General features: G+C 35.9%; 4 protein-coding genes across 5 annotated transcripts in view; 2 read left to right on the top strand and 2 right to left on the bottom strand.

Annotated features, from left to right (window-relative positions):
• The window catches only part of LOC148956569 (uncharacterized), a 16239-nt gene extending 6443 nt beyond the window's left edge, over nucleotides 1-9796 (top strand). Inside the window, exons 2-4 of the mRNA XM_089085973.1 lie at nucleotides 1-66; nucleotides 3498-3626; nucleotides 9631-9796. The exon at nucleotides 1-66 is cut by the window's left edge and continues 638 nt beyond it. Of these exons, the coding sequence (XP_088942099.1) occupies nucleotides 1-66; nucleotides 3498-3626; nucleotides 9631-9672 (237 nt within the window). The 3' untranslated portion in view covers nucleotides 9673-9796. The remainder of the gene's footprint in view (nucleotides 67-3497; nucleotides 3627-9630) is intronic.
• Nucleotides 9797-42647: 32851 nt separating this feature from the next.
• Nucleotides 42648-52098, top strand: LOC148956568 (uncharacterized). Its single transcript, XM_089085963.1, has 2 exons — nucleotides 42648-42779; nucleotides 49067-52098. The coding sequence occupies exons 1-2, from the start codon at nucleotides 42762-42764 to the stop codon at nucleotides 52007-52009; spliced, it is 2961 nt and encodes a 986-aa protein (XP_088942089.1). The 5' UTR covers nucleotides 42648-42761; the 3' UTR covers nucleotides 52010-52098.
• Nucleotides 52099-52971: 873 nt separating this feature from the next.
• Nucleotides 52972-138133, bottom strand: LOC148956566 (nuclear receptor subfamily 2 group E member 1-like). Of its 2 annotated transcripts, XM_089085964.1 has the most exons (8): nucleotides 137976-138133; nucleotides 84600-84680; nucleotides 71448-71609; nucleotides 69543-69718; nucleotides 64310-64471; nucleotides 61279-61440; nucleotides 60402-60483; nucleotides 52972-54101 (listed from the first exon to the last, which is right to left on the bottom strand). In XM_089085964.1, the coding sequence occupies exons 1-8, from the start codon at nucleotides 138016-138018 to the stop codon at nucleotides 53860-53862; spliced, it is 1110 nt and encodes a 369-aa protein (XP_088942090.1). In that variant the 5' UTR covers nucleotides 138019-138133; the 3' UTR covers nucleotides 52972-53859. The 2 variants fall into 2 exon arrangements, with proteins under 2 accessions (XP_088942090.1, XP_088942091.1); XM_089085965.1 differs by lacking the exon at nucleotides 84600-84680.
• Nucleotides 106532-107248, bottom strand: LOC148956567 (signal recognition particle receptor subunit beta-like). The gene has a single exon (XM_089097690.1). The coding sequence runs from the start codon at nucleotides 107246-107248 to the stop codon at nucleotides 106532-106534; it is 717 nt and encodes a 238-aa protein (XP_088953816.1).
• Nucleotides 138134-144179: the final 6046 nt, after the last annotated feature.

Raw genomic sequence — 144179 nt, 5'->3', positions numbered from 1 at the left:
TATGCCAATAATTTGATAAATTGCCGTCCATTTGAAGTTCAAGAAGATTGTCATCTAGATTTCATAGTAAGAGACTTTAATAATGTTGTAATTGGAATTACCATGTAGATCTGTTAAGATTTTAGTAACAATGTGTACCGTAGTTAGGATAGTAGCTTCAGTTGAAAAATGTTTTTTTTTTTTTTAAGTAAACAAATGTAATAGAAAGGTTAAGCAAGGATTTAATTTTGTCATCTAGGCTGTTGTCTTTATTTATTAACGACATAGAAGAGTACTTTAATAATAGGGCTGCACTTATTGTGGAATTATCAGATAGATCTTGTTCCTCTTCTTTTCGCTGATGACATTCTATTGGTAGCAGAACTTGGCGCTGAATTGCAAAGACTTTCAGATTTGAACAATGAGAACTTAGCATTGATGCAGTTAAAGTTAAATGCTGATAAGTCAGCATTTGTAGTGTTTGGGGAACTATTTGGAATTTAGGGAAAATTGGTATGTAAATGGTAAAAAATCGTAAACCCAAATTAGTTAGCATACTTAGGGTGTAAGGTTTTATTAAATGGTAGGTGGGGTAGCCATATAGATCTAATGATGAATAGAGGATTAAGGGCGATTTGGAGTGCACCAAGAAATAGTCTAAGAAAAATAGGCCTAAGCGGCATTAAATTAATGAAGGAGATTTCCAGTAGTAAGTTAAAGCATGTGTTTATTCATGATCGTAATTTAGAAGTTTTGATTGGATTTCAAATTGAGAATAAGTTCGACAGGGTTCAGTAAAGCTGTTAAAGGTAGCATACCAAGAGTGCTTGTGTGACAGGAGAAAAGGTTGTGGAGGAGGAAGTTGGATTAAGGTCCTTATTTTTGCTTAATGTGTGTTGATGTGGAAGATGACTTGTTGCATTTTTTGGGTTGTTGTGAGGAATTAAATGGTCTGAGGGAGGAAATTTTTCCGAGGTGTAAAATTAGAGAGGAATAGTTTTGAAATAACATTAAAATGTGAGTACAGGTATGAAGTATAAGGACCATTTTCTGTGATCTATCATTAACTGAATTCATGGATTTGGATTCGCAATTTATGTACCTGAAACTCAAAGTGAAATTTATAACAGTCCTTGGGATTGTGTGATAAATTTGTTTATTGACAGAAACAAACTCCGTCCCAGCTTAAATTTTGGCACTTTATTTATAGGCTGTCAGACGAGCAGACCAAGTGGCTGAAAAGCTTGTAATTTCAGCAAACTTATGCTTGAGTGGAATAATACCTGTCTTCAAATTTTATAACGACCGAATATCTTGCAAATTATCAGATGAATCGCAATATCGCTATAGAACAAATCTTATAGGGGTGAACTATAGGAACAAATATTGGCGGAAAGTTGAATTGAGCCTATTGCGACATGCTTGGTTCACTATTACTCCTTGTGCTAAAATGGTCCTAATGAAGAACTTCAGTCAATTTAATGAAGTTAGCCTTGAGATTGGGGATTTTGCAGATGACACTCTACTAGAGGGAAGTAAAAGTAGTTGGCTAGTAATTTACTCTAGGTCTTACTCAAATATCTTCCATAATAATTTAATTTTTACAACATTTATCAGATTTCAATTAAAACGAATGGATTCAATTTTTAACAATAGACAAAGGCAGCTAATGCTTAGCCACTAATAAAAGGCTTGCACTTTATGTTAATTATAATTGAAATTACCATTTGTGACTAACAAAACGATAATGGTGCGAAACAAAGGGTTGTTTGTTCAAAAAGTTGACAAATATTTGAAGAAAACAGTAGATGTTTTGACTTCCGTTCTTTCGTTTCAATGCAAAGAAAAAAGAAACTTAAAAGAAATAATAATAAAAACCCAAGGAAAGTTGTTGAATAACGGCAGAAAAAAAAACAACTGAAAATGTGAATCAAGTCTGATTTTGTTTCGTACTAAAAAACAAAGAAAGGGCAATGCAGGAGCAGCTACTAAGAGTAAAGTATTAGTACTCAAGTAGCAGAAAGAGCACTGGAAGAGGGGCGGAGTGGAAGTGATCTTTCTTAATTCTCAATACCTTCATTATAGGGAGTTTCCAAAGAGCAGGAAGAGGGGCGGGGGGGGGGGAGTGATCTTTTTTAATTCTCAATACCTTCATTATAGGGTGTTTCCAAAGAGCACTGGAAGAGTGGCGGAGGGGAAGTGATCTTTCTTTATTCTCAATACCTTCATTATGGGGAGTTTCCAAAGAGTACTGGAAGAGGGGCGGAGGGGAAGTGATCTTTATTAATTCTCAATACCTTCATTATAGGGACTTTCCAAAGAGCACTGGAAGAGGGGCGGAGGGGAAGTGATCTTTCTTAATTCTCAATACCTTCATTATAGGAAGTATCCAAAGAGCACTGGAAGAGGGGCGGAGGGGAAGTGGTCTTTCTTTCTTCCCAATACCTTCATTATCGGGAGTTTCCAAAGAGCACTGGATGCGGGGCGGTGGCATGGGCGCCCATATGAGGGGGGGCTCCCCCCCCCCCTCTTGCTGAATGATGCTGCCTTATTTTTATATTTTTTTTCTGAGATTTCTATTATATAGCATTAAAAGTGCCAATTAGATGAGGTTTGCCCCCCCCTGGAATTCAGCTTATGGGCGCCCATGGGCGGAGGGGAAGTGATCTTTCTTAATTCTCAATACCTTCATTATAAGGAGTTTCCTCTAGTTTTCTATTTTCTTAAGATTCCGGTTCCAATTTGTTTATTCGATAATCTGTATCTTACTTTTATCCGATTTTCTGCTTGTTCACAAGTTCAGATTATTTATTTATTTATTTTTTAAGGTGCTTCCAGTTTTATTGGCCATTAAACAGATTTAAAACAGATAACATTTTGCGCTTATCTCAAGCAATTTGTAGTTTAAGTAATTTTCTATTCGGTCTAGGGATGCTTTTATAGGTATTTCAGCAACTCCAGACATTTGGTTCACCTACCATCAATATCTAACTGACAGCGTATATCTGATAGTATTTCAGGACAGTATATCTGAATGATAGTAAAACCTCACAAAGAAATCTTAAAAAGAATTGGAAGTCTTAATGACTAACCTCAATAGAAGCAAAAAAGGCACAAACGTTGAAGTGACAATTATATTCTATTCTGGTCACTTAACTAATGACCATAATGAATATCTCGTCAGTGATACATCTGAGGACAATAAATAAACTCTCTTTTCTGCCGACATGGATGCAGCAAAGCAATTTGGGATGGACGACGTCGATGGGGTGCACAAGTAAAATAAACTAAAAAGAATTGTGCTTGTCTAAAGTTTTCTGGAGGATGTGGGTAGAGAACCCTTTGTAGCTACGAGAATGCTTGAATGAAAAGGTAAGGTAAGTAGAAAATCAAGAAGATGGACTCAGTGCATGATAAAATTAGTTTAGCTAGTTGGGGGTTTCTTTTTTTTCTCTTCTATTACATGAGGGTTTTTTTAATGTAATAACGTCATTGTCGATTATTTCTTTTTATTTCAGTTAAAAGAGATCGATCGTGAAAGACCCCAGGATTTTCACAAACAACTTGCTCTAGATTTTGAAGAAGAAGGAAGTGATGCGGGTGGCATTTGCAGAGAGTTATTATGGATGTCTTCAATGACAACTTGGGTGAGCTTTTTACTTTAAATAGATTATTTGAATATTGTGTCCCAATTGGCGTTGATTGTCGCTCTTTTCTTCGTCTGATCTATTTTGACAGGATTTTAAATTCAATTTTGTAATTGACTAGTGTTTTTACAGGCGGTCATTACGGGATTAAAGCCTTTAAAAATAATCAAACTTTTCTTAAATTTAAGAAGTCTCAAATAACCAGTTCTGCTTCACAACATTTTTCATCTGTTCTATCCTTCTGTGTTCCATCTCTTTCTTCGTCTGAAACATGCGATTTTTAAAATTAGTTTTTTTCTTAAATACTATTTTTCTAAAATAGCTACTAAAATATAAATAAACAAGTAGAATTGAACCTTTAGGTGAGGGGGGGTGGTGTTGAAGCCTCGTAACACCCTTCACTCTGGATACGTTTTTTTTTTTTTTCAGTAAAGTGCAATTGATACTATAATTGGGGTGAAAGGGGGATGACTTTTCAGTTCGCATATCAAGTAATTTCTGTGCGTTTTGAGTTGAATGTCAGTTTTATTTTTGGTACATCATAGGTTCATTATTGCTTTCATATTTTATAAAGTCTAATATCTCTTTCTTTTAACTTTAATGCCTGTCTTTTAATACCTTTTTTAAAATTATTTTTGGGATGCATGGGGACGACTTACTAGTTCATATATTTAATAATCTCTGTTCTTTTAAAGTTTGAGTTTTAAACCAGTTTTAATTTTGGTTGACTATAAGTTTATTATTGGTTTAATTTTTTATTAAGTGTAACATCTGTTTCTTTTAACTTTTATTTCATTATTCATTATAATATCTATTTTTTTATCTTCGAGTCTTGGCTTCGCTCATAACTTTTGTTCAGTTTTTTTTTATATATTTAATCTCTGTTCCTTTTTAATTCATTTCTGTAAAAATGAAAATATAAATGACAGAAGAAGAACTAAAATAATTTATAATGAGTAATTTTTGGTTTCATTCAAAGGCCCTAACTGAATACGCAATTAATATTGACCTGTCACTAAGGGATCAAATAAAAAAAATGAATCTGAAAACTGAAACTTGAAAGGGACCAAATCAAAAAGCAAATTTCTGATTTTTTTTTTTGCTGCCTTGTAAGCAAAGAGTAAATGAATAAAATCGTGAAACAAATTTGGAAAGCCTTATTCTTCACGTGGGGCGGGGGGGGGGGTATTTTCTGGGGGGTAAACGCCGACCACCATGCCACAGAGAGAACCAAGAAATAAGGGGTTAGAAGATAAGCTGTAGCGAAAATTACAAGCGATTGCGAGAAAATGAGTATGACTGGCCATAAGAATGATCTAAATAGGTCATGACTTTAAGGAAGAATTTGTATTTTTCTGGGTGGTTGTAACAAGCCTGTGGTAACACAGGCTATATATATATATATATATATATATATATATATATATATATATATATATATATATATATATATATATATATATATATATATATATATATATATATATATATATATATATATATATATATATATATATATATATATATATATATATATATGTAAGATATTTTACTTTTTAAACTCCCAAGTACTGAAGAACAATAAGCAATATGATTGATAACTTCAATTCAACTAACCTAATCTACAGCAAAATACTAGATAATTTCAATTCAAAATCAACGGACTCAATCATCTAGTCTAAATATGACAAGAGACGGTAAAAAGTCTTAATATGACAAGAGATGTGCAAATAAAATTAAATGGACTGCGATTTACTGCCTTAGCAAACGGTACCAAGGGTGGGAAGAAACTTTCTCGTTGTACTGTTTAATTTGTTCAGTTATAGCTGTCGTCGGATCCGTAATTTTAAAAATTTTAATGAAGTTTTAATTTTCCAGCCACAGCAGGAACTACAACAAGAACTTCGCACACATAAGAAACGTAAATATGAGTCTTTTTTTCATTGTCTTAAGAAACCCCCTCCAAAACTGGCTTGAGTATTAAACCTAGAAGCGAACTGCAATGTCATGAAGTTAAGCCAAATCTAAGCGGTTGAGACGAATTTTAGATGAAACTACTCTACTGTAAGCAAAAGCCCGACGTTTACAGAGATGATCAATAAAAAAGGAGCAGGTAGTTTTTAGATCCTTTCCAATTGGTAAACCAAGGTAAATAATTTTCGATACAGGGGCTACAGACAGTTTTCCCGGCCTCAGAGACGAGACCTCTTCTTGGCGCTAGTTGAACAGAAGAATATCCGACTTCCGCGGGTTAAATTCAAGGCCAATGCGACTGTAATTTGATTGTAGTGTGGAGAAGGTTGTCTCTGTACCTGCGACTGTGCGGCTGGGGTTCAGAATGTTATCAGCGTAGGCTATCATTGTAATGTCTATGCCACAAGCTATGCATGTTTTCTTGATAGTAGACTGTGGTTCAATAGCACAGTCATTAAAAGGACGAGAAGATCTGGCTGACCCTCGTTGAACACTCTTTTCTAATGGGACTACAGGATTCCTTTGGTGAGGGAGTATCACGTCAGGCGTACGCTCATTGAGGGCTCGACCCTGACCAGGAAGTAAGAGTTACTCCTACACCTGATCGTGTATATCTTTACTAGGTAGTAGGATGTCCTTCTGTTAACCTCTCTTTCCCATATCCAGAATGAGTCGGTCATGGAGAAGTGAGTCTTAGGCACGGCAGACGTCATGCAGACCTTTAACAATGGACTCCTTTGATTCATCAGCGTCAATCAAGACTGAAGCCAAAGCAGAAATGGCGTGGCCGCAACCAAAACCCCTCTGGAACCCAAACTGCGAAGGGGGATTCCAACATTTTTCCTGGATTTCATCAATGACCAAAAGTTCGAAGATTTTGCAAAGCATTGGTGCTACTCTGATCGGTCTGAACGAAGCACATTCCGAAGTACTTTTTCCTTTTTTCGGGACTGGCCTAAGCGACCAAGTACTGAATGCCGATGGTACGAGTCCAGTTGTGAAGATAATCTGAAAGAGAAGAGTTAGGTGTTCCAAGAAAGTTGGGCTGCAATGGCTAAGGTGAAGGGCGGATACACGGTCAATGTCAGTCGGCCTTTCCTGTTTCAATCGTCAGACTGTAGATAAAACCTATGGTTGGGTAACTATGAAATCCATATCTGGAATTGAGGAGAGAAGGGGTGAAAGCTTATCATGAACATAAATTTTTTCTTGAACAGAAAAGATCGTATTTTGAGGCTGAAAACTCATCAAGGTAATAGTTTATCCATGTTAAAGATGGAATATCTGACTCGGGGCCCGCTGACTCCTTCTTATCAAACATTTTCCATAACAGATTAGGATTTTTAATTACTTTTTCAGAAAGCTCAGATTCCAACTGCAGACGGTGACAAGCAAGTTACATTCAATACCTATATTTAGTTGCAACTCTAGTTCCTTTCATTAATTCTGAGCGCGGTGTACTACATTCTTTCCACGTCTTGTACCAGAAGGTAGCTTAGTTCTAGGCGCTTTATGGCAAAGAGTTAGAAGACCATCCCTTGTCTAGACTTTTTTGTCTGACAAGAGACTTAGGTACTCCCTGAGATTGGGCAAACAGAAGAGCATGGGTCAGTTCGGCGTAATAAATATTAAGACGTAGCCGCGCATCTCTCATCACGATGAGAGAACTTTATAAGTAGGTCAAACGGCACGCGAATTTTGACAGAACAAGATCACAAGAATCTTGAAACTTTTCTTTATCAATTTTACGCCAAACCGGAATCTCATGCCATCTCTGAGTGAATATCGACGGATTATTCGAAGCGGAAAGCAAGGTAGGCCTACTGATAATACACTGAACTGGGAAATGATCCGAAGTGAAACTATTCGGAAGGACAAGAAACTCACGTACTGGCAAAGAACTAGAACTGACAATATGGTCTAGATTGGACGTAGAACCAGATTGGTGGATATACGAAAAGTCCTGGTTTTTCCGGTGAATAGTAAAACGGTTCTCAAGTATCCCTATTAGATCGCAAAAACGACTATTTTGGGCACTAATATCAACTTCTAAATTACAGTTAAAGTCACCCACTATTATGCACTCAAGGGACTCGCGTTCGGCTTTTTTAAGGCAGCGGGCTAGTTTGGCAAGCACTATCAGATTTGTCGTCACGGTAATCAGTTGGAAGGTACACATTTATAACTAGAAGGCTATCTAGTTTAGTTGCAAGAAAATTGTCACTGTTCTCGTATACTTTGCACGCGAGACGATTGCTAACCAACTTGACAATACCGCCAGACGGACGGCCCCGCAGAGATGAAAGTTTTGCAGGCACGGAGAACACAGAGTAGGACGGCCAGAGATTTAGTAGGTTTAGGCCAGCTTCTGTGATGAAATGTTCTTGCAGGCATATCACATTATATTTATTCACAAACTGGTCAACCACAAGAGACCGCTCGGAAAAATTTCCGTTTATATTCCAAGAAATTAGTGAAATGTTAGAGATTTCGTTATTCATCATGTTAATGAGTTGCCTTTTGCTTGTTTTTCTGACACTACGCTATAGCAGGTATGACCCGCTTTCTTGCAGGAAGCGCAAAACACAGCACGAGTACACTTCTGCATCCTTCTTTTTGGAGACGTGGTCAGACGCGCCACATCTGGAGCAGACAGGGCGATTGGAGCACTTGGCAGCTAGGTGACCTTGGTTGTGGCATGAGTAGCAACAACAGGGTAAGAAAAGGAATTCTTCAGTGGGCAGTTGTTCGTAATAGATCTTCACAGAGTCCTTAAGAAATTTATCCAAATCCGATTGACAGCTGAAAAATACTTTGAACGAACGGGAACTGCCAAACTGTTCAGACTTCGTAGCTCTGGGGATCAGTGCAGTTAGATCATCTACCGATACGTCAGAGGGGACTCGTTTCACTATGCCAATATGGTTAGGGATCTTTATGGCAGCAGAGATCTGCGGCTGGTTGGTCTTGATTGACTCAACAATGGTTTCAGCTGTGTTTTTCGAGCGAACCACTAGTTTCCAGTCCGATTTGACTCTCCGTAATTGACTCTCGATTTGATTTGACTCTCGGATATGTCACTAGTATCCGCACATACCGAATTTATGAACCTCTTCCTAGCACTCGGGGTATCAAGCGACTCGGGCAGATTTTTCAGTACGATTGCATAGGAGGTCTTATCAGGCTGGTTTGAAACGCTTGACCATTCGATGCGTTTGTTGGCATTAATAGCAAAATAGTTCTTAATAACTCGAGACAATTCATTCACCTTAATAGCAACGGTTACTGGAGTAGCTTCACTAGTAGTTGGGACTGAGCTGGGAGAATCGATAACAAAGGTCGGCAATATAGTCTTCTTGGCTTGAGCTTGGTGAATCCATCTACAAATTTCCGTAAAATTCTCTTCATCTTTTGCGTGAATTTTACAGCGTGTTGCAAACTGCATTAGTTTATGGAGCGATTCTTTGGCTTTCAGAATTTCGTTTGGCTTGAAAAATCCGACGCCTGTATCAATTATTCCCTCCAGTTTTTCTCCTCTTTCCATACTACGGTTCACGAAGTTCAACACAGCATTCAAGAATAATTAATTTTTCATCCATTTCCGTCGACATCCCGAAAACAACGTGGTACTGTCGACGCACCTTAAGAAAAGGTTATATATATATATATATATATATATATATATATATATATATATATATATATATATATATATATATATATATATATATATATATATATATATATATATATGTATATATATATATGTATATATATATATATATATATATATATATATATATATATATATATATATATATATATATATATATATATATATATATGTATATATATATATATGTGTGTGTGTCTGTGTGTGTGTGTGAGTATTTAATGCCAATCTCACCGTCACAATTTAAAAAAATTCCTGTGATTTTATATATCCCTTCTGTTTTTTAAGTAAAAATGGAAAGGTAATGTGGTCTAAAATATTATTTGTATTCAATAACTTTTTTCTTATCTATTTCAGGTATGTTTACCTGGTATTCCGAATCCCAAATGTATTGGTTAGACCCTCATTTTTTTATTAGTTGTTACCCACCATGTATTATCCCTCATTGGCCTATCCGCTGCAAACTAGTTGGAATTCTATTGGGACTTGACGTATATAACAGAGTTTTACTAGAAGTGCGCTTTCCAGGTATTATGTATTTAAAGCTGTTGGGTGGAAAAGGAAAATTTTACGACTTGGAACACTTGAGTATGGTTAGTAACTTTTAACAGTTTTTTATATATTTTTTTGCCGTGAAAAAAAAAATGCTATGAACTATGGGAACATCTTAAGTAGGAAAGGGGGTTGAGGGGTGATTTTCGAAAAAGAATTAGGACTAGACACATTTTTTTGGATGTTGTTGCCTAACAGTAACCAGGTCAGTCCTTACCTGTTGAACTCCGAAGTAACCGTAGTGAAAAGTTTCTTTGCCAATAAATAAGGTCATTTCATAAGTATTTCAAACTTTCTTAATAAGAAGTGGTACCTATATGTATATGTACATTAATCGAACTGCAAACTAGTTAGAATTGACAACTTGCTTATATTGATGAAGATCATGTCTTTTTTACTACGCAAGTACATCTCCCTTACGACAAATCTTCTTCGTTTTGATCAAATGTAATTTTCCTATCTTAAACAATTCTCAATATCTTTATCAGGAATTGATCTTTTTTTTTCATATATTCCATGTTTATACTCCTAAACATGGCCAAAGATCTTAGCGAAGCATTATTTTCAATCATAGTATTGGTAATTAAATAAAAAATAAACTATCACAGCCACTCCAATTTATGAAAAGCCCTATTTCAAGAAGATAGAAATAAATGGAGGTCTTTGAGGATGACAACCCCCTCAAAGCCCTCAGGGCGAGGGTTGTAACTTATGCCCTCGGAGCATGTTAAGTTTTTATAGAAAGCGATGTTGTAAAAACATCAAAACGGGCTCATTCGATTGAAAATTGAAAGGGCTAGTGCCGTTTTTATAGTCGAAAGTAATTGAAGGCGAACTAACCCCCCTCTCACGCCCACTATTTCTCCAAATTTCCACCATTTCCCCAAACACATCCAAACGCCAGTTCCTTTTTTAATAGTCGAAAGTCATTGGAGGGCAACTAACCCCCCTCTCACGCCCACCTTTTCCCCAAACACATCCAATCAAAATTTTGAGATAGCCATTTAATTTAACGTAGTTTCAAGTTCTGTAAATTAGGTCTTTGAGAAGAACAACCCCTCAGCCCTCAGGGCAAAGGTTGTAAGTTATGCCCTGAGGGTATATAAAGTTTTTATAGAACGTGTTGTCGTAAAAACTTCAAAAAGGGCTCATTTGATTGGAAATCGAAATAACTAGTGCAATCTTTAATAGTCGAAAGTGATTGGAAGGCAACTAACACCCCTTCCACGCCCACCATTGATTGCCAATTTGTCCCACGACATTCAAAGTTCAGGAAATTATACCTTTTAGCAGGACACTCTCCCCACAGTCTTCAGGGCAAGGGTTATAAGCTATGCCCTGGGGGCATATAAGGTTTTTATTGAAATCTTTGTCGTAGAAACTTGAAAAAAGGCTCATTCGATTTGAAATTCAAAGGGCTAGTACCCTTTTTAATAGTCGAAAGTGATTTGAGGGAAACTAACCCCCCTCTCACGCCCACCTTTTCCCCAAACACATCCAATCAAAATTTTTAGATAGCCATTTTATTCAACGTAGTTAAAAGTTTTGGAAATTGGGTCTTTAAGGATGACAGCCTCACCCCCCAGAGCCCTCAGGGCAAAATTGTAAGTTATACCCTTGGGGCATATAAAGTTTTTATTTAAAGCGTTGTCGTAGAAACTTCAAAGGGGCTCATTCAGTTGTAAATTGAAAGGGCTAGTGCGTTGTTTAATACTTGAAAGTGATTGGATAGCGACTAACGCCCCTCTCACGCCCACCATTTTCCCAAACAAATCCAATAAAGCTTTTGAGATATTCATTTTGTTCAACATAGTTGAAAGTTTTGGAAATTAGGTCTTTTAGGATGATAACCCCCCAGAGCCCTTAGTGCAAGAGTTGTAAGTTATGCCCTGGAGGCATATAAAGTTTTTATTTAAAGCGTTGTCGTAGAAACTTCAAAGGGGCTCATTCAGTTGTAAATTGAAAGGGCTAGTGCGTTTTTTAATAGTTGAAAGTGATTGGATAGCGACTAACATTCCTCTCACGCCCACCATTTTCCCAAACAAATCCAATCAAACTTTTGAAATATTCATTTTGTTCAACGTAGTTGAAAGTTTTGGAAATTAGGTCTTTTAGGATGGTACCGCTCAGAGCCCTTAATGCAAGAGTTGTAAGTTATGCCCTGGAGGCATATGAGAGTTTTTATTTGTCGTATAAACTTCAAAAGGGCTCATTCAATTGGAAATTGAAAGGGCTAGTGCCTTTTTTAATAGTTGAAAGTGATTGGATAGCGATTAACGCCCCTCTCACGCCCAAAATTTTCCAAAACACATCCAATCAAAGTTTTGAGATATCCATTTTGTTCAAAGTAGTTGAAATTTCTGGAAATTACGTCTTTTAGGATGATAACTCCCTCAGAGTCCTCAGTGCAAGGGTTGTAAGTTGTGCCCCGGAGGCATATACGGTTTATATAGAAAGCTATTGTATGAATCATAGGCAGCGCAATCGCACTGCCTAATCAAAAAACGATGTTGGCACAATGTGTTATTTTTTTTCTATACCAGGGCACTGCCTATCGAAGGAGTTGTCGTAGAAACTTTAAAAGGGCTCATTCGATTGGAAATTGGAGTGGCTAGTGCCCTTTTGAATAGTCAAAAGTGAGTGGAGGACAACTAGCCCCCCCCCCCCCTCACGCCCATCATTCCCCCAAACACATCCAATCAAAATTTTGAGATAGCTATTTTGTTCAGCGTAGTTTATTTCCACATAGAAAATGTGTTTCTGAGGAGGACACTCCCCCACATCCCTCAGGGCAAGGGTTTTAAGTTATGCCCTGGGGGCATATATACATTAATGCGTGTATTTAAACACCAGTGTCCGTATACACAAAAGCAAATAAACAAAAAACAATAAGGAAAGAACAATAACACTCAACAAATTTAAACTACACCTTCTTTCTGCGCCATTAGACTATTTTCTATAAAACAACCTAACGCAATAATTAGGTCCCTCGAAGTAGTCTCCAAAACAGCCGGTAGCAGCGGTACCTCCCCATGAAAAAATGTATCCTTGGAATTCGCCAAACTTTGGCATCTACTCAGAAAATGGTCCATCCCATCCCCAAAATCCCCACAGAGGGGGCAGTCACGCCTACTTCCCGAGCGATCCTCATCATAAGACTCCAAGTATCCTTTACGCAGTGGTATGCAATTTGCCCGCGCCAGCAACCAATACTTAAGGGTTCTCCACAGTAAGTTCAGCTTCAAATAAAACTCCTCCCCATACACATCTTAAATCTGTCTATAAAAATGCAGGCTACTGGACTTCTCCAGACCCGTTAGCCAAACCTGAATCTCTTGGTCCCGAAGGTGCGATGCAAACCTACCGAGGAAATCTTCAGGTTTACCACCTGAAGATTTCCTACCAAAAGGTAGGACTTTAGTCATAAAAAGGTACTTGTGCGTCTTCATATTTTTGATTCCTATGATATGTTTTTGTCGAAGTAGAGCACAAGCAGCTGCCTTACCACGTGAAATTATCAATTTAATGTGCTCTGTCCAATTCCCATTTGCTGCGACCACAAATCCCAGATATTTATACTTTGGGGTCACTTTTATTGCCTCACCTTTATAAATAAGGGAATAATCCTGAGGTCCATTGGGCTTCCTACTTTAGAAGATGACGATCTCTGTTTTAGATGCATTCAGCTTCAACTTTTTCGATTCTAGGTAAGCTTCAGAGAAATTCATAAGAGCTTAGAGCTCCATGGCTTATTTGACTACTAAAATTGTGTCGTCAACGAACATCAAAAAAGAAAATAGGGTATTCGCTAGTGATACAACTGGGGCCCATTTCAATTCAAGAAATTCTGCAAAATCATTGATATAGAGACTAAAAAGCTTCGGTGACACTGTACATCCTTCCCGAACTCCTCTGAAGGTTTTCAATGGCCTAGAAGCACCTTTTTTAACCATAAAAACCAGAGATAAAGTTATCTCATACATGTTAATTAATAACATAATAAAAGGCCTGGGTGGGCCCATCTTAACAAGGTAACGGAATAAAATAGGTTTATCAATACTATCAAATGCCTTTTAAAAGTCCAAAAACGCGACAAAAAGCCTACCATTTCCCCTGCAATATTTTCCGATAAGAGCCTGGAGTATAAATACACGGCATATAAGAACGATGTTGGCGTAATGTATTATTTATTCATTTTTTCCTTGAGAGCAAGGCACTTAGTATCAAAGAAGTTGTCTTAGAAACTTCTAAAAAGGCTCATTCAATTGGAAATTGGAGTGGCTTGTGCCCTTTTTAAAGATCGAAAGTGATTGGAAGGCGGCTAACACCCCTTCCATGCCCACCGTTTCCCGAAACATTTTCAATCAAAATTTTGAGATAGCGATTTTGTTCAGCGTAGTTGATTTCCAGATAGGAAATATGTTTCTGAGGAGAGTCCCCCACAGCCCTTGGGGCAAGGGTTGTAAGTTATGCCCTGAGGGCATATACGGTTTTTTATAGAAGGCGTTGTCGTAGAAACTTCAAAAAACGCTCATTCGATGGGAAATTAAAGGGCTAGTGCCCTTTTTAATAGTCAAAAGTGATTAGAGGGCAACTAACCCACCTCTCACGTCCACCTTTTCCCCAAACACATCTAATCAAACTTTGAGATAGCCATTTTATTCAACGTCGTTTTAAGTTCTGGAAATAAGGTCTTTGAGGATGTCAACCCTCCACAGCCCTCAGGGCAAGGGTTGTAAATTATGCCCAGGGGCATATAAGGTTTTTAAAAAAATATGTCGTCGTAGAAACTTCAAATGTGCTCATTCGATTGAAAATTTAAATGGCTAGTGTCCTTTTTAAAATTCGAAAATGATTGGAAAGCAACTAACGCCCACCATATCCCCAAACACATCCAATAAAGATTTTGAGATAGCCATTTTGTTCCACGCATTTTAAAGCTCAGGAAATTATGCCTTTGAGCAGGACACTTCCCCCGCAGTCTTCAAGACAAGGGTTATAAGTTATGTCCTGGGGACATATAAGGTTTTTATTGAAATCTTTGTCGCAGAAACTTGAAAAAGGCTCATTCAAATGGAAATTCAAAGGGCTAGTGCCCTTTTTAATAGTCGAAAGTGATTTCGGGGCAACTAACCCCCCTCTCACGCCCATCTGTTCCCCAAAAACATCCAAACAATATTTTAGATAGCCATTTTATTCAACGTAGTTGATTGTTTTGGAAATTAGGTATTTAAGGATGGCAACCCCCCCCTAAACCCCCAGGCCAACGATTGTTAGTTATGTCCTTGGGGCATATAAGGTTTTTACTGAAAACGTAGAAACTTCAAAAGGGCTCATTCGACTGGAAATTTAAAGACCTGTTGCCTTTTTTAATAGTTGAAAGTGATTGGAGAGCGACTAACGCCCCTCTCGAGCCCACCATTTTCCCAAACACATCCAATCAAAATTTTGAGATATCCATTTTGTTCAACATAGTTGAAAGTTCTTGAAATTAGGTCTTTAACTAGGACACTTCCTCTGCAACCTTCAGGGCAAGGGTTATACGTTATGCCCTGGGGGCATATATGGTTCTTATGGAACCATAAATATCCAATCAAAGCGACCATAACCATCCAATCAAAGTATTGAGATATCCATTTTGTTCAAAGTAGTTGACATTTCTGGAAATTACGTCTTTTAGGATGCTAACCCCCCTCAGAGCCCTCAGTGCGAGGATTGTAAGTTTTGCCCTGGGAGCAATAAATTTTATATAGAAAGTTGTTATAGAAATTTCAAAAAGGGCTCATTTGATTGGAAATTGAAATTGCCCTTTTTAATAGTCGAAAGTGACTGGAGAGTAATTAAGCCTCCTCTTACGCCCACCGTTTTCCCAAAAACATTCAATCAAAGTTTAGAGATAACCATTTTGTTCAACGTAGTTGAAAGTTCTGGAAATTATGTATTTAAAGATGATAAACCCCCCAGAGCCACAAGGGCAAAGGTTGAAAGTTCTGCCCTGGGGGCATATAAGGTTTTTATAGATAGATTTATCGTAAAACTTTTAAAAGGGGCTCATTCAATTGGAAATTGAGAGGGCTCGTACCCTTTGTAAAAGTCAAACGTGATTGGAGGGTAACTAACACCCCTCTCACGCCCACCAATTCTCCAAACACATCCAATCAAAATTTTCAGATAGCCATTTTGTTCAACGTAGTAGAAAGCTCTAAAAATTAGGTCTTTGAGAATGACACCCCCCCCCCCTCCAGCCCTCAGGGCAAGGGTTGTAAGTTATGCCCTGGGGGCATATAAGATTTTAATTGACAGTTTTGTCGTAGAAACTTCAAAATTGCTTATTCGATTAGAAATTGAAAGGGCTGGGGCCTTTTTTAATATTTGAAAGTGATTGGATAGTGACTACCGCCCCTCTCACGCCCACCATTTCCCCAAACACATCCAATCAAAATTTTGAGATAGCCATATTGTTTGACGTAATTGAAAGTTCTGAAAATTCAGTCTTAGAGGATGACAACCACTCTAACAAACCTTGGGGTAAGGGTTGTAATTTATACCCTGGGGGCATATAAGGAGTTTATAGAAAGCGTTGTCGTTTCGAAAAGGGCTCGTTCGATTGGAAATCGAAAGGCCTTGTGCTATTTTTAATAGTCGAAAGTGATTGGAAGGCTTGACAGTTTTATAGTAAAGATCGATGTGGATATAATGTATTTTTTTGTTGTTGTTGTTTAGACCAGGGCACTTCCTAACGTAGGAGTTGTCGTGGGGACTTCAGAAAGGGCTCATTCTATTGAAAATAGAAAGGACTTATGCCCTTTTTAATAGTCGAAAGTGATTGGAGGGACACTAATACCCCTCCTCCTCCCACCCTCCCTCGCCCAACCTCTCATTTGTCCATTATGTTTAAAAACTAAATGTTGTCTTAAGATTAAATCAAAATGCACTGTGTTAACAACATACACCTTTTAAAAATCTGGACACAAATAGTACTCTTTAATTAGTTTCATACCTCCTCTAGTTGACCTGAAATGGAAAACTAGAAGAAAACTGGAAAACTCCTACGTTAGGCTAATTCCCAATAAGGCATCTCAGCAGTATCCCAAGAACAACTGAGGGTATTATGTTCAAACTTTTGGGGCTACTTCTGCTCTTAAAATTTAACCAAATCAAAATAGCGTAAGTGTATTCAAGCTATCAAAGAAAGTAAACAGATTTTTTTGCGAATGGTATCCAGTTTTCTATTTCAGGTCAACTTGAGGAGGTATGAAACTAAATTAAACAGTACTATTTGTGCCCAGATTTTTAAAAGGGTGTATGTTGTTAAAAATTGCTGAAAATTTTTCTCCAGCATACAAATAGCAGGCCATACTATAAAGTCTAAAAAAACGAAAAGATTTAAAGTATTATTTTCTTTTTCCCAGAAAAGACTGTGTCAATATAAAACGAACAGAAATTAATTAAAAAAACATTTTCCACAAAATAAGCTTTTCAAAGAAAAGTAAAGAATTCCATCAAACAAAAAATGAGCAAAAATAAAATCAAATAATCTACCAAATGTGAAACTACCACATTTCAGCATCAATAAATAAACTAAACCCAAAACAAACAGGAATTACTATAAATAACCGAGTCAAACTCAAAACTGGCAGAAATTAATATAAGTTGGGCGCAAAACCCCTATGCCTTCCCAAGGCAAGAATAAAATTTGCACTTTACTGAAAAAATACAAATGAATGTGCATTGTCAGTTTAATATACATACACTGATAATTAGTAGTTAAAATGTTATTATCATAATGTATATAATCAATATATATTATTTGATTTATTAAAATTATAAAAGTGAAAACATTTATATTTTTTCAGTAAAGTGAAAATTTTATTCTGGCTTTTGGAAGACATAGGGGTTTAGCGCCCAACTTATGTTAATTTCTGCTCGTTTTGAGTTTAACTTGGTTGTTTATTGTAATTTCTGTTCGTTTTGGCTTTCATTTATTTATCAATGCTGATTTGTGGTAGTTTCACGCTTGGTAGATTATTTGATTTTATTTTTGTTCATTTTTTGCTTAATGGAGTTCTTAACTTTTCTTTGAAAAAATAATTTTGTGGAATTTTTTTTTTAATTAATTAAAGCTTAAAGGAAGTTTTTTTCCGCTTTTAATACTACTTTCACTTTGAAAAGATTGTTAGGATTTATCCACCATTCACGGTTTTTGCCTCAAACCTTCTTCAATTGTTTCCGACAAAATCGGGCTTCCTTTTTATGGTATTGGAACCTTTTCTTGTAGATTTTTGAATGCTAAATTGAATAAAATTAGGTATTCGTAGTACCCACAGTTTTTGAACAGTTTTTTTTTCAGAAAAATGGAAAATTCAAAAGTCAGTGCGCAATAAAATTTGGGCAATAGAAAAATTTTAACATTCCCGAATTCCGTATAAAAGAATATTGTCACAATCACATATTTTAGTTCTGTAGCTAAATTTTTAAAATTTATTCCTTGTTGTAATTAGTGTTATTCTGTCAGTTTCAGAGCTGTTGTTTCGGGATTTAAAAATCATAGGCAGCGCGCTAGCGCTGCCTAAGTAAAGAACGATGTGGGCACAATGTTTTTTTTTTTTTTCTTCTTCTTCAGTTGGGCACTTCGTATCGAAGGAGTCGTCCCAGAAACTTCGAAAAGGGCTCATTCGATTGGAAATTGGAGTGGCTAGTACCCTTTTCAATAGTCGAAAGTGATTTGAGGGCAACTAGCCCCCCCCCCCCCGACACCCATCATTCCCCCAAACACATCCAATCAAAGTTTTGAGATAGTCATTTTGTTTAGTGTAGCTGATTTCTAGATAGAAAATATGTTTTTGAGGAGGACACTCCCCCACAACCCTCGGGGCAAGGGTTTTAAGTTATGGCCTGAGGGCATATAAGAACGGTCGGCACAATGTACTGTATATTTTTTTTCCTTTAGAGCAAGGCACTTCATATGGAAGGGGTCGTCGTAGAAACTTCTAAAGGGGCTCATTCAATTGGAAATTGAGAGTTCTAGTGCCCTATTTAATATTTCGAAAGTGATTGGAGGGCAACTAGCCCCCCCCCCAACCCCAACGCCCGCCATTCCCCCAAAAACATCCAATCAAAATTTTGAGATGGCCATTTTGTTCAGCGTAGTTGATTTCCAGGTAGAAAATATGTTTTTGAGGAGGGCAATCCCCCACAGCCCGCAGGGCAAGGGTTTTAAGTTATGCCCTGGGGGCACATACGGTTTTTATAGAAGGCGTTGTCGTAGAAACTTCAAAACAGGCTCATTCGATTGAAAATTCGAAGGGTTACTACCCTTTTTAATAGTCGAAAGTGATTGGAGGGCAACTAGCCCCCTCCCCTCGCCCATCATTTCCCCAAACACATCCAATCAAAATTTTGAGACAGCCATTTTGTTCAGCGTAGTTTATTTCTAGATAGAAAATATGTTTTTGAGGAGGATACTTCCCCACAACCCTTGGGGCAAGGGTTTTAAGTTATGCCCTGAGGGCTTCTAAGAACGAGGTTGGCACAATGTACTATTTATTATTTTTTTCCTTTAGAGCTGGGAACTTCATATGGAAGGGGTAGTCGCAAAAACTTCGAAAGAGGCTCATTCGATTGGAAATCAAGAGCTCTAATGCCCTCTTTAATAGTCGAAAGTGATTGGAGGGCAACTAGCCCCCCCCCCCATGACCATAATTCCCCCAAACACATCAAATCAAAATTTTGAGATTGCTACTTTGTTCAGCGTAGTTGATTTCTAGATAGAAAATATGCTTTTGAGGATAACACTCCCCCAGAACCCTCAGGGCAAGGGTTTTAAGTTATACTCTGGGGGCATATAAGGTTTTTTATAGAAGACGTTGTCGTAGAAACTTCAAAATCAAAACAGGCTCATTCGATTGGAAATTCAAAGGGCTAGTACCCTTTTTAATAGTTGAAACTGATTGGAGGGTAACTAGCCCCCCCCCCACACCCATCATTCCACAAACACATCCAATCAAAATTTTGAGATAGCCATTTTGTTCAGCGTAGTTGATTTTCACATAGAAAATATGTTTTTGAGGAGGATACTCCCCCACAACCCTCGGGGCAAGGGTTTTAAGTTATGCCCTGAGGGCATATAAGAACGATGTTGGCACAATGTGCTATTTATTATTTTTTCCTTTAGAGCTGGTTACTTCATATGGAAGGGGTCGTATTAGAAACTTCAAAACAGGCTCATTCGATTGGAAATTGAGAGTTCTAGTGCCCTATTTAATAGACGAAAGTGATTGGAGGACAACTATCTCCTCTTCCCCTTCACGACAATCATTCCCCCAAACACATCCAATCAAAATTTTGAGATAGCCATTTTGTTCAGCGTAGTGTATTGCCAGATAGAAAATATGTTTTTGAGGAGGACACTCCCCCACAACCCTCAGGGCAAGGGTTTTAAGTTATGCCCTGGGGAGTAGAAGGGGGGGTACCAGCCCCATCCCTCACCCCTGCTGCCACCTACAACTTTTTTTAACACCATATATTGGCACGAGAACCACGTGGTTTATGGTTTTCTCAGTGAGAATTTGAAAAAACAGGAATTTTGTCAATTTTATGTATGTTTTCATGGATGGTTATGTGTGTTGGTCGATTTATTTGATGTTTTTCATGGATGTTTAATGGTTTTTGTCAGTGAGAATTTGAAAAACAGGGACTTTGTCACATTTATGGATGTCAACAGCAATTCATGTCTGTTTTATGGTTTTCTCAGTGAGAATTAAAAAACAGGAATTTTCTCACTTGAAAAAACATGAATTTTGTCACATTTATGTATGTTTTCTTGTATGTTTATGTGTGTGTTTGTCGATTTATTTGATGTTTTTCATGGATGTTTAATTGTTTTTGTCAGTGAGAATTTGAAAAACAGGGACTTTGTCACATTTATGGATGTCAACAGCAATTCATGTCTGTTTTATGTTTTTCTCACTGAGAATGGAAAAACAGGACTTTGCCAAATGTTATGACTTTCCCGGAAACAGTTAGATCACGTGTTTCCTTCTCAGCCAATCAACGAGTCGGATACATCTCCCTTCTCAGCCAATCAGAGGGCTGGTTACATATTAGCGGCGGTGGGAATATAAGGAACGGGTTTTTTTAATATAGTTTATTAGTCTGTGAATAGAATTCAAAGGAGTGAGAAGAAGAAGAAGAACAGTTTGACTTTACTCATTTTGGATATATATTTGTGTGTGTGTTGAAGATGGCGATGAGTGGAATGTTCACCCTATTAGAAGTTGATAGTGGAGTTGATGATAATAGTATAAGAGCATCAAACATTGCGGTGGAAATCACGAAAGGATCACGGCTTTGTCTGGAATGGGATGCAGTATATGCAAGATATGTGATATCCTTGAGCAAATTTAAAATGGAGGATCAATTATGTTTCGCCGCTAAACTTGATATAGCACACGTGAATAGACTTCAATGTGCTTTAAGTTCATTGATGAAACATATTGAAGACAATAAACAGTATCGCTGATTGTACATGCTCTGTATTATTGATGTTGGTGTTGTAATTATTCAATAAAATTGTTTCGAAATCGAAAATGTTCTCTTTCTTTTCTGGTCAGGTTAGGCTAACGAATCAGGATCAGTCTAGAGTCAGCAGTTGGAGTGAAAGGACTGAAAAATGAATAAATTTGAGAAAGATTGAATTAGATCAAATCTAGTGTTTATGGAAAAACATTTGATTTTGGATGATGATTTTCTCGAGTTATCTCTTCAACGCAGGATATTCTCTTGTCGGGGAATACTTGACAATATAATGAGGAGTGATTCTCCCCCATTGGACTATTGTCTGAAACTTTTAAAATGTGATTCAAATGCATATACTCAATTTATTGATATATTAATTGGAACAAAACAGAATCATATTGTGGATATACTTTTGAAAACATTGCCAATGGATTCAATGTAGATGGCTCCACCATCATTCGAAAGAGGTAACGTCACAGAGCTACTCCTCTCTCCCACCATTTCCCTCACATTGAATTTATCGAGCGAATTTTTATTTGGCAGTTACCGAATGTGATTCACCATTTGAAAACACTGTTTGTGATATTGCTTCAAATAGACAGATTGAAACTCGTGAATTTCATAATATTTTGTTGCAATTCAATGCAAGGGTTCGCATACATGTGCTCTGATGAAACAGATTGTGTAGAACTAGGGTAATGGAAATGTGCTCATGATGGGAGCGAACAGTGAACAGTTGTAGCATTTCCTGTGAGAACTGTTCAATGGATTAAGCCAAATCATCAATAATCAGCCACGAGTTCGATTCAATACTATTGAAAACATCAAGTCCTCGTATGAATTGTATTGGTACGGTTGTGGCAATAGCTTTTATTTTATCATAGGACTCCTGACAAATACTATATCAATAGTTGATTTTTTTCGGCTTTTCAAAAAACATTTTATTACAATTTTGAATTATTCTAGTTAAAAGTGTTGTTTTCCCCGACATTGAAGGTCCACACAGAAATGATCTGAAGGGTGTTTTAAATTGATACATACTGCTGGGGACAACAGTCTGACTGCAACTAACGCTAAATCGTATGTGTTCAATGAGTAAGTAGCAGCACTAATTCTCCCCGTCTATTCACGAACAACAAAAAAACAATATTACATGGCAGAATTTATTTCGACACAGCATGAAAACAAATATTTGTTCAGTCAACATGTAAAACAATAAAAATAACACAAGAACAGTTGACACAAAATTTCATGGTCAAAATGAAAACTCTATTTGCAGTCAACATGAATACAGGGCATCGATAACACTTTATAAATAAAACACTAATTGTCTTTAAAAAAAAAACACTTTTCTTTAAAATAATTTTTTTAAAATAAAAAAAAAAAAACACTTTTCTTTACAACAATTTTTGTCAACTCACACAGTATAATTTCTATACTGTAGAGAGCGAATTGTAAGCACTTGTGCTCTTGGCACCAGGCTACGTTCTACACAGTCTCTGTACACACTCATGTTGACATTGCTCTTTACAAAGTGTGTAGGCACCCCTTTACACGCCTTCTTTTCATCCCCACTATGAGTTTCAACGCAATAAACTTTGGGTCCCGGGAACACCCCCCTGGATATCAAATCACTCCCAGTCTCTTATTTTAACATTAATAGGTGGTTGGGGGCTTGAATTTTCACCAACTCGGGGTAGAGAGATGGGTTCCAGTTGGTGAAATCCATCCGCGAGTTGATGTGCTCCCCCTTTTGCAAATCACCCATTAAATCCAATTCAGGCCCATTTACCTTTAACAGCAGAGAATCTGTATCCCCATAGTAAACTTGAACCTCCCCCTCCCGTGGCCATTGCACCTTGCACACATTGTAAAAGAACGACAACATGAGCTTTTTGAAATTTCTAGTACTGAACTACCGCCTGCGATATTCTTGTTCAGTACTACATTTCGCTTTCGCCTGTGTAGAAGAACCATGCCGGTCTCTATGCTCGTGAACGATGTAAAATTGGAGTCGGCAATAATTCGTGCACACTCTAGAGGGTCAGTCACGACGTCACAGCGAGATCTATTACGTACGCTCTCACACATTTTGCCAAACGCTGAATTTAGGATGAGCTTATACATTTCCTTCTCCACCTTTGACTTTGCCTTAGAGCGTTTATCGACAAAGGTGTCGATAAACGCTTTCAAGTAGGATCGCTGATTGAACTGTAGGACCAGATTTATTTTGGTGATCTTGAAGCCATTGCACACCAACCAATGCAAAAGCACATGGTGAACAACGATATTCTCCTTAGGGTCCAAATCAGCGATCAGTTTCTGTTTGGAGGGAGCCCAATGCATCCCCATCTTCTCAACCAATGACCGATTGGAGGGGCTCAACGAGTCCCTGCTCCCTGGTCGAGTGATACAGGGACAGACAACCTCTTTGACTGAGTCGTGAAGCGCCAGCGGACTGTGACCATCAACTTCAAAGAACCATCCTTGTGGCCCATTGTCCTCGACTGTTTTAATGTCAGGGAACTCACATGGATTCTCAAGCCATTGATAGTTCCCACAAGGCACAGAGTAGTTGGACATTGCCGAGGGGTACAAAGAGTTCATGTCCAAGAACACTGCATTTGACTTTGCACCAGTGCTTTGTCCGCTCGGATCAGTTAATAAGACACGGTCCCCATGAAAAACATACCCTCCCCTCATTGAACGCTCTACAAAAAGGTGTTGATCTATGTCGGTGATTAGGCCTATTTCCTCCCTGCTAATTTTTAAAATTAAATCCATTACTAAATGGGGTGTGGAAAAATAATAACCTATATCTAACCCGAACTCTGAATAGATCTGGTCTGTGTTCTTACAGACTATATCCAACAGAGTTAGAACGTCACTGGCCAAGTACAGTCTAAAATAATCCCACCCATTTTTACAATCCCCCTTGGACCACACCTTCTTGGCAAACTCATACTCCTCGGCTGTGCATTCACTGTTGGTCAGTGAATTGTAAAAAGCTTCAATTGGAGGTAGTTTCTCCTCACTTAAGCGAGCGCCAGAGCAGTAATAATCGTATGCGTATATACCTTTGCAGGTCAACAGGTCATACATTTCACTGTCTGGAAAGTGCTGTTTAAGCAATGGAAAGCTCTCAAAATTGTCGCTTTTTTGCACTTGAATCAATTGAATCAATGCCTTGGGGAAAAAACTAACTCAATCTAAAAACCTGATTTTATTCCAACACGTATGCCCATTATCCACTGCCTGCCATTTCAGCTCGAGAAGCAACAACTTCTCGGCTGATTTGGGAATTATCTTGTAGGTAAATGAACTATTTACCCATGGACAATCTACTCCCCCTCCCTCCCTGTGCATACGTGCCAATGCCGGTACAATAAATTTTAAATCATAATTGGAATTATGAATAAAAACAGGGATAAAAAACTGCTGGCTAACATTTAAATTACACGATTGATGCGCACCCCCCCTCAAATTCCTACCTCCCGATGATAGTTCCTGCCCCACATGGTCATGATCTCTAACTTTCCCCCTCCCCCCCCGTTTTCCTTTAGCCCCCTCCTCTGCAAACTCCCCCTTGCAAACCCAACCTATTTTTTGATTTTTAATAGCGAGACGAACCACTGCAGACAGCACCAGTGGATAATTGGTATTTCTCAAACGAGACATAGCACCATTAGCCGTGCCAATCAGTTGTGTCAGCGCCTTGTCCATTCACTCCCCCTCATCCACTGTTTCAACTATTTCTAACAACCGCATGGTGTTAGAATTGTCTCTTTGTGCGTGGGCATAGGACACTGCAATGGCCAGATGTTCTTTGACTCGGTTTGGATATTGGGGGTCATTCACCTCCACTAACTTAGCTTCACAATACAAAGATATTTTGTCGCACTGGGGGAGGATATTCTGAAAATTTTTAAAACGTAAACTTGCCCTCTCCCCTGAAACTGTTTCCACTGTTTTGTAGCCGTGACGGCTACAATGCCTCGTGTGACTCAATAGTTTTATTTCACTACGGACTCGTGACAGGCATGTTGGACAGTAGAAACGTACCCCTAGTATCCTTACCACCCCCCAGAACTCTACTAATGTCAGTGATAGGGTTAAAATGCCCGATTGTGGTCGGTTGACTAGGTGGTGTGTAAAGCAACCAAACCCAGTGTTTAACCAAATCAACTGAGGGACCCCTTACGGGGAAAACGACCCCCTTCTTTTTAGAGCGAACCCCATCTTCAAATTCTGTTTCAAATTGTACCACAGTAACGCCGATATTTAAATGGGCATTAGCCCTTTCAAACATATCAATGGATCTTAGCGTTACTGGATATTTCCCCTCTAAACAAGAAAAATCTACAACTGGGAAAACTGGACCCCTCCTTCCCATGTACAGCCCAGTGGTCTAAATTCTTCTTGGTAGCGTCCCGATCTCGAGTATCTAATTCTGATATGAGGAAATCATACTTGAAACAAATTTGACCTGTTTAAAAACAGATATTCTGGACACATTGCAAGCCCTCTCGATCAGGATTATCTTTTACTATTATCTCCCTTTCAGCCCCACCAGTCCCCCCTGTTAAAATAAAATCTTTCTTAAATTTACATATATTAACGCTTAAATTTTCAATAAATAAAACTAGATATCCACTACCATTTTCATTAAAGTTCTCGAGATGCGTTATAATTTTATCGACCCAATCCATGAAAGATCCCTCAAAATTTTCTAAATTTGGATAAACCAAACGCATCTCGGAATGTATAAAATGATAATAAACTTCGCTTTTTCCCTCATTCAAATAGAACACTTTTAAAACACTAGAGACCTTAATTGAATCCCTACCCCCCCACAATTGAATCTGGTTCTACAGAAGTGCACGAATTTTTTCTACATAGTTGTGTACAATTTCTATAGGGTCAAAGACAAAATTGCCACACAAAAGCGAATTAAAAGTGTCACCAAACATTGCAGTGTAAACAACTATATGATTTAAAATTCTGTTGGAAAGCTGAAAGTCCGGGAGAGTTGTACTCTCCGCCCCCGCGGGGCTATTACCCACTCCCCCCATCAGGTAAACAAAAAAAGGATTCTTCACCCATTCATTTGGTCGAATGGTCGTCGTGTTTGGATAGGATGTTTGAGGGTTCCCTGTTAATTACCCGGGAAAATAATCTAAAAATTTTAAAGTTTTCGGGCTCAAGTCAACCAGCTCAACTGTGCTATTATCTAAATTAAAAAAAAAATCATCAAAAAACTCATCAAGATTAAAATGAATGGGATGTAAATCGTCACATGTTAAATTGTTGGGGGACTCCACGTGTGCCTCCCCTTCCTCCTCTTCTTCACTCGATGGTGAGTAGGGGACCAATGCTCGTCCAATCTATAAATGAAAAATAGCTTATTTTCAAAGTGTTCAAATCATCCCCTACTGCTTTTAAAATTTGGATTATTATTGCTTAATAAAATTTGGTTAATTCAACTTAATATAATATAAGATATGACATCTACGGCAAAAATTTTATCTTTTTTTTTAAAAGTGTTAAAATTTTTTTTTTTTTTTTTTTTTTTCCCGTGGCGCTTATCGGGGCCCGGGGCGCAACGATGTGGCGATTTCCATGGCCCGTGGTGCTTTCCGGCGGTGTCCCCCAGACCCGTGGTGCATCTCTGTGACGCTTTCCTGACCCGTGGCGCATTCCCCGGCGCTCCCCCTAACCTTGCCCCCCCACAACACTCCCTGGACCCATCGGCGCATTCCGGACATCGCGGCTCCCAGTCGTTTAACGAAAGCCCCAAAAAACCGGATTTTTAGGCGGCATAATTTGTTTAGCCAACATACCAAAAACGTTGTATATTAATCCAAAAGAGTCTATATTATTTTTAATATCATGTATGTTCTGTTTCCAAAGCGCATTCTCTGGGAAACAGTAAAATTAAATTCGAGAACCGTTAACTCAGTATATCGTCAACAATGTTTCCACATCGCTAAAATATTGGCAAGGCTTTGTAAGATTGAAAGTTATTTTAAAATATCCTTGCGCAAATTACGGGGTCCATATGTAACAAATAGATAAATGTGAATAATCTCACTCAGTTCCTTCTCTTGAAACTTTGTGATAATCAATTGTGAAAAATAGGGGATTTTGAGTTTCAAATGGTGAGCATTAATTGAAATTATCCCATGAAAAATATTCTCTTATGAGTTATCGATGCGATAGCAAAGATTAGAAAAGAGTGGTTTCTCTGCAAAAAATATATTTAGATATCTCTGAGGGAGGGCCGAGAAACCATCGGCGCATTCCGGACATCGCGGCTCCCAGTCGTTTACCAAATTCCCCAAAAAAACCTATTGTTATACGGCATAAGTCGTTTCGCCTACATACCATACACGGTGTCTATTAATCCAAAAGAGTCTAGATTATTTTTAATATCATGTATGTTATGTTTACAAAGCGTATTCTCTGTGAAACAGTAAAATTAAATTCGAGAACCGTTAACTCAGTGTATCGTCAACAATGTTTCCACATCACTAAAATATTGGCATGGCTTTGTAAGATTGAAAGTTATTTTAAAATATCCTTGCGCAAATTACGGGGTCCATATGTAACAAATAGATAAATGTGAATAATCCCACTCAGTTCCTTCTCATGAAACTTTGTGGTAATCAATTGTGAAAAAATAGGGGATTTTGAGTTTCAAATGGTGAGCATTAATTTAAATTACCCATGAAAAATATTCGCTTATGAGTTATCGATGCGATAGCAAAGATTAGAAAAGAGTGGTTTCTCTACAAAAAATATATTTAGATATCTCTGTGGGAGGGCATATAAAATTAGGGTTGGGAGGGGGGTTATTATATCAAAGATATATAATTTTAAACAGTGTTGAAAAATCTTTTTGTTTAGATATTTCATTGTACTGAATTAGATAAAAAATTGAAAATACAAAAGTAGGTGATCTCTAAAAGCTAAAAATAGATTACTTGATTGAAAAAAAATACTCATGTATTCAAATTGATAAATCACTTGACATAAATCTTGAGGCTTGACCATTAAATGATATGGAGCCATTGGTTGGTCTATGACATGCTTGAATGAGCCAACCCTTCTATCTTGCATGGAAGGCTCAGGACTTGACGGAGAGTGCACTGACGCTTGATGGGGAGCTGATAGCTCAGATATTGCGTGAGAAGGAGCCAATGTTTGGCCTACGGCTTGTCTTGAAGGTCCAGGTAACGTCTGTTGGAGGGTGGGGGGCCCGTCATTAATTTCGTGGGCAGGAGCGGTGACGTGCGGAGTCAGGGCAGGGGTGTGCATGGATGGTTGCACTTGGGTAGGTAGTGTGGAGCTGGGGAGCTTCGGCCAGCGACCATATTGGGCAACTGTCGTCTTTGCAGGGGGCGCAGTCTTGGCCCTCGCTTTCTTGGGTGGAGGCGGTATGGACATTCTTCACTATTTGCCTTAAAAAGAAGAGAAAAAATTAGTATCTAAATAATTTGCCCCTTTTTACAGAAAGAAAGCTAGTATCAACATACATATACTTTTGTTTAGTTTATCACCAAGAAAGCACAACGTAAAAAATTTCGTGAAATATACTAATTGCATCCTTTTTTTTGAATCTGAGAATTACGGCTCACTGAACCATTCAAAAGCCGGCCTATATAAGTCAGCCTAGTTTCTTATTTTTAGACGTTTCTGTTCTTTTCTGGTTTTAATTTTTTTTTTGCATGCATGTTTTAAATAATTTAATTTATTAATGATCTTTTCTATCTTTCAATATAATTTTAAGATAGATGTTATTTATCACACCTCCAGAAAAAAAAAACACCCCGATGAAAATAACCCCACTGAAAATATTCCCTGAGAAAAAAGACATGGAAAAATATCCCCTCCCCCCCACCGAAAGAGCTTGTAAAAATTCGATTCAAGTTATTCCGAATAGATAAATGTTTCTTTTTCTTAATAAATCTCCACCGGACTGGTACCGCGAAGAAACATTTTTTTTTACCATTGCCCGGGAGATGTTATACTTGACATTCTCTTTTCAAGCGAAACTGCATTTAAGTTCACTGGGCAAAGTATCATTTTTTCAGCGGAAGCTTTTGCTATCCAAATTCATAAGGATTTATCAAAGCCGGATATACCTTAAAAGGTGTGTCAGTGATTATCAGCTACATAAATCGTTGCGAGAAATATGTAAGTCAAAGCCATAGCCTGCCTTATAGTAAGTGACTGACTGAAAGTTGACAGTTGCTTTTAGATAAGATACGGAATTTATCAAAAACAGAATTATGGTCGTAAACAGAGGGGGACGGAAGGAGGTGGTTTACATAACGAAAAAAGAGCGTATTTTACGACTTTTATCGAGTATGAACCTCATATAGTGGTGTTTGTATAGGGGTGGGGGGGGGGGGGTTTACCCGAATATAGTAGAGGGTGACCACGGAAAACAATTTGATTTTGAAAATAAAAAATGAAAACAGAACTTACATTGCTAATTGTGGCTGCCAAGACTTCAACTTCATCAAATTTATCCATTGTTGTTTACACTATGTCAAAATACTTTCTGATAATTTAATCACAGTGCATGCCCGTTATATACGAAATCTCAAGGGTGAATTGTTATGTAATGGGGAAAATCATATGTAAGCACGTCTCTGATTGGCTGAGAAGGGAGATGTATCCGACTCGTTGATTGGCTGAGAAGGAAACACGTGATCTAACTGTTTCCGGGAAAGTCATAACATTTGGCAAATTCCTGTTTTTTCATTCTCAGTGAGAAAACCATAAAACAGACATGAATTGCTGTTGACATCCATAAATGTGACAAAGTTCATGTTTTTCAAATTCTCACTGACAAAAACCATTAAACATCCATGAAAAACATCACATAAATGTGAGAAAATTCATGTTTTTCAAATTCTCACTGACAAAAACCATGAAACAGCCATAATTTGATGTTGACATCCGAGAATTAAACATCCATGAAAAACATTAAATAAATCGAACAACACACACATAACCATCCATGAAAACATACATAAAATTGACAAAATTCCTGTTTTTTCAAATTCTCATTGACAAAAACCATAAACCACGTGGTTCTCGTACCAATAGATGGTGTTAAAAAAGTTGTAGGTGGCAGCAGGGGTGCGTGACACGGCTGGTACCCCCCCCTCTACTCTGGGGGTGTATAAGGTATTTATCGAAGGCGTTGTCGTAGAAACTTCAAAATCAAAACAGGCTCCTTCGATTGGAAATTCGAAGGACTTGTAACCTTTTTAATAGTCGACAGTGATTTGAAGGACAACTAGCTCCTCTTCCCCTTCACGTCCATCATTCCCCCAAACACATCCAATTAAAATTTTGAGATAGTCATTTTGTTCAGCGTAGTGTGATTTCCTGATAGAAAATATGTTTTTGAGGAGGACACTCCCCCACAACCCTCAGGGCAAGGGTTTTAAGTTATGCCCTGGGGGTGTATAAGGTATTTATCGAAGGCGTTGTCGTAGAAACTTCAAAATCAAAACAGGCTCCTTCGATTGGAAATTCGAAGGACTTGTAACCTTTTTAATAGTCGACAGTGATTTGAAGGCAACTAGCCCCCCCCCCCACGTCCATCATTCCCCCAAACACATCCAATTAAAATTTTGAGATAGTCATTTTGTTCAGCGTAGTTGATTTCCTCATAGAAAATATGTTTTTTAGGAGGACACTCCCCCACAAACCTTAAGGCAAAGGTTTTAAGTTATGCCCTGGGGGCATATAAGGTTTTTATAGAAGACGTTATCGTAGAAACTTCAAAAAAGGCTCATTCGATTGGAAATTCAAAGGGCTAGTGCCCTTTTCAAAATATGTTTTTGAGGAGGACACTCCCCCACAACCCTCGGGGCAAGGGTTTTAAGTTATGGTCTGAGGGCATATAAGAACGGTCGGCACAATGTACTGTATATTATTTTTTTTTTCTTTAGAGCAAGGCATTTCATATGGAAGGGGTCGTCGTAGAAACTTCTAAAGGGGCTCATATATGCCCTGGGGGCATATATGGTCTTTATAGAAGACGTTATCGTAGAAACTTCAAAAAAGGCTCATTCGATTGGAAATTCAAAGGGCTAGTGCCCTTTTCAATAGTCGAAAGTGATTGGAGGGCAACTAGCCCCCATCCCCCCCGCCCATCATTTCCCCAAACACATCGAATCAAAATTTTGAGATAGCTGTTTTGTTCAGCGTAGTTGATTTCCACATAGAAACTATGTTTTTAAGGAGGAGTCTCCCCCACAGCCCTAAGGGCAAGGTTTTTTAAGTTATGCCCTGGGGTCATATTAGCTTTTTAAAGAAGGTGTTGTCGTAGAAACTTCAAAAAAGGCTCATTCGATTGGAAATTCAAAGGACTAGTGCCCTTTTTAATAGTCGAAAGTGATTGGAGGGCAACTAGCCCCCCCACACCCATCATTCTCCCAAACACATCCAATAAAAATTTTGAGATAGCCATTTTGTTCAGCGTAGTTGATTTCCAAATAGAAAATATATTTTTAAGGAGGATAACCCCCCATAACCCTCATTGCAAGGATTATAAGTTATGCCCTGGGGGCATATAAGGTTTTTATTGAAATCTTTCTCGTAGAAACTTGAAAATAGCATTCGATTTGAAATTCAAAGGGATAGTACCCTTTTTAATAGTCGAAAGTAACTTGAGGGCAACTAAACCCCCTCTCATGCCCAACTTTTCCACAAAACACATCCAATCAAAATTTTTAGATAGTCATTTTACTCAACGTAGTGGAAAGTTTTGGAAATTAGATCTTTAAGGATGGCAACTCCTCCCCCACAGCCCTCACCACAAATCAACATCGATAAATAAATGAAACCCAAAACGAACAAAAATTACAATAAATAACCGGGTCAAACTCAAAACGAGCAGAAATTAACATAAGTTGGGCGTAAAACCTCTATGCCTTCCCAAGGCCAGAACAAAATTTCCTCTTTACTGAAAAAAATATGAATGTTTTTACTTTTATAACTAAATATCAGTATATGTATATTAAACTGACAATGCACATTCAATTGTATTTCTTCAGTAAAGTGCAAATTTTGTTCTGGCCTTGGGAAGGCATAGGGTATTAGCGCCTAACTTATGTTAACTTCTGCTTGTTTTGAGTTTGACTCGGTTATTTATTGTAGTTTCTGTTCATTTTGGGTTTCATTTATTTATCGATGCTGATTTGTGGTAGTTTTACGCTTGGTAGATTATTTGATTTATTTTTGCTAATTTTTTGTTTAATGGAGTTCTTTACTTTTCTTTGAAAAACTTATTTTGTGTAAAAAGTTTTTTTCATTAATTTCTATTCGTTTTATATTGACATAGTCTTTTCAGGGAAAAAAAAAATAATACTTCAAGTCTTTTCGTTTTTTAAGACTTTATAGTTTGGCCTGCTATTTGTATGCTGGAAAAAAATTTTCAGCAATTTTTAACAACATACACCCTTTTAAAAATCTGGACACAAATAGGCCTAGTACTGTTTAATTTAGTTTCATACCTCCTCTAGTTGACCTGAAATGGAAAACTTGATACCATTCGCAAAAAAATCTGTTCTTTCTTTGATAGCTTGGATACACTTACGCTGATTTTGTTGGTTTTTATTATTTTTTGTGCTTATTTCTCTTCCACAGTTGCTTCATAATGCCAAATAAAGCCAACCTGGAAACAAAATCAGCAGACTTTTAGACATAACTTAGGGCTATACCTGGCCTATTAGGGGGTTTGTGGCGTACTTGCAAGGTTAGCAATTAGTATATTTGGAAGAAGTGTTGAAGGACGCATTGAGGGGTAGGCTATATTCGTCTTATAGCAAGCGATTTAATCATAAAAATCTAAAATTTTCTATTTACCTTTTATTAGTCATTGTGAACAGATTACACTGCAAGACCCGGTTTGCATAAATGGTTGAACAGGGTAAAACTTTAGTATTTTACATTGTCTTAACAACGAAACTGTACTCTAACAGAGGGTATCAAGATAAGCCGTGCCTACTTTTCTACTAAAAAAATTGACGACGGTGGACCACTGACTCAGCTTGCTTCTCCAATCATACAGGTTGGATATAATTGTGTGGTTCTGGTTCAATTGTTTATAGCAGGCCTATCTTTCAGCAAAATCGCTGGTGAAGGATGTTGCAGGGACCAAAGCCCACTTCAGGTCTCTAGTTATTTCTAAAATTGGGGGCATTGTCTTATATGAATAACTTTCTAGTGATGACTTAGTGAAATTAGTGACATCTTTATGTTTGGAATCAGCAATGAATGGTATAATTTGTAAGCTTTGTATACATTGTTATCCAAAATCCTTTTTTTCTTTTGAGAGTTTCCATTTCATTAACACAGGTCGCCTTTAGATATCGTTCGTTACCCTTTTTTCAATATAAGTAAAAATACAATGTAGTACCTAAAAGAATGTCACTATTGATTTAGGAATATTGATTATGCGCTGGCCATTAACGTTTATCGGGAAGGCAAGTGGGAGGCAAATTCTGGGAAAGTGAAAATAGACGAATTCTACGAAACGTATAGCAATTTAAGGAATATAGTCATAATTATCCTCAGGTTTTGGGGGGCTGTGGTGTTTCCAAAGACCATTTTTGTGTTTCAAGAGAGGGGATAAGCTCATAATTTCTTACTGAAGCAGCATTTTGCAGCACTTCTCAGCATAAAACCTAAAACGGCAAAACACTGACTATCAATGAGCTTACGAGGGATTTTATTTTTGAGGAAGGGCTGAATTACAGAGGCTTTAGATTGCTCCCCCTCCCCTCGCTAAAAAACTGGTGAATTAAATGATTAGTATAAGATTGTGTGTGTGTAAGTCGTACAAAATACAATATTTGTATTGTAGAGCGGTTCTGGTCTGGAGCCTCGTGTACTTTGTTTTTATTTAGATATTAGAGGCACAGTATGGCCAACGTAAAATTATATTATCAGTCTGAAACATTATAAATAGTCTGAAACACAAAATAAGTGAATAGTAAAGATGTTTTCTGCCTTGTAAATTAGTTTTAAAAACTTTACCCCACCCTTCCTCCGAGCAAAAATCCTTGATAAGGCCCTGTCTTCCAGGTGTACGTACCTGATGGACGTCTTTTAATCATATATTTTTTTCCTTATATGGAACTGGACCCCAATGTCCAATTCCAGGCACCTTTACAGGAGAAGGAGGATACCAGGTTTAACCCCGCCCCCTAAATATTTATCCGACCGGTAGTAAAAGTGTAGGTAAAAAGACTATTTCTTGCAAAACTGAAAATGTTTCTCCGCCTAATAAATTGGTTTTAAAAATAAATTTTAAAAAATACCTTAGCCCCCTTCCAAACACAGATTTTATATACGGCCTTGCCTCCCTATTACACATACCTAATGGGTGTCTTTTAATTATACATTATTTTTCTTATATGGAACTGGACCACAATGTGTCAAGGAAAAGCTTAATCACAAAACTAGTGAATTTTAAGATAATTTTAAGGAATTTTGTGGAAAAAGTCGTAAAGTAAACAGGATAAACAGGGAGTGTGTCTAAATTGCCCCACCCCACCCTGGTGAACGTTCTTACTGGGTATTTTGAACCATAGACTGTTTTTTGTTTTAGTTTGACTACGATTTGCCAAGAATAAAACATAAAAGGTATTTTTCCCCAATTGCTTACCGAAGCACTTTAGCTTGAGACGGTTGCCCACTTAACCATTCTGATGATCAGTCGGGGGTCAGCTTATATGCTGCGAAAATTCTTCAAAATTTGTACAATCAGATTGAATAAATGTAAATTAATGACTCAAACATCTTTTTCCGGAAAGTATTGATATTAAGATTGATGCAGAAGATTAATAGACACAAGTTGCCGAAATTCGCGGAAACATCAACATACCAAAGACTTAAAATTGGTAAAAATAAGAACAAGTATGGAAGTTTCGAGTGTTAAATTCAGAGAATTACAACTACCACCACTACTACTGCGTTCACTACTACTACAACAACCACAGTACTACGCATAGAATACTGCTCTTTTTTCAAATATTTCTCCGTTAAGAAAGGTTCCCGGATGTGGAGCCAAAATATTCGGAATTTTTTATTTATTGATTAATGTGCTGTTTGGCTTACCCGTCAAAGGCTAAGATCAAAGTCTTGCCCATCAAAGGCTACGAGCCCGAGAAAATTTGCCTGATTTTTGAAAAAAAGGAAAACACCCCCAAAACAACATAGAAAAATAATGAAAATGGCACCATCAGATTTGGCGTATCAGAGAACCCTACTGTAGAGGTTTCTAGAAGAAATATCACGGATGCGTGTTTATTGGTTTTTTGTTTTTTTTAGGGGGGATCGTTTCGACCCAATGGTCCTAGAATATCAGGAGAGGGCTCATTCGAGTGGAAATTAAAAGCTCTAGTGCCCTTTTTTATGCGATCAAAAAGATTGGAGGGCAACTAGGCCACCTCCCACCCCCCTTTTTCTCTAAATTGTCCGATCAAAATTCTGAGATAGCCATTTTGTTCAGCATAGTTGAAAGGCCGAATAACCCCTCAAATCCCCTGGGGATAAACCTTTAAGTTATAAAATTTGCCCATTATTTACATATAGTATTTTTTATTGGGAAGTACACATACATTTTTCGGGGGGGGAGGTGAATCCTCTGCTGGGAGAGGGGGGTCACGGGGAGAACTTTCCAAGGGGTGACTTTTTCTGGGGAAAGTTACTATACGAAATTTTTAAACTAATCTTATTAACCAAAGTCTGAGAGATAATTACGCTAACCGTGTAAATTGCTATGTCAGTTTAACTAAATCCAATTAAGGGATTTTATACTCAGCCGGTGTTTTCAAACCGTTCGTGGTAACGAACTGCAAGTAGCCTAAGGAGCGACCCGGCTCAATAGTAACCGAAACTCTAAAAACCGGAATTTTTATACCAGTAGATACATCAAAAGAATTTGGGCTTTATGCTGATTTCAAATATAGAAGTTTCATTAAAATTAGTCTTGACCGTCAAAGCTTACGCACAAGAGTAAATTTGCCTTATTTTTTTAAAAAGGGGGAAACACCCCACAAAAGTCATAAAATCTTAATAAAAATCACACCATCAAATTCAGCGTATCAGAGAACTCTACTGTAGAGGTTTCAAGTGCGTATTTGAAAAAATGTGGAATTTTGGATTTTTTGCCAGAAGAAAGATCTTGGATGCGTGTTTGTTTTTTGATGTTTTTTCTGTTTGTTTTTCCCAGGGGTGATTGTATCGACCCAGTGGTCCTAGAATATCGTGGGATGGGGTCATTTAAATGGAAATTAAAAATTCTAGTGCCCGTTTTAAGTGACCAAAAAATTGAAGGGGAACAAGGCCCCCTCCATCGCCCATTTTTCTCAAAATCGTCTGATAGGAAATTTGAGATAACCATTTTGTTCAGTATAGTTGAAAGGCCGAATATCCCCCATAATCCCCTGGGGAAAGGCCTTTAAGTTATGAAATGTACCCATTGTTTACGTATAGTATTTGTTATTGGGAAGTATGCACACATTTTTCGGGGGGGGGTGATTTTATGATAGTGGAATTTTCCATGGGGATGGAAGTTTCCAGTGGGTAAATTTGTCAGGGGAAATTATACACTGGGGCAATTTTCCAGAATTCCTATACGAAATTCTTCCTATGGCTTGTTTTCTCAATGCCGACTCAATTTTGCGCATAGAGATGTTAAGGGTAATTATCCGATGTAATTTTTCATCAGGATGAAATTGTCTAGAGAATAAATCCTTGGTGAGGAGGGATTTTTCTCCGGAGGAGTAGCCAGCTTTCCTGGCATTATTTAAAGAAAGATCATAAATTAAATTAAGAAAACGAGTTTTTTCAACTGAAAGCAAGGAGCAATTTTAAACTTAAAACGAACAGAAATTATTACGTATAAAGGGGGTGACTCCTCCACAACACCTCGGTCTTTACGTTAAAGTTTGAATTATGTTCCAATTCCTTAAGAACGACTCCTGAGACACTGTATTTGTTTAATTAGAACGATAAGAAGCTTTTTTTTAAAGCACTAAAAAACTTCAGTGTAAAGAGCGAGATGTTGTGGAGGAGTAACTTCCTTCATATACGTAATAATTTCTGTTCGTTTTAAATTCAAAGTTGCTCCTTACTTTCAGTTCAAAAAACTTGTTTGTTTGTTTTTAATTAATTTAAGGATTTGTAACACAGACGACAGGCACGTACGTTTGTCTTTAACTAAATGGATAGGTTTTGTCACTATAAATGGTTTAAGTATTTTTCTTCAGTCTCACAGAGGCACCAATTCATTAAAATATAGGAGGAGGCAAGGACTTTTTTAAAATTTGTAATGAAGATACAAAAAAGAATTATTTTTTTTAATCTAAAAGGAGTAATTTTGTTGTTTTTTTTAACTGAAAATATCCAAAAGGTGCTTTTAAAAATCTTCTCCACCATCCTCCCCCTTTTGGTGCCCCTGTAGCCTCATCATGCAGGACGAATGATCATAAAATGTTAGAGAGCTCTTCGTATCGCAAAAACAGATCTAGTACCCACTTTTAGTTATGAAGAAAATCAGAGGGCGGCAGGGTAAGCAATAGTCCTTTGTGCGGCCTTTGTTTCAAATTTCAAAATACACTTTTTGATCATAATGGTTTTGAAAGTTTCAGAGATGTGCCTCTAGGGGTGAACTGGTGTGTGTCGCCTTTGAGTTAAGGACATCGATAAACTGTTTAACGAAGAATGTCTTTCCTGAGTGTCCAGCTGGTACAGGAAGCTCAGAAAAGACAACTTGACACCATAAACTGAACTTAGTAACAACCAGAAATTTCTAAACAAGAAATTTCAAGCAGACTATTAAACCTTGTCAACTTCACTTAGACGACTGAATCGTGCCAACTTAACGCAAAAAACACAATTCGATAACAAAAATAACCCAACTCAGCTCCAATAGAAACAAGTGTCAACATCTCACTATAAACCTTAGCTAGTCAACTCAACATCTTTTGTATGCACCAAGATAGATGGTTTTTATCAATATATTCTCATATCTAGGCTGGGGCAGGCCAGTTCGAAGAAGCTTATCCCTCGTTTTCCCTAGCCAGGTGCATAGAGAGACAGCTATATTTGTGAAAATATTCAAAATATAAAGAGCAGTGTGGCCGGGAGCTCGACGTCTCTTACCTCAACCAGTTTTTACTTAATGAGGTTTCAGCGTTTAGCTTTTCATTTTCTTTTAGGACTTTGGTCCTCTTGTTGAAAAAGAGAAGGATGCAGCCGTGCCAAACGGCGTTACCGACTTCTATTATTAAGTTGAATGGTTGAGTGTTTCCATTGTTCAAGATCTTACGATTCTCGCAATCTTTTTTCGCTTTTCTTTCAATTTTCAAATAATTGCGGTTCAAGAATTAAGTTCCAGAGTTTATGTACGACATTTTTAAATTTATGGCCAATCCATGCCGGATCAAGCACATCATATCTTGTCTGTCTCAGATGTTTTTTGTTTATTTTTTATTTTATTCAAGTAAATTTTTAACTGGGGACGGGCACTATGTAGGTAGGGGATAGTTTCAAGCTGTGGGTCGTGAAAGTTTATAATTTGAACAATTTCTCTTGATTTTACTATAGTTCTTCTAGTTCTTCTGCATTTTTCATGTTTTTACTGTTTGACAAATTCACTCACGTCCCATTCAAATACCTGCATGCATGCTTTGACAGGTTATTTTGTTTCATATTTAAAAAAACACTGTCTCAAGGAAGTCGACCAAGAACGTTCGACTTGTCACTGCTAATGTTAAACGTGAAAAATTACCATAAGGCTATTTCAAAGCTGTGAAATTATACATATTTCACAATTTACTCTTAAATTGTCTTTAAACCAAACTATGAGGGTAACACAAATGTTTTTTTTTTCAGTGTAAATCTTTTCATTGGTAGATTTTAAGAATATTTACGTCTCATTGGTTGAAAAACTCAAAAGAAATCAAACCATACGCTAAACTGAGCGAAATAAAAATTTGTGAGCGGTTTGTACATTGGTAAATTGCACTACCATTTAGTATTTAGTATAAGTATTTGCCGCCAAGCTGTCTGCAACTCATATTGGCAACTCAGCAGCTGACTGACGAATGTTAAACATAAAAAAAAAGTAAAGAAAAAAAGGAATAAAAAGGTATTTTCGGCTTGTATTAAAATCCCAATGTCTTGAAATATGCCATAGCACCTCAGATCTTCATTCTTCTTCTATCATATGCAGTACAATATCACTGCATAAGTAAAGAGCGAAAAGACTTGTGTATTATTTTACTTTTCACCCCGTCACTTCGTATGGCAGTTGTAGAAACTTTGGAGCAGCCTCTTTCGGTCGAAACTGAAAAACTCTAGTGTCGTTTTGAAGAGGTAAAGGGATCGGTGGGCAACCATCCTCCTCATTATTTTTAGATGTCCTCCCCCCTCGACGTTGACAATAATTTTTAAATAGCACTTTGTTCAAAATAGTCGAAAGGTCCAGTAACTGTGATTTCAGCGATAGGATCTATTATTGGAAAAGGGGGAATATTCGATCCTCGATTATCCAAAAAGGCCAAGGGTATGACGATGAAACTTTAAGGAGAGTTGAGGGGGTGTTGAACTAAATCAAATTTTATTGAAGAAGTGAAACGGGCTAATAGTGATCTAAAATCTAGAAAAAGGAGCGATTAAAAGAATCAGTTTTTTATGCGGATTTCAAAAATTATAAAATTCATTTGCCTCCTTTTCGAAAAATGGAATAGATACCCCTGAAAAGGCAAGTAATCTTGAATAAAATCACGCCATCAGATTTGTATATCAGGGACCGATTGATGAGGTTTCAGGCTGCTATCTACGCAATGTAGAATTGTGCATCCTTTTTTTTTAAGAAAGACCACGGAATTTTTCTGTTTATTTTTTTTATTCACAGGAGTGATCGTATCGAACTAATGGTCCTATCAAATCGTAGGATATCACATTTGAACGTAAATTAACATTTTTTGGCCTTTCTTAGTTGCCAAAAATATTTTTCAGTTTTGCGGCGCAGAATTCAAAAATTCTGAAATAACCAATCGATTTAGAATTGTCTAAAACCTATATAATGAGCTTCCCAGGTTCAAAGGCAATAATTCCGTGCTTGTCGTAATCGTTCGTAAAGAGTCATGTAGTCATTGTAAATTAAACAGTTAATATAGACATTTATTTGAAAGCCTCATTTAACTAAGTTGACTCATTTTATATTTGATAATATTATGTAAATTTATGTATAATTATGCATCAGCTTTTATCAAGGAGAGCCGCTGCGCCATGGTTTGTGTGGCGGCGAGATGGTTTAACAAGTGTTTTTGTATGCCCAAATTTTCTAACTTTCCACTAGCCTTCAGATTAATACAAAAAAGGATTTGAGGGAATAAGGAGGTACAGCTGCGTCAATTTGGAGGGGTCATTGAGGCTTGTGCCCCCTAGATCCTCTGCCTCACCCTTAAATTCTAAAAAGAACCTTTTTGGGGGTATTTTCATTGAAAGATACCTTTTTTGGGATTTACATTGAAAAGCGACACATTTGCCTCTCTAGATTTTTAAATATACATTTGCCCCCCCTCCCCCCCCAACCAAAAAAATAAATTGAAGGGTTAGGGTCCTTTACTACAGGCAATTATATAGGTTTCAATAAGTGCCGCTGAACACGGTATAATAATTGCAATTGGCTGTTAAACGCCAAAAAACTACAAAAAACGAATTGCGTCAAGATTATTGAAAGTGGGATATAATAATTTATTTATGACTCACTAACATGGTAATTTTTGCGTTAGTGTTAATATTATGCTCTATTGAACGCGGTTTGGGGTGGAAGAGAAGTGTGCATGGCTGTTTTGGCCTCAAGGGGCTTGATGCTTTATTGATTCCTTAGTAGTATTAGTAGTAATGAACGTGGCATCCTTTACAATAAAAGCATCAATTTTTGGGTTTTGTTATTTGATGCAAATTTTCATTGGCTGTCTTAAAATTTTACTTCAGGTAGAAGAGACGCTTGTACAGGAACTTTAAAATACTCAAATCCTGATATTTGGCGGACATAACCCTGAGCCCTTGCCCCTCCTGAATACCCGAATGAGTAAAATAAACAACTTCCGTCTAGAACCTAGGGCCTTTAGTTACGGCCTTAGAAAGGCATAAAAAAGATCCCTGAATTACTTGATTCATAACATCCCGTGTAGCTATCCATAAATGTATTTCAATAGCGGGAGGGGGATTCGAAAAAGAAAAAATATATTAAAAAAAGAAAGCTTTGGTTTAATAAAACAAAATAGGAAAATTATATACGTGACAAAAGAATTCTCGTGGAAATTCTGAATTATTCATGTTTTTTTACAACTAACACAAAACAAAAATACAACCGATTTTCTTAATCCGACTTTCTGTCAAATTGAAACTGTAGATCAATATTTACTTATTCAAGAAATTTTGATTAAATAAAGTAGTACCCCTTCCTCTCTTTGAAGACTCCTGGAAAGCAACTTTGGCTTTATCATACCTGTGAAATTCTTCTGCCTTGCATAATTTGTCTAGATTACAATTTTACTTGCACAAGGAATATAATGAGTTCTTAGCCATATCTACCCTATGAACGTACTGGAAGGGATGGAGTTTGAGGGTCTTTGCCTCTCTCAAATTTGCCAGTTTTTACTATTGTTTTTGTATTGTTCCTTATTTTTTTAACATCAAATAATTATCTGCTGTTTTAAATGACACCCCCCCTTGAAGGAAAGTATGGCTCTGCTGTAGTCCTTGTTCTTTTACAATACAGTTGTCAATTCCCTAGTATTCATTCTCCAAGATCTAAAAAACGAAACCTCTAAAATTGTATTCGTGGCCGTACTCAAGATACGATGACAGCTGGACATGCACCACCCCCCTCACCTAAATGAACAGTCGCCCAAATATATCCCATTCAACTATTTATTGCTAAAAAAAAAAAATGACAAAAGGCGCTCATTATTTGGATCCCCACAGAAAATGCCCCACCCCCTCTCCTGAATAACAATTTCGGTCAGGCTTTTTTCAAAGTTGGATAGCCAGGAACTTAATTAGAGATTGGTTTGTATTTTTAAAACTGCATTGCCTTGTTCTTCAAGGAAATAATTGAATGTTTGCTTAATTTGCAAGCGTAATTTTAGTTCCGTATTTGCGTCAAAAATTACTAGCCTGATAAATCGCTGTATTTATTAGGTTATCGATTAGATTAAATGTTCACCTGGGCCTTACCAGTAATTTTTTGACATTTCTGGCTCTTGGGTTTTTTAAATTAGTTTACTTTTGGGTATATATGCTTCTTCCAGTTATGTTTCAGAATAGTTTGGGAGACAGTTCTCCAGAGGTTACTTCTGTCCATAACCATGGGGATACAATACCTGGTATGTGTTGAATTTGTATTGAGCTCCTATGACTGTCTGTTTAAAGAACTTTATCTTTGAATAGTATATTAACCATAAATAAGTACGAATAGTCTCGAATATTTTGTTTTCCATCACTGTCAGTCAAACCGTTATTTCTTAATCTCAGTACGTAGCCAAATAATTTCAAATGCCGCAACCAATCATTTTATTTTGCTTGTAACTCTTAGAAAAATTCAAGTGATAGTTTCCGACCCTTGTAAAAGAAATTTATGTTTTGATTCTATGTTTAAATATTATTAATAATCGTAGAGATAATAAAAGAAAAATAGAGAATCTAAAAGGTTTTGGTGAGTATTGGGTTTTGGATTCGATTTTGTCTTTTCTATAAACATGATTTTGAACAATATCGCTTGCAATATCGCTTGCAATTTTACTAGTGTCTAATTGACATATTCCTTTCAAAATTTTTCGGATTCCTTCCCCCCTTTATAATACCTGTGTTCTCACTTGGATTGAATCACCTCACGACAGTCTAGCCTAGCTGAACTGTTTTGTTATTTTATTTTCTGATGTGGGTATGCGAGTCTTATAGTGTGGTTAGGCATTCACCCCAGAATGCTCCGGGTGCGGGGTCCATGCTGTTTTTAATGAGCGTTTGAAATTTTTAATCTTTTTCTATCTATGAAAACCAAGTAAAATATCATGCCTAGGCTTATTCTAGTGGGATGAAAGCGCTAGAACCAGAGCAGTTCCCAGGGTCGTTAGGAAAAATTAATTGTGGCGCCTCCTCCTGACTCAAATATAATAAAAAAAAACTGAATCAAAGTGAATATTTTGACCAAAAGTGGCCTAAAATTAACACTAAGAGTCAAGGCCGTATCCCGGGGGGGGGGGTTACCCGGTTTGAACCCTCCCCCCCCCGAAATATTTGACCGAGTCGAAAATAAGTCGAAAATTAGTAAAACCTAGGTAAAAATCAGCAAAATTAGTCGAAAACTGAGTCAAAAATTAGTAAAATTCCCCCCGAAAAAGTCCAAAATTAGTAAACCCCCCCCCCCCGAAAAAATCCTGGATCCGCCATTGCTGGGAGTGCTTCTGTTTTTTCACATTACCGTTTTGATTTGTTGGTTTATTGCTTTTTGCTTAGCTCCACACACTTATTCACATGTAAAAATATACAAACTGTTAGGTAAGTGCGTGAGGACATATCTGGACGTGAGGGTGACTAAATTCGTTATAACAGATCAATAGACATATTTCATTGAAATTTTCACGTTATAAGGAGTATCCTCTTAGCTCCGACAGAAAAAAAAAGAATTATAAACAAATAATAAGTTGCATGCTAACAATGCAAAGTACGTGAGTTTCCTCATTTTTCAAGACGGAGTGCTTGAAGCCACTAGTTGAAGGTTCCATGAAAAATCGATTGGTTATCTTAAAGTCTCATTTCCCGGCTATTTTATTTTCTTTTTGCAAAACTATCATTCGTGGCATGACATGCCAGAAAACGCCCCTTTGCTGCGGTATAATCTCTTTCATCACTTAAAAAGGGCACTAAATTTCCGCTCAAATGAGCTCTTCCAACATAAACCACTGATTTGACTTGTACACCACTAGGATGAAAAAAGGAGACAAAATCAGTGGTTCCCATGCAAAAACAACTACTGTTTTTGTTTAAGACGGGACTGTAATTCTCCTCTTTAGGCTATGCGATGATGATTTCAAATGGTTCATTTTTCATTTCAATTCGACGCCATTTTAGTGGGGTTTCCATTTTTCTCCGAAATAACTATTAATTTGTTTTCACAATAAACTTACTCTTAAGAGTAATCGAAATATTAATTACCTCTCCTAAATCACCTTCAGATGGCAATCTTTTCTCAAACAGTGGCTCTTTTTTTTCTAATCGTGTTTGTTTTTAAACTTTCGGTTACTGTGGGTGGTGGTTAGCTCTTTACTAGATTGTGGCTATCGCTGCAACCATAATATAGCTGAGATACTGACGGGGGTTTTATGCTGTGTTGCTCTCAGGCAGATTTTTGCTGCTAGCTACTTTCTTTTTAGTTAGAAACTTTAAATTATTTTAGCGTGGGGTAGCTAAGGAAATAGGCTTTATATTGACAATATTTCTTCAACACATATACACCTAAAACTACTCAAATCTGAGGTGAGGATTTCAATCCCGTCTCAAAGGTGCTGTAGCTACGCAAGGATTTATATTGAAAATTACAGTTTTCTGTTGACAGAAATACCCAATTGATAAGAATAGAAATTAGACAAAATATGTTTTGTAGCCTTGAAACGTCATTGTGAGGAAAATCAGTTGCTTGTTAGCAAATTCGCAAGTTCTAAACAATTTAAATTTCCATACTTAAACTTTTAAAAATATAAGCCGTTGAATACAAAGTTATCTTAAAAGCTTGTTTAATTAAAGCATATTGATGTGTATTTAAACAAGTACTTGATACTCAAACACTATTATTCTAATATCTCCCCACGGGGTGATGGGAATATTAGATCCGAAACCAGATATGTATATTTGTGTTTTGATTCATGAATCAATCAAATCAGCTCTTTGACAGTTAAATTAATCATTTTCATACTGTTACGCGATATGTCTTGATTTTTTTTTTTTTTTTAACAAAGTATTTTCAATGTATAGTTACTTGTTCGTCCATGTTTCGTTGGCTTTTCTATTTTTCTATAATTTATTAAAGATTTGTTTATCTTGTAGATATCTTCTTTTAAAACTAGTTGAAATATTTTTATTTCTATCTGTCACACTCCTGGCCGTATCCAGGGGGGTTAGAACCTTCTTTTAAAGTTTTTGTAAACCCCCACCCCGCAAAAAAATTCTTCTGTAATTAATGGATGTTACTAATACTGTAGCCTCTTGTTGCTCTTACAACATTGAAAATGGGTCACATATCTCAGGTTTGGAACGAAATTAATAATTAACAATACAATTATCACTAATTATAACTGGCTTTTTGAGCTCACCCTTAGGTCTTTCACGCAGCTAAGCTCACAAAACTATACTAAAGCAATATTTGTACTGATTATAAGATATTATGGCAGCCAAAGCCGTATCCTAAGGTGGGGGTTAGGAGGTTTGACCCCCCCTCCTTTTTGTGTACCCCCCCCTCACCCGAAAAAAATTATTGTGTAAAACAACCCCCGAAAAAAATCCTGGATACGGCCCTGATGACTGCCAGAAACAGATTTGCCACTTAAAAAAAGTTGATTATGTCACTTTTGAATGTGATAGGATGTTACTATTTAATTGTTTGTGCAGTCAAGATCAAAGTGGTCAAACAAATTAATAAAATAGGCAAATCTCTGCTGTTGTTACTTTTCTTCCAATGCTTAGATGAATATGACTGTATATTTTAATCTGTTCTAGCTTGTAACATTGTTTCAACTTCCAATGATTAACAATTCATCCGCTCTCTTTGGATTCAACAAAAATGATATATTGTTTGAAACATAATCATTTTAGGTTGCTACATCATCTTGTACTTTTTTTATGTTAACCGTATTTCAAGTAATTTACCGTGCACAAAAGGTTTTTTGGCTTGTTAAACGTTTACGGCAATAAATGGCAAGTAAGTAAAGAGTGATCATTGAAATTGTGCCAAACTCAACTGAAAACACAAATGTGATAATAGTATTTGTATAATTTTTTGTATGCTGGATGTAAAATTAATGTGATTTAAAATTTTCTATAAATTTCTTAGCATACGACAATTTACATTAAAATAAATACTTGAGAGAAGAGGTTTCAAGCACCTATCTACAAAATACGATAAATACCTATTTTTCTAAAGAAGAATGCTTTTTGGTTCTATGCGTTAACCACCCCCCACCCGAAAATACCCCCTGGAAAAACCTTCCCCCGCCCTGCAGAAAATGCCCCCCCCCTAGAAAATACTACCCGTTGGAAAATACCCTCCTGCAGAAATCCCCCCACGGAAAATAACTCCTCCTGCGGAAAATAACTCTCCCCCTGCGGAAAATACCCCCCCTCGTGGAAAATATCTCCCGCAAAATATCCTCGCTGAAAGGAAATTATTGCAAAAAATTTACTCCCCATTGAAAATTCCCTCAGGCAGCCCCCTCCCCACTGCAGTAAACTCCCCCGCAAAAAATTGCCCGAATTTTTGCCCATAACAAATATTGTCTAAGTAATGAACAAATTACAAAACTAAAAAATGCACTTAAACTAAAAAATTAACTTCTACAGTGGGGTTCTCTGATTGGTTTGTAGTTTGGGACCACAGTTTATAGAATTAGCAGTATGATCATTCCCTCTCTCATCCATCATAAAAACCCGGATCGAGGTGCGAGTGCTCCAGAGAATGTTTTTGCAGATATAAACATAAGCGGCATTAGATCTTTTCACGGGTAGACAAGTCAGATTTCTCTTGGACGCAAAACTTACAATTATAATAGTAATAATCGGAAATAAGTGGAAACCTGCTATTACGAACAATGTACTTTGCAAACCTCTTCGACGTGAAACTAAAAGTTATAATAGAAGTAATCGGAAATATTTGGAAACCCGCTATTACGAATAATGCATTTTGTAACCATTTCTCATTGATTTACGGAAACAGATTAACCCGCTAATGCAGGAAATAAGTGGGAAGAGCTTTTTGTTCGCACCGAGAATGAAGACCAGAAATGATCTGCGATAAACTTACTGGATAATTCTATAAACTGTGTTTGGGACGAAGGGAGATGCCTCAAAGGGCACATTCTAATGCCAAAACATTCCAGCTCTCCTTGAGCCATCAGATAAATACATAATTAGTTCTAAGGAAGATAAGGGTTGAGGATGGAGGTAGAAATTAATTGTATAATTCCCAGGGCCGTAACCAAGTTTTTGTCTGGGAGGGGGGATGGTAGTACAAAAGAAAATTTAAAAAGCGCATCAAAAATGTAAAATTCGTATCTACTCCCTTAAGATTTCTGAGAATATTTCTGGTCTACGCTGTTATTGTGAAACTAAACAGTAACATTAAACCCCAAAATGAGCCGATTGTGTTCCGTATAGGAGGGTGACTGCCCCTTCCTTATCCACACATCCACCTCACGGTCGCAGAAGCTTCGGAGGGGGCTCATTAGATCAGAAATTGAGAGTTCCAAGTCCTTTTTTTACAAGTCGAAAGTGGGGAGGGGGGCAAACGCCGACAACCGTGTTTACCTGATTTCTTATCTTATTTTTAACTCGAGTGATTGTTTCGAATCGTTGGTAGTAGGATTGAACAAGGTTGAAAAAATTGAATTATGCTGTGCTTATATAGTTGCAATAGGGGAGTGACATCCCTCATATGTTCGAGATAACTCTAATTATTATATTTAAAAAAAAAACAAGAAGTAATAAAGACAAACAGGGGTTTTCATATGAAAGTACAAAGTGACGTTAAAAATATGAATGAGCCCAAATTATTATATTCAGATGGGGGGACTACCGTCCCTTAAACCCCCTGCTGTTGGTGCTAATTTTTGGCCTTTTCCCAAGACTGTGTCTACTTTAAATAGCAAAATTTTGAGTTTCATTTGTTTGAAAGGTAATCATAATTACAACATTTGCAATCACTAAATGTATTCATGGAAACCTCCTTTACTGTAAATAATTTACGCTTATTTAAGCTATAAATGCCACTTTTTACTTTCATTTTTCTTACATTTAAAAAAAAAAATTATAAACTGGGTGTGTGGCATTGATTTATTGCAAAACTACGTTAATGAGCTGTAGCTGTAACTAGGCGACATAGAGCAGGAAGGGAGAAATGGTTCCGTGCTATTTAACGGTGTCTGCTAAGTTTAGGTAATGCCGTGAGAAACATTGATTGTCAAGATGGGTCTAACTAATATTCTAAATTCTGACATATTTAGTGTTCAGCGATTTGTCGCTGCTCAAATGCTCAAAATATATAAGTTGCCTTCGTCTCCGTCCAGTTTTGACCAAAAGAAATAGCATGCCATGTGTTTAAGGCAAAGAAGTAGCTTGGCTCAGGCTTATTTTTAGAGACAATAGCTGAGAACAAGTATAGTCAACTGGAAACTGCAGGTGTTTTATTTACGTTTTCCTTTTCAAAACATTTGAACTAGAAATTTGAGTGTATAAAGCAATACACCTAAATGAGCCCTTTGATTCGTAAAGCCATCCGACTAAACAATGGGTAGTCGAAGATGCCTTCATATTGATACTACAACTGTTTGTTTTAAGTTCCACGGTGATCTTTACTTTCATCTGAAAACTTTTAAATTATGTACCCTCATTAAAAATTTTCTTTCAGATATTGCTCCTCACCGTGTCTTACGTCGTGAAAGCTACTGAAACTATTGTCACAGATGTCATTGGGCCCATTAGTCCACAAAAAAGGAACTTGATATCTGAAGATACCGATGCTGATGGGGCAGACTCTACTGACCCTGTTAGTCGGGAGCAGCGACTCCAGTTTACAAATGAAAATACTAAAATCCCTACTGAGTCTATTTTACGACAAAGGAGGCTTTCCACCCTCGATACAGCTGATCTGAATGCTACAGACGCTGCTAAGCTTATTGTCCGGCAGAGGCGATTTCTGATGGTAGAGGCTGTAGAAAATAACGCTACCGATCACACTGGTTCTGCTGATCAACAAGAAACACAAACCGCTGATGGTAAAATGGATAGCGAAGTCACAGATTCTACAGATCTTAGTGGTCGGCAGCGGCGGTTTGCGATAACGGAAGCAGTAGAAACCAACACCACCGAGCTTACTGTTCGGCAAAGAAGAAATAATGAAGTAAAAGATGGAAATGCTACCGATTTGGCTGACTCTATTGTTCGGCACCGACGATTCACAAAGATGGATGAGGCAGAAAGCAACGCGACGGACGTCAACCAGCCACGGACGTCAACAAGTCGTCAAAGAAGAGTAGCTGCTGATAAAGTAATAGATACCAATGTCACAGATCCTACCGAGCCTATAGGTCGGCAAAGGCGATTTTCAGTGATGGAAACAGCAGAGACTAACATTACAGATATTGCGTCGACTGTAGATCGACAAAAAAGATTTTCTGTTAATGACGCGAAAGATACCACCATCACAGATCCTACCAAGCCTGTGTTTCGACATCGGCGACTTGCAATGACAGAAGCAGTAGAAACCAACATCACCAAGCCTTTTATTCGGCAAAGAAGACTTTTCACTGATGAAGCAAAAGTTGAAAATATCACAGATTTGGCTGACCCTATTGGTCGGCACCGACGATTTGCAAAGATGGACGAGGCAGAAATCAACGCAACGGACATTATCGAGCCTGCTAGTCGCCTTAGAAGAGCTGTTACTGATAAAATAATAGATACCAATGTCACAGATCCTACCGAACCTATTGGTCGGCAAAGACGATTTGCAGTGACGGAAACAGCTGAGACTAACATGACAGATATCGCGTCGACTTTAGATCGACAAAGAAGATTTTCTCTTGATGACGCGAAAGATACCAATGTCACCCAGCCTGGGTTTAGAAATCGACGACTCGCAGTGGCGGAAGCAGTAGAAACCAACATCACTGATATCACCGAGTCTTCTGTTCGGCAAAGAAGACTTTCCTCTGAAGCAACAGATGAAAATGTTACAGATTTGGCTGACCCTATTGGTCGGCATCGACGATTCTTACAGATGGATGAGGCAGAAATCAACGCAACAGACGCCATCGAGTCCGCTAGTCGGCAAAGAAGAGCTGTTGCTGATAAAGTAATAGATACCAATGTCACAGATCCTGCCGAGTCTATTGGTCGGCAAAGGAGATTTGCAGTGACGGAAACAGCAGAGACTAACACTACAGATATCACGTCGACTGTAGATCGACAAAGAAGATTTTCTGTTGATGACGCAATAAATACCAACAACACAGATTCTACGGAGCCTTTTCTTCGGCATCGGCGATTTGCAATGATGAGAGCCACAGAAGCTAACGCTACAGAGGTTGATGAGTCTGATAGTTGGAAAAAAAGATTTGCCTTTAATGGGATGCAAGATACCAACGTTACAGAGCATAGTAAGCCTATTAGTCAGATGCGGCGATCTGCAATGCTAGAAGATATAAAAACTAACAGCACAAGTACCGCTGATCCACTGAATCGGCAAAGAAGACTAGCCACTGAGAAGGCAGTGGATACCAACGTTACAGATCCTGAGAATATCGTTCGACACCGACGATTTCCTAATATTACAGATATTACTGAACTTCTTAGTCTGCAAAAAAGACATGCAGTCTTGGAAGACATTAATGATAATCTTACGAGTCTTACTGGACCTGTCCGTCGGCAACAGCAATTTGCAATGGTTGATGCTGCAGGAACCAACACTACAGATACAACTGAATCTACTATTTTGCCAAAACGACTGTTGATGAAAGCTGTTGATGAAGTGGTAGCTACTAAAAACACAGATTCTCTTGAGCGTGTTAGTCTAGAGCGTCGATCTGTGATCGACACAAGCCAGTCGACACAAGGAAAAACAGAAGCCAATGCGACCGCACTCGCAGAGCCTTTCAGTCGGCAAAGAAGACTCACTTTTGAAGAGACAATAGATACTAACACCACAGACCCTACTGAGTCTATTAGTCGACTTCAGCGATTTGCAATTCTGGAAACAACACAAACTAACGCCACAAACACTACTGAGCCACTTAGACGGCACCGGCGGTGGGCAATCAAAATAGGAGGTAGCAAGTCATCTGCAGCGGCTAGTCATGCTCATTCAGTTGCATCACCTCCTCTTATGTATTTTATTCCGATGGCAACGCCTCCTGCGACAGCATCTTTAGAAGTTTCGAAGGAGGTAAACTTAGAGACGCCCTTACCAATGGCAGTTCCATTACCAAGTCCATCAGTCTCATATCCGTCGATGCCATACCAGCCGCAGCCACCTCCATATCAACCACCTTCGTATCAACCTCAGCCACCTCCCTATCAATTACCTCCATATCAGCCACAACCATATCAGCCACAACCCCCTCCATACGAACCACCTTCGTATCAACCACAACCACCTCCATATCAACCACCTACATATCAGCCACAGCCGCCTCCTTATCAACCACCTTCGTATCAGTCACATCCATCCCCCTATCAGTTGCCTCCTTATCAGCCTCAACCACCTCAATACCAGCCTCCTTTGTATCAGCCTCAGCCACCACCGTATCAACCACCCCAATACCAGCCACAGCCATACCAGCCTTCGTATTAGAAAAGTAAAGAAAGTGGAGGTAAAATGTACAATCCCTATTTTATGATGATATTATATTATTTATCAATAAAATAATTATCGCACAAAAATTTCCGACGTCGTAAAGTATATAGGCTAAACTTGTAGGGTGGAATAATTTTTAAATCGAATATGGTCCATAAATTTGTTTTTACTAAATCATTTTAAATTTTGGTACGCCTTGGAGATGTTTAGTATGACTAAGAAGAACATAAAAGACCAGTGGCGGAAAGACCACTTTACGCGCGTCTTTATTGACTGGTATGCTTAAATTAGATTGTTTCAAAAATTAGCGAATGCTTTTTAAACTTGCGTTTAATCTTTGAGAAGTAACATAATTTGCTGCGCTCCAAAATTTAAAAATTTATACTGCTTGTGATTCAATGATTTGATTGCTAGTGTCAAAAAATCACAATTTTTTCAATAACGGTCTGCTTAATCAAATCTAATATTGGTTGGAATTTTCCAAGCATTTCATAGCTTAATTTCTCAGTGATTCGTGCTTATTTTTGGAAAATGATGGCAAAATCGAGAATCTGTGAAAAGGTCTATTTTATCTATAAAATGCCAAATGAAGACCCTCATATGTTAAGAAATACCACCAATTAGTTTATAACATAATTAGTTTTTTTATAATTTAAAATGAATTCTCGCCATCCATGCTTCGCCAATTTAAAATAATTGCAAGTCTGACAACTTTTTCTAAGATATCTTTTCGTTACCTTGATTTTAATGAAAACTCAGCAACCTATGGTCTTCTCTCCTTTGAAAATTTCTTTTCATAACATAGCAGCCCCGTGTCGGCCTTTTAAAATCAAAACACGTTCCATTTCATATGTTTTATTCGTAAATACTAGGTTTTGATTTTGACAGCCGTTATTCCAAAACACGGGAACCTAATGTATAAAGAAACTGTGGTCATCTTACTAAATGATGGCCAAAAAGAAGCTCTTTATTCTAGATTAAACATTCCAAATCATAAAATTCAGGTACATAAATAATAAATTATACCAAGCTGGACTAGAACAAGTTACAAATAGGAAAACTTCGAAACAAGTTAGACTAGAAACTTAAGAAACAGAATAATAAACTCAACAAATAATTTAAGACTGCAAAACAGTTTTCTAGAAAAGAGCATTTTGTTGTATTCTCAAAGAAATCATATTGAATCCATGGCTGCAGATGAGACTTAAAGACATAAAGAATTAAGAGCACATCGCAGGGCGTGAAAATGATATGTCTGACTGCCAAATGGTTTGTACTATTGAAAAGGGCAATGCTAAAATTAAGAATACAAAGGTTGTGCACTTAGTCTTAAACGATTGGATATGTGCCTCTTCTCGTTTGTGGCTCGGCTGCACTAGTTCAAAATGTGTAATGTGTCACTATTTTTCTGTAAAAATTAGTTACACTCCACGCATTTAACTAAGTAAGATCTATTGATTGGTTTATCCGGTTTGTGCTATCTTGTTTGGTTGTCAAGATCTTAAAACAGTTTTTACTTTAAAAATACATTGTCTTTTCTCACTCTCAGAAATAGTTGGAAAGTAGAGCTTTTAATTTCAAAATTGTTTTCAGCGTATCTTGGATACCGAAAAAAATGTCAGCTTTTTACAAATGTCGGCTTCTTAAGTAAGAATGTAAATTATCGCCTTTTGAATTCCCGCTACTAAGCTCACAATTTTAAGGAAGAGAAAATAAAATTCCGGTTCCCTGCCAGCCTTTAAAGCTAGCAAGAAAATCCTTCATGTAAAATCCTATTAAACCGTGAAACCCTGCTCCGACATTTAGAATTTACCCTTAAAAGTCTACTGAACACAAAAAGGGCATATCTATTTTTCTTGCTTATATAGGTTAATAACTGACTGATTAAATGCTCTACCATTCACTGGTCTAAAAAACAATGCAGTAACAGTGGAAGATCTGACAAGCCGTAAACACGGAAGAAGAAGCAGGAGTCTTCCACATCTCGTCAGTTGTCTCGGATGTCTCTGGCGAGAATAATCACTAAGAACTATTTGAGCCTGATGTTGAAGAGCTTCAATTGCATGTGGAGAACTAATACCAGAGATACCTAAAATTAAAAATTTTGAGTGAGTTATAAGTAACTTATTGCTCGAATTTCTTATAAGAAAGCTGACTGTTTGCGACAAAGCTTTCAGTTTCGTTCATCTTATGTTTTACGGTTTGCCACTATAAAGCGTTTTCTAAGAATTGGGTGGCCAGCGCACAAATAAACTTATTTTGAGAAAAGGAGGGATTTTTTAGTTAAAGAAATCAAGTGATTCTATAAAGCTGGTGATTCTATAAATCACATAAAATTATTCACAAAACTTGTAACTCATAAATAAGTTATGATTCAGGGGAGTAGGGTCGGAGGTCCTATCTCTGTCAACGTATATGATGCAAGATAGTACTTTCAAAGTCTCAAGCTAATTTTTTTTTTAATTGAAAGTATAACCTACTACAATTACATGTAGAATAAATCAAATGTCCATTATTACTGCTTTGACAAGCATCGATTTAATTTTTGAAATTTTAATAACTTCAGCATATTGTTACAAAATTCAGTGACATGTTTACATATAGTGTGTTCAGAATCAATTTAAATTCTGATAGAAACTTCAATATAAGCACTTAAGTTTTACTTAAGACCCCTAGATGCATCCTGTTTTACTAGTGAGTGTATATCTGAGATCTTTCAAGTACTATAAGTAAACTTTAATCATGTTTAGCATGGTCTTACTATAGCAAGCAAGTAAACTTAAATTCCGATACACAACAACGAATTCCAAGTTTCGGCAATCACCAGTTCTTCTAGAAATCGACTCTGCTTTAAATGTACACATTGTTGAAAGTGGAGGGTTTAAAATAGAAACAAGAAATGTTTAAGATTATGTACATTTTAGCTCTTGTTAGCTGAAGAAGGGCATGCCTATGACACTAATAGAAGAGTGCTCCTTTGACGGTGCATTAAGTTTACATTCAAGAGATACATAGAATATTATGATTAAGCTGGGGAAATTTCGACAGTATAACGGATACCCATGATGTGAGGGTGGCTGTGAAATACTACTACTAAAAACTTATTCCAGCACCAAGCTGCCTGATATCAACGCAGCTAAGGACGTTCCTTCTCTGCCCTATTCTGTTAAAAGTTTCACTCTTTTCGCTTCCCAAGAAGTTCCGTTTTCCTTTTTTTATGATCACTTTCCATTCCGTTTGAGGAAGACAGGCTGTTCCTTTGGCCCCAGATGAATGCGGCCCTCCAAAGGTAAAAGTACGTATATGCACAATTTTTCACTTCTCGACTTAATGCCACCACCATACTAAAAAAAATGTGCTGAATCGAATGGTATATGTAAGAAGGCTCTAGTCCAAATATTAACGGAAATAGCATATGGATAAAGTACGTATCTGAAAAATTTCTGGGCGCATCCAAAGGTAAAAGTACGTATCTGTGTAGATACGTACTTTCACCCTTGGTACGTACTTTTGCCTTTGGCCGGCACATTAAAATGAGAAAGGAAACCAAAGGTCAAAGTACGTATATGTCATGATTCAGCACAATCATCATTGTTTGTTTACCAGAGCAGAGCTGAACAACCAGCAACTCTGAGCTATTAAAGAGTACTGGCATAGAATGTCAAGAGGCTTTCTAAATTTACAGAGAGCGTTGGTTATACAAAAGGAAAGAGATTTAAGGTAAGAAAATTTTGCTTCATGCTATTTTGGAACCTTTTCTCCAAGTAGGCCTAAACCCTCTGGTAAAACCCCATCTGTACTACCAGGTAGGTACAACAGACCCGCTACAACCAGTTTACACAGCTAGCTATGTAGCTGTCGAATTAGTACAGGAGAGCAGCGTCATACCAAATTACCAACCAACCACCTAAAGCCATTTTTTTAGTATTGCCTACAAACATGACTTACCTTTGAAATAAAATAAAAAACAAGGGATGCATCAAAATAACCCCTAGAACCTTTTCTGTCATCTGAGATAATCAGGGATTAGTTTGGTCAACTATTACTACATTGAGAAAAAATTGAGGGCCTCTAAATATTGCTTACCTTAGAAACAAAAAAAAATGTATCAAAATAGCCCTAGAACCCCCTCTTTCATCTGAGATAATCAAGGTTGATAACAAGTTCTTAGAATTCCAATTTTTCAGGACATTGGCATGTCAAGCAAGTACAAATGAGGCATCAACTTCAAATACCGACTTGCCATCTTCCAGTGAAGAGCAACGAGGAGCTAGTTCCTGTTCCCCCCCAGAAATCATCCAGATAAATCAAACAACAGACATATCACCCAATTTTTCTGGACATTCTCGATCAAGGGACACCACTGATGGAGAAGCTAAAACTAAGGCACAGTTAAAACACTTTGCTGATGAAGAATTCGAAAAAGAAGATTTAAGTAGAGGTGATAGTGATGAGTCTGATATTGACTGGGAGGACGTTGAAGGGACATTTGGGTCTTCTGATGATGACAGGCAGACAACTTTGAAGAAGAGGAGAAAGCTCTTTACAGATTTAGTTCCTCTTTCGGTCAGTAATGATCTTACATCAGATCATCCAGAGTACAATCTGATCCATTTTCCTACCGATCCTTTCCTGCCCTTGGAAGATTCGGCTTCGGATGCAGCAGCTTATGAGACCCAAGATGACCAGCTAAATTTGGACAATCAACCATCTAATGAAAGCAACAATGCTGTTTGTGAACCTGATTCCTCAGACCATGTCATGTGTGTAATTGACGCTGTAGCAGCAAGGTCTGTGGGACAAGATAGAGAAAATAGACGTGAAGAAAATGGTGGAGGAGAAGGAAGGTCTATTGTTGACCTTACTCCAAAACGAGTTCGCTCAGAAAAAGATAAATTTGAAAGAGATGTTAAGAAGTATCCATTTCCTGACGAACCTGGCTGTAAATCTAACAAATGTACAAACTCATGTTTGAAGTTTTCCAGTGTAGAATTCAGGAAAATTTATGACACATGTTGGAGCAAAGAATATAAATCAAGACAAATGTGGCTCGCTTCTTTGCTGACATTCCTACCAGTTAAAAGAAGGACTATTGCCCCAGAAGCTGCGTGTAGAAAAAAAACTACAGTTAGGTACAGCCTTCCCAGAAATTCGAATGACGTCCCCACACTTACCCCAAAAGTTGAAAACTTGCCAGTTTGCAAGTCTACATTCCTTGGTTGTCTAGGATTAGGCAAGAATGACAGAGTGATTTTTACAATCAAGTCAAAAATTGAAAGGGATGCTCTTGGGAATGAGCTCAAGGACGGAAGGGGCCATAAAGTGGCAGGGCCACCAAACAAAGTTGATCGAAGCCTTGTGATGCAGCACATTGAAAGCTTTCAGCCAGCAATTCCACACTATCGTCGAGCTCACGCTCCAAATGTTCGGTACCTTTCTCGTGATTTGAGCTACAAATTTATGGCAGAAGACTTTAATGAAAAATATCCAGCAAATAAAATCTGTGATGAGACATATAGGAAGATTCTTAATGGTATGAAAGTATCATTGTGCATGCCCCAAAGTGACAGCTGTGACATTTGCACACTATTAAAAGAGAAAGTAGGGGCTGCGAGAACTCCTGGTACAAATGGTGAGGCAACCGAGAAAGAGACTGAACTGTACAGAAAGCACATAGATCTTGTTGAACAGGTTTCAAAAGCATTTTCTGAAGATAAGCAGAAATACGAAAAAGATTCAACTACCATGTTGTTCACCGTGGACCTACAAAAAGTGTTATTGCTTCCCATCATGCACAGCAGAAAGGAGGCCTTTTTTCTATCAAGACTCGTGTGTTTTAATGAGACGTTTGCCCCCGTTAAGGCCACCCAACAAAACCAGAACCTTTGCGTTGTTTGGAACGAATCTCGACAAGGACGTGATGCACCTGATATAGGTAGTGCCTTCCACAAGGTCTTAAAGATGAATAGGGATATCTTGCACTTCATTTTTTATACTGACAATTGTTGTGCCCAGAACAAAAATTGGACAATTTTTAGTGAATTTGTACTGATAGTCAACAGTGAAGGAGGACCTGAAACGATTCGTATCAAGTATCTAGTGAAAGGCCATACGCACATGGGGGCTGACTCCATACACGGATCAATTGAGTCTCGAATTCGAAAAAGGGATGTTCTTGACTTTGAGGATTTGTGCGACACCATAGAAAAAAGTAGAAAATTCACGAAAGTCGTGAAAATGGACATAGAAGACTTTTGCCAGTGGAAAAGCTTAAAAGCTCCTGGCATCGTCATGAAGAACTTGGGCGTGACCATTGATGAGTTCAGTGAGGTCTGTTTTAAGAAGGGAAAAACAGAACTGTTCTATAAAACTAGCCCTGAGGGTGAAGAAAAGAGTCTAAGTTTTGTGCCAAAAAAGCTGGTTAGTACAATCAAAGAGGCAAAGTATCCTTTGCCAGATCCGATTCTTGGCGCAAGGGGGTAAAGCCAGAAAAGAAAAAGGCCATCTTAGAAAAACTTGTACCTTTTATGAATGAGAATCGCCGTACATTTTGGCGCACTATGCCTTCATCAACAGCTTCTGTCGATTTGCTGAAGCACGGCTGTGTTTCTTAGCTGCCTGCAGTATTTCAGTGATTTCTTTTTATTTTTTTTATTTTTTAACTTCTAATTATTTGAATAAAAAAATGACTTGTTGTACATGCTTCATACGTGGTTTTACCTTCGGTATACGTCATAGATACGGGGTTTTGGGCAGAGTAAAAGTGCGTTTTATGTTTTATACAGACTTTTACCTTTGGGACTTCATTCGAATTCGAGTCTCGAGTCAAAGGTAAAAGTACGTATATGTCATATACGCACTTTTACCTTTTGAGAGCGCCTCTTTATATGAGTAACGGTCCAATGGTAAAAGTACGTATCTACTGTTTCAGGCTTCGGGGCAGTAATAATAGAAAATTTTACTTAAAAATATGAAATCCCCATATTTGTTTACCTATTTAACTAATTTCCAGAATTAGCCAGTGTCCAGTTTCACCGTAAACCGTATTTGAAGCTCTCAAAAGTACTCAAACTTTGAGCCGTGATTTATCGAAATAATGAAAAGTGTAGATACGTACTTTTACCTTTGGAGGGCCGAATGGTTAAAATGAGTAATCTTTGGCAACCTATTATCCGTAAAACATGGCATATCTAAATTAAGCTGTCTTTCTGTGTAGGCCTAGAAAGTGATGTCGGATCAAATTTTTTGACGCAGTTAAAATATTCCACTAACGAATGAAAGAGATGTCAGAATAAAACTATAGAAACTAACTAGGAAGATAATCAGAGACATTAAGATAGTCAAAGGTTCTAGATTGAGTTACTTTTGTATTATATTAATTTTAGTTGACATAGTCAATTGAACTTTGGAAGGGTTTTTAGCAAGATATTCAGCTAAATTTAGTATGATTTCAGACTGGATTTTTAGTAAAGTAAATTTGTTTTTACTTTTTGGAGTTCAGGGGCACCAATTTACGAACAGACCGTGAGTTTGTTTCACCGAGCGATGCTTGATTTCCTGTTATAAACCTTTAGACGGGCAGAAATAAAGTCCTATGATGATTCCAACTTAAAACGGTGCCTGATGAACGATTACTAAATCAATCTTTGTTTTCATAAACCTGGCAAAGGAGAGAGTAAACGATTATTACCGAAATTATAATTTTTGTATACAAGCTAAGCTATTTCATAATATATTATGGGGTTTTTATATATGTCTTTGTGTAGACGTAGAAATTTTCTTTTGGGTTTGGTTCTATTTTTGTCGTTTGTAAAACTCCATGGCGTTTATTATAAGCAACCCAGAAAAGGGACAAAATCTTCCAGCCTCTGCACATTTCAGAGATGCTAATTGGAAGAGTAGAATCAACCCTAGAGTCTGAAAACACCTTCTCCTTTTTATATTTGTAAAAAATCTTTTTCTTGTGTAAATCAGGCTATTGGGGTACGCATCTCCGTGTGGGATGGGGGGGATACACCAGACTTAGTTGTTATATCTAAAATTTACTTCACCGAGCAAATGATGGTCCCCTGGCGCTATGCATATATATATATATATATATATATATATATATATATATATATATATATATATATATATATATATATATATATATATATATATATATATATATATATATATATATATATATATATATATATATATATATATATATATATATATATATATATATATATATATATATATATATATATATATATATATATATATATATATATATATATATATATATATATATAATCGTATATTTAACATATATATGTGACTACTGTGGGCATTGCTGCAGTGCAAATCCTTGTGTGTAATTTTACAGGAAAAAAATACTCACCAGATTTAAAGACAGCGAGAGCCTTTAGGCATCCGTTTTCACTCAAGTCAGGTGCTAGTTCTCGGTATCTCGCCATAAACTCCTGAATAAAAATTCACAAGTTATTATAAGTATTATTGATAACTATAATAAGTTTTAATAATAACTAATAATAAGTATCAACAATCACAAGAAGTATTAATAAAAATGACACGTATTTTTCATTTACATTTTGAGGTTAAATTTTCATTTAAATCTAGCAATAAGTTTGTATATTATATTTTGTTTATTATGAACTATTTTCCTGAGATTGGGAGCTAGCTTGTAATTCAAAAACGTCCTTCCTAATCTTGCTTCAGTTATTAAAATTTGTATAATACATCAGTAAATCGGTTGGTGAATATAAACCTTTTTTTTGGGGGGGGGGGGTACAAAAATCACACCAAAAACTTGGAAAAAAAGTTTGGGAGGGTTAAAACCCGGCAGCCCCTCCCCCCTGCATACGGTCTTTAGTTTTGACGTTAGATACCTTACATTCTTTTCTTATGGTCACTGCTCTCGTATAAAGCTAGGTGTATGTGCTGAATGAAAAAAGGTGGTTAAAATACAACCCTCCTAATACTTTTATAGAGTTAAACCCCACAAGAGAACTCAAAGAGGATAATAAACGATTAGTTTCTGAAAATATCATGTCAAATACATCCTTTCACTTTAGACACGGAAACTCCAACATACTTTGGGAAAATATCCATTTTGGATTTCAGGCTGGAATTTTTGGATTCCCTTTGTTGGAATTTATTTCAAGAGAGGAGAATAGGCTCAAGAAATTAAGAAAAAAGTATTATTCCGATGATGGACCTTAGGGCACAAAAAGTAACGTAAATAGGAACAATTTCACCTGTATAGTGTTCAGCTCTGCTTGGATCACAAGCTGATCTGGCAGTTGGTGTCGAATAGTTGAATGACGGGCTGTGAGAAGCGGACTTAAATCCCATGGAGCCGACCAATGGGATAAGGTCAAAAGAAACAATTCTGACCAAGTATTCTCGAGGAGGGTGATCTAGAAAGGAAAATACAATACTGTTAACTAACTGATACGTTTCTTTTGCACTAACAAAAATTTTAGCAACAATTTTGGCAATATTTTTTTTCCGTTCTTTAGAAAATTTCTACTAATGTCTATTTGTCAATTTCTCCGGTAAAACAAGATGTTTTTATTTTTGCGTAGGCATTTTTGTTTAATTTTTCGCTGTCTTGTGAAGAATTTTTCCAATTATTAATGTATTTCCGTTTCAACTGTACATAGAGAGGCATTGTGGTCTAAAATACTTGCAATACATACAACAGGTTAGCTTTCTTGTCTTTCTATACGTTACAAACCGTTTATAATCTTGTTACCTGGTGGCTTGGAAATTAACTAATGACGGTTTATTAATTGTTATTAATTATAATTGAGTTCCGGGAGACAGGTTTTATTGTAAATATTACCATCTAGGAGTATATATTATTATACGTGTATGACGAGTTTATCGTATCTGTGCTTAAAATATCTCTTGCAATTCGTTTCTAGTTTTGTCACTTTGTACATTATCAATTGAATTGATTTTGGGATCTACCACGTCATATGTTTAGAAATGTCTTTCTTAATATCGTCCGTAATTTGAGAATATTACGAAACTGTTCATGGTAATTAGCCATGGTGATTGGTGAGTAATCACCAATGGTGACCAAAACTATAGAAATCGGAGTTTTGAAAACAGTCTATGCATAATAAATTTATAAATTTAATTTAGTATTAAGTTTTCAAGAATTAAGTTTTATTTTTTTGCAAAATTGTTCTATGTAATGAACGGTGAAAAAAGGAATATCATAATCAGTTGTAACCAAAGCTGCAAAAAAGAAGCAATTATGGAAATAAATATGCATATACTTTTTGTTCTGATCCAAATGTGCAACGCAAATCAAGCATTTTCGTTTTAAAAACTCAGTTTTGAATTTGGAAGAAAGGGAAATGCAAATTTGTTGTGAATTAATCTATCGAATTGTATGTCGAAAGAGTTCAGATAAAAAGTTTCAGCCTTTACTTGCAAATATACGAAATTTCGTATCTTTCTATAGAACGATGGTCGAGGATGCGAGTTTATTTGTTTCTTTTTCAATACGGCTGATTATGTTGAGCTGGGGTCCTATAAACTTTGAAGATGGCTCATTAAAAAAAATTGAGTTCTAATACCCTTTTAAAAAAAGACATGGGGACAATCATAATGCTTTTCTAATCGTTTTGTTTGAATTAATGCCAATTTGTACTAGAATATGGCCAAAGCACCCCTGGGCAAAATTTTTTAGTTAGCCAAAGATGTTAAGACCATCTAAAAGTCTTTTATGAAATCTCAAGGTTTGGAAATGCTTTCAGTTGGGGCGGGGGGGGGTTTACAGATTTGATTTTTTTTCAACCGCTAAAACATTTGTCATCTTTTAAAACGTGTCATTGCTAAACATTTGTACAATCTGCTAAACTTGAACTGTTTATAGACAAATATTTGAAATTTCAGGTCAGACACGTTTTCTTGCGGGAATGGCGGGTGCGTGGAGTTTCAAGAAATAAATTGTGCATTCCCGAATATTCTTACTTCTCTTAAGAAGTTGTTTAGGTCAATTTTTACCCAAGCATATATAAAAGAAATAAAGGGAGTACGCCGAGTGCGCTCATTTTTTACATAGTTTTGCTAATTTTTAACTTACATTTCTAACACCCATCTGAACGAGTGGGAATTTGAAACAAACCAAAATTAAGTTGAAAATAAAAATAGTGCTGCACCCCTTTATGTATACATTCAACTCTTTAGAGGATCAAATCGCTAAAAGATATAAAATATTAAAAAAAATCAAATATTTATTAAAACTACGTTCACACCTTTGCTCATCTAGACATAAATTTATAATCTTTGATTTCATTACTTTGGATCAATCAGGGCTGCTCATAAAAGAGGAAAGAAACTGATTGATAGACAATGAATATGGTTAGACGTAAATTTTTTGCTGAACATTCATGTGAATTAGACTTTGCAAGTAATGCTTTGGCACTATGGCACCCGTAATGCACAGAAGTGCTATGGCTATTGTCTCAAAGAGGGGTGGGGTGGGATTGATCAAGGAATGAAATTTTACACGCAAGATCGATTAGCATACAGTTTCGATCGTACGAATGAAGTGTAAAAACATTTTTTTTTCTTTCCTGAGATTGATTAAAATTTACTAGAAAGAGTAAAGTTAAAACAAAACTTTAAAAAAATACTTTAATCAATCTAGTAAAACTAAAATATTTTTAAAACTGAAAGGGTGGACACGTTTCTATATTATGACCGTTCCACGCTTTCGTTTTAATCCTAAGAGATGCTAATTTTTATGAGTAAAAGGGAGAAAAGTATATTTTTTTTTACTTTTCATCGCAATTAGAGAAAGAAGTATCAAAAAAAGTTTTAACAAATGTTTACATGGAAGTAAACGGGTGGAAGTCAAAAATGGGCAGAATTACCTTAAGTGCGAAGGAGTTTCTGCCCCTCTTTACGGTAAAGATAAGTTAAGGTTGCCTAAAAGCCAAATAAAAATTCAACAGAAAAGTGAATTGGTGATATAGATTGTTTCAAAAAAAGACTTTCTAAAATAAAAAAAACTATCGAAAAACTTTCTAAAATGACCACTTCTAAAATGAATTAAACTGAAAGATTTGCAGACAACGAAAAAGTTAGTAATAAAAGACAGTTTAAAGGGTGGACAAATTTGCTTTTCAGTAGAATTGAATTATGTTTCCTGTTTGCCTTCGTTTAGTTTTATTAATACAGGATCTGATATTGAAACCAAGCCTGCTGCAAAAAGAAGAAAAAGTACGCTTGATATTACCACTTTGTCGATGCTATTATTCTGCGTACCTGGTCTGACTCTGAGATGGACTGAAAAGGTGCAAGCCACTTAACCCATCGGATGGCCATCTCTAAAAGTCGCGTGCTCGTCTCCTGAAGTAGGTCATGCACTGGTGAATTAATCAAAGGAATAGTTTCTTGACTGATATGTCTTAAAGGCCAGGTTAAACCCTAAAAATGAAGAAACCGTATGTATCTTGATTATCTGTTATCCCCCCCCCCCAAGGCAAAGGTGTGCTCAATACAAGGGTTTGCTCGACGGGGCACTAAGGATGGATAATAACTTCAAAATTTTCGGCTGACGAGAAGAAAAAATTCTGGGAGCTTATGGTCTTTCAAGTTTCTGGAAAATATTTGTCTTTGATAACATTTTCTGTGATGTTGCACTTTTAGTTTCCTTTTTTTTCGAACTTTTTTTCTCGATTCAGCCTGTACGTGCTTACTCTTGGCAATTCTAGGTAACAGGACTTCCGAGGCTCAGTGGGGTATTTGTTAGCTACGGACAATCTGGCACCATCATTCGTGATCAGACTTTGTAGATTTTATTATCTCTAATCATTGATGAGTTCAACTTTGCCCATACTTCTAGAACCCAGGTGGTTTCAGATCAGTCTGGACCTTAGGGCATTTCTGGACTGTTATGAAAATTTTGTTTCCTGCCTGCTTCATTTTTTTTTCAAGATGTGCGTGTTTATTACAGGTTTACGCAATAAAATCTTCGAGAGAAGGCATACCGCAGACTTGCAAGAGGCAGTTAAAACTATTAGGCCCGTAGTCTTCCTAGTCTAGTTATGACTTTGAGTTTTTTTTAATTAATTGCCGGAACAATAAGTGATGAGAAAGTCATGCTATAAAATTCAATTACAACATCAAATATAAGGAGACAAGCAAGTATACGTAGCAAATAATAAAAAAATTAAACTCCAAATACAGCAGGGCCCAGGAATTTTAAGAGTACCCCGACAGGTTGAACGTTCAAGATACTAATCAATATTAAGTGCGAACACCAAGATGTCTATTAAAGAAATGCAGTCATAATCCAATTCGTCCTGTCTTGGCTTGTTTTAGTTGAATTTTAAACAAAATATTATCTCATATATTATAATTTTAAATTAGGAATATATTTTATTGAAAAAAGTGGAAAATTCTAATTTGACAGTTTGCCAACTATAATAAAGAATTCTCTTTATGGTCTTTGTTCACGGGGCAGACCCCAAAATAGATGGATGGAGAAATGTGTCAACGTTAACATAGACCAGTTATCACTTACTGTAACAGATAGAACGAAGAATCGAGTCTTGACGAATGAGCTGGCACGATTAGGGGCCACCAAGCTTCTCACGAGGATAGTTGGGACTTACAGAAGTAAGTAATAAATCGATCAGTTTGTCTAAGACAGCATAACAAAAGTAACAATATGAAATTAGTTTACATTAAATTACATGAGCCAATTAGATTTATCAAAAAAAAAAATGTCCCGCTGTTTTGAAATCGCTGGACACGTCCTAAAATTTGAGACTTATGTAAGTTCAACAGTGGCACCGCAGGGTCCTAATAAAAACATAGAAACATTATAGTAGTTTTTAGAGGTAGTAGTACAATAATGCTAAGACCACTCTTCGGCTGCCATTTGTATGTAATTAACTAAAAAAAAACAAGTTTTTTTTTTAACTGAAAGTAAGGAGCGAGATTAAAACTTAAAACGAACAGAAATTATTCTGTATATGAAAGGGGCTGTCCCCTCCTCAACGCCTCGCTCTTTACACTAAAGTTTTTTATTTAAAAAAAAATAAAGCTGTGAGACAGAGTCAAACTAAACTTATATATTTGAAATCAGCATAAAAATCTAATACTTTTCATGTATTTATTGGTATCAAAATTCCGTTTTTTAGAGTTTCGGTTACTATTGAGCCGGGTCGCTCCTTACTTATAGTTCGTTACCACGAACTGTTTGATTTAAAGCGTAGGTGGGATTTAGTTTTTTTGTAAATGTTTAAATAGTTTTTTTTTATTTATTGATGCCATCGAAAGGAGAGGAGGTGGGTTAAAAAAAAAGTTTTAATTGTGGAAGAGGTCAAGAGTTTTAGATTAAACTCGTAGGTCAGAGGTTGAATCCTTCTTCATCTGAATGTTCATCCAATTCACATTAAGCATATCCCATTAAAAGCTTCAACAGCTTAATATGAATGAAAATGTGAGCCTCCTCAGTCTTCCAAATTACGATCAAGCTAAATGTGATGCTTCTCAAGTTTTGTGATTTATCATGGCTCACCATATCTGATAGGGATGACGCAAAGAGTTTTGTACCAGTTAAAGATGCCTCCAAAATTCTAAAATTTGAAATGACCTTGAATATTTTAGGCTCTTATGGCAGACACATGTAAAAACAATTTTTTTTTGAAAATTCTGAGAATTTTAAAATTTACCCCATGGTTTCCTATACTTTTCATATAATTTTACTGTTTCATCTTTTTACCAAAATTAGTTCATCTTTTTACCAAACTGAGAATAGCACCTTTGCTTGCGAGACTATACTTCCCTATAAGCTAATGTGATGATCCGGTATACATGAGCGTTTTCTTGAGCAATAATATCTGCCAAATTTTGAAGGGATATATTTAAAAATCAAAGGCCTCATTTCGTATTTTTGAAGCATATTTTACATATATAGAAGAACTTAGAGCCTGAGCTTCCCCGTCTCTTCTTCTTCCATGCTACACATGTGTTAAACATGACCTTTCAAAATTTGCGAAATTTCTTAGACTCATAATCTGTACTAGGATCGAGGAGCAAAACTTGAGTGTCACACCAGTTGAAGATACTTCAGCTAATTTACAATAAGAATAGAAAGATGGACTCCTGGTTCAGCCACGTCAATTACCCAAGATATACTATCATTGAATTGCACCGAATGTTATAGGACCTAATCAGTTTACGACAGATCAAAAGGTAAAGGTACACTTTCAGCAAATTTCTTTGGTCACTTGTAATTACAAATATTCATTTCTGTACATGTGCACTGAAACACATGTGCCCCCTCACCTGGTTAATATATTTGTTTATAATATAAATTTTTCCTCTAACCATGCAGATGTGATAAACACACAAGATTTTGATAACTTCAGTTGAAGTTATCGTAAGAGTATTAATTTATCGTAAGAGTAGAAAGGTGTTTTATTATACCGTTTAACAAGTTCTTATGGAGACTGTGTACAGTGGCACCACCGACTATAGAAAATTCTCTGTTTTATCCTTCATTTAGTATAAAGATTTTCCCTCCAAGTGGCATCCTTCCTCCCCTCCCTTGTCTACCACATCGTTTTTGCTTGTTATCTTTTCTTTCATGTCTGATTTTTTAAAATTTAATATTTAGGAGTACTAGCATCAACCACGAAAGATCTGCGCACATCTACTATAATCTATCCACCTGTTATTTTGTGTTTTCTTTTAATCCTAATTTACCTTTCATTCTGTTCAATAGCTACCTCCATATGCTGAACGAAAGCTTATAATCGTGTATTTTAACCAAATGTGCTTACGTTTGAAAGGCTTTATTCACTTGGAATCGTATTCCCTATCCCCGAAAAAACCCTCACCCCGTTTTTTTATGTAATGTTTCATGTAGTGTGATTTTGCTATTGATAAGTGGATTTCCCTCAATGCCTATTGATAATCAGAGAGAGAGGATTGATTTTTCTACCAAGAGGAAAGATGAGGATTACTGAAAGCTCAAGAGCACTGTCTCCTAAATTTTGACTAAGAAGAATTGAAAAATTAAAATCCCCAAAAACTTTGATTTTCCATTAAAAAAATCAATAAGGGAAACATTTCAGCGACCACCTATGGAGTGAATTTGAATGTGACAAAAATGCTACTGAAGTTGTAAATGAACACTGTTTAGAGTCCTTAATTCCACCATTCAGTTTATGGTCGCAGAACCCACAGAGAAATATAAAATTCCAGACTAAAACTGATTTAGGATTTAGTATCTTGTTAAAGCTGAATAACCATTTTTTATTTGTTTTATTGTTCCATTTTCATAAAAGTTAGAAAAAAACATTTATGGCTTAAAAAAAAGTTTGAAAAAACGAAAATCTGGCCTTATTTCTCAGTTTAGTCTATGTCTGTGCACTATTAACAGAGCTAAATCACAATGCATTATCTTTCCAAGAAAGAGACATTTTAGAAGTATCACTCCTCATTTCCTGTGTTAACAGGTGTAAAACTTATAAATTATTACTTATATAGTAGAAAATTATTCATGTAAAAAGGTGTGTTTTAATGCAACATCGTTGTTAATCTTCTAGATTAATTTAAGTAAAATAATATAGCGTAGAAGCAGAACTGTCAAATATTTCAGACGCATTAACTTGCTTTGGATTATAATCCTGATTGCACATATTTATATTATTTTAAAATATTTCGGTTCTAATTTTATTAAACGCCAAAGAACTTCCACTCTGGGTAAGTGCCCCCTCCCCCAACTGTGTTAATACCTCTTAATGCCGTATCGTATGCCAAAATCATTTTATTAAACCCAAGGCTGTACCCAGGATTTTTTTTTCGGAGGGGGTTTTACTAAACAAATTCAAAAAACGCATACACAATTTGTTTATATCCATTTTTGTTACGTTTTTACGAGTCAGACAAACATTTCGGGGGGGATGGGTCAAATCCCCTAACCCCCCCTCTGGGTATGGTCTTAAATGAGGTTTGATTTAAACCTCTTTTAAAGCACAGTGGAATACCCATTAAACTTAGTAACGTTGGCATCTGAGTTGTCTTTGAGCCCAACTACAAATTCTAAGGATCATCATGTAAACTTGTTGACGAAATGTATTTCATTTAATATCACATTAAAATATCCCTACAAGAGTGGCAATTAAATTGAGATTTTATTTTTATCCTTTTCAGGCACAGGTTAATTTTCCAAGTTACAACAGTAACTTGCAATTTTGTCTATTACCAAATGTTTTATCTCAGGAGCAAATAAGACTCGACGCTGTTGAAGAAAGATGCCTCATTCTTCCATTGACCGTGTTAATAATTTTATATATATTTCCGTCTGGTATTCAACAAACACCAAGTCAATAAACCTTTTTTTTTAGATAAATTCTAAATACTTAAATGAAGCCAAGCAGCAAAAACAGGTCTTAAAAACACAGTTAAAATAACAATTACAAAGATATAATAAAACAGATTTAGATGACTCGATAATTAAATAAAAATAAATAATAATTACCTGTATGTCAAAGTGAGGCCAAGTAATCCCAGTTCCAAATATTTCTGGTAGGCTGACTGATGGACTCATGAAAGATGGAAGAGTGAGACGAAAATCAGTAGCAGCTGTCGAAGGAGGAAGTATTCTAGTTTCCCTATGGGTTTTCGACTTCCTAGGTCCACGCTCATGTTGTACAGCTACATATAAAAGAATAATATCTGTTTCGGCTTAAAAAGATATAAACAAGACATTTTAAAACAACAAACTGATAGGAAAAAAAATAATAATATTGTTTTACACCGCCATCCTCCCACTTGAGACGATTGTGTGTGGAAAAACTATAAGCTGTAAAAAATCGTATAGATGCCAGCACACTACTCGTATATTTTCCAGGACAATTTTGTCTTCTTACAAGAACCTTCTTAGGAAATTTTGTGGAAAAATGAAAACAATGATAAAGGTGAAGCTGGAAGAGCAAAAGTAAAAGAGAATGGCCGAAGAAGCATGGCTCAAAATGACAAAAGTTTTGAATGCCGCTACAGCTTAATATTTTGATACGTGCGTTCGAATCTTTAGTAATCAAAAGTGCAGAAGCTGAAATCTATAATTGATTAAAATATGTGTTCTAAATGCTTTGGATATATTTCTTTTTATATTATGACCTACTCTTTGAATGAAACAGCTTTCTCATAAATAAGTTCTATGTGGTATTAATTAATAAACAAAAAGGGAACAGTTTTGAGACACAATTAGGTAAAAATAGAAACTGAATATTCAATGGAAAACCTTTAGTGGGCAAGGAAGGCTAAGGAACGACTTCCTCCCTTCGTTGTTGGGTGATTTCTCTTATTTTTATATTACAATTTATTCAATTTAAATATGAATCTTTTTTCAGTCAATATATGTTTTTCAAATGTTCTACTATTATTTGTTGAAAAAAGGAAGTAGAAAACTATAAATCGTTATATGCCAGTAAGTATTAATAAAGATGGTCTTGTTGGGACAAAAAGACCCCTTCCATACAGATTAAAAGTGAAAGTAATCTAGCATTTCTGTGAATCCTATAATCGATTTTTGAATAATGCTTCTCATATAATGAAAATTTAGACTTGTCCTTTTTCTCTACTTCTTGCTCGTTGTCTTTTAGGACTAATCCGTTGTTGAAAAAGAGTTTCGGCTGCTTGATAGTTGTATCTTCTTTTCAGAGCCAATCACTTACAGTTGATATTCGTATAAAATGGGATGATACTATAAAAGGGTACCTATCATCTCTACTTACTTCTTTTTAATCTTTTTATTTCAGTTGTGAAATTTGGATCTCAATAAATCTCAGATTCTCGAACCAATATCAACTTTAGGGCTGGAAAAGAAAAACAGACAAAAATGTTTTGCTAAATTATAAAATACAGATGATTCAATTTGCATGTATATATCTAACGATTATAAAACAAACGGGCTGCAATTTGAATCAGCCCTTGATTCAGCCCAGCATGAAAACCTCCAATTTAAGATACAAGAAAAAGGAATAATGTCACTGCCATCTACATTTATCAAATTCAAAGTTCTGTAGATTTCTTTCAGTAACATCAATTGGGTCATAAGGACTTCGGGGTAAAAAAGCAACCTAAATCAACAACAACAGTAATATAGACTTCGATTGTATGATTTTTGGTTTTGCCCGAATGCAGTTTGGAACTGTTTCCTTCTGTACAATAAAAAACAGATAAACACTCATTCGAAACGTTTCTTTGTACCACAATTGACGGTTCTATTCAATTTTAGCCAATAAAATAACTTTAGATAAGATTCTTTCACCAGACACTATTTTATTATACTATACGAGCTTGTAAATTTTCTGATATCAGAGACAAAAGTATCCGAAATGTAGTAAAATAAAGCAAAAACAAACCAATTAAATTGTCTTACCATCTTTGTTCATAGCTGCTGAAAAACATTTATTGAGTCGGCAGGCTCGGCATTGATTTCTATGAGTTTTATCAACTGGACATTTTCCTCTAAGCTCACCTTGGGCTTTGCATGTGTAAATTCGACCTCGATGTATGCTTCTCTTGAAGAAGCCAGAACAACCTTCGAGGAATTAATATTTGTATTTCGAAGAAAATGATTAGACCTACTTAAACAAAAATAATGGTGTTTGCTCCAAATACCTAATAATCTCCTACTCCTAAGTAATTTTTGACTTACATGGAAGTATACACATTCAATATTAGTATAACTTTTGGGTTGTGATCAGTGACGGTACCAATAACAAATTATAGTGCTGAAAACAGAGAGGAATAACACATTTATGACATTTAAAATAGATAAATAGACATTCCTGAGTGAAATGAGTTGGACAAACAGCTGGTAAAGCATTAAAAACTATTGGAAAAAATTAAGAATCAATTTTATATGGACACCTTAGAATAAAAATTGATTTTATAATTTTTTCCTAAAGCAATATCTCTGAATTTTCCGATGAAGGGGACGGGTGGCAAGTACAAAAGACCGTTATTTTTAGATTATATATTTTTTGGATGGGTGAGGGAGCTTATTCCTCCTGTCTATAAATATTTACCATAAACTTTAAAGGAGTGTGGTAAGTTAAATCAGCTACGGTAAGTCAAAATGGGTTTTGCTCATATGATGCCCTCTGAATCTGTTGTGCAACAGAGAATTTACAGCGCATCCAATTTATGGAGGGAAAGGTTTTTATGTCGAAGGAATTAATTTCAAACAATTACTGCCGGTGAGAAAGAGGAAATATTGCATGATTGAAAAAAAGCTTCTAAGTATCTTGAAAACCATATAAAATGCGGGAATGTGATTTGGACTATTCAAAAGAACGTGGTAAGCTCTAAAAGGTAAAATGATTTTAAGGTTAATAAATGGGGAAAATTTCAGAAGATAATTTCTTGGGAAACAAAAATCAGTCCAAGAGCAATTTTTGTATTTCATGAAATTTTAGTGTCAAAGCACTGGAACGATTCATATTTTAACTTCCGTGTGGATAAAATCTAAAATAGTGATTCTCTAAAATGGTGGTTTCATCTAAAATGGTTGATCCAAAACCAAAAGTGTACGGAACCAATTTATTGTCACCATACGAGTTTGATTCTCGTTCCTGATCGCCTTTTACTTGTGTAAGAAATCTCAGCCCTCCAACAGTCCCTTCTTTTCAAAGTGAAATTTGACCAATACATAGCTTATAATGAGATTTAGCTGACATCATAAAATCCATAATAAGATTTTTTTAAAATCAGAGGCTAATCGAGAAACTAAATTCAAGTTCCTTGATTTATTTTAGCTAAGATTGTCCAATCAGGAAGCTTTATTATTAGTCGTTGATTGTATTAAATAATATAGAAATTAAAAGAAAAAAGATTATAACCAAACTATCCAGAACAATCCTGTCAGATGAATCTTATTATGAATGGATCTGGCATCGGCTGAATCCTACCGTTATCTAGATCTTATTGTAAACTAGCCTCAATATTCATTTTAAATTGTATTTTATGCACATTTATTAAGCTTCCCTGCCAGACGATTATTACTAGTACAAAAATCAGCAAATAATCTTCTTTATGAATTCTTTAATCTTCTTCATTTATACTCTGGGGATATATACAAGAACCATATATATCCCCGGAGTATAACTTACAACGCCTGTCCCTGGGCCCTGAGAAGTTGTGTCGACCCTGGAGTTTGCTTATCTGATGTTTGAGCTATTTTTAACAAAATGGTCACCTCAAATTTTTATTTGGGGAAAAAGGGTATTGGAGTGGGGGGCTAGGGGCCCTCCGATCTCTTTTGACTTTTAAAAATTGAACTAGTACTTTCAATTTCCATTCGAATCAGTCCTCTCTGAAGTTTATACGAGCATCTCTTGCATAAGAACCATATATGACCCCAGGACATAACTTGCAACGCCTGCCCCCGGGCCCTGGGTGGTTGTATCGACACCCAAAGTTTTTTTTTTATCCGACCTTTGAACTATTTTTTAACAAAATGACTATCTCAAAATTTTTATCGGATGCTTTTGGGGGAAAAGTGGGGGGGGGATAGTTGCCTTCTGATCTCTTTTGACTCTTAAAAACTGAACTAGAACTTTCAATTTCCAATCAAATGAGCCCTCTCAGAAATTATAACAGCTCCCTCACGCAACAGCTGTATATGCCCCCCAGGCATAACTTACAACGCGTACCCCAGGCCCTGAAGAATTTTGTTGACCCCGGAGTTCTCGTTATATGATCTTTGAACCATTTTGAAAAAAATGGCTCTCTCAAAGTTCTTATCGGCTGGGTTTGAGGAAAATAGGGCGTGGAGAGGGGGCTAGTTGCCCTACCATCTCTTTTGACTCTTAAAAAGTGAACGAGAACTTTCAATTTCCAATCATATGACCCCTCTCTGAAGTTTATACGAGCATCCCTCCCATAAGAACTACATATGCCCCCCGAGCATTACTTACAACGCCTGCCTCCGGGCCCGGGGGGGGGTTGTGTCGACCCCGAAGTCTTCATTATATAATCTTTGAACTATTTAAAAAAAATGGCTATCTCAAAGTCCTTATCGGATCAGTTTGAGGAAAATAGGGCATGGAGGGGGGAGTGGTAGTTTCCCTCCGATATCTCTTAACTCTTTAAAAGTTAACTAGAACTTTCAATTTCCAATCAAATGAGCCCTCTCCGAAGTTTATACGAGCATACCTTCCATAAGAACTAGATATGCCCCCAGTGTATTACATACAACATCTGCCCCAGACCCGGGGGGGTTGCGTCGACAAAGGAATGTTTTTTACCTGACCTTTGAACTATTTTTAACGAAATGGCCATATGTAAAGGAGTTTTTGTTACATGATCATTGAACTATTTTTAACAAAATGGCTACCTCAAATTTTTTATCAGATGTATTTGGGGAAAAAGGGCTTTGGGGGGGCTAGTTGACTCTTAAAAAGGGCACTAGAACTCTCGATTTCCAATCGAATGAGCCCCCTTTGAAGTTTATACGACGACCCCTTGTCTATGAAGTGCCTCTGGGAAAAAACAAATGGAGTGGGGGGGGGGAGGCTAGCTGCCCTCCGATCACTTTTGACTCTTAAAAAGTGAATTACAACTTTCAATTTCCAATCAAATGAACCCTCTATGAAGTCTATACGAGCATCTCTTCCATAACAACCATATATGCCCCCAGGGCATAACTTACAACGCCTACCCCCAGGCCCTGCGGGGCTGAATCAACACCAGGGTTTTTGTTATCTGAACTTTGAACTATTTTCAACAAAATGTCTGTCTCAAAATTTGTATATGATGCATATAGGGCTTGGAGGGGAGGGGGGTTAGTTGCCCTTCGATCTCTTTTGACTCTTAAAAAGTGAACCAGAACTTTCAATTTCTAATCAATTTCCAATAAACGAGCCCTCTCTGAAGTTTATACGAGCATCCTTTCCATAAGAACTATATATGCCCCCAGAGCATTATTCATAACGCGTGCCTCCGGGCCCTGGGGGGTTGCGTCGACACTGGAGTTTTTCTTATCTGACCTTTGAACTATTTGATGAAATGGCTATTTTAAAAATTTTATCAGATGGGCTTTGGGAAAAAGGGTGTGTGTGGGGGGGGGGAATAGTTTTCCTCGGATATCTTTTGACTCTTAAAAAGTGAACTAGAACTTTCAAATTCCAGTAAAATGAGCCCTCTCTGAAGTTTATACGAGCATCTCTAGTAGAGTGCTAACTTATACTTTGGGTGGATTATGTTCCTTCCTGTGCTATTTGGGTGGATTACGTTCCTTGGCACATTTCCAGAGCATATATCTACGGCATTAGGGTCGATTATGTTCCTTCCTATATTGTTGAGACCTATAGATGTTATTAAAGAAAGTATTTGAAACTATAGAAATTTACACCTGAGACACTACAGTTTCAGGTGGACTTGGCAAAAAAGCAACTGGTTTCTCTGATTTTTTGGAAGATTGCCTTAACTTGAGAGTAGTTTGTTATTACAAAATTGGATGCTACAATGAGAATTGTTTGATTGACATTTGCAAAAAGGGGTAAGGGATTTGCGAATTGGATTGTATGAAGGTGGAAAAAAAAGAAAAAAAGGGTTAACTGATTATCAGTTAAGGTAACCCCTCGGGGTTGTTAACTCAGACAATTTGTTATAAATTTGAGATAACATCAATCTATGAACATGGTTAATGATGATAGAATGACATTGTGAGTTGTCCTAGTTTCACCTCTCCAATGTGTTCTGTATAATACACAAGTTGTGTTTGAACAGTGTTGTCAGTTTAAAATAGGTTCCAACGTTATAGTATACTAAAAAGTTGATACTAAGAGAGATCTAGATGGCAAGAAAATAATTTTAATAAAGAAACTCAGAAGAAACCTTAGAAATCCTTGCAAATCAAGTAGTAAGGTGTATGTGAGTACGAACCATCAAGGATTGTAAGCCCCAATGACCATAACCAGCAGAGATAACCACCCCTCAAAGGTCCCCAAACTCGAAGGGTGCCCCCTCCCCACCAACCTTTTGGCCCCCTCCCCCCATTTTTTTTTTGTTTTTTTTCTTTTTTTTTGACAATTGGCATTTTTTCTGATAAAAAGTATCATTCATTACGATCGTAGCTTTCAAATGTGAAACTTAAGTCCATTTTGGGATCGAAAAATAAACTCTTTCTGTAAAATCTGAGTTAACAAGAGATTTTGACCTTAAACTCTAGTTTTTTGTAAGAAAACTATGGAAAACACAATTCTCTGGTTCAAATGTGAAACTTAAGTCCATTTTTGGATCGAAAAATAAAACTATTTCTGTAAAATCTGCGCTAATCAGGTTTTTTGACCGTAAACTAAAGTTTTTTGTAAGAAAATTATGGAAAATACAATTCTCTGGTTCAAATATGAAACTTAGGTCCATTTATGGATCGAAAAATAAAACTATTTCCGTAAAATCTGAGCTAATAAGAGTTTTTGACCGTAAGCTCTAGTTTTTTGTGAGAAAATTATAGAAAATACAATTCTCTGGTTCAAACGTGACACTTAGGTCCAATTATGGATCAAAGAAAAAAACTGTTTCCGTAAAAACTGAGATAATAAGGGTTTTTGACCCTAAGCTCTAGTTTTATGTAAGAAAATTATGGAAAATGCAGTTCTCTGGTTCAAATTTGAAACTAAAGTCCATGTATGGATCGAAAAATAAAACTATTTCCGTAAAATCTGAGCTAATTAGGGTTTTTGACCGTAAACTATAGTTTTCTATAAGAAAATTATTGAAAATACAAATCTCTTTTTCAAATGTTAATCTTAAGTCCATCTGTTTATCGAAAAAATAAACAATCTCATCAAAATGAGAGCTAATAAGGGTTTTGGATCGTATATTATAGTTTTTTTGCAGAAAATAATTGGTAATAACATTCTGTGGTTCAAATGTGAAACCTAAGTCCATTTATGGATCGGAAAATTAAAATATTTCCGTAAAATCTGAGCTAATTAGGGTTTTTGACCGTAAACTATAGTTTTTTGTAAGAAAATTACGGAAAATACAATTCTCTGGTTCAAATGTGAAACTTAAGTCCATTTTTGGATCGAAAAATTAAACTATTTTTGTAAAATCTGAGCTAATAAGGGTTTTTGACCGTAAACTCTAGTTTTTTGTAAGAAAATTATGGAAAATACAATTTTCTGGTTCAAATGTGAAACTTAAGTCCTTTTTTGGATCGAAAAATAAAACTATTTCCGTAATTTCTGAGTATCACACTGACACTTATACTCTGTCAATTTTATCCTATGTATCCGAGAAAAGGATGTTGATAAAGAATTCAGTCACTCTGATACTTAGATTTGGTCAATTTTATTTGATGTATCTGACAAAAGATGTTAATAATGAATTTATTCATTCTGAAATTTAGATTTTGTCAATTTTATTTGATGTATCTGACAATAGATGTTGATAAAAAAATTTATTCACTCTGACACTTATATTTTATCAATTGTATCCGACATATCCGACAAAGGATGTTGATAATGGATTTATTCATTCTGAAATTTATATTTTGTCAATTTTATCCGACATATCTGATAAAGGATGTTGTTAAAGTATTTCTTCATTCTGAAATTTAGATTTTGTCAATTTTATTTGATGTATCTGACAAAAGGATGTAGATAAAAAAAAATTATTCATTCTGTCACTTATATGTGGTCAATTTTATCCGACATATCTGACAAAGGGTGTTGATAATGAATTGATTCATTCTGAAATTTAGATTTTGTCAATTTTATTTGATGTATCTGACAAAGGATGTTGATTAAAAAAAATTATTCACACTGACGCTTAGATTCTGTCGATTTTATCCTACGTATCAGAAAAAAGGATGTTGATATAGAATTTAGTCACTTTGATACTTATATTTTGTCAATTTTATCCGACATATCCGACAAAGGATGTTGATAATGAATTCATTCATTCTGAAATTTAGGTTATGTCAATTTTATTTGATGTAACCGACAAAGGATGTTGATAATGAATTTATTCATTCTGAAATTTAGATTTGGTCAATTTTATTTGATGTATCTGACAAAGGATGTTGATAAAAAAAAGTTTATTCACACTGACGCTTAGATTCTGTCAATTTTATCCTATGTATCCGAGAAAAGGATGTTGATATAGAATTTAGTCACTCTGATACTTAGATTTTGTCAATTTTATCCGACATATCCGACAAAGGATTTTGATAATGAATTTATTCATTCTGAAATTTAGATTTTGTCAATTTTATCCGATGTATCTGCCAAAGGATGTTGATAAAAAAAATTTATTCACTCTAACACTTAGAATTTGTCAATTTTGTCCTATGTATCCGAGAAAAGAATGTTGATATATAATTTACTCACTCTGATGCTTAGATTTTGTCATTTTTATTCGACATATCTGATAACAGATGTTGTTCAAGTATTTATTCGTTCTGAAATTTATATTATGTCAATTTTATTTGACATATCTGACAAAGAATTTTGATAAAAAAATTTATTCACTCTGACACTTATATTTTGTCAATTTTATCCGACATATCCGACAAAAGATGTTGATAAAAAATATTCACTCTGATATTTAGATTTTGTCAATTTCATCCGACATATCCGACAAGGGATGTTGATAATGAATTTATTCATTCTGAAATTTAGATTTTGTCAATTTTATCCGATGTATCTGCCAAAGGATGTTGATAAAAAAAAACTTATTCACTCTAACACTTAGAATTTGTCAATTTTATCCTATGTATCCGAGAAAAGGATGTTGATATAGAATTAAGTCACTCTGATACTTAGATTTTGTCATTGTATCCGACATATCCGATAAAGGATGTGGTTAAAGCATTTATTCATTCTGAAATTTAGATTTTGTCAATTTTATTTGATGTATCTGACAAAGGATGTTGATAAAAAAAACTTATTCACACTGACACTTATATTTTATCAATTTTATCGGACACATCCGACAAAGGATGTTGGTAATGAATTTATTCATTGTGAAATTTAGATTGTAGCAATTTTATCTCATGTTCTCTGACAAAAGGATGTTGAAAAAAAAATTTATTCACACCGACATTTAGTTTCTTTCAATTTTATCCTATGTATCTGAGAAAAGGATATTGATAAAGAATTTAGTCACTGTGAAATTTAGATTTTGCCAATTTTATCCGGTATATCTGATAAATGATATTGGTAATGAATTTTCTCATTCTGAAATTTAGATTTTGTCAATTTTATTTGATGTATCTGACAAATAATGTTGATAAAAAAAAATTTATTCACATTGACACTTAGATTCTGTCAATTTTATCCTATGTATTCGAGAAAAGGATGTTGATAAAAATTTTTAGTCACTCTGATACTTAGATTTTGTCAATTTTATCCTATGTATTCGAGAAAAGGATGTTGATAAAAAATTTTAGTCACTCTGATACTTAGATTTTGTCAATTTTATCCGACATATCCGATAAAGGATGTTGTTGAAGCATTTATTCATTCTGAAATTCATATTTTGTTAATTTTATTTGATGTATCTGACAAAGGATGTTGATAAAAAAAAAATTATTCACATTGACACTTAGATTCTGTCAATTTTATCCTATTTATCCGAAAAAAAGATGTTGGTATAGAATTTAGACACTCTGATGCTTATATTCTGTCAATTTTATCAAAAATATCCAATAAAGGATATTGTTAAAACGTTTATTCGTTCTGAAATTTAGATTTTTTCAATTTTATTTGATGTATCTGACAAAGGATGTTGAGAGAAAAATTTATTCACTCTGACACTTATATTTTGTCAATTTTATTTGATGTATCTGGCAAAGGATGTTATTAAAAAAATATTCAATCTGATACTTAGATTTTGTCAATTTTATCCGACATATCCGACAAACGATGTTGATAAAAAAATTTATTCACTCTAACACTTATATTTTATCAATTTTATTCGATGTATCTGGCAAAGGATGTTGATAAAAAAATATTAGTCACTCTGATACTTAGATTTTACCAATTTTATCCAACATATCCGATAAAGGATGTTGTTAAAGCATTTATTCATTCTGGAATTTCTATTTTGTCTATTTTATTTGATTATCTGACAAAGGATGTTGATAACGAATTTATTCATTCTAAAACTGAACGAAAAGTGGATTTCAGCTTCAGCTATGAGTCAACAAACTGTTTTTTCTATAATATTCTTACAAAAAAATAGAGTTTACGGTCAAAAACCCCTGTCAGCTCAGATTTTACGGGAATACATTTATTTTTTGATCCATAACTAGACTTAAGTTTCACATTTGAACCAGAGAATCGTATTTTCCATAATTTTCTTACAAAAAACTAGAGTTTACGATCAAAAACCCTAATTAGCTCAGATTTTACGGAAATAGTTTGATTTTTCGATCCAAAACAGGACTTAAGTTTCACATATGAACCAGAGAATTGTATTTTCCATAATTTTCTTACAAAAAACTAGAGTTTACGGTCAAAAACCCTTATTAGCTCAGATTTTACAGAAATAATTTATTTTTCGATCCAAAAATGGACATAAGTGTCTTAGGTGTAAGTTTCTATAGTTTCAAAACTTGTTTTTAATCACGTGTAGAGGTCCCAATAACATTGGAAGGAACGTAATCTACCCAAATTCCATAGATACATGCTCTGGAAAGGTGCCAAGGAACATAATCCACCCAAATAGCACAGGAAGGAACATAATACACCCAAAGTATAAGTTAGCACTCTACTATCGCTTTCATAAGAACCATATACGCCCCCAGGAAAACACATACAACGTCTACCCCCGGGCTCTGGGGGGTTATGTTGACAACGAAGTTTTTGTTATCTAATTTTTGAACAATTTTTAAAAAACTGACTGTCTCGAAATTTTTAGTGGATGGGTTTGGGGAAAAAGGGCGCGGGGGGGCTAGTTGCCCTTAACTCTCTTGACTCTTAAAAAGTGAACTAGAAATTTCAATTTCCAATCAGATGAGCCCTCTATGAAGTTTATACGAGCATCCCTTTCATAAGAACCATACATGCCTTTAGGGCATAACTTAGAACGCTTTTCCCAGGGCCCTGGGGGGTTGTATTGACACCGAAATTTCTCTCATCCGACCATTGAACTATTTTTAACAAAACGTCTATCTTAAAATTTTCATCAGATGGGTTTGGAAAAAGAAGGCGTGGGGGGGGAGTAGTTGGCTTCGGATCTCATTTTACTACTAAAAAGTGAGCTCAAACTTTCAAATTCCAATCAAATGAGCCCTCTCTAATGTTTATACAAGCATACCTTTCATAAGAACCATATATGCCCCAGGGCATAACTTACAACGCCTGCCCACGGGCACGGGGGGGGTTGAGTCGACACCTTAGTTTTTGTTATCTGTCTTTTGAACAATTTTTAACTTAATGGCTATCTCAAAACTTTTATTGGATGCCTTTGGGGAAAACGGGGCGTGGGGGTGGGGCTAGTTGCCCTCCAATCTCTTTTGAATCTCAAAAACGGAACTAGAACTTTCAATTTCCAATCAAATGAGTCCTCTCTCAAGTTTTTACGAGCATCCCTTCCATAAGAACCATATATTTCCCCAGGGCATAACTTAAAACGCCTGCCATCGGGCCCTGGGGGGCTGTGTCGACCCCGGAGTTATCGTTATATGATCTTAGAACTATTTTTTAAAAAGTTGCTATCTCAAAGTTCTTATCGGATGGATCTGAGGAAAAAAGGATGTGGAGGGGGGAGGGGTTAGGTGCCCTTCAATCTCTTTTGATTCTTAAAAAGTGAACTAGAACTTTCAATTTCCAATCAAATGAGCCCTCTTTGAAGTTTATACGAGTACCTCTTCCATAAGAACCATATATGCCCCTAGGGCATAACTTACAACGCCAGCCTCCGGGCCCTGGGGGGTTGTGTCGACACCGGAGTTTTTGTTATATGACCTTTGAACTATTTTTAAAAAAATAGCTATCTCAAAGTTTTTTTCGGATGCATTTGGGAAAAACGGGTTGGGGGGGGGGGGACTGGTTACCCTCCGATATCTTTCGACGCTTAAAAAGTGAACTAGAAATTTCAATTTCCAATCAAATGAACATTCTCTGAAGTTTTTACGAGCATTCCTTCCATAAGAACCACATATGCCCCCAGGGCATAACTTATAACCCTTGCCCTGAAGGTTGCGGAGGAAGTGTCCTTGTTAAAGACCTAATTTCCAGAACTTTCAACTTAGTTGAACAAAATGGCTATCCCAAAATTTTGATTGGATGTGTTTGGGGAAAATGTGGGCGTGAGAGGGGTGTTAGTTGCCCTTCAACTACTTTTGACTATTAAAAAGGGCCCTAACCCTTTGAATTTCCAATCAAATGAGCTCCTTTCTAATCTTTTAAAACAAAGCTTTCTACAAGAGACGTTCGTGCCCCCAGGGCAAAATTTACTTGTCCTGACGGCTGTGGGAGGACTGTCCTCATCAAATATCTTATTTCTATCTGGAAATCAACTACGTAGAACAAAATGGGTATCTCAAAATGTTGATGGGATGTGTTTGGGGAGATGGTGGGCGTGGAAGAGCTGTTAGTTGCCTTTCAATCACTTTTGACCTTTAGAAAGAAACTAGAACTCTCGATTTCCAATCGAATGAGCCCCCTTTGAAGTTTATACGACGAACCCTTCCATATGAAGCACCTCTCGAAAAAAAAACCAAATAGTAATAATAAATAATAATAATAAAACATTGGAGCCGTATGGCCTTTACTATAGGCAACGCTATAGCGTTGCCTCTGATTTACCGGATGCCTTCCGAGCTGTTTAAACTGAATATTTTATTTTGTAGATCAAATTAGAATAGAACAGAATTTTATTTTTTTTTGAATTTTTATTTCAGCATGGTTGCCGAATTTGAATTTCACGTAAAAAAAGCCCTGTACATATCTCAAAAGGACTATACATATATATATATATATATATATATATATATATATATATATATATATATATATATATATATATATATATATATATATATATATATATATATATATAGCTTTGACGGAATACCCCACAACCTCTGTCTCTTGTACGCAAGTAAGCACACGAAACAATTTTTTTACACAAAACTTAAAATATTTCTATAATAAGAGGTGAGCTATCACTTCACAACGTGCATGTCCAGGCCTAGTCCAAATCTCGCAGACAGTTCTCTCCCTGTCTTTGAACTGGAAGATTTCCCACTGAGAGCTATAAAATTTTAGCCAAAAAATTGCCTTTTCTAATGCTCCAGAGATGAAAGAACCTCCGTGTATTATGATGGTCTCAAAATGATTTTTGACAGCTCGGCATTCTCAGAATTTTCATCCGATATCACTTTAGGCACTCTCTGGATCAAAATTGTTCTGTCGTATCATTAAATGGCAGTTATATATTCAAATGAAAGTGTACGAATGTATGCTTACAAAATGTAACTGTTAAATGTACTTCAGGCAAAACGACTAGAGTTCACACTGAACAAGATGGAACGCATTTCAGAAGATAAAGCATTCCTCAAGCAGCTTTGCTTCGACGATGACACAACTTTTCAAGCTTCTGGTGATTTAAATGGACACATTGTGGGAATATGGGGATCTGAACACCTTATGCGACTAGGGAGCCCCAGCCTCATATTTTAAAAGTGAACGTGCAACGGGGAATCAAGAGCGATCAAATAATTGATCCGTTTTTCGTCAACGAGGCAAAAATTACTGTAGATACCTACTCAGTTTTCTGACTAAATATATTAGTTTTGCAAACACAACTGATTAACTGACACCCGATTTTGATTTTCTAAGTAGTTTGCACGTCATTGCCGCTAATAGTAAGGCTGTCGAGTGTCAAAAACGCAGGAAATCAAGTGCTGTCTTGATGAGCTTCGGACAACTAAATGTGCTCATAAAAAGGGCTATTAAATACAGTTAAAAACGTCTTATAAATCCTGACAAAAATAAATTAAATGTGGATAAAGTATTTCACCAATGCCCTTGCAATAAACAGTTTCAATTGTAAAGAGACTTTATGAAGACCCTGCTTGTCTAGCATAATCATTTTAGAGTACAACTAAAGAGAAAAAGAGAATTTATTTTCATATGATTCTGTGGTTTGAAAAGTTCGATTGAATTTCATTGGTGTACGGGTGATACATACCTAATTAAGGCAATCACATTATTCCTTAAGCGTAAGTCGGAACAACATTCTACCCAATTACCCTGCGTTTTAAAGCTTGGTAGGGTTGCTGTTTTGAATCGTAAGCCAAGGAGATATGCAAGAGTTTAATGTCATGCTTTGACCTGCTATGACATTAATAATTCTCTTTCTCACACTTTCTTTACACTACAATATGGAAAAATGAAAATTGTTTCTCTGAATGACGTTATAAAAGTAGAAATGAATAGAACCACGTATAGTTTTTGAATATAAACTTTATTCGTATATTTTAACAGTTGTATTTAATAATGTGACCACTTTTGACGTATTTACCAGCTACTTGTCAGAAAACTTCCCCGAGTAATTTAATATTTACCATCACAGGAATAAATTCCGTAGTGCTTTCCAGAGCTTCTATCCCCACAAACTTTGCAAGGAATGTCCAAGAGACGATCACCTAATAAGAAAATGAAAAAAGTAAAATCATTTCTAATAAACAATCTAATTCACACTATATACTTGAATTTTCCACTCCTGCTCCTTATTTTAGGTTGTTTTTCTTATAGCTATGTATTTCAACGTATAATTAACAACTGATATAGGGACATTGTATAGTCCTGTAGACTAACCTCACATAAGGGTATGTCATCGACCTAGCTGGTCAAGATAAATAATGAAGTGGGACTAGTGGGACTTTTAGTCTTACTCTAAAAATGAGTATTTCGGCGATCTATTCAGGCAAAATTAAACAAAGCACCCAATGACTATGACAAATTAAAAAAAAAATAAAATAAAAGGACATTGGTGTTCGCCTAGTGTAAAAGAGGGGGGGGGTCCAGACTGGGAGACAGCTGCCGCTAGATTAAAAAGAATGAATATTCATTTAAGAGTCTAATTAAAATTATAGACATATTGTTCAATAGAACTTTAACGAATTATAGACCTAGAGTTCAATAGATCTAGAGTTTCAATGTAGCTTACACCCTTCAAGGGAAAAAGTCTCCATATGAAGCGTTTTTTGCTAGTGTAATTAGTGAAATATTAAACCCGTGACATACTCAGTCTTTTTCTACTAGTTGATGAAGTGTATTGACATATGTTTCGTCTCAAATATTTGACAAAATCAACTTTCGAATAAAAAATTGGATGCAATTTTACTATTTTCCTTTTTTTCCTCCAGTTGGGCTGAAATTTTAATAAAATGTAGGGCGAAAACCAGAAGGGGGTCAGCAATTTTCAGTTATGTATTCTATAAGTTTTTCCTAGTATTCCCCCCTTAATTACTTAGCTTTAAGCATTCGTAGATTACAGGCTACATTGTTTTGACATTTCAGACCTATGGCAATTCCTGCCCATCCATGACACCATTTTCCACTTTTTTCATCCATACTCTTAGAGGTATGCATTGTTTGGGTCGATATAAGCAAAAATATGCCATTCGATTTGGCATTAAAAGCTGTTTTTAAATGTAGCAGTCATTACTGCCCCAAATTCTATTTAGAACCTTTAAAGGAAGCCTGAAGCTTTATTTTATTTCCCCCTTTAGAGTATAATTTTTATCTAATTCAGATGGCTCTGCGAGGTCATACAATATAGCCTCTAGTATACAAATATTTCAAGTCAATATTTTTGTTTAATCTTTTTTTATTCAGGGCGGAATAAAAGGCAAAATTATGGGACACCAAAGCTAGATGTTTCTGATCTCTCATCGGACTTTGGTTTAAATGTCCAAGACGAAACTTTTAGCTATATGTATTGCTCATTAATTCCACAGACAGTTGGGACTGAATGTGTAAACCAAAGGATTTAAGTGATTATAGTGGAACTGTTATCAACTTCAGATGTTTTTACCCTCCTTAGTTACAGCCACTCTGACCATTTTATTCTCGAACTTAGTTGCCTTTTCGTAACTCCTGTCACTGAGCATATTCAGTACAAAGTCATTTCAGAATGTTGCAATTTTGCTTATAGGTTTAATGTTTTTCTTTTTACAAATGTGTTTAAAAAAAAGCTACGTTTTTGTACCTCTGAAAATTTTTCCCGACAATCTGACAATTGGCTTACTGACAAAGAAGCAAACTTTCGAATTGAAAATCATAAAACTATTGATTCTAAGCACCTGTTTTTTTTTCTTATAAACTGAACCAGTATTTCGACTTTTTTATTTCTTTGTTGTTGTTACTACAATAAACAAAAAACACACCGTTCAAACAACATATCCTCTTGAAAAAAGTTTCAATGACACTGTAGCCTGTCAGGGCTTAGGGGGTGTAACCCTTTCTCATTTGTGGTAAATTTTTTTTTTTTAACTTTCATAGAATTTCGAAAATTGGTCTTACCACCCATAGCATCAACAGTTAATAATATTCAGCTTCCAACTGCAGAAACACATTTTAAAAACATTTGAAATGAACCACTAATAAATTACAATGTAAAATCCAGAAATCAAGGTATTTCAGTCTATAAGTGTGATAATTTCAAGTTATGTGAATTCTGAAGTTAGACTGCTTCCCTTTGGACATTTCTGCCAAATAATCCTGAAATTTCCCATTCAGGACTCAAAATTTATTAACTGGGCTCAATTTGCAGAAGTCGCGGCAAATTAAACGAATTCAAACTATTACAAACATTCTAAAATGTCTTATTTTTATATAATAGAACAATCATAAAGTGGTTAGTTTCTCCTGTGCAAAAAAATTGTATGTTATTTCGGTTTTTCAATAAAGCGCTGCTTTTGTGAAGTTCTACAAAAATAGGAAAATATCATCAGTGCTAGTTGTAAAGACACTTGTTACAAAACCTCCAAGCAAAAAGCATGTCGTCATTTAATGGGTTGAGAAGAAGCAAAAAGAAAGGACTTACAAGAAATTAGAACTTCATCGGTTGGGTTAAAAAGTGAAGCTTTTAATAGATTAAATAAAAAAAAACTGAAAGTAAGTTTTTTTTTTTAACTGAAAGTAAGGAGCGACATTAAAACTTAAGACGAACAGAGATTATTCCGTGTATGATAGTGGCTGCCCCCTCCTCAACCCCTCGCTCTTTACGCTATAAGTTTTTTATTCTTTTAAAAAACAAAATTGTGAGACAGAGTCAAACTTTAGCGTAAAGAGCAAGGGGTTGAGGAAAGGGTAGCCCCTATGATATACGGAATAATTTCTGTTCGTTTTAAGTTTTAATGTCGCTCCTTACTTTCTGTTAAAAAAACTTTTTTTTTTATTTAATTTCTGAACGTTTTTGAGTTAATGCAGGTTTTATTTTGGCTCACCGTACATGAAGAATTAAAACAAAATTTGCATATTAATTTTACTTGTTTTTTTTTTTGCTAAATGGCTTCCTCGAGATTTTGTTCTAACGTAATTTACGAATTAACTTACGTAACGAACTTCTATATTTGTATATTTTTATTATGTATATTAGGGGGTTCGTACCCTAGTTAATACCTCGCTCTTTACGCTAACTTCAAATTTTGTTCCAATTCTTTAAGAATGACTCCTTAATCACAAAGGCAGTAAATTAGAATAAATAGCTCTGATGAAAGTACAAAAAAAAACTTTAGTGTCAAGAACGAGGTAATCAGTAGAGGCGAACGCAATCATATACGTATTAATTTCTTTTCGTTTTAAATTTCGATGTTGCTCCTTACTTTCAGTTAAAAAAATTGTTTTTTTATTATTTAATTTCCGATCGTTTTTTTTAAATAATACTGGGAAATCCGGTGCCCCCTTCATAGCAATGACCCTTTCCCCATGAAAACTCCCTCCATTGAAATATCCTCCCACGTAACCCCTGACCCCCCCCCCACTACCAGAAAAAATCCCCAGTGGAAACGTCTGTATACTTCCCAATAGCCAATACTATACGTGAACATTGGGCAAAGTTCATAACTTGCAGCCCTTCCCCCGGGTATTGTGGGGATTAATCATCCTCAAAGACATAGTTATTATATTTTTCGACTATGCTGAAGAAAATGGCTATCTCGAAATGTTTATCAAGTGACTTTGGGGAGAAAACGAGCGTGGGAGGGGGCCCAGTTGCCCTCCATTTTTTTGGTAAATTAAAAAGGGCACTAGAAATTTTAATGTCCGTTCGAATAGCCCTCCCGCCATATTCTAGGACAGCTTTGTCGATACGATCACCCTTGGGGAAAAAACAAAAATAAAACAAACAAATAAACACGCATCCGTGATCTTTCTTCAGGCAAAAAATACAAAATTCCACATTTTTGCAGATAGGAGCTTGAAACCTCTACTGTAGGGTCTTTGATACGCTGAATCTGATGGTTTGATTTTCATTAAGGTTCTATGACTTTTAGGGGGTGTTTCCTCCTTTTTTCGAAATTAAAGCTATATATATATATATATATATATATATATATATATATATATATATATATATATATATATATATATATATATATATATATATATATATATATATATATATATATATATATATATATATATATATATATATATATATATATATATATATATATATATATATATATATATATATATATATATATCATAAAGAAAGAAAAACGAGCAAAAATGGGGTTTTTATAGGCCAAATGAAGATACTGAAAAAACGAAGCGAATATTTCGAGAGGACAAACGCCTCTCTTCTTCAGCGCGAAACGAAACGATGTATCAATAAAAGCCAAAAATTAAAAGAATTAAAACCAACTACCTAACAACCATAAAAAGCGAGTTATTCGCCAATATCCGCGATTTGCACAAAATCCTTTTTGGAGCAAAAACTTAATTCTAACCCATCTATATCAGAAAATTCTACTCTTTCGAATCAGACACTTCTTTCGCTTACAGCCCTTTGTAACAGAACTTCTTTTTACTTCCATTATAGAGGCATTTTTTATAGACAGAAATATGGGCTCTCCATGGGTGCCCCCTTTCTCCAATACAGGCTGATATTTTCATGGAAGACCTTGAAGAAAGGGCTATTTTGCAAAGTTCTTGTAAGCCTGAGTTTTGGGTTCGTTTTAAAGATGACATTCTTTATTTATGGGAGCATGGTGACGAGTCTCTGGGTTCTTTTCTTCACTTGCTCAACTCCTTGGATTCAAAACTGAAATTTACTCAGGAATCAGAGATAGAGAGGCGTCTTCCTTTCTTAGATGTTCTGGTGCACCGAAATGATTCATGTTTCGAGTTTAGTGTATATAGAAAACCCACACATAATGACCGGTACTTAAGTTATTCATCCAATCATTCTCCTGCTGTGAAAATAGGAGTTGTCACTTCTCTAGTTGATAGAGCATTGAAAGTTTGTTCAACACGTTTCTTGGATTTAGAACTCAACCACCTTAGAGATATTTTATTTGGCAATGGTTATCCAATTAGTTTAATAAATTCTGTAATTGCAAAACGCATTAAAAGATTATCAGATAGTTCCACAGAAAACACAAATCAAAGGGAAAATTCAGTTTATCTTGGTCTCCCATACATTAAAGGGATTTCAGACCACATCTCAAAAAATCTAAGAAAAAATAACATTTACACTTATTATAGACCCAGAAAAACTATCAGGTCCCAAATTTATCAAGGAAAAGACCCTATCCCAATAGGTGAAAACTCCGGTGTCTACAGAATTCCTTGTTCGTGTGGTCTTTGGTATATTGGAAGAACTAATCAGCGACTAACAGATAGATTAACTCAGCACTCTATTTCAATTAATAATACACTTAAAAAGCGGAAAAAACCAGAAAATTTTGACTCTGCCCTTGCAGAGCACATTTTTGAAAAACCAGACCATACTATTTTGTTTAATCAAGCTAGTCTTATTTCGAATGATAAAGGTATTGCCCAGCACTACAGAGAAGCTGTTGAAATTTATAAATACCAACATTTAGGTCTAGCTTTAAACAGAGATTCCGGTGATTTAAGAATAAACGAGTCATATTTCGGTTTTCTCAAAAGAGAAGCCAATACTTTAGTAACCCGTGAAATAAACCTTGAACCACTTTCCCAGTCATCTAATCAAACACGTGAACAACCCCTTAGGTCTCAAAGGGTGTCAGCAAGAAATGCCTTAATTAAAATCCGAAATCAAATGACATAGTTTTCCAACTTATTTAATTGCTGGTTCGTTTTGTTTTTCGAGTGAATGAATTGATTCCTTTCCTTGTTCAGTTGTTTGCTAGTATCCGTCGATGGCAGTGCATATTTTTTGGATTTTGTGCACATCGCGGATATTGGCGAATAACTCGCTTTTATGGTTGTTAGGTAGTTGTTTTTAATTCTTTTAATTTTTGGCTTTTATTGATACATCGTTTCGTTTCGCGCTGAAGAAGAGAGGCGTTTGTACTCTAGAAATATTAGCTTAGTTTTTTAAGTATTTTAATTTTGCCTATAAAAAACCCATTTTTTCTCGTTTTTATTTCTTTATGTGATGTCAGGCCAATGTGGTTTAATAAATTATATATATATATATATATATATATATATTAATATTGATATTAAAATCCCGTTTTAATTTAATTTCTTATTGTTCCTTAAATAATACTGGGAAATCCTGCGCCCCCTTCATGTAAAATTCCCTTCCACCATGAAAAGTTATTCCATGGAAGGATTCCTCCACGTAACCTCCTCCTGCCCCCCATACACCAGAGAAAATTCCCTTCAAAACGTCTGTGTACTTCCCAATAACCAATACTAGCTTTTCATAGGCAAGACTAAATGTAATGCAACGTAAATATATAGAATCAGCATAATAAGCCAATATTTTTATATATCTATTGATATTAAAATCCTATTTTTTAGAGTTTCTGTTACTATTGAGCCGGATCGCTCGTTACTTACAGTTCGTTACCACGAACTGTTTGATTGATATTTTCTCTTCGTATTAAGTTTTAGTGTTGCTCCTTACTTTGAGTTGAAAAAAACATGTTTTATATTTAATTGCTGATCGTTTTTAAATGAAGTTGGAAAATCCAGGTCCCCCTCCATGGAAAATTCCCTTCTTCCACGGGAAATTTTCCATGGAAAGATTGTCCCACGTAACTAAAATTCGCGATAATTGCTGAGCTAAATTTTGAAGGCATAGTAACAGAGCAGCCAAAGAGGTCGAATCTATTTTTATGAAAGTCATAAGTTGAGCAATTCTCAAATGACTGAAATGAATGAATGAATGAAAGAAAAGATCTTTGCCCTCAGACAAATCAGAATCGAAGTCATTTAAAGAATAGAACTTCATAGTTACAGATGGTGCTCTTAGTGAAAAATCAGAAAAAAAGCTAGCGTAAATGTAATGGTAATGTATTTTCGATGTATTGAGTATCTCATACGCATTATACCAAACACATTCGAGAAGTCAAATTAGGTTAATCCTAAAGCAATATACCAAAATATGATGAAATTATTATATTTTAGAAACAAAATTACCCTTGTGTTTATGGAGTCGTTCTTAAAGAATTGTGACAAAATTCAAACTTTAGCTTGAAGAGCGAGGTGTTGAGGAGGGAGCAACTCCCCTCATATACGTAATAATTTCTGTTCGTTTTAAGTTTTAATGTTGCTCCTTGCTTTCAGTTGAAAAACTGTTTTTTTAATATTTAATTTCTGATTCTTTTTTAAATAATGCCAGGAAATCTGGCTCCACCTTCACGGAAAATCCCCCTCTCCACGGAAATATTCTTGAGACAACACAATCCTGGTAAAAATTTACCCCGGACAATTACCCTAACAACTCCACGTGTAAAATTGAGTTAGCAAAGAGAAAGCCAGACATATAAAAACATTTCCCTATAGGAATTCCGGCAAATTCCAGTGTAACCACCTTTTTGTCATAGGCAGCGCAATAGTGCTGCCTAAGTAAAGAACGATATTGGCACAATGTATTATTTATTTATTTTTTATACCAGGGCACTTCGTTTAGTCGTAGAAACTTCAAAAAGGTATAATTCCCTTTTTAATAGTCAAAACTGATTGGAGAGCAAATAGCCCCCCCCCCCCCATGCCCATCATTAACCCAAACAAATTCAATCGAAATTTTAAGATAGCCATTTTGTTCAACGTTATTCAAAAGTCCGGAAATGGATTCTTTGAGGATGACAACCCCCTACCCCCAAAGCCCTTAGGGCAAGGGTTGTAAGTTATGCCCTGGGGGCATATAAGGTTTTTATGGAGAGGATGGTCATATAAACTTCGAAGGGGACTCATTGGATCGGAGATCAAAAGTTCTAGTCCTTTTTTAAGAGTTAAAGTGATCGGAGGGCAGCTACCTCCCCACGCCGTATTTTCCCGAAATGTATCCAATAGAAATTTTTAGATAGCCATTTTATTTGAAATAGTCCAAAAATCATATAACAAGGCTTTTGGGGTAGAAAAAAAAAATAAAGCCTGGGGGTAAGGGTTGTTAGTTATGCCTCGGAGCATTTTAGGTTTTTATGGAAGGGATGGTTGTATAAACTTTAGAGGAGGCTCAGTTGGTTTAAAATTGGAATCTTCTTTTTAAGAATCAACAGTGATGGAGGGTAAATAGCCTCCCCCCACCCACCCCCACCCCTGACAACCCCTGTTTTCATCAAACGTATCTGATTGAAATTGTGAGATAGCCATTTTGTTCGAAACAGTCTAAAAAAGATATAACAATGCCTTCGTGGTTGACAAAACCCTCCAGAGCCCTGGGGCAAGGATTGTAAGTTATGCCCCGGTGGTATATAAGGTTTCTATGGAATGGATGGTCATATAAACTTCAGATGGGGCTCATTTAATTTGAAGTTGGAAGTTACAGTCAAAAGTGACTATAAATTCTATAAATATAACTCTTTTAAAAGTCAAAAGTGATGGAGGGCCACTAACACCTTCCCCTCGACTACCCCTCTTTTTCACACAAAAGCATCTGATTTAAATTGTGAGATAACCATTTTGTTAAAAATAGTCCAAGGAACATATATTAATGCCTCCAGGATTGACACAACCCACCAGAGCCCTGGGGCTAGGGTTGTAAGCTATACCCTGGGGCATATAAGGTTTTTATGGAATGGGTGATTGTTTAAGTTTCAGATGGGGCTCATTTGATTTGAAATTAGAAGTTATAATTGCCTTACTAAGATTCAAAAGTGATTTGAGAGCAACCGCCCTCAAATCAGAGCACCCCCCCCCTACATGCCCGTCCTTACCCCGAACACATCAATAAAAATTTTGAGATAGCAGCTTTTTTTTTAGTGTAGTTGAAGGATCCGGAAACTATGTCTTTGAGAATGACATCCCCCCACAGGCCTCAGGACAAGGATTGCAAGTCATACCGTAAGGGTATATAAGATTTTTATTAAAAGGATGGTCGTATATACTTCAGAGCAGGCTCATTGGATTGGTAATCAGAAGTTCTAGTGCCATTTTTAAGAGTCGAAGTAATCAGAGGGCAGCTACCCCTTCCCATATGTCGTGTTTTTCTGAAATGTAACCAATAGAGATTTTTATTTAAATAGTAGAAAGATCATATAACAAGGTTCTTGGGTTTGTTAAAACCACCAAACCAAAAGGGGCAAGGGTTGTAAGTTATGCCCGGGAGGCATTTATGGTTTTTATGGAAGGGATGGCTGTATAAACTTTAGAGGTGGCACACTTGGGGGAAAATTGGAAATTCTAGTTCCATTTTAAGAGTCAAAAGTGATGAAGGTCAACTAATCCTTCCCCAACTACCCTTCTTTTCACCAAACGCATCTGATTTCAATTGCAAGATAACTATTTTGTTCAAAATATTCTAAAAAACATATAACCATGCATCCGGGTTTGACACGACCCCCCCCCAGAGCCCTGGAGCAAGGCTATTAGTTTTACCCTGGGGTCATATTAAGTTTTAATTGAATAGGTGGTGGTATAAACTACATATGGGGCTAATTTGATATGAAATCTGAAGTTATTCATGTTCTTTTCAACAGTCAAAGTGATTTGTGAGCAATCAGCCACCCCCCCCTCCCCCCACGCCCATAATTTTCCAAAATAAACGTCCAAGCTAAGTTTTGAGACATTTGTTTTTTCAGTATTGTTGAAAGTTCCAGTAATGATGCGTTTGACATGTCACCCCCCCCCCACCCAACCCAAGGCCTCAGGGCAAGGGCTGCAAGTTAGGCAATTTGTTCATTGTTCACATATAGTATGTGTTATTGAGAAAATGTATGCATGTTTGACTTCTATTTTCCCCAAATACTAAGGACATTCAGGTGATCCTTTCAGAGAATGTTGAGGGGAGTGTTGAACTAAATCAAAGCACGCTATGTGCATATGGGTTGTCAAAAAGGCTTAACTCAGGTATTACTTAGTATATTAATTTGGAACTTTCAGAAAATAATAAGGGAGATGATCGATAGACCAGAAAGGCAATATTTGCACGCTACTACTATTACAGCTACCACTGCTTCTACTGCTATCAAAACTACTGCTACTACTATCGCTACTATCACTAAAACTACTACTTGTGTAGCGAGTACTACTAAGGCTGAGGATATTGAAATAAACATCTGAGAAAACGTTGAGGGGAAATTTGAACTGAATTAAAACATACTATGTGCATACAGATTGCTGATACAGGTGTATAATCAATATTCTTGGGACTGCTTACCGTATTAAGAGGAAACGTCTGGGATATCATGAGTGGGATGCTGAGTTGACCAAAAGGCTAAATGTACCTGCTACTACTGCTATTGATACTGCTGCTACTGCCGTTCGTACTAATAATACACTATTACTGCTACTACTGTTCCTACTACTACCACTACTGCTATGATGGTAGAATAATTAAGGCTACGCATTTGAAGGTGAAAATTTATAGGATATTGAGGGGGAAGTTGAACATAATCAAAACACTATGTGGATGCAGATTATCACAAGGGCGTATCTCAAGAATGGATTTGGGCATTAAGTTGGATCTTTTCAGTGAACACCTAAAGGGAGAGATAAATTGACAAAAAAGTAATATATGCATGTCAATACTAACACTAGTACCACTGCTACATTTACTACTACTGTTGCTAAACAACTCCAACTACTACTTCAATACAACACCTTGTAAGGCTTAGAGTATTAAGGTGAAAGTGTACATCTTTGACTCTCCAGCTATCTTTGACTAATACTCGATGGCTTTCAATGGAAAAAGCTGTCAACAGAGGGCTAGAGAAGTAGGTATCTCTTTTGCTCTCATTTACCAACCGTGCGTTAAGTACAAAATATCTAACTACGCTAGCCAAGGGAAGATCTGCAAAAATAAAGAGGTATCCGCAATACTCCCTAGTAAAATACTATATGTATTTCTTGAGTTTTATGCTACAAAAAGTCAACAGCACTGAATACTGAGTTCCAGTTCTCTGACACGCGGATTCATGTACTTCTTAAAAGTACCTGCACACTTTAAAAATCAGCACTTAGATGTTTCTTCAAAGCTTTTGTGATTGAGAGGTAGAGCCCATTTTCAATGGAGGTCACAAAAGAAAATGTTTGTCCCATGGAAGAGTTAAATCTTGAATGAAACACGCTGGTGCACCTGGGAAAACACAATAGTGAGTTGGGTCCTATTGAAGTGGCCGGATTTAGGGAGCACTGTTTAGCGCACATGGTAGAATTTGATAGTACGCTTGTACTATGGTGTATTAAGGTGAAAGCGTACGCATGATAGAACTCGTCAAAAGAGTACGTCAGCAATATTTTTGGAACGGCTCACCATTTCAAGCTTAAACTCCCGGGGCATCATGAATGGCATGTTAAACTCACCAAAAGGATTACTACCGTTATTAATGTTGCTACTAATACTGTTACTACTATTACTATACTGTTACTACTGTTACTACTAGGGAAACATGATTAGTTGGTTTATTTGTACTAGTTTTATTGATATACTGTGAAGTAATAATAGATAGGCTGTGAAGTAATAATTTTTGTCCGTCTTAAATTTCAACTTCGCTCTTTAATTCCTTTGGAAAAACTTTGGTTTTTAGAATAATTTCTGTTCGTTTTGAGTTTTAATGTCACTGCTTAGTTTAAGTTGAAAACTTATTTTTAATATGAGTTCGAATCATTACCGATCTAGGAGAGATAAGACACCTCTAAAAAATAGTGCAGACAACCTTGACAACTATGAAAAACTTTCAGTCTATAATATAAAGTTCATTATCCATACTTTACAAAGCAATACATTTTTTTCAGGAACGATTGTTTTTTGATGAAAAAAGCTCTTTTTACTCTGTCAACTTCGCCTGGAAAGGTATAATGAAGACAGGGCCTTATAAATCGCCTACGGACTAGCAGAAACTAGAAGGCTACTGTAACAAAAGAAAGCTGTTTAAGGGCTCATTTAAAATCTTATATTTATGCCTAATCGCTTTTTGTAAATTTGATTTGATATCACATTCCTATAAAGTGTACTTTCGGTTATTTTGCCCATTTTCTTAAGTTAAAAAAGTGGTGATAGACTTTTGGCGAGAAGTGGAATTTGAAATTGCATAATTACTGATTGGATAGTTCACTAACGCTGGTCGGAAAAACGTCAAATTAGAATTTCTCAAACAGTACATTTTCCGAAAGCGAGCCCAAAGTGATAGCTGGTTCTATTACCATACAGGGGCCATTGCGGGTATGTATCACTCCAATGTTTTTTTGAAAATGTTTGAAGGCATAGTGGCAATATAGTCGAGAATTATGGCACTCACTAAACAACATTTTGATGACCGAATGGACGAAGTCCTGCAGAAAATCGCAAAGCTCCAGCAGGAAAATAAACGTCTACGGTCGGAAAACAGGTTGCTCAGATCCGAGCTTTTAAGATTTAAATCGACCGCTCTTCGGTCAGAACTATACTCGAGAAGAAACAATCTTGTTATCCACGGTCTAGAATCTTCAGATGGCAAATATCTCCGTCAGAAAGTAGTTGGTTTCTTCGAATCAAAACTCGGAATAGCTACCGCGAATGAGATACGGATGAATGTGGTATACAGAATTTCGAATAAACCGTCAAATGCCGAGTCGTCTGGCTCTAGCGGTCCAACACTGAGAAATAGCGCGCAACGAAAAAAGTCCGCTGATCCAATTTTCGCTAGCCTTGAAAATTTTGATCGGTCAGAAATAATGAAAGAGTGTGGTAAACTGAAAAAAACCGGTTTTAGCGTATATGTTGACTTGCCAGCTGATCTAGAGAAACGAAGCAAAGAACTTTTATCACTTGGTTATAAGCTACAAAATTCAAAAATAGTGAGTGAGAAAATAGTGGAAACGCGTCTGATCTAAAAAGAGATCAAACTTTGGTTAGAAACCAAAGAATCAAAGCCGGCTCAGTGGATGAAGTTTCCAGACAAGTGCTACGATCCGCTCAAGCTCCCTCGCGCTGGCTCGGACGATGCGAATGATTCTAATTCGGACGCCTAGAATTTTTCTTTTTTTGTTAATATTTTGTTAATACTTTGTGAGGTTTGTGGGGCAGCTATAATACTGAAGTAATTAGGAGTGAATATTGGTAAAATTAAAGTAGTAAAATTGATGAATAATTTAAATTTAAAAAGTATTATAACTGCGCCATGAGAGAGTGTTTATGTGTAATTTGTCGCTTGCATATTCTTGATTTCTGTTTATACAATGAGATGTTTTTCCTTTTCGTATGTTTTGCTTTGTTTTTCTTTTCCAGAGTTATAAGAAAAGTTCGGGTTTACAAACTTCAGAGTGGTCTACTGCTCTTCTCAAAGGTTCAGCCATTGCCTCTCTTCAGTATGTTGGTAAGTAATGAATTCCTGTTCTAATTCTCCCGAGGGTGCCTCCTCGTCAACAAGCCAAAGTAATGCTAGATTAGTAGAGCTGGAAGAAAATTTTTTGGATTTAGAAAATATTTTTGATTTAGAAATTAATAATGAATCAGATACCCCGTTATTTGATAAAAGTAAATTTCCTAGAAGCCGTTATGAAGAAGTGTGTAATTTAAGTAAGGGACGCTCTGACTCTCAGCTCACTGTTCTTCAACTGAACTGTCAAGGGTTATGCTCATCGTTCGCGGATCTAACGACTCTTTGTCAACAGTTGCAGCCAGATGTAGTCGGACTTTGCGAAACCTTTTTAACAAGACAAACAGATACCCTTCTGGAAATACCTGGATATACTTCCCATTTTTTGCACAGAACAGCATTGAAGAGAGGAGGTTTAGCTATTTACACACGGCAAGAGTACTCGGTATGCATTAACAAAGAATTAACCTGGAATATAGAAGGAATTTATGAATCACTTTTCCTGGAAATATATTTACCTTCAAAAAAGAAATTAACAGTTGGAGAAGTATACCGCCCACCGGCAGGATCTGTTTCTTTATTCTTGGAAAACTTAAGCCAAATATCGGATCATCTAGATAAACAAGGGAATGAAGCTATCTTAATGGGGGACTTCAACATCAATCTTACTCTTCGTCTATCTTCCGGTGCGGCAGATCTGCTTAGTATAATGTCTGATTCGAATATGTACCCCTCGACGACGATTCCAACCCGAGTAACTGCCACTTCCCACTCACTGATTGACAACATTTTTTCGACTCTGCCTCCAACATCAGCCACCGTTCAGCTATCCGACACTTCAGATCACTTCCCTCTGCTTACAAATTGCAACATACAGCATAAATATCCAAAGCCTAATGCTTCGATTAAGCAGGGGTTCACTACCTGGAAACTGAATGACGAGAACTTGAAAACTCTTAATCAAAATCTGGAGAGCACATCCTGGGAAAGTGTTATGAATACAGATGATGTTAATACAGGTTTGAGGAATTTCAAAACATTTTCATGAAAATATGTACAGATTACTTTTCTGAAAAGCATTCAAGGAAGACAGGATGGAAAAATCAACCCATAAGCCCTTGGAATAGTCATGAACTGCTCCAGTGTATTAACAAGAAAAATAAACTGTGGATAGAATACAAATATGACTCATGTATTGCACCGCTGGGGAAATATGAAAAATATAAAAAATGTGTTCGATCAGTTTTACGTAAAGGTAAACGAGATTATTTTAGTGGGAAAATAGCTGAAAGCGGCAAAAATTCTCAGAAAATATGGACGGTTGTTAACTCTATACTGCCTCCCTGCTGCCCCCCACCTGAGCTTCCATCTAAATTATCTGTCAATGGGGAGACAGTAACAGGACCAGATAACGTCGCAAATACATTGGGAACATTTTTTGCAGAAGTGGGCAGAAAAACAGCAGATTCTGTTGGGAATTCCGCGAAGAGTTTTAAAGATTACCTTGGCCCGGCATGCACTATGTCCATGGCAATAGCACCTGTCTCTCCATCTGAAATTCTGCTAATCGTACTAAGTCTAAGAGGCAATTCGGCTTCTGGGTTCGACCGAGTACATACCAAAGTGTTAAAAGCAGTTGCCCCTTCAATCACAGAGCCCCTTACTTACCTCATAAATTTTTCTCTGCACAAGGGCACTTTCCTAGAACTGCTAAAGAAAGCTAGAATAATTCCACTGCTCAAAGGGGGCTCTCGAGTTGACCCGGCTAATTACAGACCTATTTCTATTCTCTCAGTTTTTTCAAAAGTTTTTGAAAAACCTATGCAACAGCAGCTACTCCAGTTTCTGGAGAAGAAAGGGTTTCTTAATAATCGCCAGTTTGGGTTCAGACCAGGGCACTCCACACAGGATGCACTAACGGCGTTAAGTTTATGGATGAAAAAAGCTTTGGATTCTGGTCTACTACCTGTAGTGGTTCTGTTTGACATCAAGAAAGCATTTTTTAGCATGTGCCATTGAATTCTCCTCGGGAAACTGGAACGTATTGAAATAAGAGGTGAAGCTCTGGATTGGTTCAGATCATATCTGAGGGACCGCAGGATTTATTTGTGAGAAGATCCTGGAAACGATGTTCTCGTTAACTGCGGCGTCCCCCAGGGCTCAATATTAGGACCATTACTTTTCCTGATCCATGTTAACGATCTGAGTCGAGTGCTGAACCCGGCACGAACAAATCTTCGCTTTTGTAACTTGTGCCAGGATGAAAACTCCCTCCAGTCCGAAGGTGAAGATGATGAGCTCGTGGCCTTTGCTGATGACACCACGCTTGGTTGCTGTAAAACGGATAAGACAACGCTCATGTCTAAACTGAGGGAGGTTCTGGAGGGGACGTATCTCTGGATGGATGTTAACCGACTTGTTATTAATGTTGAGAAATCTTGTGTTCTATTTTTTTCCCGGGGGGGAAGTGTCCATCTGGAGATATGTTGTATCCTGACATCCAGAGGTGTGATTAGTTGGCCAGAAAAGCATTTTGCAAATACCTAGGAATCCTCCTCGATGAGAACCTATCATTCGTGCATCATATTCAAGTAGTAGAGTTGAAGCTATGCCGGAATTTTGGCATAATAAAAAAACTGAAAAGCGTTTTGCCGCAGAAAACGCTGGTCCTCCTGTACAATGCTCTTATAAAACCCCATTTACAGTATTGTGCAATGATCTGGCAATCAACTTTTAAATCCCAACTTTTAAAACTGAATTCGATTCATCAACGATGCCTGATATTAATTGGAAAAAATGAAGAGTACTTGTCATTAGGGTCCCTGCATCAATTATCATGCTTGACTTTTATGTTCAAGTTTTTAGCTGGAGAGCTGCCATCTGCGTTTAAAAGATTATTTCGACCTATTTCAGACCATCATAATTTGCATACCCGATCATCATCAAACCTGCAAATACCCCTCACCCCGACCGTGCGATCAGATTTCGCTCCTAACGTAGCTTGTGCAAAGATATGGAACCTGATCCCAGAAGAGCTGAGAGGTAGAAGCTCCCTCGTATCATTTAAAAAAAAAGCAAAAAATAATTTAATAGCATTACAAATGAATATTTATAAAAAAAAAAAAAAAATTAGAATTAAATTTAATTATTAAACTTAAATTAAAAATGTATGATTTTTAAATATGATGGGGTGGTTTCCCCGGAAGGTAAGGACCGGGAAGGTAATAGTTTTAGTTATTCGGTAAATGAGGGGTATGGTTGTGTCTGAGATTAGGAGCGGTGACCATTCTGCGTATTATGTTAAATTGTAATGATTTTGGTTCTCGGCGTCCGGGAATGGACTGAGTATTTTGATTATGTGTGATTTATTATTTTTATTTTTTAATAAACCCATTGAACTTGAACTCTTTTTCAATGAAATGACCAAAAAAAAGTGTTTTCAAGACCTAGGCAGGATCAAAATACTAAGGGGGAAGGATGTACCTTCCCCTCAATTACCACCATTAAAACTAGCACACAGGCTTCATCGTAGAATGAAATTTGAAGGTTCCATATAAAACTGTGGATCATTCAAACTTAATTTTTGGTAGATTTTTAGTTGAAAAGTTTTTAGTTTTAGTTAATTTGTTTTCACAATAATCTTTTACTTTTAAGATGAGTAGGCGATTTATGAAACTTGCTAAGAGGGTTTAAAAAGCGGTATATGTGAGGGGCTCTTATAAATCTCCAGTTAAGGGCTTTGAACCATAATTATTGCAATAGTACCGTTTTATGCTTCCAAACACTTCAACTTAAGAAGTGGCACCAAAAGTGTCATTTTTAGTGCTGTATGGCACTTATGGATGGTCAAACTGATAAAAAGCACGTAGATATGAGTAATAGCTTTAAAATCAGCCTTCCCGGGATATGCTTTAAAAATGAGTGCATCGCATTTGCAAAAATAGTGGATTATCTGAAAAGTAATCATAAGAAGGGACAAACCATTATTGAAAGAAAAAATCCAAGCAGGAATCAAAGCCATGATAATCTACTTTGAAGTCCAGCGCTGTACTAACAAAGCCACGCCTCTAATAATCTAATTTAATGTATTGGTGTTTGTAGGACTTTAATTGAGTAGCTTATTAAGGGGGCTTGGAGGAGGAACATGTTAAAGGTGTTCATGCAAACCTCCAGTTAAAGGTTTTTGGTCACATTTATTACAATTATACCGTATTATACTTTCAAGATTTTGGAAAAAATGGAACCAAAAGTAGTATTTTCATTGCTATATCTCCCTTACGAATGGTAGAATTGATAAAAAAAACCACGTAGATATGAGCAAAAGTTTTCAAATGATCCATTAAACATCACTCTAAGAATTTCCGGTAGCCCAATAGCCCCAGCTTTTCCACTCGACACATGGCACTAAAAGTGCCGTGTTAAGTGCCATTTGAAACTTGCAGATGGTGGAATTAATAGGAAGAACGTAAATACGAGTAAAATTTTTTATATGAGCTATCAAAAATCTAACTACGAGGTTCTGGTAGCCCGCTGGCCCCACCCCTTGAAAAATGGCATAAAGTGCCCTTTTTCGTGCCATATGGCACTTGCAGATTATGGAATTTATATAGACCACGTACTTATGAAAAATAGCTTTTCAATGAGCACTTAAGCATCTTTCTATGATTTTCTAGTAACCCGATAGGCCTGGAAAAAAGAAGAAAAAAAAGACCATTTTATCGATTTTTAACTTTTAGTTACTATGGGCTGTGGTTCGTTCTTTACTAGGTTGCAGCTAATGCTTCAACCATGACAAAGAGTTCATTGCAAATTCTCCCAGAAAACTAGTTAACATTAAAATCTTTGAAATTTAATAGATGGTAGAAATTGTGAAAACCTAGTAAATATAAGCAATAGCTTATAATTGAGCCATTAAACATCTATCTACGAAGGTGTGTAAGCCTGCTAATCTTTCAGTAGCTTACTGGTGAGCAGAAGATTTATCAAACTTAATAAGGAGGTTGAGGGGGGGGGGCTGTACGGGAAGTATTCTTTTAAACCTCCAGTTAAGAATTTGGGAACATTACTATGACAATAGTACCTGTTTTGTACTTCAAAGCTTTTCCACTTAAGAAGTGGCACCAAAAGTGTTATCTTCAGTGCTATATCGTAGTTACGAATGGTAGAATTGATAAAAAAAAACACGTTAACATGAGCAATAGCTTTCAAATGGGTCCTGCTAGCCCAAAGCAGCATGGGGCTGCTTCTTTGGGCTAGCCATTATAAGTTCTGCTAACCCAAAAGCCACAGATTTTCCACTTGAGACATGACACCAAAAGAGCCATTTTTAGTGCCATTTGGAACTTGCAGAAAGTGGAATTTATAGTAAGAACGTAGATATGAGCAATAACTTTTATATGAGCTATAAAAAATATGTCTACGATGTTATGGTAGCCTGCTAGCGCATCCACTTGAGAAATAGCACAAAAAGAGCCATTTGGGTGCCATATGGCACTTACAGAAGGCTGAATTTATAAATAGCACGTAGATATAAGAAATAGCTTTTGAATGTGCTATTAAGCATCTCTCTATGATGTTCTGGTAACCAGCTAGGCCTGGAAAAAAAACAGGAGACAGATCAGTCCTACCGGTGCAAAAAAGCGATTTTCTTTGTTGTTCAAGGAGGGGGACTGTAGACTGTAATTTCCCTGTATTAGGTTTTCGACCATGTTGATTTCGATGGTGCACTTTTCATTTGGATTTGACGCCATTTTGGAGATGTTTCAGGCTTTTTTCGAAGTCACCGTAAATTTCTTTTCCCAAGAAACCTTTACTTTTAAGACGAACTGAAATAATAGTTAACATTCCTCAATCAGAGTTAGATGGTAATTTTTTTTCGGTATGTATTTTTTTCAAAACGTGTTTTTTAACTTTTAGTTACTTTGGGCTGTGGTCAACCATGATTAGCTTGGATGGTAGTTGTTCTGAAATTTTCTTTTAAATGTAAAATGACAATAACAAGCGTAATGTTTCTCTAACCAGACTAAACCGTATAACCGTCACATGCTGTTAATGTGATGCTAAAATAAATAAAAAACTATTTTAAAGGTAATGTTTCGTCATATTCACAACGATCTTGAAGAAGAACCGAAATATGTGATTATGTCGTTGTTTAAAGGCCCTTTTACGGTGTCAAAGAAGCAAAGGTGATATGAAAATAATATGGTTACTACAGCTTTTGTCAGTGAAGGTATTTTCATGGCTATAACTGTCTCGCCAATTCCTAAGGCCCTGCCCGTACCTGATGACGCAATAGTGAGTGGAGATCCCGATTTACCGTCAATATTTTAAGGCATGAAATCTTTTTTATCGCAATATATATTGACAAGAATGTTCTAAAAACGTATCTAAAATTATCTATTAATAAAAATAATGTATATACATAATATAAATGACTTTTCTACTCTTTAGATTTCTTCTTCTACTACGTATAGGTATTTGTCGAGAACAACTAATGCGGGTAGATCATATGAATTCACTGTATACTGATCCTGATGTGCTGCAATGTCGGGGTCACATTTTCTACAGTATAATGTAACTTCACTCTTATCATATCTCTTTGTATAATCAATAATACTATTTTCGTTCATTTTGTAAAATTCATGGGTTTCAATTTGCCAATTTTAAGCAATGTCACATACAGTGTTTTCAAATGGTGAATCATTTAGCTGTTACATTCTGTAACAGCTAAATACAAATCAGTAGGTTTATAATCATAGTAGCCATTGTCTTCACAACAATGACGTAGAAACCAAATTCTTTTGTTATTGCAACAGTTGAATTGTAGACCTGTTTCCTCCTCCGAAAACAATTTAAAGCCACGACGATACCAGTCTTTTAGTAATAAACTAAAATCATGTTTAGGGTTCTTTCCAAGCATACCAGGATATGTATTCTCCCACTGTCTACATTTATCATAGTGACAGTTGGAACATAGGTAGCCTCTAGGGTGAGAGTCACACATCTCTTCAAGACATGAATTACAACTTTTAATTTGCACAGCATATCCTCTAAGCCATTTACACGGGTTGCATAATCTTCACTTTTCACCATACTCGTCAATCATTGTACAAGTCTCACATGATGACCAGCTGCCCAGTGTATACATGCATAGTAAACATGTACAGAACATTTTTTCATGTGTTGACACTCGCATCGCCAAAATATAACTGAGCTAAGATCAACAAATTGAGAAGGAGGGAGAGGGAGAGGAGTAAATCCCCTTTGAACAACATCATTCTTGTGAAAAAAATTATAGTCTTAAACTTCTAAGGTGTTCAAAAGGAAATCCACACTAGCATTTTGTCTTTTTTCGATTAATATGTCAATAAATTGTGTAAATGCCGTTGGACCACGACGTAAAAGCTTCATACAATAGTCTAATTATGGAGAATCGGTTTTCATTATATCGACAAGCATTGCATGTGAAAATATCTTCCTTTAAAAAGATGACTCCAGAAAATCATCATCTTAAATCAAACATTTTTCCATAAGCATAAGATTTCTTATAATTGTCTCTTTGTCAAATCTATCCATTTTTTAAAGTCCTAGCACTCTCACAATCAACTTCAGACTAACCAGGATTTTTTTTATACTTTAAGAATATACACTAACCTACTATAAAAAAAATCTTCGATTTATAAACAACTTTATTAAATATAATTAAAACAACAATATTAATCCCTTATACAGTTTAATACCCTCGATGTATCTCACTAGTGTTATCTAAAGAAGCTTGAAGTATATTTAAATGCACTATATTTAGTTTCGCAGCAAAGCATAACTGCTCCTCCAATTCAAATTTGCTCAATGATATCACATATCTTGCATTTATCTCGTCCCATTCAAGGCTTAGTCGAGATCCTCGTGTAATTTCCACTGCTACGCATGGTACTCGCGTCCTTGTATCATTGCTGCTCCCTGCTTCACCATTAAGCTCCAATAGTGTAAACATAGCACTCATTTTCTATGATAATATCTTGTCAAATTATAGAATATAAGAAACAAACTATTGTCTCTCTGAATTTAATTCTTTTACTAATATGAATTACAATGAAAATCACTCCTTATATTGAATCTGGCTGCTATAGATTGGTTGCTATGACATCATAGTTGTGTTAATCGAGTCACCGTATATTGAGTACCCTCTGCATCAATTGTCTCTGATTGATCCAGAAATGGCTGTTGACTCAGAAACCTGTCTGGTAGGTCTTGTCCGGTTGAAACAGCACACATATTCTTGTGCAATCAGCGCTAATTAACAACATACTACTATCATATTTAGTAAAAAAAAACATTTTTGCAGTTAGCTCTAGAAAGTGGGATTGAACATCAATTTTCCTACACCCTACTGTTGGAAATACAGTCAGTATGGTACCCAAAACAATCCGTAGAAAACTCCTCTGGAACTAGGAGGTTGGAAGCAAAAGAAGAAGAATGCCAGAATAGAAAAAAGAAAATGTTGTTTTGTCATAAAACGAAACTCCCAGTGTATTGAAATAAAGCAATCTGAAAACAAATACCCGGACAGGGAGGAAGCAAACCATGACTCAAGACTTTAAGATCCATTGTTTTAAACTATTAATGTCACATCCCACCTCAACTTGATTGAGATAGTTGATATATTGATCGGTTGCAAAACCCTGTACAAATTCTACCTTGATTCTTGGTAAATCAGAAAAAGAGAATTCACTGCCGATTTTCCTTAATTTTGTCCTGTTATTACTAAAATCTGAGTAGCTCAGCAATTTGTGCCTACTCATCTGAAGATAATTCATCTCTGTTTCGATAGCTTTCTTTATAACCTCTGTTCTTATGGATATCTTGTCCGATTTATTACAGAAAACTAGTATCGGAGGGCACGCTTCTGCAATATGGTCATCGGTTAAAACCTCATACAAATATTCTGCAATATCTTTCAGTTTCTCTGAATAGGTTCTCGAATCAACAACAAAAACGATTGCATTGGCTGATTTTTTATAAACGTCAAATTTTTTTTTACAGAATCTGATATGCTCAGGAATATCAACAATATCAAGGTGTTTGTGTTCTTCAAGGACGAGGTTACCAATATTTTCTTTGACTGATGTTACGGTAAACACAGGTTTCTTATGAACCAGTTGATTAAAAATCAGAGTCTTTCCACTTTCTGGAAGGCCAAGAAGCAAAAGATATTTTCCCTTTGGCTTTCTTCCCAAAAACCACAAAATTTCAATGGAGATAAAGCATAAACAACACAAAATCGCAATCCAAAACAACAATCCCATATTATGCAATATTCAATCAAATTATATTGGTTTTAATGACCATTTTTTTTATTAAGTTATTCCGAGCTCACAAAGAAAAGCTTGGCTGAGCTCGTTGTTTGTGTTCGATGTCTTCTTATTCGGTTTTTATCATAATTTCCGAGATTCAGGATTAGAAAAAGGTTTTTGCAATTTTCAATTTGTTCATTCTGCAAGAGAATGAACTGAAATAGCCGTGTGAATGGAAATCTTTTCGAATGTCGTCACTTGGCTGAATTTTTTCCCAATGTTTTGTTTTTCAAGGCTATATGTTTCAATATATTTTGTACAGAATTGAAGTTCATAGTTTAAACATTTTAGCAGCGGAGCGTGTCCAAACGTAGCTGTTAGCAAAACTCCAACAGAAAAACCAGCGAAACAATCCAATGTTGTTGTCCGAAAGATAATATGCAGCATTTGCCACTTCTTCTGTAAAATGATGTCATTTTTATACAATGCTAAAAAGGGCTTATGCCAGATTTGCCTCTCACCCAGAGTATCTGTCTTGGCTTTTTACAATTAACCATGGTTTGATGTCCGCAACTACTTGATTTGAATTAAAAATCAACGACCTATAGATCAATAGGTTTATATGTATTATTCATATGATTACTGTCTTTTTTTCAAATTGGTATTATTTGGTATTACCAGCCAACCGTTATTGAAAAACAATTACAAATTAATTGAAACTTGCAAAATCGTTGAATTTCTTCCATAGCCCAGGGCTATACATAGGTATTTATGGTGGGGGGGAGAACATAGCTAGACTGAAGGTTATCCAGATAATAAAATTATTTTCTCTTCGTGAAACTTATGCATTGATTTTTCTCCCCAAGAAACTGATTTTTTCATGGAGCTTGTTGCGTGCCCATTTTTTGTTCGTGGACATTGTTGCTTGCTGATTTTTGTTCGTGAAACTTGTTGCATGTTGATTTTTCTCTTCGTGAAACTTTTACAGTGATTTTTCTCCTGGTGAAACTGATTTTGTTCATAGAACTTATTGTGTACTTATTTTTGTTCGTGGAACTAGTTGTGCGCTGATTTTCGTTCTTGAAACATGCAACATGTTTCTTCTTGTCAATTAGCTTGGTCACTAAAGGGAGCCAATGGTTTTGTCCTTCACAAAAGGCTGAATAAATTTAACCAAGAAGAAAAACTAGATGTATTTCTACTCGTGCAGTGATGTCTTATAGTTGCACAGTGGGATTGATCTCAGCTTCGTAATAAGGGACTAAGAGTTCAAACTTAGCTGCAGCAACACACTGCAGGGCTCAGAATTTGAATCCGGTTATGAGATGCGAAAGTGTCTCTGTGCCAATCCAAACGAGAAAAAGATGGTGCAGCGATGAAAAATATGAGTAGAAAGGGGGGTGCTACTCCCAGACGACATACCCTGCTGCCATCTGCAATTTAGTTTAACGTTGACAGTACATAATTTATGGTTTTTGTCAGTGAGAATGAAAAAACAGGATTTTTCTAACTTGAAAAACAGGATTTTTCTCACATTGATGGATGTTTCGTGGAAGGTTATGAGTGTTGGTCAATTTATTTGTTGTTTTTCATGGATGTCAACATCAATTTATGTCTGTTTTTATGGTTTTTGTCACTGAGAATGAAAAAACAGGATTTTTCTAACTTTGATGTATTTCCAAGGAGAATTGTCTCTGGGCAAAGTTTATTAATGTCTTTGGAGTTCGTCCAGGAGAATTGTTTGTGGGTGAAGTTTTCAATGCGCATTAACGGTGGGGAAGAGATATTTGGATCTTAGAGATGAAGAGATTAACGCGGGAAAGAGTTTCCTAGTAATTTCAAATGTGACAGCGCAGAGATGCCAAAACAAAAGGAACACGCAGAAATTACGTTTAGGGGTTATTTGGGCGAAACCGTTTTAGACATTCTAGGGAATTATTTCAGCGAAACAGTTAGAAACATTTTAAAAGATGATTTTAGAAGATGTTTTAGAAGAGGATTTGAGGGTGAAACTCTGTGGTCGTTATAATACACAAGTTGTATTTGAACAGTGATGTGAGGTCCTCTACCCCAACCCCAAAGGGCTCCAATCCCCCTACGCCAACCCCGAAGGAAGCATCCGGGCTCCCAAGGGACCACCCGGCCTCCAAGGGCCCCCGGACCCCCAAAGGGCTCCTCGGGCCCCCAAAGAGCCCTCCATCCTATTTTTTAATACTTTTTTAAGGCTTTATTATATCTTTTCAGAACAAGTTATTTTCTTAATGTCCATCCTAAACCCATTTTACAAGTTGAAGTACCCATCCTTCTCACCCACAACTTTACTTTACGACTTTTTGCACACCCCAAGATCAAGCAATACTTTTCAAAAGGCATTTCAGAACAAGTTCTTTTCTTAGTGACCGTCCTAAACCCATTTTAAAAATTGAAGTACCCCTCTTTTTCACACACAACTTTACCTTACGGCTTTTTGAACGCTCAAAAACCAATCAATTATTTTCAAAGGGCATTTCAGACAAATTTCTTCTCTTAATGTCCATCCTAACCCTATTTTACAAATAGAATTACCCTTCCTTTTCACCCAAAACTTCACTTTGCAACTTTTTGAATGCTCCAACACCAAGCAATACTTTTCAAAAGGCATCTCAGAACAATTTCTTTTCTTAATGTCCTTCCTAAACTCATTTTACAAGTTGAAGTACCCATCCTTTTCACCCACAACTTTTCTATACTGCCTTTTTGAATGCTCCAACACCAAGCAATACTTTTCAAAGGGCATTTCAGAACAAGTTCTTTTCATAATGTCCTTCCTAAACCCATTTTACAAGTTGAAGTTCCCATCCTTTTCACCCACAACTTTACTTTACAGCTTTTGAATGCCCCAACACCAAGCAATACTTTTCAAAAGGCATTTCAGAAAAAGTTCTTTTTTTAATGTCAATAATAAACCCATTTTACAAATTGAAGAACCCATCCATTTCACCCACAACTGTACTTTACAGCTTTTTTGAATGCTCCAACACCAAGCAATACTTTTCAAAAGGCATTTCAGAACAAGTTCTTTTTATAATGTCCATCCTAAACCCATTTTACAAGTTGAAGTACCCATCCTTTTCACCCACAACTTTACTTTAGGTCTTTTTGAATGCTCCAACACCAAGCAATACTTTTCAAAAGGCATTTCAGAACAAGTTCTTTTCTTAGTGACCGTCCGAAACCTATTTCACAAATTGAAGTACCCATCCTTTTCACCCACAACTTTACTTTACGACTTTTTGCACACCCCAAGATCAAGCAATACTTTTCAAAAGGCATTTCAGAACAAGTTCTTTTCTTAATGTCCTTCCTAAGCTCATTTTACAAATCGAAGTACCCATCTTTTTCACCCACAACTTTACTTTACAGCTTTTTGAATGCTCCAACACCAGGCAATGCTTTTCAAAGGGCAATTCACAACAAGTTATTTTCTTAATGTCCTTCCTAAACCCATTTTACAAGTTGAAGTACCCATCCTTTTCACCCAAAACTTTACTTTACAGCTTTTTTGAATACTCCAACACCAAGCAATACTTTTCAAAAGGCATTTAAGAACAATTTCTTTTCTTAATGTCCTTCCTAAACCCATTTTACAAGTTGAAGTACCCATCCTTTTCACCCACAACTTTACTATACTGCCTTTTGAATGCTCGAACACCAAGCAATACTTTTCAAATGGCATTTCAGAACAAGATACTTTCTTAATGTCCTTCCTAAACCCATTTTACACGTTGAAGTTCCCATCTCTTCTGTTCCAAACATTTTCCCGGAAGAAGAAAAGTTCAACTTCGATTCTGAATTTTCTCAATGAAAATGGAATAAGTTATTGATCAATTCTATTTTCCCAAAATAATATGAAAAGTTTCCACTTCAGTTCACATTTTTCTCAAAGAGACAAAAAAATTTATAATCCTGTTCCAAATTTTTCATAGAAGATAGAAAAGTTCAAGTTCTCTTCTGAATTTTACCAAAGAACACAATTCAATTCTAATTTCTCCAGAGAAAATAAAAAGCTTCCTGTTAAGTTTTATGTTCACCAAGACAAACAAAATTTTAAGTTCAGTTCTAAATTTTTCCATAGAAGATAGGAAAAGTTATACTATGATTGTGATTATTTTCCATGAAGATAAAAGTTTCACTTTAATTCTAAATTTTCTGAAATTTAATTCTGACCTTTCTCAAAGAGATTGAAAAAATTTAAAGTTCTGTTCCAAATATTTTCCCGGAAGAAGAAAAGTTCAACTTCGATTCTGAATTTTCTCAATGAAAATGAAGTAAGTTATTGGATCAATTCTATTTTCCTAAAATAATATAAAATTTTCCACTTCAATTCAGATTTTTCTCAAAGAGATGAAAAAATTTAAAATACTGTTCCAAATTTTTCATAGAAGATAGAAAAGTTCAAGTTCTCTTCTGAATTTTACCAAAAGAACATAATTCAATTCTAATTTCTCAAGAGAAAATAAAAAGCTTCTAAATTTTTCCGTAGAAGATAGGAAAAGTTATACTATGATTGTGATTATTTTCCATGAAGATAAAAAGATTCACTTTAATTCTAAATTTTCTTAAATTCAATTCCGAACTTTCTCAAAGAGATGAAAAAATTTAAAGCTCTGTTCCAAATATTTTCCCGGAAGAAGAAAAGTTCAACTGCGATTCTGAATTTTCTCAATGAAAATGAAATAAGTTATTGATCAATTCTATTTTCCCAAAATGATATAAAAAGTTTCCACTTCAGTTCAGATTTTTCTCAGAGATGAAAAAATTTAAAATACTGTTCAAAATTTTTCAAAGAAGATAGAAAAGTTCATGTTCTCTTCTGAATTTTACCAAAGAACACAATACAATTCTAATATCTCCAGAGAAAATAAAAAGCTTCCACAGATTTTTTTCCATGAAGATAAAAAGTTTCACTTTAATTGTAAATTTTCTTAAATTCAATTCCGACCTTTCTCAAAGAGATGAAAAAATTTTAAGTTCTGTTCCAAATATTTTCCCGGAAGAAGAAAAGTTAAACTTCGATTCTGAATTTTCTCAATGAAAATGAAATAAGTTATTGATCAATTCTATTTTCCTAAAATAATATAAAATTTTCCACTTCAATTCAGATTTTTCTCAAAGAGATGAAAAAATTTAAAATATTGTTCCAAATTTTTCATAGAAGATAGAAAAGTTCAAGTTCTCTACTGAATTTTAGCAAAGAACATAATTCAATTCTAATTTCTCCAGAGAAAGCAAAAAGCTTCCACTTCAGTTTTAAGTTCACCAAGACATAAAAAATTTAAAGTTCAGTTCTAAATTTTTCCGTAGAAGATAGGAAAAGTTATACTATGATTGTTATTATTTTCCATGAAGATAAAAAGTTTCACTTTAATTCTAAATTTTCTTAAATTTAGTTCCGACTTTTCACATAAAGATGAAAAAATTTAAAGTTCTGTTCCAAATTTTTCATAGAAGATAGGAAAAGTTATACTTTGATCGTGAATATTCAAGTTCTCTTCTGAATTTTACCAAAGAACATAATTCAATTCTAATTTCTCCAGAGAAAATAAAAAGCTTCCCGTTCAGTTTTAAGTTCACCAAGACATAATAAATTTAAAGTTCAGTTCTAAATTTTTTCTTGGAAGATAGGAAAAGTTATACTATGATTGTGATTATTTTCCATGAAGATAAAAAGTTTCACTTTAATTCTAAATTTTCTTAAATTCAGTTCCGACTTTCCTCAAAGAGATGAAAAAATTTAAAGTTCTGTTCCAAATATTTTCCCGAAAGAAGAAAAGTTCAACTTCGATTCTGAATTTTTCTCAATGAAAATGAAATAAGTTATTGATGAATTCTATTTCCCCAAAATAATATAAAAAGTTTCCACTTCAGTTCAGATTTTTCTCAAAGAGATGAAAAAATTTTAAATACTGTTCCAAATTTTTCATAGAAGATAGAAAAGTTCAAGTTCTCTTCTGAATTTTACCAAGGATCACAATTCAATTCTAATTTCCCCAGAGAAAATAAAAAGCTTCCACTTCAGTTTTAAGTTCACCAAGACATAAAAAATTTAAAGTTCAGTTCTAAATTTTTCCTTAGAAGATAAGAAAAGTTATACTATGATTGTGATTATTTTCTATGAAGATAAAAAGTTTCACTTTAATTCTAAATTTTCTTAAATTCAGTTCCGACCTTTCTCAAAGAGATGAAAAAATTTAAAGTTCTGTTCCAAATGTTTTCCCGGAAGAAGAAAAGTTCAATTTCGATTCTGAATTTTCTCAATGAAAATGAAATAAGATATGGATCAATTCTATTTTCCCAAAATAATATAAAAAATTTCCACTTCAGTTCAGAGTTCTCTCAAAGAGATGAAAAATTTAAAATACTATTCCAAATTTTCCATAGAAGATAGAAGAGTTCAAGTTCTCTTCTGAATTTTACCAACGAACATAATTCAATTCTAATTTCTCCAGAGAAAATAATAAGCTTCCACTTCAGTTTTAAGTTCACCAATACATAAAAAATTTAAAGTTCACTTGTAAATTTTTCCGTAGAAGATAGGAAAAGTTATACTATGATTGTGATTATTTTCCATGAAGATAAAAAGTTTCACTTTAATTCTAAATTTTCTTAAATTCAGTTCTGACTGTTCACATAGAGATGAAAAATTTAAAGTTCAGTTCCAAATTTTTCATAGAAGATTGGAAAAGTTATACTTTGATCGTGAATATTCAAGTTCTCTTCTGAATTTTACCAAAGAACACTATTCAATTCTAATTTCTCCAGAGAAAATAAAAAGCTTTCACTTCAGTTTTAAGCTCATCAAGACATAAACAATTTAAAGTTCAGTTCTAAATTTTTCCATAGAAGATAGGAAAAGTTATACTATGATTGTGATTATTTTCTATGAAGATAAAAAGTTTCACTTCAATTTTAAATTTTCTCAAAAAAGTGAAGAAAAGTTCAACTTCGATTCTGAATTTTCTCAGTGAAAATAAAATAAGTTATTGATCAATTTTATTTTCCCAAAATAATATAAAAATTTTCCACTTCAGTTCAGATTTTTCTCAAACAGATAAAAAAATTTAAAATACTGTTCCAAATTTTTCATAGAAAATAGAAAAGTTCATGTTCTCTTCTGAATTTTACCAAAGAACATAATTCAATTTTAATTTCTCCAGAGAAAATAAAAAGCTTCCACGTCAGTTTTAAGTTCACCAAGACATAAAAAATTTGAAGTTCAGTTCTAAATTTTTCCATAGAAGATAGGAAAAGTTATACTAGGATTGTGATTATTTTCCATGAAGATAAAAAGTTTCACTTTAATTCTAAATTTTCTTAAATTCACTTCCGACTTTTCACAAAGAGATGAAAAAATTTAAAGTTATGCTCCAAATTTTTCATAGAAGATTGGAAAAGTTATACTTTGGTCATGAATATTCAAGTTCTATTCTGAATTTTACCAAAGAACACAATTCAATTCTAATTTCTCCAGAGAAAATAAAAAGCTTCCACTTCAGTTTTAAGTTCACCAAGACATAAAAAATTTAAAGTTCAGCTCTAAATTTTTCCGTAGAAGATAGGAAAAGTTATACTATGATTGCGATTATTTTCCATGAAGATAAAAAGTTTCACTTTAATTATAAATTTTCTTAAATTCAGTTCCGACTTTTCTCAAAGAGATGAAAAAATTTAAAGTTCTGTTCCAAATTTTTCATAGAAGATGAGAAAAGTTATACTTTGATTGTGAATATTCTTCATGAAGATATGGAGCTCCACTTTAATTATGAGTTTTCTCGAAGCGCAAAATGTACAAGTTCTCTTCTGAATTTTCATCGAGAAGAGAAAAAAAAAGTTAACTCAATTCTGAAATTTACCAATGAAAATTAAAAAGCTTCCATTTCAGTTCCTAATTTCTCAAAGACATAAAAATTTAAAGTTCAATTCTAAATTTTTCCATAGAAGATAGGAATGGCTATACTTTGATTGTGATTATTTTCCATGAAGATAAAAAGTTTCACTTTATTTTTAATTTTTCTTAAATTCAGTTCATTCATCTAACCATCAAAAACAATAGGTTAGGTTAGGTATAAATAAATATTAATAAATAATTAGAAACATTTCTCCATGTTTAAGTTAGGTTAGGTTAACTTACCATGAGCACTCATTTGATAAGCTAACCTAACCTAACTTAAACATGGTAAAAAGATTAAATTAGGTTAGGTTAGGCTAGCCTACGTACGCGCGCGTACGTAGGCTAACCTAACCTAACTTAACCTAACCTAACTTAATCTAACCTAACCTAATTTAATCTTTTTACCATTTTTAAGTTAGGTTAGGTTAGCTTATCATGAGTGCTCATGATAATTTAACCTAACCTAACTTAAATATGGAGGAATGTTTCTAATTATTTATCAATATTTATTTATACCTAACCTAACCTATTGTTTTTGATGGTTAGATGAATGAACTGAATTTAAGAAAAATTAGAAATAAAGTGAAACTTTTTATCTTCATGGAAAATAATCACAATCATAGTATAGCCATTCCTATCTTCTATGGAAAAATTTAGAAATGAATTTTAAATTTTTTATATCTTTGAGAAATTAGGAACTGAAGAGGAATCTTTTTCATTTTCATTGATAAATTTAGGAATTTAGATAACTTTTTTTCTCTTCTCTATTAAAATTCAGAAGAGAATTTGTACATTTTACACTTCATCGAGAAAACTCAGAATTAAAGTGGAGCTCCATATCTTCATAAAGAATATTCACAATCAAAGTATAACTTTTCCTATCTTCTATGAAAAATTTGGAACAGAACTTTAAATTTTTTCATCTCTTTGAGAAAAGTCGGAACTGAATTTAAGAAAATTTAGAATTAAAGTGAAACTTTTTATCTTCATGGAAAATAATCACAATCATAGTATAACTTTTCCTATCTTCTACGGAAAAATTTAGAGCTGAACTTTAAATTTTTTATGTTTTGGTGAACTTAAAACTGAAGTGGAAGCTTTTTATTTTTCATGGAGAAATTAGAATTGAATTGTGTTCCTTGGTAAAATTCAGAATAAAACTTGAATATTCACGATCAAAGTATAACTTTTCCTATCTTCTATGAAAAATTTGGAACATAACTTTAAATTGTTTCATCTCTTTGTGAAAAGTCGGAATAGAATTTAAGAAAATTTAGAATTAAAGTGAAACTTTTTATCTTCATGGGAAATAATCACAATCATAGTATAACTTTTCCTATCTTCTATGGAAAAATTTAGAACTGAACTTTAAATTTTTTATGTCTTGGTGAACTTAAAACTGACGTGGAAGCTTTTTATTTTCTCTGGAGAAATTAGAATTGAATTATGTTCTTTGTTAAAATTCAGAAGAGAACTTGAACTTTTCTATCTTCTATGAAAAATTTCGAACAGTATTTTAAATTTTTTCATCTGTTTGAGAAAAATCTGAACTAAAGTAGAAAATTTTTATATTATTTTGGGAAAATAGAATTGATCAATAACTTATTTCATTTTCATTGAGAAAATTCAGAATCGAAGTTGAACTTTTCTTCACTTCTTTGAGAAAATTTAAAATTGAAGTGAAACTTTTATCTTCATAGAAAATAATCACAATCATAGTATATATTTTCCTATCTTCTATGGAAAAATTTAGAAGTGAACTTTAAATTTTGTATGTCTTGGTGAACTTAAAACGGAAGAGGAAGCTTTTTATTTTCTCTGGATATATTAGAATTGAATTGTGTTCTTTGGTAAAATTAAGAAGAGAACTTGAATATTCACGATCAAAGTATAACTTTTCCAATCTTCTATGAAAAATTTGGAACAGAACTTTAAATTTTTCATCTCTATGTGAAAAGTCGGAAATGAATTTAAGAAAATTTAGAATTAAAGAAACTTTTAATCTTCATGGAAAATAATCACAATTATAGTATAACTTTTCCTATCTTTTACGGAAAAATTTAGAACTGAACTTTAAATTTTTTCCTCTCTTTGAGGAAAGTCGGAACTGAATTTAAGAAAATTTAGAATTAAAATGAAACTTTTTATCTTCATAGAAAATAATCACAATCATAGTATAACTTTTCCTATCTTCTACGGAAAAATTTAGAACCGAACTTTAAATTTTCTTTGTCTTGGTGAAGTTAAAACTGAAGTGGAAGCTTTTTATTTTCTCTGTATAAATTAGAATTGAATTATCCTCTTTGCTAAAATTCAGAAGAGAACATGTACTTTTCTGTCTTCTAAAAAAAATTTGGAACAATATTTTAAATTTTTTCATCTCTTTGAAAAAAATCTGAATTGAAGTGGAAAATTTTATATTATTTTAGGAAAATAGAATTGATCAATAACTTATTTCATTTTCATTGAGAAAATTCAGAATCGAAGTTGAACTTTTCTTCTTCCGGGAAAATATTTAGAACATAACTTTAAATTTTTTAATCTCTTTGAGAAAGGTCGGAATTGAATTTAAGAAAATTTAGAATTAAAGTGAAACTTTTTATCTTCATGGAAAATAATCTGTGGAAGCTTTTTATTTTCTCTGGAGAAATTAGAATTGAATTGTGTTCTTTGTTAAAATTCAGAAGAGAACTTGAACTTTCTATCTTCTACGAAAAATTTGGAACAGTATTTTTAATTTTTTCATCTCTTTGAGAAAAATCTGAACTGAAGTGGAAACTTTTTATATTATTTTGGGAAAATAGAATTGATCAATAACTTATTTCATTTTCATTGAGAAAAGTCAGAATCGCAGTTGAACTTTTCTTCTTCCGAGAAAATATTTGGAACAGAACTTTAAATTTTTTCATCTCTTTCAAAAAGGTCGGAATTGAATTTAAGAAAATTTAGAATTAAAGTAAATGTTTTTATCTTCATGGAAAATAATCACAATCATAGTATAACTTTTCCTATCTTCTACGGAAAAATTTAGAAGTGAGCTTCAAATTTTTCATGTCTTGGTGAACTTAAAACTGAAGTGGAAGCTTTTTATTTTCTCTTGAGAAATTAGAATTGAATTATGTTCTTTTGGTAAAATTCAGAAGAGAACTTGAACTTTTCCATCTTCTATGAAAAATTTGGAAGCATTTTAAATTTGTTCATCTCTTTGAGAAAAACCTGAATTGAAGAGTAAAATTTTATATTATTTTAGGAAAATAGAATTGATCAATAACTTATTTCATTTTCATTGAGAAAATTCAGAATCGAAGTTGAACTTTTCTTTTTCCGGGAAAATGTTTGGAACAGAACTTTAAATTTTTTCATCTCTTTGAGAAAGGTCGGAATTGAATTTAAGAAAATTTAGAATTAAAGTGAAACTTTTATCTTCATGGAAAATAATCACAATCATAGTATAACTTTTCCTATCTTCTACGGAAAAATTTAGATGTGAACTTTAAATATTTATGTCTTGGGACTTTTCTTCTTCCGGGGAAAATATTTGGAACAGAACTTAAATTTTTTTCATCTCTTTGAGAAAAGTCGGAACTGAATTTAAGAAAATTTAGAATTAAAGTGAAACTTTTTATCTTCATAGAAAATAATCACAATCATAGTATAACTTTTCCTATCTTCGATAGAAAAATTTAGAACTGAACTTCAAATTTTTTATGTCTTGGTGAACTTAAAACTGAAGAGGAAGCTTTTTTTTTTCTTTGGAGAAATTAGAATTGAATTGTGTTCTTTGGTAAAATTCAGAAGAGAACTTGAACTTTTCTGTCTTCTGTAAAAAATTTGGAACAGTATTTTAAATTTTTTCATTTCTTTGAGAAAAATGTAAATTGAAGTGGAAACTTTTTATATTATTTTGGGAAAATAGAATTGATCAATAGCTTATTTCATTTTCATTGAGAAAATTCAGAATCGAAGTTGAACTTTTCTTCTTCCGGGAAAATATTTGGAACAGAAGGGATGGGAACTTCAACTTGTAAAATGGGTTTAGGAAGGATATTAAGAAAATAGCTTGTTGTGAAATGCCATTTGAAAAGTATTGCTTGGTGTTGGAGCATTCAAAAAGGCAGTATAGTAAAGTTGTGGGTGAAAAGAATGGGTACTTCAACTTGTAAAATGGGTTTAGGAAGGACATTAAGAAAAGAAATTGTTCTGAAATGCCTTTTGAAAAGTATTGATTGTTGTTGGAGCATTCAAAAAGCTGTAAAGTAAAGTTGTGGGTGAAAAGGATGGGTACTTCAACTTGTAAAATGGGTTTAGGAAGGACATTAAGAAAATAACTTGTTCTGAAATGCCCTTTGAAAAGTATCGCTTGGTGTTGGAGCATTCAAAAAGCTGTAAAGTAAAGTTGTGGGTGAAAAGGATGGGTACTTCAATTTGTAAAATGGGTTTAGAACGATCACTAAGAAAAGAACTTGTTCTGAAATGCCTTTTGAAAAGTATTGCTTGATCTTGTTGTGTGCAAAAAGTCGTAAAGTAAAGTTGTGGGTGAGAAGGATGGGTATTTCAACTTGTAAATTGGGTTTAGGATGGAGATTAAGAAAGTAGCTTGTTCTGAAAAGATATAATAAAGCCTAAAAAAAGTATTCAAAAATGGGAAAGGGGTTTTTTTTGGGGGGGGGGGGGGGCTAGTTGCCCTCCAATCACTTTTGACTATTAAAAAGGGCACTAGCGCTTTGAATTTCCAATCGAATGAGTCTTTTTTGAAGTTTCTACCACAACACCTTCTATAAAAACCTTATATGTCCCCAGGGCATAACTCAAAACCCCTTTCCCGAGGGTTGTGGGGGAGTTTCCTCCTCAAAAAGATATTTTCTATCTGGAATCAACTACGCTGAACAAAATGGCTACCTCAAAATTTTGATTGGATGTGTTTGGGGGAATACTGGGCATGGGAGAGGGGAGGGGGTGGGGGGCTAGTTGCCCTCTAATCACTTTCGACTATTAAAAAGGGCACTAGCCCTTGGAATTTCCAATCGAATGAGCCTTTTTTGAAGTTTCAACGACAACACCTTCTATAAAAACCTTTTATACCCCCAGGGCATAACTTAAAACCCTTGCCCCGAGCGTTATAGGGGAGTGTCCTCCTCAAAAACATATTTTCTATCTGGAAATCAACTACGATGAAAAAATGGCTATTTCAAAATTTTGATTGGATGTGTTTGGGGGAATAATGGGCGTGGGGGTGAGGGGGGCTAGTTGCCCTCCAATCACTTTTGACTATTAAAATGAGCACTAGCCCTTTGAATTTTCAATCGAATGAGCCTGTTGTGAAGTTTCTGCGACAACGCCTTCTATAAAAACCTTATATGCCCCCAGGGCATAACTTAAGACCCCCTGCCCCGAGGGTTGTGGGGGAGTGTCCTCAAAAAGATATTTTCTATGTGAAAATCAACTACGTTGAACAAAATAGATATCTCAAAATTTTGATTGGATGTGTTTGGGGGAATGATGGGCGGGGGGTGGGGGGGCGGGGCGAGGTGCCCACCAATTACTTTTGACTATTAAAAAGGGCACTAGCTACTCCAATTTCCAATCGAATTAGCTCTTTTCGAAGTTTCTACGACACATCCTTCGATTCGGAGTGCCCGGGTATGGAGAAGAAGAAAAAAGAAAAATAAATAATACATTGTGCCTTAAATTAGGTATGCCTTTTTCAGCGCTATCGCGCTGCCTATGATTAACGGCCTTTGTGATTAAGGGGTCATTCTTAAAGAATGGGAAAAAAATTGGAACTTTAGAGTAAAGAGCAAGGTATTGACTAGGGGGACGAACAACCCTAATATACGTAATAAAAATATACGAGTATAGAAGCTCGTTACGTTAGTTAATTCGTAAGTTACGTATATTTATTACTAATAAAAACTAAGTATTTCTACTGATGACGATCGCTGCATATGTGATCGAAATATCTAACTTTTGTACCTATTTTCACTGTCTAAATAAATGGTATCCCTCTTTGACCGTTTATTTGTTCGTCATAGAAAGACAGTGTGGTCTGAAAAATGCATACCTAATTGGAAGTATTATGCCGAGAATCCGTCTGCTAAAACTAAAGTCGGTGCTTCGGCACACCGTTTGGGCCTCTATGTGTCTATAGTCGAGGTAGTAGCTTGCTAATTTTGCTCCCATAAAACTGAAGCTACATCGACAATCAGAGATGCTGATGGTAATTTCAGTGCTTAGGAAAATCAATAAAGTAAATGTAGATAACATGATAGCACATTCAATAGTTACCAATAGGGACATTACTTGTGAAAGCAGGAAACATTCGTTCGTTAGTGAACTACCCCTCTCCCCCCCTCCAAGAACCTAAAATATAAAGAATTAAGGATAAAACATTTATATCTTCTTTAAAATATTCTTAGTTGTTCTAACCGAGGACAAATACAAGAAAAACTTCCCAGAAGCCCCATCCCTCAGAAAAGTCATGCCAATTAGTAGTGAGGGCTTGCACCTGCCTCCTAAATTTGAAAAATGACTTTCCGTCTTATCTTCATTTAGCATTAAATATTGAAAAACCTTCTATCCCAGATTTTGAAGACACCTTTTTTGTGTCTTTGTTAAAAAATTGGAAAATCCCCCCCCCCTCCCATCACCCTCGTGAATTAGTGCCCCCTTTCAGCACCAAATTGAACAATTGTCAGGACCGAAATCCGAGGGTACTGGTATTAGGAAGCTGCTAACTCAGACTTAGATGACTTTGGGCTCCAGAATTAATAAACTACTGCTCCGACTTTAGATCCCCGAGAGCACCACGCCGGGTGCCGAAGACTCGATTTTAGTGAAAACCACAGATTTCGACTTATGTTTAAGATTGGTATTACTCAAAGCTATTGCTGAAATGTGCTCGATTTTTTGAAATGATCCAAATCTTGTGGATTACCTATCAGTTACCTAAATGGGTGTGTACTTCTCCCTTTTTCACATGTCCCTAGCCTTCCACTTTTCTTTTTGTTTCCCCTTTCTCTCTCCTTTTAATTCAGTACATATTTTTTAAGTAATATTACTTTTTAATCAGAGATGTTCTGTCTTCATGTGTATTACAAGTAAGTTGCTTTTTTAGCACACTGTTCTTGTCAATTTCATTTTGTTTTGTCAACTTATTAATCCATGAAATTTAAACAGATTGTCTCGGAGATAAAAACTAAAAACAACTATGATTCACATCTGATCAAATTTATCCCTGTGATAAACATATGTTCCCGTTCCCAATCAAAAGTAAATTGAAGCAGTAAATGTTTTCAAATGTTGATTCAATGTTACTATTATTGGTATTATTCATCGTTTGAATTAAGAAGCAATTTTGTTTTCCATTGTGTTTCATAACAAGAACCGTATCCCCTTAATATTTAAAGCCACCATTGGATTTCCGATTAAATAATCACTCTCATCTTCTATGACTGTTGCTGCTGTATAGAAAATTACATAGACGACCAGTAAAAGTGATTTAATCTTAACTCAATTGCTTGACAAAGGCATTGAAATTTCTTAGTAAGGCATATACATTGATGTTAGAAGCAAATATTGCACCTGTGCGAATTAATATAACCAAAAACAGTAATCTAAGTAATTATTGCCAGCCAAACAGTTCGTAGTAACGAACTGTAAGTAAGGAGTACGCGGCTCAATAGTAACCGAGCTCAATAGAACTCGATTGATATATCGAAATAATGGGCTTATTATATTGATTCCAAATATATAAATTTAATTAGGTTTAGTGTTACCCTTCAAAGGCTACAATTAATATGAGTAATTAATATGAGTAGGGCTCGAAACCCCTATGTTTTCTAAATGCCGGAACATAATTTGCACTTTACTGTTTTTTTGTTTTGTTTTTAGGTTTTCACTATTATAACTTTATTAAATCAAAAATTAGTTGAGATTTTAAAAAAATGAATATCAGCCTATGTATGTTAAACTGATAACGCACATTAATTTGTTGTTTTTTCAGTTTAGTTAGTTTACTTTTGATTTAGTTAATTTTATAAGCAGAAGTAGTAATAGAAGTAGCCCCGGAAGTTTGACCTTTATACCCTCAGTCGCTCTTTTTATATTGCTGATATGCCATATTGGCAACCAGCATACACACGGTCAGGGGCGTCCCGAGCCTCTTCTCATTGGAGGAAGGGGGAAACTTCGTAGATTTTACCGAATCGATACCTGATTTTTGCCGAATTAAAAAAAGAAGATTGACCTTTTAATATACTTTTATATTTAGAGATCACGTAATACGTATAAAATCATTATTGGAAAGAAAATTGCTGAATTTTCATTCCTTTTCACTTTTGAACTACCTGAGACAAGTCACACTGGTCCAAAAAATCCAAATCCAATAAAAAAAACTGGTAAAAAAATTTTTGTCGGAGGGAGGATTTAGGGGGGAGCATACAAAAAACTTAAAAAACTATTTTCCAGGGAGGGGGTTATTTTCAACAGGAGCTATTTTTCAAGATGGGGTATTTTCCGAGTGGGTAAACACCAGCCACCGATTGATCATTGGCGATACATTTGACTTTATATGATGCACTGTTGATCTAATAAATTGTAATATGCTTGGACAAGAGTATTCTCTGAATTGATTGCCTAATCATAGCTACAAATATTTTTTTACCTGATATTGACGAATGTAGAAATGCGAAGTACAAGCTGTCTGTTAAAATATTTGAAAACTTATATTGACAATAAAACTTTACTTTTAAGACAGACATTTATAGCAGTTATAGGTCGTGAATCATGCGTAAGTGAATTTTCTTTATTACTAGACAATTTTTATTCAAAACTTGTCTTCAAGTTTTCAGCTACTAGTATGCATCTACTGCTGAAACCATGCTCATGGTCTGGGATGCAGATTACAAGGGTCTTCGTTCTGCTTGATACCTCCAAATAATCCCTATACAACTTTTGTATATAAATAAGCAAGATTGAATGCCTATGAAGTGGGAAGCCATCCATATTAGTAGAAAGGGGGTGCTACTCCCAGACGACACCCCTGCTGCCATCTGCAATTTAGATTAACGTTGACAGTACATAATTTATGGTTTTTGTCAGTAAGAATGAAAAAACAGGATTTTTCTCACTTGAAAAACAGGATTTTTCTCACACTGATGGATGTTTCTTGGATGGTTATGAGTGTCGGTCAATTTATTTGATGTTTTTCATGGATGTTAACATCAATTTATGTCTGTTTTTATGGTTTTTGTCAGTGAGAATGAAAAAACAGGATTTTTCTCACTTTGATGTATTTCCAAGGAGAATTGTCTCCGGGCGAAGTTTATTAATGTCTTTGGAGTTCGTCCAGGAGAATTGTTTCTGGGTGAAGTTTGCAAATGCGCATTAACGGTGGGGAACAGATATTTTGATCTTAGAGATGAAGAGATTAACGCGGGAAAGAATTTCCTAGTAATTTCAAATGTGACAGCCTAGGGATGCCAAAACAAAAGGAACACGCAGAAATTACGTTTAGGGGTTATTTGGGGGAAACCGTTTTATACATTTTAGGGAATTATTTCGGCGAAACAATTAGAGACATTTTAAAAGATGATTTTAGAAGATGTTTAAGAAGAGGATTTGAGGGTGAAACTCTGTGGTCGTTATAATACACAAGTTGTACTTGAACAGAGTTGTGAGGTCCTCTACCCCAACCCCAAAGGGCTCCGATCCCCCTACCCCAGCACCGAAGGAAGCCCCCCGGCTCCCAAAGGACCACCCGGCCCCCCAGGGCCCCTGGACCCCCAAAGGGCTCCTCGGACCCTCCACGCCCATGATTCCCCCAAACACATCCAATTAAAATGTTGAGATAGCCATTTTGTTCAGCGTAGTTGATTTCCAGATAGAAAATATGTTCTCAAGGAGTGACACTCCCCTATAACCTTCTGGGGAAGGGTTTTAAGTTATATCCTGGGGGCATATAAGGTTTTTATAGAAGACATTTTCGTAAAAACTTCAAAACAAGCTCATTCAGTTAAAAATTAGAAAGTCTATTGCTGTTTTATGGTCTAAAGGGACCGAGGGGCAACTACCCCTCCCCCAAGCCGATCATTCTCCCAAACACATCCAATTAAAATTTTGAGATAGCCACTTTACTCAGCGTAGTTGTTTTTCAGATAGAAAATATCTTTTTGAGGAGGACACTCCCCCACAACCCTCGGGGCAAGGGTTTTAAGTTTTGCCCTGGGGGCGTATAAGGTTTTTATAGAATGCATTGTCGTAGAAACTTCAAAAAAGCCTCATTTGACTGGAAATTCAAAGGGCTAGTGCCCTTTTTAATAGTCGAAAGTGATTGGAGGGCAATTAGGCCCCCCCAAACCCACCTTTTCCCTAAACACATCCAATAAAATTTTGAGGTAGCTATTTTGATTAGCGTAGTTGATTTCCAGAAATAAAATATATTTTTGAGGAGGACACTCCTCTACAACCCTCGGGGCAAGTTATGCCCTGGGGGCGTATAAGGTTCTTATAGAAGGCGTATTCGTAGAAACTTCGAAAAGAGCTCATTCGATTGGAAATTGGAGTAGCTACTGCCCTTTTAAATAGTCGAAAGTGATTGGAAGGCAACTACCCCCCCCCACACCGATCATTCACCCAAAGACATCCAATCAAAATTCTGAGATAGCCATTTTGCTCAGCATAGTTGATTTTCAGATAAAAAATATTTTTTTGAGGAGGACACTCCCCCACAACCCATGGGGCAAGGGTTGTAAGTTATGTCCTGGGGGCATATAAGGTTTTTATAGAAGGCGTTGTCGTATAAACTCCAAAAAAGGTTCATTCAAATAGAAATTCAAAGGGCTAGTGCCTTTTTTAATAGTCAAAAGTGATTGGAGGGCAACTAACCCATTCCCCAAACCCACCTTTTCCTCCAGCACATCCAATCAAAATTTTGAGCCAGATTATTCAACGTAGTTTTAAGTTCTGTAAATTAGATTTTTGAGGATAAAAACCCCTTAATAGTCCTCAGGGCAAGGGTTTTAAGTTATGCCCTGGGGGCATATAAAGTTTTTATAGAAAGGGTCGTCTTAGAAGCTTCAAAAAGGCTCGTTCGAATGGAAATTGAAATGGCTAGTGCCCTTGTGAATAGTCGAAAGTAATTGCAAGGCAACTAACACCCCTTCCACGCCCACCATTTGCCCAAAAACATCCAATCAAAATTTTTAGATAGCCATCTTGTTCCACGCAGTTAAAGTTCAGTAAATTACACCTTTGAGCAGGACACTCCCCCCACAATCTTCAGGGCAAGGGTTATAAGTTTTGCCCTGGGGGCACATAAGTTTTTATTATGCCTTCCCAAGGCCAGAACATAATTTTCACTTTGCTGAAAATAATACAAATATATGTGCATTGTCAGTTTAATATGCATATACTGATATTTAGTAATCAAAATTTTAACATTATCTGATTTATTAAAGTTATAAAAGTAAAAACATCAAACCCACCATTTCCCCAAGCACATTGAATCAAAATTTTTGAAATGGCCATTTTGTTTAACGTTGTTTCATGTTCTGGAAATTAGGTCTTTGAGGATGAACCCCCCCCCCCCACAAAAAAAACCTCTGGGCAAGGGTTGTAAGTAATGTCCTGGGAGCATATAAGGTTTTTATAAAAGGCGTTGTCGGAGAAACTTCAAAAAAGGCTCATTCGATTGGATATTCAAAGGGCTAGTGCCCTTTTTAATAGTCAAAAGTGATTGGAGGGCAACTAACCCCCTTCTCACGCCCACCTTTTCCCGAAACACATACAATCAAAATTATGAGATAGCCATTTTATTCAGCGTAGTTTTAAGTTCTGTAAATTAGGTCTTTGAGGATGACAACCCTCTCACGGCCCTCAGAACCAGGGTTGTAAGTTATGCCCTGGGGGTATATAAAGTTTTTATAGAACACGTTATCATAGAAACTTCAAAAAGGGCTCATTCGATTAGAAAATGATATGGCTAGTGCCCTTTTTAATAGTCGAAAGTAATTGGAAGGCAGGACACTCCCCCCACAGTCTTCAGGACAAGGGTTATATGTTATGACCTGGAGGCATATAAGTTTTTATTGAAATCTTTGTCGTAGAAACTTGAAAAAGGGCTCATTCAATTGAAAATTCAGAGTTCTAGTGCCCTTTTTAATAGTCGAAAGTGATTTGAGGGCAACTCGCCCCCTCTCTCGTCCACTTTTCCCCCTAACACATCCAAAAAAAATTTTTAGATAGCCATGTTGTTCAATCTTGTGGATTTCCAGATAGAAATATTGTTTTGAGGAGGACACTCCCCCACAGCCCTCAGGGCAAGGGTTGTAAGTTATGCCCTGGGGCATGTGAGTATTTTATAGAACGCGTTGTCATAGAAACTTCAAAAAGGGCTCATTGGTTTGGAAATTGAAATGACTAGTGCCCTTTTCAATAGTCGAAAGTGATTGGAAGACAACTAACACCCCTTCCACGCCCACCATTTCCCCCAACATATCTAATCAAAATTTTGACATAGCCATTTTGTTCCACGCAGTTTAAAGTTCAGGATATTATACCTTTGAGCAGGACACTCCCCCCACAGTCTTCAGGGCAATGGTTATAAATTATGGCCTGGGGGCACATAAGGTTTTTATTGAAAGCTTTGTCGTAGAAACTTCAAAAAGGGCTCATTCGATTGCAAATTCAAAGGGCTAGTGCTCTTTTTAATAGTCGAAAGTGATTCGATGGCAACTAACCCCCCTCTCAAGCCCACTTTTTCCCCAAACACATCCAATAAAAAATTTTAAATAGCCATTTTATTCAACGCAGTTCAAAGTTTTGAAATTAGGTCTTTTACTATGACAACTCATCCCCCCAAAACCCTCAAGGCAAGGGTTGTAAGTTATGCCCTGGGAGTATGTAAGGTTTTTATAGAAAGCGATGTTTTAAAAATATCAAAAAGGGATTATTCAATTGGAAATTGAAGGGGTTAGTGCCCTTTTAATAGTCGAAAGTCATTGAAGGGCAACTAACCCCCCTCTCACGCCCGTTATTTCCCCACACACAGTCACTAAAAATTTTTGGATATGCATTTTCTTTAACTTTATCAAAAGTTCTGGAAATTATGTCTTTTAGGACGATAACCACCTCAGAGCCCTCAATGCAAGGGTTGTAAGTTATTTCCTGGGCGCGTATAAGGTTTATATAGAAAGATTTTTTTTAGAAATTTCAAAAGGGGCTCATTTGATTGGAAATTGAAATTGCCCTTTTTCATAGGTGAAAGTGAGTGGAGAGTAATTAACCCCCTCTCACGCCCACCATTTTCCGACACATGTTCTATCAAAGTTTAGAGACAGCCATTTTGTTCAACGTAGTTGAAAGTTCTGGAAATTATATTTTTAAGAATGACAAACTCCCCAGAGTCCCTAGGGCAAAGGTTGTAAGTTATGCCCTGGGGGCATATAAGGTTTTTAATGATAGAGTTGTCGTAAAAACTTCAAAAGGGGCTCATTCAGTTGAAAATTGAGAGGGCTATTGCCCTTTTTAATAGTTGAAAGGGATTGGGCGGTAATTAACCCCCCGCTCACGCCCACCATCCCCCAAACACATCCCTTCAAAATTTTCAGATAGCTATTTTGTTCAACGTAGTAGAAAGTTCTGGAAATTAGGTCTGTGAGGATGACAACCCCCTCACAGCCCTCAGGACAAGGGTTGTAAGTTATGCATTGGGGGCATATAAAGTTTTTATAGAACGCGTTGTCGTAGAAGCTTCAAAAAGGGCTCATTCGATTAGAAATGCAAATGCCTTGTGCCCTTTTTAATAGTCGAAAGTAATTGGAAGGTAACTAACACTCCTTCCACGCCCACTATTTCCCCAAAGACATCCAATCAAAATTTTGAGATGGCCATTTTGTTCCACGCAGTTAAAGTTCAGGAAATTATACCTTTGAGCAGGACACTCCCCCACAATCTTCAGGGCAAGGGTTATAAGTTATGCCCTGGGGGGCATATAAGTTTTTATTATGCCTTCCCAAGGCCAGAACATAATTTGCGCTTAACTTAAATAAACACAAATGAATGTGCATTGTCAGTTTAATATGCAGATACTGATATTTAGTAATCAAAATGTTAATATTATCTGATTTCCTGGAAAAGATTAAGGTCCCTTTCCAGCTACTACTCCAAAGCTCACCGATTGCATGTCATGAGAAACAAATACTTCTAAATATCTACTGTAGTGAAATAACTCACGCCTTGCGCTGTGCAGAAAAAACCGCGGTTCCTATTCGTAAAGTGAGAATTGGGTCAGAAATTCCAGGATGGTCGGAAAACCCAGCTTTGGTTAATGTGTGTCGACAAGCTAAAATGTGGTATAGTGTGTGGATTGATTCGGGCCGTCCTAAACAAGGTGTTGTAAACAGTGTTCGATTGTATACAAAGCGGCAGTTCTCCAAATGTCTCGCCTTGCATTGCTATCGTGGGATTGATGAAAATAATAAGTCGCTACGAGTCGATCCAAATAAAATTTGGGAGTTTATCAAAAAGAATCGATCTGCTAAAGCGCCTAGTAACGAATCCGCCCCTAGTCAAAGTGACTGGAATAGTTATTTCACGAGCAAGTTTGCTGCATCTGATCCTGAATTAGAGAGCAAGTGTGAGAGAGATCTTGATCTCTGTTTAGAATCTTTGGAACCGAATCTTGGCCACTCAGTGAGTGTGTCGGATGTTCGTTCGGCTATCTTTAAACTAAAAAAGAAGTACTCTAAAGGAGTAGATAATATCTGTGGTATGCATCTGATTCTCGGTAGTGAACTATTAAAAGTACATCTAGCACTTATGTTCCAAATGATTTTTAGTTGTGGTCTAGTGCCAGATATTTTTTGTACCGGTGTAATCACCCCTGTCATCAGGAAAGGTAAAGACCCTTCTGAATGTTGTTCTTACCGCCCGATAACTGTTGCTCCCGTTTTTTGTAATTTGATAGAGTTATTAGTTACTGAGGAGATAAAGTATGTTTGTAGTACGCCAGACTCGCAGTTCGGTTTCAAGAGAAATATTAGCCGCGAGCACGTGCATAGCCTATTGTCTAATGTTTTGTTGGATGCAGATGCTAAAGGTGAAACCATGGTACTTGCAGGCCATGACGTCCGCGGGGCTTTTGATTCGGGTATCCATGCACAACTGCTTGTCTCTGCGTTTAAGAGAGGTCTTGACAGATCTATAATTGCTACTTATAGGAACATGTATTTTAAGTTGAAGGTTAGAGTAAGGGTACTAAAAAACCAGAGCCCGACTGTATCCGATTTCCTTATAACACTACGAAAAGGCATTCGCCAAGCGGCTTTATCTTCGCCGCCTCTTTATAATAACAGTATCATCGAGGCTCAGAAGACGGTGAAAACATGCTTTATTTTTCGTGGAATTGATTTGTCTCTTGTTAATTATGCCGATGACATTTTAAATCTGAGTAGATCCGTCAGTGGCATAGAGAGTAATTTCAGAGTTTTGTCTAATGAATATGCTAACATAGGCCTAGAATTCAACTCCAGCAAAAGCGAGGTGGTCGTCTTTAACTGTCGTAAGAAAGAGTTGGCGCCTGTCATATTTGCACTAGGTAGTAATACTGCAGCAGCATCAATGACTTACCTTAGTTTGCCAATTGGGTCTAATCTTAAAGCTACCCGGTCCTGTCTAATAAATGATCTCAAACAGAAAGTCCAAAAAGCGTATGGGATGATTTTATCATGCAAACGCCTATATAACCGCCTCATTCTAGCACGGATCTTCAATTCCTTCGCCACCCCTCATGTCTTAGCCTTGTCACCTTTCTGGTCTTTGTTCCCTGTTGATGATAAAAAAAACAATCCGTACAGTGTTCTATAAGTTTGCAAAATATCTGCTTAGCCTTCTCCCCTGGCGAAAAAACCGCCAGATTTCATAACGTTACGGACACGATGACCCCTTTGCCGTAATCGTGACCAGGAGGGGAAATTTCCTGAAATCTTTAGACCAAACGCATAGTATGTTTGAAGCGCTAGATAGTCTTGTGTAATTGTTGTCTTTTTATGTAAATAGTTTCGCCATTGGTTTTTGAAATATTAATTTAAGTTGCTCGTTTGTTTCATGTGTTGTTGTTTTTTTTTAATTTTCTCTCTACTCCATTTTTACTTTTTTTGTATTGTTAAAGATGGGTAATAAAAATCATTCATTCATTCATTTATTAAAGTTATAAAAGTAAAAACATCACACCCACCATTTCCCCAAACACATTGAATCAAAATTTTTTAGTTGGCCATTTTGTTTAACGTTCTTTCTGAAAATTATGTCTTTGAGGATGACAAACCTCCCCCCCCCCCCCAAGCCCTCACGGCAAGGGTTATAAATAATGCCCTGGGAGCATATAAGGTTTTTATAGAAGGCGTTGTCATAGAAACTTCAAAAAAAGGCTGATTCGATTGGAAATTCAAAGGGCTAGTGCCTTTTTTAATAGTTGAAAGTAATTGTAGGGCAACTAACCCCCCTATTACGCCCACCTTTTCCCCAAACACATGCAATCAAGGTTTTGAAAAAACCATATTATTCAACGTAGTTTTAAGTTCTGTAAATTAGGTCTTTTAGGATGACAAGCCCCTCACAGCGCTGAGGACAGGGGTTGTAAGTTATGCCTTGGAGCCTATCAAGTTTTATAGAATGTGTTGTTGTAGGAACGTAAAAAAGGGCTCATTAGATTGGAAACTTAAATAGCCAGTGCCCTTTTTTTCAATCAAAAGTGATTGGAGGGTAACTAACCCTCCTCCAACGCCCAACATTTCTCCAAACACATCCAGTCGAAATTTTGAGATAGCCATTTTGTTCCACGCAGTTGAAGTTCAGGAAGTTCAGGAAATTATACCTTTGAGCAGGACACTCCCCCCACAGTCTTCAGGACAAGGGTTATAAGTTATGGCCTGGAGGCATATAAGTTTTTATTGAAATCTTTGTCGTAGAAACTTGAAAAATGGCTCATTTGATTGGAAATTCAAAGATGTAGTGCTTTTTTTAATAGTCAAAAGTGATTGGAGAAAGACTAACGCCCCTCTCACGCCCACTATTTTCCCAGACACATCCAATCAAAATTTTGAGATAGCCATTTTGTTTAACGTAGTTAAAAGGTCTGGAAATTAGGTCTTAGAGAATGACAACCATCCTCACAGGCCTTAGGGTAAGGGTTGTAATTTATGCCCTGGGGGCATATAAGGTGTTTATAGGAAGTGTTGTCGTATAAACTCAAAAAGGGCTCATTCGATTGGAAATCGAAAGGCCTAGTGCCCTTTTTAATAGTCAAAAGTGATTGGAAGGCTTGACATTTTTATACTGAAGATCGATGTGGGTAAAAAGTATTATTTTTTGGTTGTTGTTTAGGCCAGGGCACTTTGTATGGAAGGAATTGTCTTAGGAACTTCGAAAAGGGCTCATCTATTGAAAATAGAAAAGGCTGATGCCCTTTTTAATAGACGAAAGTGATTGGAGGGAAACTAAACCCCCTCCCACGCCCAGACTCCCATTTGACTTTATGTTTAAAAACTAAATGTTACCATAAAATTAAATCAAAATGCACTTTGTTAATACTAATTCCCAATAAGGCATCTCAGCAGTATCCCAAGAACGACTGAGGGTATTTTGTTAAAACTTTCGGGGCTACTTCTGCTCTTAAAATTTAACCGAATCAAAAAAGCGTAAGTCTATCCAAGCTATCAAAGAAAGTAAACAGATTTTTTTGCGAATTGTATCAAGTTTTTCATTTTAGATCAACTAGAGGAGGTATGAAACTAAGTTAAACACTACTATTTGTGTCCAGATTTTTAAAAGGGTGTATGTTCTTAGAAATTACTGCAAATTTTTCTCCAGCATACGAATAGCAGGCCAAACTATAAATTTTTGAAAAAACGAAAAGATTTAAAGTATTATTTTCATTTTCTCTGAAAAGACTATGTCAATGTAAAACAAACAGAAATTAATTAAAAAACACTTTTTCCAAAAACTAAGTTTTTCAAAGAAAAGTAAAGAACTCCATTAAACAAAAAATGAGCAAAAATAAAATGAAATAATCTACCAAGCGTGAAACTACCACAGATGAGCATCAATAAATAAATAAAACCCAAAACGAACCGAAATTACAATAAATAACCGAGTCAAACTCAAAACGAGCAGAAATTAACATAAGTTGGGCTCAAAACCCCAATGCCTTCCCAAGGCCAGAACATAATTTACACTTTACTGAATAAAATATAAATGTTTTTCATTTTATAACTTTAATAAATCAAACAATATTAACATTTTGATTACTAAATATCGGTATATGTATATTAAACTGACAATGCAAATTCATTTGTATTTTTTTCAGTAAAGTGCAAATTATGTTCTAGGCTTGGGAAGGCATAGGGGTTTTGAGCCCAACTCATGTTAATTTCTGCACGTTTTGAGTTTGACTCGGTAATTTATTGTAATCTCTGTTCGTTTTGGGTTTCATTTATTTATCGATGCTGATTTGTGGTAGTTTCACGCTTGGTAGATTATTTGATTTTATTTCTGCTCATTGTTTGTTTAATGGATTTCTTTACTTTTCTTTTGGAAAAAGTTTTTTTTAGTTAATTATAATAAATAGCTTTTATGAAAGTACTAAGAAAGATTTAGCGTAAAGAGGGAGGTATTGACTAGGGGGCGAATCCAACCATATACGTAATAGTTTCTGTTCGTTTTAAGTTTTGATGTTGAAAAATTTTCAGTTGAAAACTTGTTTTTTTATTTAATTTCTGATTGTTTTTTTTAAATATGCTGGGAAATGCGGCGCCCCCTTCATAGCAATGTCCCTTCTCCCATGACAACTTCCTCCATGGAAAGATTCTCTCACGTAACCTCCGATCCATCCCCCCCCCCACTACCAGAAAAATCCCACGTGAAAACGTCTGTATACTTCCCAATAACCAATACTATATGTAAACATTGGGCAAAGTTCATAAATTGCAGCCCTTTCCCCCGGGGACTGTGGGGGATTAAGTCATCCTCAAAGACATATTTATTATGTTTTTCGACCATGTTGAAGAAAATGGCTATCTGAAAATTTTGATGAGGTGACTTTGGGAAAAAAATGAGCGTGGGAGTGGGCCTAGTTCCCCTCCATTTGTTTTGGTCCGTTAAAAACGGCACTAGAACCTTTAATTTCCATTCGAATGAGCCCTCCCGTGATACTCTAGGACTACTGGGTCGGTGCGATCACCCCTGGAGAAAAAACAACAAAAAAACAAACAAACAAATAAAACACGCATTCGTGACATTTCTTAGGGCAAAAAAATACAAAATTCCACATTTTTTCCGATAGGAGATTGAAACCTCTACAGTAGGGTTCTCTGATGCGCTGAATCTGATGGTCTGATTTTCATTAAGGTTCTATGAATCTTAGGGGTGTTTCTCCCTTTTTCGAAAAAAGGGCAAATTTTCTCAGGCGCGTAACGTTTGATGGGTACTAAACTTAATGAAAGTTATATATTTGAAATCAACATAAAAATCTGATTCTTTTGATGTATCTATTTGTATCAAAATTTCTTTTTTTAGAGTTTGGTTACTTTTGATCCGGATTGCACCTTACCTATAGTTCGTTACTACGAACTGTTTGAAAATAGAAGATAGCTATAAATGCCTTTCCGAAGTATCAAAGGTATTTCTGGAAAACGGCCTAGATTCTCTGGAAGTCAGACATGTTGATCATAATTATAGAAATCACAGATTACCTTAGACCCAGATCCTGTAGAATTTAGCAAACGTTACAATTAGTAAAGCAGGGCCGTTTTCTTAACAAAATGAAATGGTTTATGATCCAAAACCATTAAAGCCTCAAAATCTATCTAAAACTTTTCAAAGCCTCTTTGATAGGTAACTAATTAAATGCTTCTTACGGCTAAATGAATACAAGAAGCAATTATTTTATAGGCCATAAGGTGGGACAGATATGGGTATGTTGATAAAATAAGAGCAGTCGGTAAAACTGACCCGAAAGTCGGTAAAATCTATTGCGGACGTTTTGTTTAATGACGCCCATGCATAGAGCCGCCATCATGTCTGCTGCCATGTCTGAGCCCTGCTGCCATGCTGATCTCCTATATACCTTCTATTTTCTAAGGAAAACTGCTTTAAGCTTTTTTTCCTAAAGACATGGATAATCAAAAACTAAACATTTTCTACCGCTTACATAGAACAGATAATTTTTAAATTTAGTGGTTTTTCGCTCATCTAGGGATTTTTTTTCATGATTTTAGTTATTTTGTTTTTGATCTGGCGGAAGCCCTAGTCTGAACAATTCAGCACATAATGAAATCAGCAGGGATGTATGGATTTGAATAATTCCAAAGAGCTAAAATAAAGTTTCCATATTTTTCCTTAATTGTAAGTACTAACTAAAGAAGATAAGTAGAGCCACACTCATCGGCAGTATTTGCAGCGGAACACTTCGAGCTCTCTGGAATTTGAAGATTTATCGTCCCAGCTTCAAATACATATTTAGATCCGGTATGATGAAATTCTTACTGTATAATTCGTTTGATTTCGGAGGTATTGGTAGCTAGCCCCAACGCCCCGGATGTGGGTGCTCTCTAAGAAAAAAGTTTTGCATCCTTATTTTATAAATTGCAAAAATAAAGCATAATTTACACGTAATTTCATTTTACTTTCTGGAATTTTTTGTGCTTTGGAATGCGAAAATATATGGCACAAATAGACGAATTTTCTTTCTTGGTACTTTATCTTTGCGCAGTGGCACCAAGTGTGGCTCGCCGAAACATCTTTAAAAAGTAAGACGAAAAGAAGCAGGCCTACGCCAGAAAAACTTCGAAAATAAGTTATTTTTCCGCTGAACAACCAATCCTTTGATGGTAAGGGAGAGTCACACCATCAATGTGGTATTTCGTCAAATATTTTACGCTTTGACAGTTACGACTTGCTGTGACCTTGACTGCTATATTCTTGTCGAACCTGAAGAGGAAACGTGTTTCCAACCTGTTAGGAATCAAGGAAGAGCTTAAAGCAGCTAGTATCTAAATTTCCAAGCTTACGAGAGTTTTTTTTTTTTTTAATGGGATTGGACGTATTGGTCAGATTTACTGAAAGAATAACGGATAGTTTGTAGCAGCTGGTCAATAGTACAATAAGTTTTAACCGTTTGAAAAATACCTATCGTATACAATTAAGACTAAACGTTTAGTGATGAAGATTTTGTAGCGATTGAAAACTGACTACTAGCATAAAATCGTTTTTCCATTAGTTCCAGGGTTGTCTAGTGACAATCTAAATTGTCATTTAGGTGTCAAAATAGCAAAAAACTAATATATTTTAAATATTAAATGTTTTATGATTCGCCAAATTGATGGTTCATGACACTAATACTTAGTATTTGTTGCTTAAGGCGGTATTCATATGCCTGTCCACTGTCCAGCTAGATCATTTTTGTCTTGACACGTACCTGACCAAATGTGTCCTGGCAGCTACCGTTCACACCAAAGAGAATGAAATCCGGTACTTGTGTCTTATAGCCACTGCACTGAATTTCTGTCGAATAGTGAAGTTTGGTTAATGCTAATGAAACAAAACAAAATATGATCAGAAAATAATAATTTATCAACAAAATTATGAAAGCTACAACAAAGAATTATGGGAAGGGGGCCGCCCAGACAACATTATATTAAATACGTAACTTAAACTAATCTAACCCACATACCAACTAAATATTTAATTAAAATATAGCTACAATGTAGTTTCCCACCGAGCCGAGGCTAATATTGTCTCGTATAAAGACCATGAACACCGGTTATTGTCTCATGTTCACAAAATAAGATCTTGAGTTGGGTGGCTATAAGATAAAAGTACCTGAAATCCTTACGAGTTTACAATATACTTTGATTCACACATAAATTTAGCGCTTGACCGCAACAAGTTACAGCAAGACTTGGCGCAAAGTGATGATGTTTTGAGAGAAGAGGCTTCACATCAGTGGCGGATCCAGGGGAGCGCGCCCCCCCCCTAACGTAGTCTTAAGCAGTGTAATTTACTTAATTAAACTTGCTCCTAACGCAAGTTTATCGGATCAGCATATTTTGCGCCCCCCCCCCTAAAACAATCCTGGATCTGCCCCTGCTTCACATTGATGTTACCCAAATGGTAGCATTCTAAAAGAGGATTCTTAGGTATTCTGTGAAACTTATCCAAACTTTTTATATGGAGGGTGAACTTCAAAAAGTAGAATTTTGGGAATGGCTATGCCCCCTAATTTATGTGCCTATGTAGCCAAGATCTCCTTTTTAGAGTTCTGCATGTAGAATTTGGAATTTCTACCAATCAGGAAGCATTTGCACGGAATGTGTCGTCATGGCTCGAAAGTGGTGTTCACGTATAGGCCTGATAGGCCTTGATACCTAAACATGTACTTGGTCACAAATATGAATTTTGGCAAGAAAATCTAGTTAGAACTGCAAAGAATGCCTCTTAACAGAAAATATGATTTCTGCAAATCAAAGGAATCTGTTCGTTCCATGGTCACGAAGTGTAAATAGTTTCCCAAATGAATTGCTCAAAGAGAATTTTTGCCGAATAAAATTCTCAAATATTAAACTTGTACCAAGCGGAGAATAGCATTTTGCCCAATATTTGTGTTTCTGGACCACGTAGGGATTTATAAATATATTTTCAAGTTACGCATTCCTAACAGCTTTCTTTTATTATATCTGTGTATACATGCAGTTAATTTACTAATAATTAGGTTAACGCAGCTTCTAGTTCATTCTTTAAATTAATATAACTCACCCCTTCTTCCCTGTTTATCAAGGCCTCCTTGAGGAACTGCCATATCCGGTTGAAATTCCTTTCTAAACTGTCACTGAATCACAGCTAGATCAACTTTCTAATTGATCTAGCTTTCAACTCTTAATGGCTGTGCAAATGCACTTTGGTCTTTTTCCAGATGATAGAAATGACTCGCCTCAAGGCCAATTGACACAGGCCCTCAAGTAATACTGAGCTTATATACTTGCCAGTTTGTCATTAGGCTGAGCATGGGAAATATTGCAGGTGTATCTTAGATCCCTTCAAAAGAGGTACCTTTTCGGTGGAATATGTGCTAGGATATCTCTCTCTCTTTGTTTCCTTTACTTGACTGTGATTGTTGATTGGTCACTGAAAATTTGAAGTAGGTTGTACAATTTAAACGAATCCAACAAATAAAAAATTCTACTGAAGAAGTTACAAAGCAAATTGAATCTGAACTCGACTCTCTGGCAGGCTTCATACCTAAGAAAAATTTCCTATATTCATTAAAATACAAACTACTAATAAAATACAATAAGCAATTGAGGTTCACACATTGAATTGGATTTTGGGAAATCCCTTCGGTTTAAGGACAATTAAAAGTATACTTTCTCACTTCACGCAACAAAAGAACATACTCGTATGAACCAAAGCTAAATATCTGACAAAGCTTTTAAAAGATAACTACACAACTCTTTACCCAACAGTCACAATCGTAGCGCCGTGAGCTATACCCTTTAAAACGATATTTGTAAGTAAAAAGGTGGACTGAGGAGCACGCAACACAGTTTATTGAAGTTGAATTTAACTGGACAATTTGATAAAAAAGTATATTCACTAAATATAAATTACCAAAATTACAATGAAGTATCCCTGTTAATGTACAGTGGTAGGCAAATTGTTATGGGGGGGGGGGGTAACCTATAATTTTCTCACTTTACAAGAAAAACAGGGAAGGTCAAAAGCTAAATTTATGATAAAGTTTTATAGGAAGATGAAAAAACATTCCAAAAAACTGTCTGCTACTTATTGAAGGTCAAATTCCATAGGTAAATCTACCGCATATAACATTTACATGAAGTTAAATATGGAAAAATAATTAACTTCTAAGCTATTCATCAAAATTAATTAATATACTAAAATTCACATACTTTAGAAAATAAGTGCTAACTTAATAGAAATTATGCATTGAAGTTCAATATGCATGAGCCCCTAAAGCCACTATCTACAAAAAAATAAAAAATTTTTTAGTCCTGAGAAGCATGGTAACGCTTGCATTTTTGCTCTTTCCCCAAGGCTGGTTGTATTGACCCAGTAGTCGTGGGTAATTGATAGAGGGTTGATTTGACTCAAAATTAAAAAAAATCTTTTGTTTAAGTAACAAAAGGAATTACGATACAGGAAAGTGCTGAATTCTAGTATTTTGACCTGAACAGTATTTTGACCAATTTTGGCATGAACAGGGCTAAAATATTATCGAATGGAAAGGTAGATAAAAACCCAAAGAGGACAGACTTGGCAATGAATAATCGCGTTGAATATAAACATAATATTTAATGCTGTAGACGAACAAATGAATTCTAAAATGAACAGAAATTAAAATGAATAATCAAGTCTAGGTCAAAACCAACATGAACTACAGCAAACAGGAGTAGGACTACCGCCCCTTTATCTCTCTAAAGGACAGAGTACCATTTGCAATAAACTAAAAACATTCTTATTTACTGTCAAATATACAGTAATTTACTGTCAATGAATAAAGTTAAGATAAAAATCACATCGAACCTAAATATAACAGGTGCTGCTATGGATGAATAAAGTGTTTCTAAAAGGAACAGAAACTTGAATGAATGAGCAACTCAACCTCAAAATGAAAAGTGATTAATATAAAGCTGAATAGAGTTACCACCCCATAAGCCTTTTAAAGGCGATAACGTCATTTGTACTTCACTAAACCGGAAAAACAATATTTATTAAAAATTTTCTCATTTGTAACTTTAACATTGAAGAATCAAAAATCGACGAAGCTTTCATGAATAAACATCATTTTGGACCCAACAATCGGTCTAATTCCAAAAGATCTTTTTGGTAATCTTGGTCATTTCGTGAGTTTTTTTTGTTCAATTTTTTAGCAAAAAAAGACCTCAACTGTTCCAATGACGCATGATTTTCAATAAAATAAAAATCACACTCCAGTTATTTAGAGGGTTTGAACGGGAAGGGGGGTTACCACTCTTTCTTTTCCAGCCTAATAATATATCCAGCCTAAATTTTCAATCAGCGGTAATTGTGAGCTATAGTTTTTGAAAATATTTTTGTTATATGATTTCAGATGAACGAGGAGGGGGATTATTGAATTAGAAATCTGCGTAAATTTTGGGCTTCTATAGGACTCAAGCCATCATAACCCCACAGTCTTGAATATACACCCATGTCAATCAATCATTTTAATAAATAACTTTTTCATGTTATAGTTTGTCGCACCAGTTTGTTCATTGGGTCTTGATGGATGTCAAAATAATGCATTTAAACGCTTTGTTTATTGTTAATAATGAGGACGTCAGGAATCAGTACAACGACATTTGTTTCCCTTATGTATTACTTTTTTTTTCATTTGAGGTTTCCTTAAGTTTTAATCGTTTGGTCCTTAAGTTTTAATTGTGGTGTCTCATGGCCAATAGGTCTAAAGCAGATCAGGTTAAAAAAAAGGATAATGAAGTTTTTGCACTTGGAATCGATATAACCGTAGTAAGAATCGATGTGAACACATTTCTCCTTCCAAAATTTATTATCCTTGATAAGATCCTCTAGATCGAGTTGACTTACTCTCAAATTTTTATATCAAAAGGGGAAAAAAAAACAGCCCATTTTGGGGTTTCATGGACAGAAGCCATAATTGTCCATAATTTGTGTGTGTGTGTGTGTGTGTGTGTGTGTGTGTGTGTGTGTGTGTGTGTGTGTGTGTGTGTGTGTGTGTGTGTGTGTGTGTGTGTGTGTGTGTGTGTGTGTGTGTGTGTGTGTGTGTGTGTGTGTGTGTGTGTGTGTGTGTGTGTGTGTGTGTGTGTGTGTGTGTGTGTGTGTGTGTGTGTGTGTGTGTGTGTGTGTGTGTGTGTGTGTGTGTGTGTGTGTGTGTGTGTGTGTGTGTGTGTGTGTGTGTGTGTGTGTGTGTGTGTGTGTGTGTGTGTGTGTGTGTGTGTGTGTGTGTGTGTGTGTGTGTGTGTGTGTGTGTGTGTGTGTGTGTGTGTGTGTGTGTGTGTGTGTGTGTGTGTGTGTGTGTGTGTGTGTGTGTGTGTGTGTGTGTGTGTGTGTGTGTGTGTGTGTGTGTGTGTGTGTGTGTGTGTGTGTGTGTGTGTGTGTGTGTGTGTGTGTGTGTGTGTGTGTGTGTGTGTGTGTGTGTGTGTGTGTGTGTGTGTGTGTGTGTGTGTGTGTGTGTGTGTGTGTGTGTGTGTGTGTGTGTGTGTGTGTGTGTGTGTGTGTGTGTGTGTGTGTGTGTGTGTGTGTGTGTGTGTGTGTGTGTGTGTGTGTGTGTGTGTGTGTGTGTGTGTGTGTGTGTGTGTGTGTGTGTGTGTGTGTGTGTGTGTGTGTGTGTGTGTGTGTGTGTGTGTGTGTGTGTGTGTGTGTGTGTGTGTGTGTGTGTGTGTGTGTGTGTGTGTGTCTTTTTGTATTTGTTTGTGTGTTTTTTTGTGTTTGTGTGTGTGTTTTTTTGTGTGTTTTTGTTTGTGTGTGTTTTTTTTTTTTGTTGTTTTTTTGTTTTTTTGATTGGGTCTGATTGTGGTTTAGTTTTTGTTTTTTTGTGTTTCTGTTTGTGTGTGTTTGTTTTTGTGTGTGTGTGTAAGTGTTGTGTGTGAGTGTGTTGTTTTGTGTGTGTGTGTGCGTGCGCGTCTTTCAAATGTTAGAAGACGCTTACAATGATGATGGAAGGTATTGTAGGGATTATAGTGAATACTTATAGTGTGGTACTGTGGGCTGAATTGCTTGCGAAAACCAGAATGAATGAGTTGAAAATAAAAAAAAAATACGAAAAATGACTGAAAATTGTTTTTGGGGAGATGGGACGATGGCAAAAGGGTGTCTTAGAGTAGTTATATTGTGATACTGTGGGCCAAATTGCTTGCGAAAAACCCGAATGAATGAGTCGAAATGAAATTTTTAACGAGATATCTCTGAAATTTTTTTTTTTTTGGGGGGGGGGGGCGGGGATGGGTGATGGGTGATGGCAGCGGGGTGTCTAAGAGTAGTTATATTGTGATACTGTGGCACGAACTGCTTGCGAAAACCCGAATAAATGACTTGAAATAAAATTTTTAACGAGAAATGTCTGAAAAGTGTTTTGTGGGGAGATGGGGCGATGACAGAGTGGTGTCTTATAGTAATTGTTGCTGTACTAGGGTATGAATTGCTCGCGAAAAACCCGAATTAATGGCCTGAAATAAAATTTTTAACGAGACACTTCTGATAGATATTCTTGGGGAGGTGGGGCGATAACATAGGGGGTCTTAGGGTGGTTATATTTTGATATTGTGGGCCGAATTACTCGCTAGAACCCGATTGAAAGAGTTGAAAATAAAATTATTAACGGGAAATGTCTGAAAAGTGTTTTTGGGGAGATGGGGCGATGACAGGGGTATGTCACAGGGGGAATAATAGTGTTACATTGTGAGATGAAATACTTACATTTTCAAACAGTAGCAATGAAAGGGGGGCTTCTTTGTTTTCGAAGGTGGGGGGGTTGTCATGTGGAGAGCTGATGATAGTGTGAAAACAGTGTCGTAGCACCATTCTGCTCTGGACCATAAGAATACTTTTTATCGGTTTGGACATCTGCCCTTCTCGCAAGATGATCTTCCAATCTCTCCCAATAGGTATTTTTGCTTAAGATATACATCGCCATTAATACGCAATACGCATGTGTATGTGGCTTGCTGGAGTTCCATGGGGTCCTTTCTGACTTGTTTGTGAGATACGCTTACATCAATCATATTAGACCTCATCACGGGAAATCCAGGGGGTCTTCCAGAAAAACAATGTATCAATGACTGGAATTTTGCCAGGGCACGAATCTTGCTAGCTGAGTGCTAGAAACAGGGATGCTCTGATGCTAGAGGGTTGCCGTAGAAATTATATAATAATTTCCCTATTATTACCACCTTTAAAGAATCTCGAGCGAGACTGTTTTAGCCTCTTTGATCGCCTAGCCGAAGCCTGGATTTCGTCCCAGGAATGAGTAGACATAGATCAAACTCCCCCACTGCACGTAGGATGGCGGGATTCCGTCCACCAAAAAGAGTATAGACAGACCAAGCTCCCCCACGGCGCACAGGGGAGATTGTAACTAAAATTCCTCGAAATAGAATTTCCACTCGTTTGTGTGTTTTGATATTTTGGTGACAAATGTGTCCCTGGGCTAAGATCAACTGCTCAGGGGGGGGGGGGCTGGACACTTCTTCGGAGGTGACCTGGGAACAGTTCGGTACCTTAGTGGAGGGGGGGTGCAGGATAACCATAAATGTACGCCTGAAAATTACCGCTTTGCGTAACGATAGAAATAAAACAGTGTTGAGCTGCTGAGGGAGAAAACAATTTCCCTCCCCTGGAGTCCTCTCCCTTCGTATTTCCTTAAATTAGGCATGCTATTCTTTATCCATTTAAAGGTGCAATAACACCTAAAAACTACATCTATTATCAAGGTGCCCTCTGAAAATGAATGCTACTAGGAGGGTTGAACCTATTGATAGGATATTGTGAAATAACCATGAATCTATCTTAATGAAAAAGGTATATTTCCTTAAAAGCTCTTAAAATGGTTTAAATTGCATCTAATAGTACTCCACCCTCCCCAACCCAGCGGGTTGCAGGCTAGAAGCCTTGGTTTTCGGGGGTAACGATACGGCTTTTTCAACTTTTATTTTTTGTCGTGTTTCTTATGTTTTGTTGCATGTCAATTTGTTTTCATTGTCTCTGTTTTTAAGATTTATTGTTTGGGACGAGTAAGACACGCATTTCCCCTTTTCTAATATCTTGAAAGCAAATATCCCCTGGAGTGTATCAAATTTGGTAGTAAACCTGCCGTTCTAACGACTGTCAAAAAATGGGGAATCTCACTAATATTAGGTCAAGCAGGGGATGAAGGGGGCGGGGGCGGTGTCACATGGGTGAAATGCCATGGTAGTGTCGTGTGTTTTGTGGGGCATTAGGATTGGCTTG

The sequence above is a fragment of the Artemia sp. Qi Xiang Cuo genome, chromosome 1, assembly GCF_049724085.1.
Source record: "Artemia sp. Qi Xiang Cuo chromosome 1, ASM4972408v1, whole genome shotgun sequence".
Taxonomy (NCBI): domain Eukaryota; kingdom Metazoa; phylum Arthropoda; class Branchiopoda; order Anostraca; family Artemiidae; genus Artemia; species Artemia sp. Qi Xiang Cuo.
This window is presented reverse-complemented; position numbering and strand designations above follow the sequence as displayed.

Excerpts from the sequence above, each read along its gene's own strand:
- LOC148956566 (XM_089085964.1), bottom strand. The coding sequence starts at position 138,018 with ATGGCAGTTCCTCAAGGAGGCCTTGATAAACAGGGAAGAAGGG. Across the intron at positions 71,610-84,599 it reads CGGAATTTATTCCTGTGATG|GTTGTTCTGGCTTCTTCAAG; the intron begins GTAAATATTAAA and ends AATTCCTCGAAG. Across the intron at positions 54,102-60,401 it reads TCTCGCTGTCTTTAAATCTG|GTATCTCTGGTATTAGTTCT; the intron begins GTGAGTATTTTT and ends TTTTAATTTTAG.
- LOC148956567 (XM_089097690.1), bottom strand. The coding sequence starts at position 107,248 with ATGGGATTGTTGTTTTGGATTGCGATTTTGTGTTGTTTATGCTTTATC.